The 142,525-nt window shown below is 48.1% G+C and overlaps 4 protein-coding genes, 1 long non-coding RNA gene and 1 other non-coding gene across 12 annotated transcripts in view; 3 read left to right on the forward strand and 3 right to left on the reverse strand.

Moving 5' to 3' along the window:
- Positions 1 to 15,028: 15,028 nt before the first annotated feature.
- Positions 15,029 to 68,454, forward strand: KBTBD12 (kelch repeat and BTB domain containing 12). Of its 4 annotated transcripts, XM_060163855.1 has the most exons (7): positions 15,048 to 15,114; positions 21,066 to 21,186; positions 23,251 to 24,432; positions 28,703 to 28,973; positions 31,064 to 31,214; positions 53,060 to 53,257; positions 67,487 to 68,454. In XM_060163855.1, exons 3-7 carry the CDS (start codon positions 23,363 to 23,365, stop codon positions 67,666 to 67,668), a joined length of 1,872 nt encoding a protein of 623 aa, XP_060019838.1. In that variant the 5' UTR covers positions 15,048 to 15,114; positions 21,066 to 21,186; positions 23,251 to 23,362; the 3' UTR covers positions 67,669 to 68,454. The 4 variants fall into 4 exon arrangements, with proteins under 4 accessions (XP_060019839.1, XP_060019838.1, XP_060019841.1 ...); XM_060163856.1 differs by lacking the exon at positions 21,066 to 21,186 and having other exon boundaries at positions 15,029 to 15,114; XM_060163858.1 differs by lacking the exon at positions 53,060 to 53,257.
- LOC132528336 (U6 spliceosomal RNA) lies at positions 41,202 to 41,308 on the reverse strand. Its single transcript, XR_009543208.1, has one exon. It is a non-coding gene; the product is annotated as a U6 spliceosomal RNA (small nuclear RNA).
- On the forward strand, positions 51,960 to 52,442 carry LOC132527812 (large ribosomal subunit protein eL28-like). The gene is given in 2 exon segments (XM_060163854.1): positions 51,960 to 52,095; positions 52,098 to 52,442. Coding segments are annotated over 2 exon segments (408 nt in total). The 5' UTR covers positions 51,960 to 51,989; the 3' UTR covers positions 52,400 to 52,442.
- Positions 68,455 to 82,136: 13,682 nt separating the features above from the next.
- On the reverse strand, positions 82,137 to 88,745 carry LOC132526726 (uncharacterized). Of its 2 annotated transcripts, none has more exons than XR_009542667.1 (4): positions 88,598 to 88,745; positions 87,865 to 88,038; positions 85,948 to 86,034; positions 82,137 to 83,497 (listed from the first exon to the last, which is right to left on the reverse strand). It is a non-coding gene; the product is annotated as an uncharacterized LOC132526726 (long non-coding RNA). The 2 variants fall into 2 exon arrangements; XR_009542666.1 differs by having other exon boundaries at positions 87,734 to 88,038.
- Positions 88,746 to 88,919: 174 nt separating this feature from the next.
- Positions 88,920 to 100,878, forward strand: SEC61A1 (SEC61 translocon subunit alpha 1). Its single transcript, XM_060160999.1, has 12 exons — positions 88,920 to 89,071; positions 89,242 to 89,309; positions 91,774 to 91,839; positions 91,927 to 92,005; positions 92,960 to 93,091; positions 94,777 to 94,886; positions 95,163 to 95,316; positions 96,730 to 96,890; positions 98,092 to 98,289; positions 98,500 to 98,691; positions 99,083 to 99,159; positions 100,516 to 100,878. The coding sequence occupies exons 1-12, from the start codon at positions 89,065 to 89,067 to the stop codon at positions 100,700 to 100,702; spliced, it is 1,431 nt and encodes a 476-aa protein (XP_060016982.1). The 5' UTR covers positions 88,920 to 89,064; the 3' UTR covers positions 100,703 to 100,878.
- Positions 100,879 to 109,998: 9,120 nt separating this feature from the next.
- Positions 109,999 to 142,525, reverse strand: part of RUVBL1 (RuvB like AAA ATPase 1) — a 35,441-nt gene continuing 2,914 nt past the window's right edge. For 2 of the 3 annotated variants that reach the window (XM_060161000.1, XM_060161001.1), the window contains exons 2-11: positions 141,592 to 141,678; positions 135,102 to 135,234; positions 127,024 to 127,175; positions 123,536 to 123,625; positions 122,619 to 122,768; positions 120,910 to 120,973; positions 119,650 to 119,848; positions 114,986 to 115,088; positions 111,307 to 111,398; positions 109,999 to 110,391 (exon numbers count right to left, since the gene is read on the reverse strand). In XM_060161000.1, the coding sequence (XP_060016983.1) occupies positions 110,232 to 110,391; positions 111,307 to 111,398; positions 114,986 to 115,088; positions 119,650 to 119,848; positions 120,910 to 120,973; positions 122,619 to 122,768; positions 123,536 to 123,625; positions 127,024 to 127,175; positions 135,102 to 135,234; positions 141,592 to 141,678 (1,230 nt within the window). In that variant the 3' untranslated portion in view covers positions 109,999 to 110,231. Of the gene's footprint in view, positions 110,392 to 111,306; positions 111,416 to 114,985; positions 115,089 to 119,649; positions 119,849 to 120,909; positions 120,974 to 122,618; positions 122,769 to 123,535; positions 123,626 to 127,023; positions 127,176 to 135,101; positions 135,235 to 141,591; positions 141,679 to 142,525 lie in introns of all 3 variants that reach the window. The other variant, XM_060161002.1, reaches the window with a different exon arrangement.

Consider the following 142,525-nt stretch of genomic DNA (forward strand, 5'->3'; position numbering starts at 1 on the left):
CACACACTTTGGGTTTTTGCTGCGGTATCTTTGCCCATGTTTTTATTTTGCTTTCCGACTCAATCTGAAAATCCTTTTCTTCTAATGGGAAAATTATATTTACATTTATTAGTATGACTTGTTTGATTTTAGTTCTATCATAATTTATATGATGTTTTCTGTTTTTAGATACTGCATTATGACAATTCCTGAAGCACTTTTAAAAAGTGTTAACATCTTTGGAATTGGGATGTCTTAAAATTGATGGTATGTCATGACTTAATTGGCAACACTGTTTCCTTATATAATGATGATTAAAATAATGGTGATTTTATAACCAATACAATCTTAAGAGTCAATAAAGTTTGGTATATATTTTAAAATATATTTGAAGTATTTTGTTTACTTTTTATTGTTGTTCTATATCTATTAAGGAAGATTTGCATTCTGTTCTAGTGGTTACTTTTATATGTTTATATAAAACCTGTAATCTCCTCTTTCTTTTGCTAGTATCCATTGGTTCCTGGAAAAGTAAACAATAGAATTAGCTTTTGTCTCTTCCTCCCTAACCCCTTCCCATCTTCCACAACCCAAAGCTAGTCAATAACACTGTTTCTATTAACGTTTATCTTTTCATTCTTAAATATTCTTAAATGTGGACAACACAACTCGTCAGCGTTAAAGACAAGGCAATCCACAAGCTTTTTCTATCTTATTTATACACTGCCAGGGCCTATGACATTTATACTATGCATCCGTTTTCTGTTTAACAAATCACCTCAGAATGTGGTAGTTTAAAACAATGAACATTCATTATCCGTCACAGCTGAGCAGCTCCTGGGGGCCAGCTTGGCTACACCATCCAGGTACGAGGCTGGCAACGCGGCGGCCCCGAGAGGCCTCATTCTCAGGTCTGGCAGTTAGCTGACCTGATGTCAGCTGAGGCAACAGCCAGAAGCTCCTCATCATCCAGCAGGCTAGCCTGGGCTTGTTCAGATGAAGGCAGAGGGGCTTTCGGCAGCAAGAGAGGGCAAGCCCCAACACGCAAGCACATGTCAAGTCTCTGCCTGTGTTACATCATTCTTGCTCTGCTGACCAAACAAGTCACATGGCCAAGGCCGGAATCAGTGCCGGAGAAGGGCCGTTTTGCAGTCTACCCTGTGCCCTAGCCCATTAATCTGGTTCCTTTGTTATTTTTGCCTATTGTCTCTTGCCAAATGTATTCGACATTCAATCCTTTTCTGAAGTTCCCTCTGGAGTTCATCCTCCAATAGTCCCCTGCAGAGGGATTCATGAAGGCGGCTGTAGGGTGGGGGAGGAGCCTTCTTCTAACCTGCACAAAAGCACGGTGTATGCCGGCTGCGGTGCTTTCAGCTGAATCTGAGGAGGAGGATGTGGCTACAATACACAGGCTGGGACGCCAAACTTCCACCCCTGCACTGCTGTGTTTCATTCAAAGGCAGCTGCCAGGCCCCAGGTCTCACTGGATTAGGACACAACTCTTTTGCATCCAGGAGCAGCACTGAGGTCTCTGGGGCAGGGGACGGAATTTACGTTCCTGAGGCGGAGCCAGCACCATCGACCCACGGTTCCTGGGTTCACTTGCTCCCCAGTTAGAGCAGGACACATCCGGGCCCTTTTCTAAGTAACTTCCACCCACAACGGCAAGGTATTTCCTATCCTTCCAGATGCTCGGGCCAATGAGATTTCAGCAGAGGCTTGAAAGTGCCTGCGTGCTTGGACTGCCATCTGTGCCTCTTCCGTTTCCGTGAGGAGAGCATTCTTGGCCAGTCCGTTGGTCCAAGGAAGCCGAGAGGTCTGCGAGCAGAGCAGGGGCCCCCAGCCGAGCCAACCAGCCCAGCCCAAGCCACCCTGTGGTTCTGAGTATTGTCCTAAGCAACTGAGTTGTGAGGTGGTTTGTCACACAGCAGTGTTGTCATCATTGAGAATGCAGTCTGTGAGTGTCGGTGACCCTGGCAAAACTCTCAAGGGCCCCAGTGAAAAGGCGACCTACATTCTGGCTTGGACCACAGCCCTCGCAGACCCCCGCTGAAGCCTCTCCTCTCACAGCTGACGGCAGGGTTCTGCCCCTGGAGTAGCCAGAGCCCCATACGGCTCCGGGCTTCCTTTATTCCCCCAGTTCTCTCAGTCCTCACCACTCCCAGACTCCAAAACATCCCAGCTCATCCCACTTGGCACAGTGCTGAAGACGCAGGAGTCCCTTAAGACCTATTATTTGAATAAATTAATCAGTGAATGCATTGCAAGGTCATTTTCTGAAAGTGTCATGTGAGTTAAAAGGTCCACATCATATCTAATGCACTTCAATACATCACTGATATTATGAAGAAATAAGCAAAATTATATTTTCAGTGGAATTTGATTTTGATTGCATTTCATTTAAAATCTAGCTCCAGGATTCCAACACTGACACACGTTGTGATGGCTGGTAGGACGCTGTGACAATAGAGAAGGTAAAATTCCCCTAAATGTCCTCTAGCTTCTGAAGTTAGTATCAAGAGAAACCCATTTGGCCTAAAAGAAATCTGTCCCTGCACTAGTACACTTCCTTAATCACTCAGCAGAACTAAAGCTGGATTCTTTACTGCCTACTTCTCAGAACTTTTAATATGCTAATGCACATTGTAAAGCTCTGAGAGGGGGAATCAGTACACCGCATTTCCTAAGCCAACTTGGCCCTGGAACGCTGAGAACTTCTTGTGCTTAGAGCATTGGTATGATTGATACCAGCCCATGGAACAGTTGGAAAATTTCTGCTCTTTTCCAATGGCCTACAAAGTAATGAATCATTTTGTCAGTTACACAGTTATATTTAAATTCCACCTTCCTGGCCCTAAATTGACCGCCCCAGTGGCTGGTACCCTTTTTATGGCTGCAGCACACTTGAAGGAAATAAAAGGATCAAGGTGGGGGGCGGGGGGGGGGAGCTGGGTAGGAAGCCACTAAACAGGTCCGAAATGACTGCAGTGAAAACCCTTCTTCAGCTGCACAAAGTCTCACAGGTCCATAAACAGTCCATGGTTACCTCACTATTCACCCTGTGACACTGGGTCTTGGACTAGACTTGTAGCTGCAGCTGCCCTAGTGAGGAAAGCTTTGAAGCACTCAGGGAATCCTGGGCCTTGGGACCGGCGCAGGTTACAAGACACCCGTTCACTCCTGTTGAGCACAAGCACCATCCTGCATCTCACAACCTGATCGTTGCTGTGGCTGCACACAGACGAACTTCGAGCAAAACAAATTCACACAGGCTCAAGATTTAACAGCACACCTGTCCTCAGAAGGCACAGCATTGCTGCGGGCTCTCCGAAAACCAGAGGCAAACCAAAGAGCCAATCGTGGCAAATTACACAGCCCCCAAACTACACAAACATGGCCGATTAAATGATATCCAAGCAGGTCACCGATTTTTTCAACTGTACTCTGCTTAATTTAGTTATTGCCACCCTGGTGGCACAGCGGTTAAGAATCCACCTGCCAACACAGGGGACACGGGTTCAAGCCCTGGTCCGGGAAAATCCCACATGCCGCGGAGCAACTAAGCCCGTGCGCCACTACTACCGAGCCTACGCTCTAGAGCCCTCGAGCCACAACTACTGAAGCCTGCACACCTAGAGCCCATGCTCCACAATGAAGAGTAGCCCCCGCTCACCGCAACTAGGGAAAGCCCATGTACACAGCAACGAAGACCCAAAGCAGCCAAAAAATAAATTAATTAATTTTAAAATTTTTATTAGAATTATTTCAAAACAAACACAAATACAAAATGAAAAAGGCCTCTAGCCCACTTGGTCCTCCAGAGGTCACAGGAATAGCATGCATGACCTTGGACCCACATGGGTTGGGTTCCAAAGTCTGGATGTATGGAAAAATCAGTGACAGACCAAACTGCCCTTAAAAATCTCTCTTCTCCAAGGTGCATGACATGTGGCTTGTGGCTGCAGTACTGCTCCCTCAGTGAGAGCCACCGAGGCTGAGAGTTAGAGGCATTTGCCACGGAGAGAAAAGTAACGTTATCAGTGGACACAACAGGTAACTCTGACAAATGGAAAGGCCTGCCTGGGTCTTGGACAGAACACTCAACATTGTAAAATTGCTTAGTTTCCCCAGACTAGCATACTGGGGTTTTTTAGCAATCCTAAATAAAATTACAAAGTGATTCTTCTTGGAAATTTGACAAATGACTCTAAGACTGAAGTGGAAAAGTAAACATGTAACAGTAGTCAAGAAATACTGAAAAAGAAGAAAAACTTATCCTGAGTTTGAAGCCAAGCAGTCATCAACTAGATTCCTTCAACTGTAACTTGCTTAATAAACAATATCCTGTAAGCTGCCTTCACTAATTGTTCTTGCCAACTGCATACCCTGCAAACTTCAGGTAGCTTAGACAAAGCATCACCAGACTCCCTGTAGATAGCGCCTCTGACACAGGGTCACTATAGTAACAGTGGCTTCCATTGTTTTTCAGGAACAGGGAGCTAGTCTTCCCCAGTTCAAACCGGTCAAGACCACAGACCATTCAGCTGGGCCTGTGCGAGTATCTGATGGATGACCTTTTGTCGTCAGAGGGCCAAAAACTCCACCCTCAGATCATGCTAATGCTGCCATTTTCTGAACATGCTTCCTTCCCATGGAGAGGCATGTTACTCAAATACACGTGCATGGACCACTGATTACCTTACCTTCTTCCTTCCTCTAATCACCTCCCTCTGCATCTCCAACCACCCTATATGCTTCCCTCATCAATATCCCGAACCCCTCGCCTTCAGGGAGAAGGATTTGAGACTGGTTCTCCTATCTCCTCACTTGGCTGCCTTGCAAATCAACCCTTTCTCTGCTGCAAACCTCGGCATCTCAGCGTTTGGCTTGCTGCGTGTCGGGCAAACGAACCAAGTTCCATAAAAAGTTAAAGGACATTATAAAGCTGTAAGAATTAAAGTAGAATGTTACTGAGACAGGATAGACGGATCGCCCAGTAGGAAAAAAGAGAGTGTAGAAACGGACAGAAGTAAATAAGAAAAGTTAGTACAGGAGAAAGGTAGAATTTCAAACCAGACACTGCAGAGAGAGTGTTCAATATTGGATTGGGACAACCAGCTCAACACTCAGAAAAAAACAAAATAAACCTGGATTCCCACATCACTCTTTACACGGAAACAAATCCCGAGAGGGGTAACATTTAAAGATTTTCAAACAGACAAAGCCATAAACACACTAGAAGAAAAACTGATGCATTTTTAAATAATCTTGGGTTGGAAAAACATTTCTAAACATGTTGCAAAACCAGAAAAGAACAAAAAACCCTTGTAAAAAATCCATAAAGTTGAAACACAACAGGAGTAGGAAGGGGATATTTGTAATGCATTACAAGAAAAAAACGTAGTATCATTTATATCTCAAACCTCAAATAAACCAATAATAAAACAAACAGGGAAAGAAGCTGGACAACAAAGCTACAAAGGGATACAAATGGACAATAGCCATATGAAAAGATGTTCAACTCTGTTAACAACAATAAACAGTGAAAATAAAAACAGGATATTTCCAGCCTAACAGAATATCACAGGTGAAAAAGACTGCAAAGGCCAGTGCTGGCTAAGAGGTAGGTACTTACACGTTCGGTGGGTGCAGGCTGCTGGCAAAGCCTCTGATGTGAAGTACGCACACCTTTCGCCCAAGAAATGCCATTTCTAAGAATCAGAGGAAGAAAATCATTAGAAGTTCAATAAGCTTTATGTACAAGGATTTTCATCACAGTATTGACAATTGCTAAAAAAAAAAAAAGTTAGAAAGGACTGAGATGACCATTGATTAAAAACAGTTAAGTAAACTCTGGTACAGTTTGTACCATACCATGCAAACACAAGTTATGATCTGTGTTTACTGACATGAAAAGCTGCCTATAAGTTGTCAAAGCATCAAACCAAGCCACAGAAGAAGTGTGGTTCCTTTTAGGAAACAGGGTGTGTGTTTGCCTCAAAGGGCACATGACATTATTTTCTTGAACAAGGCTTGTCAAAAGGGTGCTGTGGTTGTTATCTTTTTGGTATAATTTGATTTAGTATACTATGCTTACATAAAAATGTCCATAACCAATGTTTTCAAAAAAGAAAAAACAAGTTAAGAATAAACAGGTAAGAAAAGCTAGGCTAAACTTTGAACTGAAGGAAGTGACTAGGGGGTCCAGAAAGCGATCCAACTACAGGTGAGAGTTTCTTGTGTGATTAGGGTGGCTTTCCCAGTCCATAAGAAAAAGGTGAATTATTAACAAACGGTGGTGGAAAAACTACAGCATCAATTAGGAAAAAGATGGCTTCTCTCCTCTCATCACAATTGATTCCAGCTGGGTTAGAATTTAAATGTAAGGAAATAAAGACAAAAGAGACAACAGGCTATAAGGATGTATCGCACAACACGGGGAATACAGTCAGTGTTTTGGTATTTTGTAATTACTGTAAATGGAGTGTAACCTTTAAATTTTTTTAATTTATTTTTTATACAGAGTACTAGAAAATACAACAGAAGAAAGTTTTTATAACCTTCAGGTGTGTGATGGGAGAGGGGTCTTCAGAGAATCCCAGAGGCCTTAAAAAGCAGATTAATACATTTGGTTCTATAACAAATTTTAAATCCTATATGAAAAGGTGCCATTAACCAAATTAAAATACAAATCTCATAGAATGAAAAATATAGTATTTATTAGCAATATAACAAAGTCTTCCTGGAAAGATATAATCAAAGCCATGGTTATGGGCCATTTTGTTTTCTTCTTCTTAATGTTTTGTATTTCCTTAATTTTTGCCATTGAATAAAAACTTCTATAAGTAAACCAAAACTCTTTTTTAAAAATTAAAACCAAAAATATTTGGAAGGAAATAAAATTATTCACAAAAATGTTTGAAATAGGGAATGGAAAGCAGGATTTTCGAAGCTCAGAGGTAAGAGAAGGAAAGGAAGCCGTTTCCTATGAGGGCCCTCCACCAAGGTCTCAGGCCCCCAGACTCCATCAGATCGCCGTGCCACCTCCTGGGGAGGCGGTGAGACCCCGAGCTCGGACCAAACCATGACGGCCACACGGAGGTTCAAACGTGCCACTCGGGGAATGACAGGGCCTGACAGTTTTTGCTCAAAGCTCTTCAATATGCATCATGTCACAAAGCCCAATCACAGCTCCTGGGAAACAACAAAAGAATCTGGGTAATGAAATAAAGTCTAACCTTTTTTCTTCCTTTGTGCGTAGTCTAGTTTCACTCGCTCACAGGAGGCCACGTGCAGAGGCCTCGCACCCCGAAACCTGAGCCCAGCTCCCCGTAGCAAACAGCCGCGCAGAGAACCCAGAGACGCCACCGACAGCTCAGTTCAGGACGGCGGCGGCAGGCCGTGTGCAGAAGCACCGCCCACAACACTGGAAGATGGCGGCGGGCCGTGCGCAGAGGCGCCGCACCTGCACCACGACGCCAAGGATGAGCAGATCAGGTGCGCCCGATCCACAAGATCCACAAGAACTCCGCCCCCTTCCCCCTGATGCCGCTGAAAACCTGTAAAGCGGCCCCGCCCAGGAGCCCCCACCTCTCCCATCATCTGGTCAGAGGAGAAAGCCTTCTTTTCCTTCTCAACTGAACTTGATCTCCTTTTACTGGCTCCAATGGCGTGGGGCAGAAGGACCCGTGTGGGGAACTAACTGGAAAGGTCGGTAACAACCAGCGGGAAGGGGAAAGGGAAGGGCGTCTCACTACCTCCTGGGGATCACTCCCAGAAGTTACCCGCACCTCTTCCTCTCAGATGCCATACGTGGCTGCAGGGCAGGCGGGGAGACGCCGTCTTTATTCTGGGAAGTCTCGCACATAGGTGATAGTACCACGGGAGCAAGAGAGGATGGGTATTGCAGCCTAGCACGTAGCGCATGATCCCATTTGTATAAGATACACCCCCAGCATTCACACACATGCACCTGGACAATGGGAGGACGCCTGAAAAATATTGGGACTTTGGGTGAGTTTTGCTTACTTCCTTGAACTTTTCGTATTGATTGAATTTTTGGAAATGGATGTATTTTTCAGTATAGCTTCTTTTCCAAAATGAATGATGTACATGAAATCGAAGGCCAGAGACTTCTTGTTGAAAGACATGTGACCCACGGGACGTTCTGGATCTGGGACGGCCCTTCAGAGTCTCCCAAATTGAGGGCCTTTGTACCCCCCTCAAAGACCAGTCATTGGAGGCACACTACCTCCGGGGAGGGGTGAAAGCTTGGGCAAGGCAGCTCCTCTGGGCCCAGAGAAATTCCAGGAGGGGACCAATCTACGGGGGGCTCAGCAGCTAACACTCAGCAGGTGGAAAGTGTCTCCCTGCTGAAGGGGGTTCTATGTGGTGGGCTGCAGTGTACACGACACCAGGGACAGAAAGGCACGGCCTGGAGCTGGAGAAGGAAGCAGAGGAAAATCAGAAATGTCACTTTACACAGAACCACTGTATGCAACCACTATTTTTCTTCAAATCTTCCTCAGAAAAGAGAATACTCTTAGAACTAAACCTAGGTATGGCAAAGTATGAACCTGAGCCTAAGAAAGAGAAAACACTTGGCAGATCCAAATGGAAAGGCTCTACAAAGTAACTGGCTTGAACATTTCCAAAACGTCAAGGTCATGAAAGGCGAAGGAGACCTAGGAAATATTCCAGACTGAAGGAGACCAAAGAGACACAAGAAAATGCAGTGTGTGATCCTGGATAGTGGATTGTGTGAAGAACAAGATTAGGACTTGGGCAAAATTCAAATGTAGACTGGAGGTACGATAATAGTTTTCTTATTGATGTTAAATTTCCTGACTTTGATAATCACTCCAAGGATGTGTAAAATAATATCCTTGTTCTTAGGATTACATGAGTAAGTGTTCAGGGGTGAAGGGTCTCATTATCTGGAATTTGCTCTCAAATATTCAGAAAAAATAAAATTATATATATAATTTAAATCCTGAGAGAGAAAAAGTAAATATGACAAAACATTAATAATTGGTGAACCTAGGTGAAAGGTATACGAGAGTTCATTGTCATAGTCTTGCAACTATTTTGAATGCTTGAAATTCTTTCAAAATAAAAGGAGAAAGAGAAACGTCCCAAAATAGAAAGCCAGTAGGATAGTACCCAGCCGCACTAAAGGAACTCAGATCTGAAAAGGCTCCTAATGGACAAAGGTTGCAATTGATAAAAAGTGGATTATGATCATTACAGACTGTAAACTTCAAGTTGATTCTGGGAAAATTCTATTGTATTTTCAAATGGATGCATTGTGAGTGCTTATTAAGGACAGTGAGGCTCTCTAGTGGTCAACATGAACGTCCCCCACTAAATAAATAAATGCAAATTCGGTCAAACGAGCCTCATATTCTTTTCTAAAATAAGTTAAACAAATGGTCATCAGGATAGTGTATCTTGATTTGGCAAAGTTTTGGGGAAAGCTGTGCATGACATGCTCATGGATAAAATGATGCAGCACTTGGCATTTTTATAGCAACCTGAACAGCACCACCCAGAAAACTGACTGAATCTGGGGGGCAGTGGTAATAGTTTCCTAGGGCCACTGTAACAAAGTTCCACTGAGTGGTGGCTTAAACAACAGAAATTTCCTGTGTCACAATTCTGGAGGCTGGAGGTCAACATTATGGTGTCGGCAGGGTTGGTCCCTTCTGAGGCCGTGAGGGAAGGCTCTGCCCCAGGCCTCTCTCATTGTCTGGTAGACCGTTACCCAGTCCAAGCTCGTCCTGCTCGCCACACAGGCCAATAAATCAAGAGACGAGTTGTTGGGGCAAAGAATAGCGACTTTATTCAGAAAGCCAGCAGACGGAGAAGATGGTGGCCTAGTGTCCCAAAGACCCATCTTCTCTGAGTTAGAATTCAGACGTCTTTTTTATACTGAAAGGGGAGGGGGTAAAGTCCTAGTTCTGGTCAGACTGCGGAGGGGAAGTGTTCATTTCTTCCTTCCCGGAAGAGGCAGGGTTCCCCGGAGATGGGCCATTATGTAGAATTTAAGCCTACAGGCAACATCCCTTTAGTGATTAACTTTTAGCAAAAGCAATAGAATACAAAGGTTAAGAGAAACACATCCAATATGAAGTCAGATTTGTTCTTCCCTATCACAGACAGCTGTATTCATAGTCATACGGTGTTCTCCCTGTGTGCATGACTGTCTCCAAATCCTCCTTTTCCTAAAGACACCAGTCATACTGAATTAGGGCCCACCCTAATGACCTCATCCTAACCTGATTACCCCTGTACAGACCCTATCTCAGTGGACGATGAGACAGATGGTATAACAGACATGGAATGATGGTGGGTGGTCCAAAGCCAGGTCCCTCACATGTTGACTGTGCCACCCTGCCATTCACCACTGGCCATCCTGAGACTCATCCTGCTCCTGGGTGGTGTGAGGATTAAATGGAAAAACGAGCAAAGGCATTGTGCAAACTGCAAGCCCCCCGTAGTCCCCTGAACTCAGGACCACCACCTGCTGGGAGGCAGTCAGTGCTCCAGTACGTGAGAGGACTGGGTGGGATGAGACAGGGTCCTCAAGCAGGCGAGAGCCGTCATCACATCTTTTACAGTCATCTTTGTCAGGTTCGGGAGACAGGGGGTTACTCATCTACAAATCTAACTGTGGGCTAACTTATAAAACATACTGAGGAGATTTCCTCCCATTTCCACCCATTATTCTTCGGAAGAGTGGAGACATGCAGTCCTTTAAGGATTCTCCACAGCTTCCTTCTAGATGGTGTCTTCTCAGACCCCCAGCTTCCCCTCAGCCCCTCTATCAGCCAAAGGGTCTCGCGCTTCCTTCCAGGAACTGAGTCGATTTCTCTGCACCCAGCAAAGACAGCTGGCATTTCTGCTCCCACTTTGGTTTCCGTTCCTTTCTACTTCCCCAGCCTAGATCCTGCATCTTCTCTCCCCTCTAACATTTGGAGCCTCCCCCTTTCCAAGGGTGTCTTGGTTTTTGTCTTTATACAGACTTAAAGCTTCTATCTTAACACATCCTCAGGTTACCCTAAGGCCTCCTTCTGCCCCATCAGCATTTCCCAGGTGTGTCCCATGGGGACCCATATTCACATCATAGACCCAGAGGTCCCAAAGTCAAGAACGGTTAGGAAATGCCTTGCCTCTTCACTGCAGGATTCATTAGAGCCTTTAATACTGTATTTTGATTCTCCCCAAAGGGACAAGGAATGCAGCATTTCCCAAATGCTTCTAAACCGTTTCCCAAACCAGTTTCCCAAACTGGTTCTAAACCAGTTCTAATGGCTTTAGAACTCTGTCTTCTGGAAACTCTTGAGGGACTAGCATCCGGCTTCCACGAGTGCTGGTCTGCACCCAGTGTCTCTGCTTCCAGTTGGTCTGTGACGGACATGGCCGTCTGTCTAGCAAATCCTTTTCCCTTCCTCTTGGTCACAGAGTGAGACTCTATTTTCCAATCTCCCTTGCAGTGAGGTGTGACCACGTGGCCTCCATCCTTCCAAAGGGAGTGAGCGGCCGGACATTTGCCTCTTCCAGGCCTGACCCCCACAAATCTGCTGTGCACTTGTTCCCTGACTCTTTCCCTCTGTCTGGAGACCAACAAACACCCAGGGGACTAGGCAGAGCCTCCACCGGGGATGTGTCCTAACAACTAAGCAGAGGAGGACAGCCACCTGGATGATGCAAACACCTGCAGGGCTCCCGCAGAAGCAGACGGCGGGTGAGCCTCTCTACGTTAAGCCCTGAAGGGCTGCGGCCTGTTCCTACTTCAGCCCAGCTCTCACTTTGCCACCGTTGTCAGTGGCGTTTTGGCCAGATCCTGGGGTCTGGTCTTTGTTCTTAATTCTTCCCATCATCCGACGCTCCTCCTACCACTTCCCTCCTCTGCAGCCATACTCTGTCCGTTCCTGTTGCTTTTATCCACAGAATATTCTTTTCCTCTCCATCGCCCTCTCTTCCTCCACCTCCATCCCCAGCCTGGGTGTGTCTTTGATCCCCTTGCTTCTCTCTCTCCAACATGGCTTCATCTCTGATCTCATGGCTTCTACGATCTCACCCAAGGAAAGAGAGGGAGAAGGGAGAGCTGAGAGATTAATTGTCACCTCACCAGAGTATATTCTTCCAGGGACCAAGCCTGTTTTATTCACAGCTGTTCATTAGCATCTAGTTATGCCTGGCACAGAATAGTTGCTCAATAAATGTCTCTTAAATGACTAGACAAATGCACAGACGGCAAGGGAGGCATTACTCTTCCAATGGCAACACCCCAATAATGGGAAAGGACAAAATCCAGAGTTTGGCTGGGAGTTTAGAGAGCAATTGGGATCACACCGTGTCACTGGTGAGTCGTACACTGCACGACCCCAGGCTTTCTCATGCAATGTGGTGTGAGCGCCAGCAGGTGGAAGGAAAGGGCTGGGGACTTAATTAAAGAATGCTTCGAGAGAGGAGCTACATGAGCAGTGGTGGGCAAAAGCAGTGAAGGGGAAAGCAAAAACATTTGCTCTCTATAGAAGCCAACTGTTTTCAAGCACAAAAAAAGTCAACACAAAGTTGTTGAGGGTCTTCTACGTGCCAGCCATTGTTGAGCTCTGGGGATGCAGGGATGAGAGCAGCCACTCTCTGCCTGGAGGTGCCCACCACCCAGCAGCACGTGAGACCCAAAACCACAGTCATCAGGCCATGGGCCCAGTGCTACCTGTCAACAGCAGAGGGGGAGGGCCCTGGGAACACAGACAGTGGCGTCAGTCATTCTGCTGGAGATGTGTTCTGCGAAAGATACACGGAGGAGGTGACATCTGAGCTGGACTTGGGAGATAATTCCCTAATTATGTGCATCCATTGGGTCCACAACCATTTACTGAGCACCAGCTTGGTGCCAGGCTCTGGGCACAAGGGTGAGCAGAAACAGATACAGCCCTGCCCTCACTTCGTGGGGAGAAGGGCCATTGATCTCACAATTACACCAACAAATGCAAAACTAAACCTGAAACCAGGGCTAGAAAGGAGTGGTGCAAGGTTTTATGGGAGGTGAAATAAACGTTTGTGGATTGATGAATCTACAGACAATGTGTAGGGCAAAGACTGCCGGCTGGATCATAATGTAAATAACGGAGCTACTGGCCACCCAGGAGAGACTAGAATTCCCAGTCCCACCGCCATGGGCGAGGTTTGACCGTATAACTAACTTACAGACAACAGTATCTGAAGAGTGACTTCTGGGTGTGTCCTTAAAGGGGGGAGGCTTTCCCCCCTCTCCTGTTCCTCCCAGATGGAGGTGGTGGTGAGCTGTCTTGGAGCATGTGGATCAGGGCAGTACTCTAGGGAAGGTGGAATAAGAAGGGTGGAGGGGAGGCGCCCGGGGCAGTGACTGTGGCGCTGCCTGAGGAGCCTTGGAGCCCTTCCACCAGGCACCATAAGAAGGAAAACTTACCTTCCTTCCTGTTAGGGAACTATCACTGGAATTCCCTGTTAGAGCAGCTGAACCTATACATCTTGACTCACACGGTATGCAAGATACTAACCACTGCTTAATAAAGCAACAGAAAATAACAGTTAGTGTACCTGGACTCTGCCTCAGGCAAGATTTGATGATTCATAGACTCAGGATTTGAGGATTTCATTGCTTGGGGGAAATGAAATAATCTTGGGATGTGGAGAGAAATTTGGCATCCAGAAGGTCTGTGACCTTTCAAAAACCCTGAAATCTATTAGATTAAGTTGTGTGCAGCCTTGAGTGCCCCAAGGCTGGGCTCTGGGTGGTTTATCATCACAGGAGTGGGCAGGTGAGGCTTAGTAGACAGATGGAACCTCCCTTCCCCAGCTTCCCTCTGACAGATTCTTATTTATTTATTCATTCGTGTATTTATTTATTTATTTATGGCTGCACGTGAGCTCCGTAGTTGTGGCTGGCGGGCTGTAGAGCCCAGGCTCGGTAGTTGTGGCACACGGGCTTAGTTGCTCCACGGCATGTGGGATCTTCCTGGTCCAGGGCTCAAACCCGTGTCCCGTGCATTGGCAGGCGGATTCTTAACCACTGTGCCACCAGGGAAGTCCCTCTCTGACAGATTCTTAAAGCAGAAGAGCCTCCAAAAGAAATGTCTGTGTCTCTGCCTCAGGACAGGATACAATCAGTACTATCAGTAAGAGGTGGCCTTCTGCCCCACTTTCAAGACCTTTGGAGGAGTCTGCATTTAATAATACCTGCCTCATCAGGAGAAAATGACTTGGGTTACTTGATAGTTATCAAAGCACTTTCACACCTACTGGCTCTCCTATTTCATCCTCCTAATAACTTGGGTGTGAGCCAGGTGCAATACGGTCTTATCTACTGTCCTCCAAGAATCTGAGCTAATCACAGGAGGTCATGAGGGTTCCAGGGGCAGAGCAGAGCTAGGACACCAGGTAAGGCCCTCCTTCCTGTCACTTACCAGCTTTGCCCCTCCATCACCCAAATCAGTGACCGCTCCCTGACCATCCGTTCTCTGGAGGGCCCCAGCCAGCATGTGACTGGGCCGCCAAGGTGGACAGGATAGAGCTCTTGGCCTCTGGGAGCTTTCGGGGGTGTGGGGAAATGTGACAGGTTTGCACACCTGGCTACAGTGTGACGCTCTGTAGGGTGAGCACTGTGTGATGGGCACAGGCCACAGTGCTCCCAGCCCTTCAGGCCAGAACAGTCACTAAGGACCCAAAAAATGAGTTTGTGGCAACTGCTGGAATCCCGCCCTCCCGTGCCCACGGGTGCTGAGCATGAAGCCTCAGGCACGGATGCCCTACACCTGCGCACGCACTGTACACACACGTGTGCACACACCTGTACACACGTGTACACATGTACACACACACGCAGGCGCTGCGGCGCGTAGTCCCTGCAGCCCAGAGCGGGAGGGTGGGCGCGGAGGGCGAGCAAGCGTCCGCCCGCGGAGCTGCCAGGCCGCCTCCTGCCCGCGGGCGCCCGCGCCTCCTCCCCGCGCCGTCTATTTATATCGCTCGCCGGCTCTGCCCATATTGGGCAGCGCCAGCAGGTCAGGCGCCCCAGGCCGGGTCGCGGCGCCATTGCGGCGGCCCCTGCGGAGCAAGTGCGGCCGCGCCTCCCGTCGAGGTAGCCCCGTAAGTAACGGTGACCGGGCCGCGGGGACCACCCGAGGCCCCTCGGCACCTGCGCCCCCGCCACGCGTGCAGCCCCGCGCCCCTGACCGCCTGGTCCTGGACTGCCCTCGCCGGCCCTGGCGGCCGTGGAGGGGGCGCCTGTGTCTGCCCGTCCCGGGGTCCTCCTGGAACCGAGAAGAGTGCCCGGCACTCGACAGGATCCGCTCTCTGAACTGTAGACCTAGGAGTCTAATCGCCCTGCGTTTCCCACCCCCCCACCCCCGCGGGATTCTTAAGAGTAACTAACGAACTCGATGCATGTTAAAGGCTCTGGTAAGAATGCAGAACGTCAGCTCTTCAAAGGAAAGGAAAAAGGAAGCTTGCCTTATTTAGCTTTATCTCCATCCTGGCCGTCATTAAAAGCCAGGTGTGTGGAGCGGATTATTACTTTGCAAAAAATCCAGTATTTTCCAAAGCTCCGGGGAGACTCGGAGTGCATTCAGGGTGCGGCAGGTGTCCTGAGCCATTTTCAGCCAGGGTCTGTACAAGATGGTGATGCTGAAGCAAACTAGGGTGTGGGGAGTAATGGGGAAAGCCAGGGGTCACCAAGGTAAATGCTGTAGGAGAACTAAAGGGGCAGGGGTGAGAGAAATTATAAATGAGGACTGACTCTCAGGTCTGCATTAGGGCGGGGGGGGGGGGCTGGGAATGGGGAGGAGGTGTGCCATCTGAGAGGTGGGGCTACTCACGTCCTGCTGGTGGTCGTCGCCATGGGAATTAAAAACCCACTGTTGCCCTAGCTTGCATTTTTTTTTTTCAATAGATGCTGGAATGTTTCAGCGCTGCGTGTTGACAATTAATTTACAAAAAAAAAAGTCCGAGCAGCCAATTTGCTATCTCTGGCTTCAGTTCTCTAAGAATGGGGACCAAATTCCTGAGCGCAGTGGTGACGGGGAATTAATTTTGAGGATGGGAGAAGTGGGTGTCAGAATGTGTCAGGCTGTAGGCAAGGAAATCAAGTTAATGATTCTGGGTGATTTATTTGACTTGGACAAACCGATAGCAGCTTGAAGAATCAAAATATCTTCAAGACAGTGGTTAATAACATGTATAAAACCTAAAAGAAAAAAAGTTATGAACTTGTAATTTAGGACTAAGCAAAGCATTCGTTTAATTGCACAAACCGTCTTGAGCAACTGTTCTGTGCGAGGCACTGTCACAGACAGACGCTAAGAATACAGAAAGGGTTAAGACCTGACCCCCTACCCTCAATATGCGCATCAGTGAAAGGCGAGGAGGGCGAATTCGTAAATAAATTGCAGTAACAGCGGTGCAATAACCACCGTGTTCAAGGTACAAGCAAGGAAGGGCAGAGAAGGCTTCACTGAGGAAGTGACGTCTGGGCTGAATTTTGAAGAGCCAGTTACATTTTTTCAGGTGGAAGCAGGTGAAGAATATTCCAGACACAGGGAACAACATGTGTAGCCACATAGCATTAGAATAGTGAGTGGTTAAGTACTACTAAGAGATTGGAAAATATGAGGAGGGAAAGTCCAGAGATAGGGTAGTAAGGGCTGGGAGGTGCCAGGTTAGGAAGGGCCTCCTAATGTCTGGAGGACGGGTAGTGCTGGTGCAAATAGGCTTGAGGTATTTTTTAAACGTGGGGTAATGATTTCATACATGAGAGTCACCAACTTACAGAAGGGCTGTGTTTTAAGTGTTGGAACTGAGACATCATTGACGTCATGTTGACATTCCTTGGCGTGCCAACCAAAATCTGTTGAAGGGGGTTTTGGGCTGGAATGTAGGACCCTAACCAAGTCATTTCTCAGGTCTTCAGATTTTTTCATCGATAAAATTCAAGGCTTTGCTGTTGATCAACTCTATCACTTCATATTATGACCTACTCACATACTGAACATTTCTACGGGAAAAAAATGTATACACTGATTCTGGAATCCAGTAACTTCTTTTCCCACCGAACCACAAGTAGGAATTGTTTCTGCCTTTCTCCCAGAGCAGTTCTCATTAAGACTGGAGAAGCAGTTGTAAGAATCTGTATTTTCCAATGACTCATAAGTTGGGCTGACTACACTTTGACAGGTTAAAAGGAAAATTCTCAATGTATCTACGTATCCTGTCTGCCTGTCTGTCTGTCTCTCTCTATATATGTACACGCACTGATGTGGTTTACACTGTATGGGGCTGGCCCAAAAGTTCGTTCGGGTTTTGATGTTATGGAAAAACCCAAACAAAACTTTTGGCCAACCCAATAGGTTAGGTTTTCAGAGTTATAAGTTACTCTAATGTTAATACAATTTTTACTTTTAAACTTAGTTTATGCAATATTTAAGATGTGCAAAAAGGCCTAATGAATAATAAAGTATGTTATCGGGTTCCTGCCATACAGCTGATGAAGCCGCACATTGATTACGCAACTGAAACTCCTTGTCACCCTCCTCCAGCTGTGTGCCCTCGCTTCCAAGCCCCCTGAAAGCAACCACTGTCCCGAACCTGGTGTTTAGAATTACCTTTCTTTATATTCCACTACAGTTGTACATGCCCTTAAAGAATATACAATTCTTTCAACTTTTTAGTTTGATATAATTTCAAACTTACAGGAAAGTTCTAACAGTAGGACAAAACACTCCCATAGACCCTTTACCAGATTCACCATTTATATTTATTTTGTCATAATATATCACCTACATTTACTCTATTAGAATATATAGTATTGTTTTGCATATTTTACAGAAGATATCAGTGGCGGGCAGCACCTATTCTTTTTAGTCTTTTTCACACATTGATGTTTGTGAAATTCATCCATGTCGATACATGTAGCTCTAGTTCATTCCTTTTTTTCTCTTTTTTTTTTCCTGTACAATATTCTCTTGAGTGAATATGCTACAGTCTATCTGTTCTCCTGTTAATGAATATTTAGGTTATTTCCAAATTTTTACTATTTCAAACAGTGCTGCTATGAATTTAAACTAGTTTTAACTTCAGCAAAACATGGAGTCATGGTCATGTATCAATCAGTATTTAGAAAAAGTAGCAACTTTAAAGATAATATAAAGATTATAAAATTAAACACTGTAAAAACAAAACATTGGTAGTTTAAGTAAACTAACATTTTTATGCCACTTTAAATTTTATTTTATTTTTTAAATAAATTTATTTATTTAGTTATCTATTGGCTGTGTTGGGTCTTCGTTGCTGTGCTCGGGCTTTCTCTAGTTGTGGCGAGCAGGGGCTACTCTTTGTTGTGGTGAGCGGGCTTCTCATTGCAGTGGCTTCTCTTGTTGAGGAGCACAAGCTCTAGGCACATGGGCTCAGTAGTTGTGACTTGTGGGCTCTAGAGTGCAGCCTCAGTAGTTGTGGCACACGGGCTTAGTTGCTCCGAGGCATGTGGGATCTTCCCGGACCAGGGCTCGAACCCATGTCCCCTGCGTTGGCAGGCGGATTCTTAACCACTGCGCCACCAGGGAAGCCCCACATTAAAATTTATAGGAATCCATTTCTTAACACTAAGTATACTGGACATGGGTAAAACTGCATTTTGGATTTGCAAAGTAATTAGGCTTTATTCTTGTGATTTATATTTATTTTTGCTACTCATTTTTTCTCCATTATTATGGGTACTATTAATATGACTGCACAATTCAGTCTTCTATAAATTGGAGCAGAGAATAACTTCCTATTGGTATCACTGAGAACATTTATACGGTTTTATTTTGCTGATGAAAGGAGAATGCCCTCTGGGCCCTCATTACAAGAAAAAGTTGCTGTCAGCTCTCTTTTATTTGTGAGCTGTGTCTGTACCCACAAGCAGTTTGTATATGAACCCAAACATTTTTATTCAAAAAATGTTTGTACAGGTGTATCCAGTTTCGGCTTTACCAAGCAAATTACATGTTATATATGCATGGCCTTATTTAATTCTCCCAGCTATTCTTATATAATTCTCAAAACTAATTCCAAGCAAGGAATCAAAAAGAGGCTAAGAAACTTGCTCACGTTGTAAATGGTAGAGCGAGGTATCAGAACCCAGGTCTCAGGAACCCAAGTCAAAGCCCACGTTCCAAACCTCTGAGGTACTCTCCGCTACCCCACTGTGAGCACTTGGATACAAAAGACTGATCCAACTACTTTATTTATATACAGTAACCCCAATTTACACATGCAGAAACCAAGGTTCAGTAAGGTTACACAATTTTATGGGACTTCCCTGGTGGTGCAGTGGTTAAGAATCTGCCTGCCAGTGCAGGGGACACAGGTTCAAGCCCTGGTCAGGGAAGATCCCACATGCCGCGGAGCAACTAAGCCTGTGCACCACAACTACTGAGCCTGAGCTCTACAGCCCGCAAGCCACAACTACTGAGCCTGTCCTCCAGAGCCCACGAGCCACAACTACTGAGCCCACGTGCTGCAACTACTGAAGACCGGGCACCTAGAGCCCATGCTTTGCAACAAGAGAAGCCACCACAATGAGAAGCCCACACAACACAACAAAGAGTAGCCCCCGTTCACTGCAACTAGAGAGAGCTCGCGCACGGCAACAAAGGCCCAACGCAGCCAACAAATAAAAAAATAATAATAATAAATAAATTAAAAAAGAAACGTTACATAATTTTGGGATGACAGAAAGCAGTGGCTAAACTGAGATTCAGGCCCAGGACCGTCTCACTTCAAAGCCCCATCTGCAATGCCAGCATCTTCTGTGTACCTTACGTATACAAGGAACAATGCTGAGAATGCTTGCTGAAGCATGGTGGCTAATGTAACTGACCAGTTATCTCTCAGGATTTACACCAGTAAATTCATTTGGTCTGTAAATCCACAGCAATTAGAGTAGCTCTCAAGAGTTTTATAAAAGGCAATTAGAAGGAAGGGACACAAATATATGTGCCCAACTAAAAAATTCATAAATGTTTCTTCTGAATGTTCGAAACAGTTATTTCCTTTTTAAAAGTATTTTTTGTTGCTGAAGCCAGCGTTTGGGGCAGAGAAACTGTACCCAAGTAAAGTATTTATTCAAGAAATTGATTTATCTTTGGGAATCTTGGGGACACCAGATGATCCTTTTAAAATAGGAATTTGACTGTTCCCCTTCTCAAAACTCTTCATCTGGAGTTAAGCAGAGAATTGGAGATTAGGCACCAGACATAATCTAGAAAGTGGATTTATTTATGACAGTGGCACACGAGTTGTTGCCCCGTTGCCTGTTTTATATCACCCATGAGCAAGAATGAATTTTATAATTTTAAATGGCTTTTTAAAATCAAAAGAAGATGTGAAAATGTATGAAGTTCAAGTTTCAGTATCCGCAAAACAAACTTTTTGGCACAGAGCGATGCTCATTTGTTTACGTATCATCTATGGCTGCTTCTGCATGGCAACGGCAGAGCTGAATTGTTAAGGCAGAAACCCTACAAAGCCTGAGATATTTTCTCTCTGGCCCTAGTTTGGTGCTTGCTCTAGAGGGAGTGATTAAGAGTGCAGACTTTGGAGTCAGATGGAACTGGGCTCAAAACTCAGTTCGTGTGCTTGTAAAATGGTGTAGCCATTTAATGAGAAGAGGTAAACTCAGAAGAGCTGACTTAGGTAATTCTGCCTTCTATCAAGGAGAAATGCGCATAATTAGAAGTTTCTACAGTTCTTTCACTTGACAGTGTACTAATAGAGAATACAAGAATATACCTAAAGTGAAACTTTATACAATATCTAATTGCAGTTACCTTAAGCAACCTTGTCTCAGTATTTTTGCAAATGCCACTTACACTAGTGAGGACTCCTGAGTGCCAGGACCAGCACTCCCAACTCAAACTGGCTTAAACAATGAGGGGAATGGTCTCTCTCAAAACTGAAAAACACAGATATAAGGCATGTTTCAAGCTCCACTGCTCTGAAATCTCTGCCTTCTTTCCTATACTGGCTTTGTCCTCATGCTGGCTATCGGGACACGGCTACAGTGGATCCAGACCTCTCATCTTTGTAACACGTGGACACCCCCAACCAGTGAACCAGAGACTGAGCTTCACTCCAATCGGGCCAATCTCAGGTCTCCCACCAGCCCCTGAACCAGTCTCAGTGGTAAGAACGGGAGTCAGTCCCACCCCAGTGGCACCAAGGAAAGGCAGGCTGCATGTGGGGAGAAAGCCAAAATTGTCCACTATAGAGCTGTGTATAAGATATTACCTATAACATGTTTATCGAGAAAACCAGTCCATAATGTACTAAGTATTTCATTTTTAACCTCTCTTTGAAACTAATGCCACTTACGTTTTCATTAAACTAGCCCTATGCCAAAAAGTTCAACGAGGGTAGCTTGGTTCCTGCCTTAAAGATACAAAATCCTAGGTTGTGGTCCTAACATTTGGGTCCCCGGCGTCTGGTTTCTTTCCAGCAACATCAAGAACTAATGACTCTGAACTATCTGCATTGTGTTAGATCACGTGATCCGATCTGGAAGCTGCCCTTGGCCTTCTAGCATTGTGGGTACTGGTACCCTTTGACGGATTCTTGTATATCAGTACAAATGGAATAGACATTTTAAAATATTTATTTCCTTATAAGAAAGCTTTTACCGTGTTTTAGTTTGAAGTAACAGCTGTCATCTATAAAGTTGACTGATGTGTTTATGTGTAAAGAAGCCTACATAATATGATTTGGGCTAGTCATAATGTGTTGTAGGAGAATTTAGAAATATAATGACCTCTTAATTACCCATAATTGGATTCTCTTTGTAAAAATCTAAAACAAATAAAGCGAAAAAGCAACCGTTCACTTTTAACCTGCAAACACTTGCATAGAAAGTCTTAAGTTCTCACTGAAATAAAACTGAGCCATTAACGCCAGAAAATCCGGCGAGGAGGCTTTTATTTCTCTTTCAAGTATACGGGTTCCAAGACTGGCTACTTGTTATGATTCCACACCCTTCAGCACAGCGATTTTTAGGTCTTACAGTTGCCATTATATAATTAAACATTCCTATCATGCTTAACATTTGTTTCCTGAAATGAACTTTAATTCAACACTGAAAAAGTGCCAAGTCTCATTGAGACATATGAGATTTCTAATCCTTTACAGGATCACAGAAATTTAGAAGACTTATAAGCTTCACGGCTGACAGATTTTGCTTTCACAGTGTTGAAATTATCACCTCCCTGCCTTTCTGAGCTCCTCGTGCTGACTTTTCTACCATCGAGGTTTATTCTCGCTGCTGGGATTTACAGCCGCATTAGACCTGGACAGGGTGACAGAGATTGAGATCTGCTCCTCCCGTTAAGGCTTCTGGCTCTAGGAGTGTTCTTTAAATCCAAAGAGCTAATTAGCTTCCTTGAAACATCCTGTTTGCAGTTCCCGGGGGAAGGGGAAGCTGAGACAACCAGCTTAAAGAGATTTTTAATTAGACTAGTGCTTTTTCAGGCAAGAAGTGATTCCACCTCTGCCTCTGTGAGACAGGGAAGAGAGAGAAGCCAAGCAGGAGGGGCAGAGAAACGGGAGGACTTTTGTGTGTTTTCTAAGATTAGGATGATTTACTTGCAAGTTTCAAGTATTGTGAATTCTCACATCAGCACGTATTTGGTTGCGCTTTCCAAAGCACTGTTTTGAATTATTTGCCACATAGCAAAGTTTGAGCAGAATTTTAGTGGACTTTTTTTTCAGCCAGCCTACAAGACCCCCTCCCTTGTGATTTTTCAGACTGGTGCTGATAGCACTTGGGTGCATTTTGGGGGACGGTGCACATAACCTTTTCAGTGATGTTGCACCTCCTCAGAGAGGATGCTTCCTAATGCCTCTGTATCCTCCATCTGTGGGTCAGCTGAATTTGGTAACTGGAATTGTAAATGAGAAAGGTGCTCATCTTATCCCTTTTCTCTTCGTTCACCTTGGGAGGGAGGACTTTCCAGCCTCTGCTAGAAAAATCTCTGCCGCCAATTAGGAAAATATTGTTAGTGCTTAATAATTTCCTGTTTTTAATTTTACAACCAACGACGTTATTTTTAGATACCAAAGTAGCTGTCTTAATGTTAAACTACTCTGCTTGGAATGAATAATATTTACTTATAAATACTTCTTACAACTAAAGCTGCATATTTAAATTACAGAGAATTTTTTTTCTTAGAAGAAAACTCCCTCTTTTCTTTCCTTCAGGAATGTTACATGACATCTCTGTGGCTTGGTGAGTAATAAGACATGTAAACAGGACCTCAAGAATCGAGCTACATTTAAAGAAGACTTACTTAGAAACACTGGAGAGGACACCATGGAGTGCAAGACTGAGGGAAAAGAAAAATACCAACACAGCTTGAATTTACTGAATAAAATTAAGAACATGAAAGAACTAGCAGAGATGATTGATGTTGTACTCATCGCAGAAGGGGAGAAATTCCCTTGCCACAGGCTGGTCCTGGCTGCATTTAGTCCTTATTTCAAAGCGATGTTTACCTGTGGACTACTTGAGTGTACTCAGAGGGAAGTCGTACTTTATGACATCACAGCAGAAAGCGTGTCGGTGATATTAAATTATATGTACCATGCGGCTCTGGAGATCAGTAATGCCAATGTACAGACTGTGGCTATGGCCGCCTATTTTATGCAGATGGAGGAAGTCTTCAGTGTGTGTCAGAAGTATATGATGGACCATATGGATGCCTCGAACTGTTTGGGTATCTATCATTTTGCAAAGCAGATTGGAGCTGAGGATTTAGCTGATCAATCGAAGAAGTATTTATATCAGCACTTTGCTGAGGTGAGCTTACATGACGAGATACTAGAAACTGAAGTGCACCAACTTCTGACGCTTATTAAATCAGATGACCTGAACATATCCAGAGAGGAGAGCATTCTGGACCTAGTTCTGAGATGGGTAAATCATAACCGAGAACTGCGCACAGAGCACCTTGTGGAACTTCTGAAGCAAGTTAGGCTGCAACTGGTGAATCCTTCTTTTTTAAGACAAGCCCTGAAAAGGAACACAATGCTTCTGTGTGATGCAAATTGCATTGACATCATTCAAAACGCATTCAAAGCCATCAAGACCCCTCAACAGCACTCTCTCAATCTTCGTTATGGCATGGAGACTACCAGCCTTTTGCTGTGCATTGGCACCAATTCTTCAGGAATCAGGTCGAGACACAGGAACTACGGAGATGCCAGTTTTTGCTATGATCCTGCATTGCGCAAGACCTATTTCATCTCCTCTCCCAAGTATGGGGAGGGTTTAGGCACTGTGTGTACTGGTGTTGTCATGGAAAACAACACTATCATTGTGGCTGGAGAAGCAAGTGCCTCTAAACTCTCCAGACAAAAGAGCAAGAATGTTGAAATCTACAGGTTTGTATCTAGCCATATACTTGTAACTTTGTTTCAATTATCTTGCTTTGACATTAGCAGCCGAAGTACTTCTGAGTGATCACATCTTAAATTATGTGCAGTCAGAATTACCCTGTAATCATGTATTTTACATAGATGTAAAATTCATAATGAAATCATCCACATTTTAAAATTATTTTTCTCTCCCTTTCATTATTAAGAACATATAGTTGAATCTGCATAAGTTAGATGTATATACTTTGATTCCTTTGTATATTTTCACTCTTAGCTTTCACTATTCATATGCTATAATTGCTTTGTTTTTGAAGAGCTGAATATAACTTTTAACAAGAAGAAAAGTTTATTAACACTGACGCCTTTGAACTGACTTTTATTAGTTCACAATTCAGAGTAATAAGTAATTTTTCTTCTTGACCAAAAAGTACTATTTATCTGTCAGTTTTCATTCTGTACTTTTTTTTTTTTTTTTGGCTGTGTTGGGTCTTCATTGCTGCACGTGGGCTTTCTCTACTCGTGGCGAGCGGGGGGCTACTCTTCATTGTGGTGTGTGGGCTTCTCATTGCGGTGGCTTCTCTTTGTTGCAGAGCATGGGCTCTAGGCATGCAGGCTTCAGTAGTCGTGGCACGTGGGCTCAGTAGCTGTGGCTCACAGGCCCTAGAGCGCAGGCTCAGTAGTTGTGGCGCACGGGCTTAGTTGCTCCACAGCATGTGAGATCTTCCCGGACCAAGGCTTGAACCTGTGTCCCCTGCATTGGCAGACGGGTTCTTAACCACCGCGCCACCAGGGAAGTCCTTCATTCTGTACCCTTAATGAGTGGGTCTTTGCTAAACCTCTAATAGTGTAAAATGTTTGTAGCCTAAGAATTCTTCAACCCTAGAACTGTAAGAGGAACAGGAGTATCTGCTAAGAAGCAGTGTATGTCTAGGTGTTGTGTGTGAGGACAGAAAGATTTGTTTCCTGTTACTCAGCAAGAATTCAACCCTTAAATCTACCTGGGTGAATAAGAGTTGTACGTGTAGGTCCTTGAGCTCTCCTTGCACTCCCTCCCCTCTCTGGGCCGCGTAGCACGGTTTCTCAGACTTTTCAGTCGGTAAGTGATTCTCGACAGCAAAGTGGGGACAGAGAAGGAATGAGAGGTCTGCTATTTTCCTGTCGTCTCTCCTCATTGCAGTATGTGCTTCAGGCTCTCGGCCCGTCCTGCTGTCACCTTCACACGTTGAGCAAGTGTCCCTTCTTCCCAGAAGTGGGGGCGGGAACACAAGCCCTGGATAGTGACTGGCCCTCTGCCTGCGGTGACAGAGCTGTCACTGAGCAGCAACAGGTACAGGCCCTCAGGTGCTTGTGGGAAAGGGGGCCTGTTTCTCCTGGGACGGATCCTCTGGGTCCCTGACATTTGTTTCCTACTTGCTCTTGGCTGGGTGCCCTTCTTTTCACCTTAGAGCCTCCTGTACCAGAACCTCAGGTTCTTTAGATACCTATTTTCTTCCTCTTAAAGGTAGTGCAGGGCTTCCCCGGTGGCGCAGTGGTTAAGAATACACCTGCCAATGCAGGGCATATGGGTTTGAGCCCTGGTCCGGGAAGATCCCACATGCCACGGAGCAACTAAGCCTGTGCACCACAACTACTGAGCCTGAGCTCTAGAGCCCGCGAGTCACAACTACTGAAGCCCGCGCGCCTAGAGTTCATGCTCCGCAGCAAGAGAAGCCGCCGCAATGAGAAGCCCACGCACTGCCATGAAGAGTAGCCCCCGCTTGACGCAACTAGAGAAAGCCCGTGTGCAGCAACGAAGACCCAATGCAGCCAAAAATAAAATAAATAAAATTTAAAAAATAAAATAAGGATAGTCCACAATTCTGCCATCAGAGTTAATTGTTAACAAACGTCCAACCCTCTCAAAGTGTGTTTTCATCCTTGAAAGTCTTTCCTCTTAACTGTTTTTGAATGCCTGCTTCCCTTTTTATGCGTGTCTAACTACACACCCCGCGTTTCCCTTCTTTCCTGTCTTGAACTCATGCCGGTTCCCATCACCAACAGCTCTTCCACGTTGGTCAGAATTAGGGTAAAACTATCAGTTGCCCTCCTCACTTCTCACAATAGTGAAACTGTCAGCAAGGCAAATAAAGAGATTATCAGAAGCACTGCTTGAGGCTTACATGAGACTCCCAGTGCTGTCTGCATAGTTAAGGTCTGACAGTACCACCCGAGGTCACTGTCTTTGGTCCACTCCTGCCACATCATCTCTGCTCCTTACCCCAATTTCCTTTGCCAAGATGCTCTTCAGCGTGCCTCTACTCTGTAGTTTACACATTTCCATGCAGATATATTTCTTTTTGACTTAAAAGAGGAAGTAGATTAGCATTATAGCAGGTTGTTTCTTTTTTTAAAAAATACACCTTTCCATCTCTTTTAACTCTCGTACTTTGGTAGACAAACAGCTGAGGATGTAAGTGTTGTCTTTAAACTGTCAACCTCTGTGAACACTGAATGCTTTTGCCACTATTATTTTCTTCTTTATGTCATATCGAAATAATAAGTTTTATAGTTTCATCTGGGCATTTTCTCTCCCCATTTTTAATTCAAAATGTTAAAACAAAAATCCAATTAGCAAGTTGTCCAGCAAACATGTACTTCCCATCCTTCGTGGGATTTATTTTGTTCCTGGCCTATTTTCTTAAAACGTGCCTCAGAAAACCAAAACCCATTTTTTAGTTCTATTTATATATTCATTGTCTTTGCTTCAGTAGCCCCCACCTGTAGACACCTTATTGTCCCTTCCCCTCTAAAATCCAGAACAATTAAAAATAGTGGTGAAAATATCACCTGTGCTGCTAGGGACTTTGGTTTCCATAAGAGTTGGCCTAGAACAATGGGGAAAACTTCTGTAATACGATTAACTGTCACATGTCTGATGCAAAATTTGTTTCCAAACAACAAATTTTTTTTCTTATTTTCCATATTTATTCTGGTTTTTGTTTTTTGTTTTGTTTTAGTTTTGAATTCCAATTATACTTTCTGGATTTTCTAGGACAGAAATAATTTCACATATTTTATCCCACTGTCCCCATGGGTACTTTTGTCCTAGACTATGTGTCCTGATCATGATTCGAGAAAATAGACTTGCCATTGTCAAGAGGCAAGACAGAAGATGGGCACAGACTCATCCACTTGGTGACCATGTAATGCTACACACACACACACACACACACACACACGCACACACATGCACACACTCAGATAATTACTTAATGTGTTGGACTCTAGGAGGTGTTGAGAGACCATATCACCTAGTGTCCCTGCTCTTCTCCCAAGACTCTTCTCAGACCAACATAATTATTTGTGGTAGAAATTACTGATATTACCATACCTAGTAGATTAAAACAGTTGAGAAATGCCCAGCAGACACCTACAGGTGGGTTTTTATACAGTAGCATGCTCTTGACTCTGTTCTAAGCCAGTTAGAACCACAAGAACAATCCTTAAAATTCTATATATCCTGCATCATCCCATTAGAAATCTGAATTTAAATATTTCCAGATTTTCTGCTCTAAACACATTTCTTTAATGTAGTATTAAAATGAAACTTCTAGTCAACAGAATAAGACATTTTTTATGTTTATTTTTACATATTCTCTTTTAGCAAATGACTTGCTGAAAGACTTTCCTATTTTTAGTAATTTATTTATTTTTGCTGTGTTGGGTCTTCGTTTCTGTGTGAGAGCTTTCTCTAGTTGTGGCAAGCGGGGGCCACTCCCCATCGCGGTGCGCGGGCCTCTCACCATCGCGGCCTCTCGTTGCAGAGCACAGGCTCCGGACGCGCAGGCTCAGCGGCTGTGGCTCACGGGCTCAGTTGCTCCGCAGCATGTGGGATCCTCCCAGACCAGGGCTCGAACCCGTGTCCTCTGCATTAGCAGGCAGACTCTCAACCACTGCGCCACCAGGGAAGCCCAAGACTTTCCTATTTTTAATTTTCTTTCCCAGAATTAGGAAATGAAGGCTAGTCCCTGGATAATCTATACTTTTTCAATACATTGTTTTTTTCCAGAATTCTCTAGGTGGGTGTGGTTGACTGTTTCTGTGTACATTATATTTTGTTCAGCATTTCTTTTCCCCAAAAAACACAAACCTGTATCACTATCTTAATGGTTTTTTCTTCTCCAATTAGAAAAACCAAATCATATCGGTTTTTGTTGGAAAAGAAACAAGTGTGTTTTTTTGGCAAGTTGTTTTTATATTACATCTAATTCTGGGTTCTTTCTCTGTTAACTTACAGGTATCATGATAGAGGAAACCAGTTTTGGGAAAAGTTATGCACAACAGAATTTCGAGAGCTCTACGCTCTGGGCACCATCCATAACGACCTCTATGTTATAGGAGGACAGATGAAAATTAAAAACCAGTATCTTATTACAAACTGTGTTGATAAGTACTCTGTAGAAAGGGACACTTGGAAAAGGGTGTCCCCCCTTCCACTACAGTTGGCGTGTCATGCTGTAGTAACAGTGAATAATAAACTTTACGTGATTGGAGGCTGGACCCCTCAGGTTAAGAAATTTCCTGTGTACCTAACTGGCATGGCTGTGCTGAGTCTGGCCGCTCTGTTGAAAAATGTTGTAGTTGTTGAATACTAAAAGAGTATGACTCACATTCCGGTAAAATGCCTTTTATGTTATAGAATATTAAATGGAAGATTTTAAAGTGTTAAAGCAGCTCAGGAGAATGAATTTTAAAGTGTTATTCATAGGCATGACTTCATTCAGTATTTGTGCTGTGTTCTTCATAACCCTTCCCATCCTTGCTGACTATGAAGGATGCTTATGCTGAGGGGTTATCTGTAAGGAGCATCTAAGTAGGAGGCAAAGAAGCTGGATCCTCATCCCACTTCTCTCTGCTTTACAGCTGTATGACCTGAGGCAAGGATTCTTAGGTCTTTTTCATATTAAAGTTCTTACTCTAAGTGGGAAACCAGAATGTTCATCCTGTGATGGCACAACCATTTCCACAAAAGTATATTGCAATTTTAACCTCTTCATGTCTTTGCTGGGCATCAGCAGATAGAGAAACCAGAGACTGTCTTGAAACCCAGAGAAGGGACGCAAGACAGGATGGAGAAGTCAGTGGAGTGGGACCACAGAGGCCCTTTCTCTTCTCTTGCGTGTCCCTCCGAGCGCCTTGGGGCTCTCACAGAAGTTTCACTCCAGCTGCCTTCTGCCCTGGCCAACCAGTCTTTCTAATAAAGATTAATCTTACCAGCTCATTTTCTGTCCCCATGACATAAACTAATTTTATTTTAGCCTATGTGATTTCTTCTTTCACCAGATTTGCTTCATGATAAAACTGGTGCTTTTTAAATCATTTCATAAGCTTAAATTTTGCCTTTTATGGTATATCATACTTGTTTTAATAACAAACGTCACATTTAATACATTTTAAAATTCATGCTATGTATCAAAAAGTAGCTTAGATTTAATCGCAGTTAGTAGCTGAAACCTGACAAATTATTTGTAATAAAGCTTTTTCAGAACTATTCATTTACATAGTTAATTTTGCATGAATATGCTCCAAAGAAAAGCTTTTCTTTGCTTTTTTCCACTAAAGCAAATATTAAATACTTAAATTAGAAGGAAAATTAAAACAATAAAGTCAGTATTTCCTAATTTATAATGTCTTCAAACACGTCAGTATTTACTGCATAACGAAAGCTTTTGCTAGTCTGTACCGAATACAATACATTAAACTGCAAGAAAGCATGGGGTAGTGATTGCACTACAGTGATTATAACCCTGAGCTAAAACTAACTGCATACAACTTTCATAAGTTTGGAAATTATTTCTCTGTTGAACACCTTCATCCAAAACAAAAAGCAAAAGACACCTAAGCATCTTTAGCTTGAAGTCATAGAAGGTCCTAACACATTGTAGACAAAAAATATTACTTCACCTCAAGTTCAGGAGTAGGAAAAGCTACATACATCTGTGTGTATTCAACTTCTACTTTCCCTAGTCATTAAAAAAAAATAAATATATATATATATATATACGTACATAAAATAAATACATAAAAATAATTGCAAATAATTTCTATTAATCCATGTATCTTTAAAATTAAATTCAGACCACTCCTATATTATGGTATAAAAATACTCTCATTACTAAAACACTCAAATGTTTTTGTAATTTTGTTCCACTTGGATTAGAAAAATATTATAAAGAAAAATGCTTTATAAATTATTAAAATTAGTTTCTCACAAATATTATTTAATCCGCCACTATAAAGCTTGGTAAAATAAAATTATACTTTAAATACTATTCAAAAAAGCTTGGTTTCGTTTTTAAGGCTTTGCAGTGCTTCATTTTTTAAAAAAAATGCTGTATGTATTGCCTCACTGCTCAGATCACAGATTGTTTGCTATAACCCAACACCTTAGCCCCATTATCGTAGAATATAAATTCCTCCGATACTGACAGTGTACTTATATCCCCAAGTCATGGGATTTGGTGTGTTTGTGGGTATGACTCACTACGGTTAACCTCTATTTATCTCCTTGGCTGTCTGCTTTGATTAATTGCATTCAGGTACTCACGAAGATCTCTAAGTGGTACGTTATTATACTGGCTGTCATAATTTCACACAGATGGATCTTCCTGACGAAGAACCTGATCGATTAAGCAACAAGTTGCTGAAGTATGACCCCAGCCAAGATCTATGGACAGAGCAGGCACCCATGAAGTACTCAAAGTACCGATTCAGCACAGCTGTGGTCAACAGTGAGATTTATGTTCTGGGTAAGAAGAAGCTAAAAGAGTGTAACTCCTCTTTTCTTAGCAGTTTGCCTCAGTGAAAATGAAATATTCTCCCTTCCTCTTGCATTTCAGTTCAACTATATACACAACTAGCCCCCAATTCTCTTTTGTTTCTTAATTTCTAGAGCACACTCAGGTAAGATTAAATGAAAGTCTATTGACTTGTTGAAAGCAAAGTTATTTTTATCAAATATTTAAGTCGCTTGGAATGCAAGAACAGTAGTGATACATCCTTCTATACCCACCAAGTAAAATATGGTGAAAAGGCAGTAAGCCTTTGGCTGCCTTCAGCCGATGAAACGTGGGCTTTTGCAACCAACTGATTCTCTGTACTAACAGAAGAGAAAGGCAGCAGACGTAAGACGATGCCACAGATACCAGTCCTCTTTGTGTTGCCTCACCCACCAAACTTCTACAGAGGTTATTAAGTAATTTTTTACCCGAATGCATTTTTTTCTTTTCTCTGGCATGAATATGTGTGGTCCTGCACCCCCCACTAGGGACTGGTGAAAGACTGGTTTGTTCCCACTAATGTGGGTTAAAGTGACTCTGAACATCCTCTGTGTCTCCCCACCCTTCCCACTCCTTCTATTAAGTCCTTTGCTCGTCTAATCCCCGTCCCGCTCCCTAACGTCACCCTCTGTCACCTCGCTTCCCACCCCTCCATCACTTTCCCACGAGTATGGGAAGAAAGAGGTTGAGACAGGAGGCTGAGTGGACTGGTAAAATGATGGCGATGCCAATTCTTTATTTCGTCCCATCTGCATTGATGCATAACTGGCAAAAACAACACGGGGAAGATGCTGGGTAACAAAAAGATGGCCAAAAAAAGAAATATGGGCTGAAAGCAAACCAAGCACTTGAGCAGCATTTTTTTTTTTTTAAACTAAAGGGAAGCCGTTATCTCTTGGCTGCCTGCACAGCCTGAAGCAAATAATTAACGCACTCAAACATTAATAGTTCTATGATTTTAAGAACAAGAACATTATGCAACATAATTTATGACTGCCTCAGTTATGAGGCTCACTTGTGATTATAACTGAGTTTTTCCTCTGGGTATATATTCGTTACTTTCGTTATAACCTTATGCAGTGTCATAGGCCCAGTAGAGATAACATCTAAACTAGGATCGATTACGTGGCATGGAGGTATAACTCAGGAGTGAAGTGCTGATCCACTTATTATATTAAAGTTGGAGGCAGTCAAAAGTGGGAAAAAATGATGTGTCAATTGAAGCAAAATGAGATTCCCCCACTGTGGAGCCACAACTAGGCTAAACGTGGAATACAACTGATAGTGTCATCTTTTTGTAAATTGCCTGGAAAGGACACCCAAGACACCCTTTGGAGCTCACGCTTCACAGCATGAACAAACGTCCACTGAGTGAATGGAAGGGAGTAGATTTTTAGAGGACCTGTAAGATGTGGGTAAGAGAAATAGAGGAAAGAGCGTGCTCCAAGAAAGGAGGCGCTGGGGAAGGGTGGGGAGTACAGTAGAAAGAAAGGCAGAAGCAGAGGTTCGGAGGTGAGAAGGAGATGCTAGGAGTAGAGGATGCGAGAAGGATGAGTGAATGAGCCCACAAGAGTAGGGACGGGTGGGGCTGAGAGTTGGACACGTGCATGGGAGCAGCTTACAACGGCTGGTGGATGAAGAATTAGGAGAACAAGAGGGAGCAGTGAGAAAGTGCACAGAAACATGATGAGAGAATGTCTGAGGAAGGTTGCCAAGGTCAGGATATAAGGAACGCGTCAAAGGTGAGAAGAAAATGTCAGTGGGGACATCAGTTAGAAAGTCTTTTGCAGCAGCATCAAATATAGTTTCTGGATATTCAGGGCTGGGGACCAGATTCACAGTCTCTCAAATAATTTTACCGTCTTGGCAGATTGAATCCAAAAGGTTCCAGTTTCCCAACGTTTGCTACTTAACTCCCAAGTATACGTATAAAGCTTTTAAATGGAATGAATTTCAGTTGTTTAGGTATTTTTGTGGTACACTTAGTTCAGATTTAATTGTTCATTGCAAATATAATTGGAATGTGGGCAAATATCATACAGAGCCCTAAAACCTTCTCGATGACTCACACAGGTACCATGCACTCATGTGTTAACTGTCTTAGCAAAAGCCCTGTCTGCTTTTGGGAATTTCTATGTGTCCCACTGTGACTGGAGTCACTGCCAACTAGTACAGCAATGAGCCCTCTCCCTAATACCTGTGCTGGATTTAATTCCTTATGATCTCCTAGATAGTCTACAGGCCACCCCAAAAGAGCAACCACGGAAATCTTCTTCACCATGGAGGGAGCAGGACCAAGGGGGGAAGGCACCAGACCCTGACTCCATCATTTACTACCTGGTATGGCCCTAGTCTAGTAAATCTTTTTTTTGTCTAGTAAATCTTTTTTTTTTGGGGGGGGGTAATATCAAAATTTGAATGCCTGCCTCTTAGAGATATGATTAAATAAAATAATGTATGTAAAATCCCTACAATACAAGTATTCAGATGTTATAACTAAAGTTCTTTGAGCCCTTCGTGTTACAGACACTTTGCTTAATTCTTTACATAAAAAGTTTCATTTAATGATCATAAAAAACTGAAAGTATTAACTCTCTCTGTATGGCCGACTAGATATCTAGACTGATCCTCCCACTGAAAATACCAAAAAATGTTAGGTGAAACGTGTTTAAAATCCCCGAACTAAGAACTGTTATGGCAGTAGACACTCAGTGGGCCAGAATCTAAGTGAAAGCAGGAGACTTCTAGCAATGGAGAAGTGAGAAGGGAGACATCCCCTCCCCAAAAAGCAACTATAAAGACAGATAAGTTTGTCAAAAACAACAATTTCAGATCTCTGGAAATCAACCAAAGATAAACAACAATTTGAGAAGAGCTTAATTTCTCGAAACTGCTGAACTTGAAGTCAGTCTTCAGGCAGCCTGTGACATCCTGGCCTGAGACTGCCCCGACTTGCAGCCCAGAGCATTCAGCGTGGTAGTTCTACTGGAGTGGGACTAGCTGTGAATCCTAGCAGCTTTGTTTGCCAAAGGGGTCTGATATGTTTGGGAGCAGAGGGTGGAAAACCCACACTCAGAGTGGCAAATGGAAAAAGCCTGCAGCTCTCCTAAGCTTGAGCTTTTAGTCCTGGTTGGGACAGCAGCAGATAAGAAAACTAGCCGGAAATGTAAGAGAGATCTTCTAGGGAAATCCTAGAATAAGAGCAGATTTGAGAAGTCTGAAGAAAGAATCTGTGAACTTGAAATAGATCAATAGAAATTATATAATCTGAAGAAGAGAGGGGAAAAAAATTGAAGAAAAATTAGCAGAGCCTCAGAGACATATGGAATAACATGAAAGCTACCAATATAGGTATAATGGGGATCCTGAAAGGAGAGAGGGAAAGGGGCAGGAAATCTCTTTTCAAATGAATATTTGTCAAAAACTTCTCAAACTTGATGGAAAAACATTAATCTACAGTTCCAAGAAGCTCATCAAATCCCAAGTAAGATAACGTCACAGAGATCCTCACCATAACACATCATAGACAAAATACTGAAAGACAGAAAATCCTTTTTTTAAAATTAATTAATGAATTTATGTTTGTCTGCATTGGGTCTTTGTTGCTGCGCACAGGCCTTCTCTAGTTGTGGCAAACGGGGGCTACTCTTTTTTGCGGTACGCGTGCCTCTCACTGTTGTGGCCTCTCCTGTTGCGGAGCACAGGCTCCGGACGCGCAGGCTCAGCAGCCATGGCTCACGGGCCCAGCCGCTCCGCGGCATGTGGGATCTTCCTGGACCGGGGCACGAACCCGTCTCCCCTGCATCGGCAGGCGGACTCTCAACCATGCGCCACCAGGGAAGCCTCGGGGGCTACTCTTTGTTGCGTTGTACAGGCTTCTCATTGTGGTGGTTTCCCTTGTTGTGGAGCACGGACTCCAGGCGCACGGGCTTCAGTAGTTGTGGCTCGCAGGCTCTAGAGCGCAGGCTCAGTAGTTGTGGTGCACAGGCTCAGTTGCTCCACGGCATGTGGAACCTTCTTGGACCAGGGATCAAACCCATGTCCCCTGCATTGGCAGGCAGATTCTTAACCACTGTGTCACCAGGGAAGTCCCCAGAAAATTCTTAAAAGCAGCAAGAAAAGAATGACGTCACATAGAGGGGAACAATAATACGCTCAGCCAGTGACTTATCAGAAATAGTGGAGGCAAGAAGGCAGTAGAGGGCTTCCTTGGTGGCACAGTGGTTAAGAATCCGCCTGCCAATGCAGAGCACATGGGTTCGATCCCTGGTCCGGGAAGATCCCACATCCTGCGGAGCAACGAAGCCCATGCGCCACAACTACTGAGCCTGCGCTCCAGAGCCCGTGAGCCACAACTACTGAAGCCTGCGTGCCTAGAGCCGTGCTCCGCAACAAGAGAAGCCACCGCAATGAGTAGCCCCCTCTCGGCACAACTAGAGAAAGCCCGTGCACAGCAACGAAGACCCAACACAGCCAAAAATAATTAGTTAATTTTAAAAAAAGAAACAATTAGCAACTGAGTCTAACAACATAAAAAATGATTATGTCATCAAAAATTCTTAATAAAAAAATGAAAGAACTGAATCCAGCAACATAAAATATTATTATATATAATATCATGACCAAGTGGAATTTATCCCAGGAGTGCAGGAATGCAAGGTGGCTTTAATTTTAAAAACTCAATTAATATAGTAAACCATATTAATATAGAACAAAAACCAAATGATCATCTAATAGATGTAGAAAAAGCATTTGACTTGAAATTATTTACAAAACAGAAACATCACAGACTTAGAGAACGAACTCATGGTTACCAGGGGGAAGGGGGAGGGGGAGGGATAGTTAGGGAGTTTGGGATTGACAGGTACACCCTGCTATATTTAAAATGGATAACCAAGAAGGACCTACTATATAGCACAGGGAACTCTGCTCAACATTATGTAACAACCTAAATGGAAAAAGAATTTGAAAAAGAACAGATATCGTATATGTATAACTGAAGCACTCTGCTGTACACCTGAAACTAACACAACATTGTTAATCAACTGTACTCCAATATAAAATAAATATTTTTAAAAAAGAAAAAGCCTTTAACAAAATCCAACCCCCTATCATAATAAAAATTCTCAACAAATTAGGACTAGAAGGGAATTTCCTCAACTTATTAAAAGGTACCTATGAAAAGACTACAGCTATGGTATGTAGTGGTGAAAGTCAGCTCTTATTTCTAAGATCAGGAACAACTGACAGGTGCCTGTTCTTGCTGCTCCTATTAACATTGAAACAGAGGTTTTACCCAGTGCAATAAGGCAATAAAAAGAAATTAAGCCATACAGATTGGAAAGGAAGAGTTTAATAGTCTCTATTCACAAATCATATAATCCTACATGTAGAAAATTCTAAGAAAGCTACAAGAAAAGAAAGAGAGAGAGAGGGAGAGGGAGAGAAAGGAAGGAAGTCAAAGAAAGAAAGCAAAAAAGAAAGAATACTAGAACTAATCATTAATTTTAGCCAAAGTCACAGGATACAAACTCAGCATACAAAATTAATTGTGGGATTTCCCTGGTGGCACAGTGCTTAAGATTCCATGCTCCCAATGCAGGGGTCCCGGGTGTGATCCCTGGCCAGGGAAGTAGATCCCACATGCATGCCACAACTGAGGAGCCCACGTGCAGCAACTAAGGAGCCCACATGCCACAACTAAGGAGGAGGCAAGCTGCAACTAAGGAGCCCACGAGCCACAACTAAGACCTGGCGCAACCAAATAAATAAATAAATTTTTAAAATTTATTTGTATTTATATGTGCTAGCAATGAACATTCCAAAAATGAAACTGGAAAAACAATACTTCCCAATAACATCGAAATGAGTAAGATATGTATGAATAAATTCAACCCAAAAAGTGTGAGAATCATACACAGAAAACTATAAAACACTCCCAAGAGAGTTAAAAAAGAGCTACATAGGGGACTTCCCTGGTGGTCCAGTAGTTAAAAATCCAATGGTTAAGAATCCAATGCAAGGGATGTGGTTTCTATGCCTGTTTGGGGAACTAAGATCCCACACGCCGCGGGGCAACTAAGCCCGCACACGCCACAACTACTGAGCCTGTGCGCTCTGGTGCCCGCGCACCTCAACTAGAGAAGCCCGCATGCTGCAACAAAGATCCCCTGTGCCACAACTAAGAGGCGATGCAGCCAAATAAATAAACAAATTAATTAATTTTAAAAAGTGGTTCCTTCTGCATTTGTTTGAAAAAAATAAAAATAAATTAAAAAGAGCTAAATATATAGAGACATATTCCTTGTGTATGGATTTGAAGACTCAATATTGTTAAGATAGCAATATTCCCCAAATTGATCTATAGATTCATTGTTTTTTAAAGTTGACAAGCTGGTCCTAAAATTATGTGTAAATGCAAGGAACCTAGAATAGCCAAAACAATTGTGAAAAAGAAGAAAGTTTGAGGACTTATTTAACCCATTTTTAAAACCTAGAGTTACAGTAATCGAGCTATAGTGGTATAAAACCAATGGCAGACATATATATCAATGGAACAGAAATAAGAGTTCTGTAATAAATTTTTACATTTTTACTCAGTTGATTTTTGACAAAGGTGTCAGGGCAATTTCAGTGGGGAAAGATGAACTTTCCATCAAATGTGTTCAGCCCATTACCTCACACCACAGCAAAAAAAAAGGAACAATACTGCACTTAAAATTTTGTTAAGACGGTAAATCTCATGTTAAGGTTTTTTACCACAATGAAAAAATTTTTAAAAATTAAAATTACAAAGCATGCTGTTAAGGTAAGAAAGATGTAAAGGGGTAGGGGAAACACACATATTGAGAGAGAACATATAGTGTAGAAATTCAAAATTATACATTGAAAGAAGTAGGAAGAAGGAGGTAGCAAGAGCCCTGGGCTCGAGGGGAGAAGAAGCATCGAGAGACTCCTGAGTGAAAACAGTTATTTAGGAGCTGAGCGAAAATGAGGAGCAGTCTTCTCAGAATTGAAGGGAGAAAAAATTCAGGGGAAAGTAAGTCTTTTAAAATAACAGGTACAATTCAATTGAGTAACATGGGTGTCAGAGAGACTAATACTTTCCATCAGAGAGATACTGTGTTTTCTTATCATACTGCAGTTTGATTCAACGAATACCTGTTGGGGCATAAGATGTGTCAGACCCTGGGCTGAGTGTTGAGGACCCAGGGATGGGAGACACACACTGAGCCCAGAAGGAGTGATGGCCTAGGACAAGGTACAGACAGATAACCGTGCATACACAGGGCTAAGTGCACACCTATGTGGACACATGGTGACACCTATGCAGACGGTAACTAACTCACACCACAGGTAGGAATTAGTCAAATGAAGAAAAAGGAGAATGATACACTTGGCACCAGGAACAGGATGAGTCCAAATGTGGCAGAGAAAGATTACATGGAGTTACTTTAATGCTCTAATATCTCACTTCACCAGTGAATATGAATTTGGTCTGTTTCTCAATTAAATGCTGACTACTGGCTGCTGTTAAAGGATAAGACCACTGCTCAGTATCTGAAATCAAAAGCGCTGACGTTATTGCTCACCTACGTGCAGGAGGGTTAGCTGGTCAGAGACCTTCTCATTGGGCAAAGCAGATGGATAATCATAAGATTGTGGGCAGGAGTTTGTTTTGGATTAGTGTTGTCACAAAGGTGGGAGTGGGGTGTTGTCAACCTTAGACGTGTGGTTTGTGTTCGTTGCAGAGGCAGGAGCGTCAAGTCTGCCTCGGCAGAGGGGTCAGAGATGAGTCAGCTTCTGACTGGCTGTCTTTAGGGGCAAGGCTCCATCTAACCAGCTGCTCCAGAGTCAAGTTCACTGAAGCAGGTTGTCACCGACTGATTAATCAGGTTGAAAACCAGTTCTGATGTTGGCTTGTAACAATACCTGTAGTAAAAATCGTTTTTTCTTAGGGGTGCGGACCTTTTATATTTTCTCACTCTCCCCTTTGGCCTTCTATCAGCCAAAGCAAAAGGAGAGACCGTGAGTGTGATCCAGATGTCCTCCACTGTGCTTGTTTCTCCTTGAAGACAAGATTTTATCTGTGGGTCTGATTTTCAGTTTGCATGTCCATCAGCATAAGTCCATTCTGTTTTTGTCTCTAAGTCGTTTGTTGGAACATTTGTTAGGACAGTGGCTCTGTAGATTTAAGACTCTGGATAAACAAATCAAGCTGTGCAACATACAAGCGTAACAGATTACTACACAGAGGAGGTGGAGGACACTCTTAAGGCACCATCTGGATTTTTCCAGGTCCGACCATGAAAACACGTCCCAACAACTGCCTGAGTCTTCCTTGATAGTCTTCCTTGATAATCCACTTTTCTTTTTGCGTGGATAGAAATTGTTGTATCTCATCTGTGGCGTTGATCCAGGTACAAAATGAAGTGTCAGCAATGGCACAGACTCCCCTTGGTTAGCAACCGAAAAATCCAAGGCTTTGCTGATTTCCATAACTATCTGGGCAAAGGAATTTTAACTGTTTGGTTTACTATTTTCTACATCAGCCAAAGCGGTGGACAAATTGTTGAGGACCCCCTGAGTTGAAGAGCAGCCATGCATGGGACGGTTAGCCTCAGGATTCTACTCCACCAGTGTTCGCCCTGTCCTTTCAGGCTCTGTTAGAGGATGTAAACCCCTGAGGGTATTGGGACATGGACACTGAGACACAGTGTCTAACTAATAGGCTGATAGGACAACTGGTCCTGGTCCTGGACTGGTACCCAGCGCCTGGCTCACACATAGGAAGAGAGAAGCAGGGGGCTGCATTAGAGATGTGATCAGCCTCAGTGGAGCCATAGGTAGACTGTCTTTAGGGCTCGTGGTAAACTGTCACTATTACATCCCAAGAAAACTGTAATCCCTTTGTGTCAGTGCAAGGACATTATTTTTCATTTTCGTATTGTATCATTATTGGTAACATTCGTGTAGCCTATCTCTATATCATACTTCCAATTAGCTGCACAAGCGACAGTTTGGGAGAGCCAAGTAACAGAGTTACAATGGTCATCATCCCTCAGTAAGACAATAGAGAGAAAAATATCATCAGAGACATAAAGAATAAAAATACACAAAAAAGGGCTTCCCTGGCAGCGCAGTGGTTAAGAATCCACCTGCCAATGCAGGGGACACAGGTTTGAGTCCTGGTCCGGGAAGATCCCACATGCCGCGGAGCAACTAAGCCCATGCGCCATGGCCGCTAAGCCTGCGCACCACAACTACTAAGCCTGCATGACACAACTACTGAGCCCACGTGCCACAACTACTGAAGCCCGCGCGCCTAGAGCCCATGCTCCACAACAAACAGAAGCCACCGCAATGAGAAGCCCGCGCACCGCAACAAAGAGTTGCCCCTGCTCACCGCAACTAGAGAAAGCCCGCACAGCAATGAAGACCCAATGCAGCCAAAATACAAAAAAAAAACTTTTGAGTTAATTCCATCTATACAAAGATTTCCCAGGTGTCTTCTTTGCTTAAAATAAAGTAAAGGTCCTCCTGCAGACAAATCCTATCCCTGCAACTTATTATCACCCCATGATTTTTTTTTTTTTTTTTTTTTTTGCGGTATGCGGGCCTCTCACTGTTGTGGCCTCTCCCGTTGCGGAGCACAGGCTCCGGACGCGCAGGCTCAGCGGCCATGGCTCACGGGCCCAGCTGATCTGCGGCATGTGGGATCCTCCCAGACCGGGGCATGAACCCGTCTCCCCTGCATCGTCAGGCGGACTCTCAACCACTGCGCCACCAGGGGAGCCCACACCCCATGATTTTAAGCAAGTTGGGTCACTTCTCTGAGTCTGTTTACTTTTTTTTTTTCAAAGGTGTTTGGCTGATGGGACCATCATTTCTTTTTTGTTTTTTTAACTTTATTGGAGTATAATTGCTTTCTGCTTTGTAACAAAGTGAATCAGCTATAAAAATATGGAATGCCTCACAAATATGTGTGTCATCCTCGCGCAGGGGCAATGCTAATCTTCTCTGTATTGTTCCAATTTTAGTATCTGTGCTGCCGAGGCAAGTGCTGAGTCTGTTTTCTTCATTCATGAAATGAGGATGCTAATAACAGTTGTGACACTTGAGAGAGATGGATACTGTGCCAGGCATTTAAGTGCTCGATAAATGATAATGATAGGGATTATTATTACTGAAATAAGTGGCAAGGGGTCCTTTTTCACTCTAGTGCCCTAAGAATGCTCAAAATCTTCCTTTAGTAGCCTGCAGTATTCCAGCTCCACCCTCAACAGGTCTCTGTGCTGGCCGTGCAGCCTACTGAGGGGCCGTCCTTGTGCTGGGGTCACCCTGTCCTCATGCATTTGGAGTCTAAGGACCGTCTCTTTCTACTCTCTTCGCTTCCTCTCCTTGCAAACACACACAATGGCCCAGTGCACATTCACACAGCCTGCACTTCTGCGTGGGGAGGGACTCTTAAAATATTGCTTAGGGTGTGTTCTTCCGTGGGAACTAAAGGTGAACCCGTCAGACTGCTGGACCCTCTGGCTAATGCTGACCCTAATTTAATTTGAGTTGCAAAGATTTAAGAATGTTGGCCTCAGTTAAAATCTGCGCTAAATTTTCATTGTGGAAATGCTTGTTTTTGAAAACCATGTCATCACAGATACCATGAGTAATCTGAATTTAGATGAAAATGATTTCTGGAATTATGGCAAACTAGCAAGGGGTGTATTAGTCAGCTATTGGATGGTTTTTCCTGGAAAACTATATATTTCCTTCTTCAAAATGCAGAAAAAGATATGCCTAAATCGTTTGCTTAAAGTGGTTCTATTGCTCATGCAGTTACGTGTGCACTTTACCAGCTTCCCCACGCTGCAGTTGGCTCTTCTGGCGGGTAACTTCCTGGAAAGCTTAAAATAATTTGAAGAGTCTATATGAGCCTTATGAATAAATGAGGCCCTTACTAAAAACCCAGGTATTTAAAATGGGCTGGTTTCCATTTTGACTTTTTTCTGAGAGTTTTCTCGGATAGCCCTTTCTCAGGAGAGCAGGAAAGAGTGGGGCTGTGTCTTGATGACAGAACCCTTTGAAATCCTCTGGTAGTAGACCGAGGAGAAGGGTGCTGCTCAAGGTCATGCATTTTAAGATGCTTTGTGTTTCAAGGAAGATCTTTTGTCATTTGTACCATGAGAGCTCATTATGAGACAAACTACTTTAATCCAAAATATATCTTAATCTTCTAAAACAAGTTCTTTAAAAAGATAGTCCAAAAAATTTTAGGTTAATATATCCTATTGCTATGAGAAAACGTTAACTCCTCGTTTTGAAGGCTTTCAATCCTACTTTTATGAAGAATCAAGTAGGAAACGAATTAGATGCAGACTCTTACTAGTAAAGTTTTGAGAAACATAGAACCTTCTGGCCTCCACCTCATCAAACCCAATTGTGAGCTCTTGTTGATGCTCTGTTATGAAAATACCGATTTGAATATGGTACCGGGGTTCTCTCTTTGAAAAATGTTTCTGTGAGATAAAACTTCAGCTCTCATAGTATTAGTTACACTTTTGAATATATTATGCTTGCTTCTGAAATGACAATGTACATTCGTAAATATACTTGGCGTTTCCATCAAGTGTGGGTTTTTTTAAAAACCTTTTTTTTTAAATTTCATTTAATTTTATTTTTTAAAAAATAAATCTATGGGCTTCTCTGGTGGCGCAGTGGTCGAGAGTCCGCCTGCCGATGCAGGGGACACGGGTTCGTGGCCCGGTCCGGGAAGATCCCACGTGACGCGGAGCGGCGGGGCCCGTGAGCCATGGCCGCTGAGCCTGCGCGTCTGGAGCCTGTGCTCCGCAACGGGAGAGGCCACAACAGTGAGAGGCCCGCGTACCGCAAAAATAAATAAATAAATAATAAAAATTTATTTATTTTTGGCTGCATTGGGTCTTTGTTTCTGCGCGCAGGCTTTCTCTAGTTGCGGTGAGCGGGGGCTACTCTTCGTAGCGGTGCGTAGGCTTCTCATTGTGGTGGCTTCTCTTGTTGCAGAGCACGGGCTCTAGGCACGCGGGCTTCAGTAGTTGTGGCTCACGGGCTCTAGAGCACAGGCTCGGTAGTAGTGGTACACGGGTTTAGTCGCTCCACGGCATGTGGGATCCTCCCGGACCAGGGATCGAACCTGTATCCCCTGCATTGGCAGGCGGATTCTTAACCACTGTGCCACCAGGGAAGCCCCCCCATCAAGTCTTTTAAAAAAGTCAAATTGTATTCAGAAGTTGCTTTAGTTTGACAGGTCAGGCGAAGTCAAATATAGAAAGTGAGCACCGGAATCTATTTGTGGAAACATTTAGACCTTTCTCAGGCTGGCCCCAGCCGGCCTCTGCAGCCACATCCCTCCCAGCCCCAGCCTTGGGCTCTGAGGGTCATTCCTGAACAAGCCTCCCTTCTGCACTTTGTTTACGCTCTTCCCTCTGCTTTTAAGCCTCTGCCTCTGGACAACGCATCCTTCAGGGTCTGGCAGAAACGCCATCTCCTCGAGGTGGTTTGTGTGAATTAGTGGTACTGTTCTTGGCAAGGCTGCTCTGCCTCTGCCCGTGGCCCTCCCCATGCTCCTGGGACCATCGAGGGGCAGACACCCTGCCTCCCTCTTGTCTGTGTCTCTTCTGACAGCTGCCAGGCCTGCTCCATGTGATGGATGCTTACAAACGTCAGGTGACTGAATTGACCTTTCTATCCTGCTCTTCCATCAAGGCAAAAGGCTCAAAAATCATCAGAGTTACAGGCCTTGTGGAGAAGTTTTTAAAGCAGGGAGTTTTCACTTCCCTGTCCGAGGAGCCAGCTAATAGCAAGTCTCCCCACGCGGCTACGGGTGTTGTTTTCTCCATCGGACAGCACTTTGCCCCCGCGCACCACGAGGGGGGTTACACAGAGGGTTCCGGTTACTGCAGTAAATGCGTGTCAGAGATCAGTCTAGAGGTGAATTATGCTGTGAGATACAAGGACCAAGTTTCATTATGGTTAAGGTTTTTCCTTTTTCTTTCTTTTGATAAATTTCTGGAGACTTCCCTGGTGGCGCAGTGGTGAAGATTCTGCGCTCCCAATGCAGGGGGCCCAGGTTGGATCCCTGGTCAGGGAACTAGATCCCACATGCTGCACCTAAGAGTTCACATGCCACAGCTAAGGAGCCCGCCGGCCGCAACTATGACTCTGTGCAACCAAATAAATAAATAAATATTAAAAAATAAATACATAAAATTCCAAACAGTTTTTTAATAAATATAAGTTTGCCTCAGATCACCCAGGCTGTTCATTAAAATGGCAGATTCCTGGCCCTCACCCTTGGCCAATTCTGGGTTAGTGGGTCTGAAGTGGGACCTGGGGATCTGAGCTGTGGGAAGCATCAGGCGATTCTGGTGGGAATGCCCACAGGACTGCACGTTGAGAAACACTGATACTGTGAGGAAAGGAAGAGGTGACGTCATGTTAATGGAGATTTTATACGCTCAAAATATTGACTAAGCCTATGTATGGAACATAATCAGGCCCTGAGCTGGCTTTTAGGAGGGACCCAGAGATGAATGAGGGAAGGTGTCTTCCCTTGGACAGCACGTGTGTTCCAGGAAGCTAGGTCAGGCCATTGGTCAGAGCATCCTGCACTCACAGGTCATCAGAGCAGGCTGTTGGGTACATTCTGAACTCATTCCAAGAGCGTTCTGGGCTTAGAGACATACTTCTTAAGCTCAGGTTGAACAAGGAAAGAAATGTACTTTTTCAACGGCCAAAGAAGTTCTCCAGGGAATGCCAGTGTCTGTTTATTCTGAGCAAAGACTTGGATTTGAGCTGCACCGAATGACTCACCATGTTTTTGATGTCAGTGTCCATGAAATGTATCTGCGGTTCATCCTATGAAGGAGCTTCACCTTGATTATCTGGCACCCTCAGTGGGGAACCCAGAACTAAGTACTCTCAGAGGCCAAAGTTTGCCTATGGCTCTCAAATCACAACTTAGCTTTAGTCATTTTCATCACTGACATCCTACAAATTCACAAAGAGTGGACAGTTCCACATTTCATTGTGACAATTAGTGAGAAATTGCACTCTATTCGATCAATGTATAATTACAATGCTGTATTATAATGGTTTCATATTTGTCTTTGATTTCTCAGTAGACTGTGTCTTATGGAAGAAAAAACACCTTAAACTTGTTATTCTCTAACACGTAGTACGGATATGAAGTGGATAGCCAAAGTATGCTTACAGATTGCTTAAAACTAACTAGAAGTTTAAAGTGTTTTTGATGCTGAAATGAGAGAATGTTCGGAAGCTTCTACAGTGTGAAAACCCCTGATGGACAGAGATAATAATGTTACTGAGAATAGATGAGAAATGTCTTAGGAGGATGTTGTCCAGGCCTCTGACTTGTTGTTTATGTTTGCAGAAAAGCTTAAGAGAACACAGCCAAAGCCCTGTGCTACTACATGTTTTATGCTTTGCTTTTATGAAAAGAGGTAAATTGCTAAAAGCCACACCGATAGCAAGAATTTTGTTCAACAGGGCTTCCCTGGTGGCGCAGTGGTTGGGAGTCTGCCTGCTGATGCAGGGGACACGGGTTCGTGCCCCGGTCCGGGAGGATCCCACATGCCGCAGAGCGGCTGGGCCCGTGAGCCACAGCCACTGAGCCTGCGCATCCGGAGCCTGTGCTCCGCGGCGGGAGAGGCCACAACAGTGAGAGGCCCGTGTACCACAAAAAAAAAAAAAAGAAAAAAAGAATTTTGTTCAACAAAGCAAATCTTAGGTATGTCTTCATGTAGCCTAGTGTATAGAACCATCTATGTCCACAGTATATTGTGAAAACAGATCATATTGTTACTTCTGAATCCTTAAGAAAACGTTAAATCTGAAATCATCAATTCACTACAGCGGGGAATAACGTAATATATGTTTTAAAACAGCATGAAGACTTGAAATGGAAAAACTTTGATGTTTTGAAGAAGATATCAATTATTTTAAAATCCTGTCATTTTGAGTAAAATGTATTATCTTCAACTACTTTATCCATTTATACATGTGATCATTTTTTTTAATTACTCCCTTCCTTTACCTGTTCTTGGGTAAATATAGAAATGAGCACAAATTATCACTTTCTGTAAATCATTTTACTTACACAAAAGATAAACATACCAAAGACTTATTAAGATCTTCTTTTTTTTTTTTGGCCGTGCCATGCAGCTTGTGGGATCTTAGTTCCCCGACCCGGGATCAAACCTGGGCCCCGGTAGTGAAAGCACCAGAGTCCTAAGCACTGGACCGCCAGGGAAGTCTCAAGACCTTTTTTCTATAGCAGTTATTCAGCCTCCTTTAGAAGAAAGGCTGTCAAGCCTCCTTTAGAAGAAACTCAGGGCAGAATGATGCATACTTCGCCTTCATACTTTACATCTTGTGTGTCTACATTTCCAAGGTGTGGAATATATTTGATTAATGGTTCTTTGCAGGGTCACTTGAGAGAAGTACTAGTATAAACTTGGCCTGTGTCCTGTTAGGTTATGTCCAGCCCAAGTTAAGGGAGGTTAGTGATGGTTCAGGCAGGCAGACCTGGGGGGAAAATGAGCCCAACAACAGACAGCAACAATTTCTCTCCATATCTGGACTGAGAGTCCTATATCCTTAAGAAGGTAATATTTATTATCTGACAGGAAGTGAGTTTTCAGGTGTTTGGACTCAGCGCTTGACACATTCTGGAAAGCTAGTCATCACTTTTTGTTTTGACAAAAGAGCATAAGAAGAAAAAAAAAGTACCCGGGATGCAGGTGAGAAGCTGGTCCATTCACGCGCTCAGTTATTTTTTCTTGACTGTCTGCCCCGGCTGAAAAGCGTGGGGCATACAGATGTGAATTAGACATTCTTCTGCCCTCCAGTGACTTACAGCCTAATCAAATAGGGAAACGTGCACAGAGATAAGTCAGAGCAGCACTATTTATAGGAATCTTGATCTCTGTTCAGAGGGCAGCAGAGTCTCGAGGAGGGAATGGCCGCTTGCAGAGATACGAAGGCTTTCCTAGGGGTGGCTACTGAGCTGAGCCTTGAAAGAGGAGTTTGTCACGTTGGGGAGGAGAGGCCAGTCCAGGCAGAGACCAGCCTAAGCGAAGGCCTGGAGATGAATAACCTCACTGCTTGGGGAACTGCAGGCAGCTGGGAGAGCCTGGAGCACAGGGTGCTGGGGATGCGGGGCGGGGGGCGATGGGAGGGGAAGGAAGGTGAGCACGGCGCAGTGCGGTGTCCGGTCATCCAAGCTCTGTACACCTACGGGGGAGGGACAGGCCTGAGATGTCTGAGGGGTCCTGTCGGCAGAACTGGGTGACAAGCAGGCGTGGGGACAGTGACATTAGTCTGAACTTGTGGCATCTGCACTCGGGCTCCCAACCACGACCCCGGGCTCTCCCTCCCCCACTGTGGGCTCAGCTTTTGGACCTGCAGGACAGGCTGGGGAAGTGGGATTGGCAAGAAAGAAGGAAAAGATGAGCCCAGGATTGGAAAGAACTGATGGGCGAGGCGCGTTGAAATCTGAGGCCCAGGGCTGGGCCGGACGGAAGCCCAGGGGTCATCCGGAATCAGCCACAGATGGGACAGTGATTCTGTAATTGCAGCTTATTTGGCACCCAAGGCTCAGTGCCAGAACTTTCTGGTCAACTGTCTACATTTCCTCTTGGAAATGATAAGACATTTCAAGCACTTGAGTTTCCCTCCAAAACCAAGCAAATCCAGGCTCTAGCCAGTGCAACTTGGTCTGCCCTTTCAGCTCTTTTATTTGATTTTCCTGGTCGTCTGTTTTGAGGAGCGAACAGAATGCAGATGGACGTTTTCTTAGCAAGAAAAGGCTGGCGAAGGGCAGGGAGGGGTTAGTGGGTGAAAAGGGTGTGCGCACACGAGAGAGCACCACCACCCGTGTCCTGTGAGCTCAACACACTTAGACAGGCCTATGGCGTGACCCAGAAGTTTGTAAAAGGCAGATGAGCCTACTTTCCACCCTGTCCTGAAGGGCTTTTTTTCTGAAAATACCCAAGAGAGCCCTAAGAAGGGACAAGAAGCTAGATCATGTCTTCTAGCGCTTTAGGCCCCAAATCTGGAGCTCCAAAATGAGTGAAGAAGAAAACCAGAGAGCAGACAACCAGGGTGGGAAGGACATTGTCGCGAGCATTATATTAGCGTGACTGTCTCCTCTGCTGCCACCTGACAGCTCCTACCCCTCTCGAATGTTTGACCAGTGCATTACTCTGATCCATCGTGTCAGCAAAACTTTCTCCCCACCTGAAGGCTCAGCTTATTTCTCAGCCCTTCAGCCTCTGACTTGCTCTATCCAACCTCAAAGTAAACATTTAAGAGAGCTTCGCCCCTACAGCCATCAATCATAGATGCAGCGGACAATTAAACTGAGATCACGCAAACCTAAGACCAGAGGCTTCAGTGAGCCCTGCTTCACTTACACAATGTCCTGGAACACGAGAGAGGAAGAATGACCATCACACGGAGTGCATGGGAAGAACTAAAAGGAAATTCCCATCATAGTACTTGGGAATAGTTTACAGCGCATGTCCATCCTCCTCACCCTCCTCCACCTTTACATAGTTACCTATAAGTTAACCTTTGCAATTTGAAATTGGAATTATTATCCGAAACTTACAGATGAGAAAACTGAGACTTAGAGAAATTATACTGACCAAAGTTGTCCAGCTATAAGTGGTGACACAGGCATATGAACCATGGTCTGTTTCTGAAAGCCCACATGCTTTTTCCCTGGCCCACGGGAGCCTTCAACAGTGAATATATTATTAAAGCTTGTTGAGCCGTGCAAGCAACTTTGGGAGCTGGTGAGAACTGCTCCAGACTCACCCTCCCCTTTGGGGTGCAGCCTGCCACCTGAAGGCAGGACTGCAGGCAGAAGGACGTCAGGAACCAGCCCCGCTGTGTTCAAGGCCCCATGGACAGCAAGTCCTAGAGGATGTCAGGGAAGGACCACGCCCCCACCCTCTGCCAGTGCCTGGCCAGGCTTGGTGTGGGGAGACGGTTCCTCCCATGCCCTGCAGAGGGAAAGACTCTATGACCACCAAACACAAAGAGAGCAGGTCTTCATCTTGGTAGAAATAAAAGAGGAGAGAGAGGCATCTTCTTCTATAATCCACACCCCCTGACCCCACCAAAAAAACCTAAAGTATATATTTTGCACTGGAGGTCCACTGGGGTACGACTTGCAAAGATAACTTCTATTTGCCTGTTTTTGAATAAAGGAAAGTCAGGCGCAGAGGTACTGATGGCATGTAAATTAAAGATATGAAGTATCTCATTGAAATTCTAAAGATGTGCTGATCCTACCCCAGGATCAAAAGAGTTCTCTTGTCGTGCTGGTGCTGACTTATTAATAAAGACCATGCTTTTATTTGATTATTTATCTAATCAGCATTCACTTTCAGTTTAAGCTCATTAAGTCGCTGGTAACAGAGTGGTGCTGAGAGTGTACTTGGTGGTAGAATTACATCCAAGTGAGACAGAGAGTGTATTCAGGGGCGGGCGGTCAGAAACAAAGGCAGAGCCTGCAAGCCCGTGTCACCCGAGTGGAGCCTGTGAACTGTCTGACAACCAAACAGAAAGGGTACCTATGTAGAAGTTTAGTTTTGTAGCGTAAAGGCTGAACGTTATAATTAAATACACTTAGTAAAAGGGAAACGAAAATGACAAGCACTCTAATTATTTCAACAACCGAGAGAATAATACCCATTCTTTATATGCTTTATGTTGGGGAAGCTTTCTTAACGGGCTTTTATGTGAACTTCTGATTACGCCCAGGTTGCTGGCTGCTGGGTGTGCCCAGACTGGCTCTGAGCGACTTGCATTTCATCTGTTTGCCCCCACTGACTGGTCTTCTAAAGTGCTCGTAATATAAACCAGCCGAATAGTATCTCTTACGGAGCAGGTAGCCAAATCATCTTGTTCTTACCTGATGGGTGGCTGCCATGGTCAACTGCTAAAAATAAATCCTCTTCTTTAAGCCCATCCTGCCCCACAGATAGGAAATTCCACTTTTTGTTGGACTAAGAAGCCTCCAGCTGCCCCAGCGCCACACTGGAAGAGGGCCTGTGAACAACAGAGTGTGCAGTTAACTGAGGCCGGCGTGTCCCCTCCTTGGAAACGCTGCTGCTCAGACTTGGCACGGTAACGGGCTAAATTATTTATCCAGGCGGAAAAGAGGGAAAGCAGCTAAGAGCTTCCTGAGTTTATAGCCTTGATCCCTGGGTTCGTACTGAGACAGGAAACAGGCCAGGCTCCATAGGCAAAGAGAACAAAAAGGTTCCCTCTGAAGTCCTCTGATGTCTGCGTGAGTCCCAACCAGGGTGAAAATAAGCTGTTCCCATCAATCTTCTCGGATTCACTGAGTACCAAGTGTCAGGCACTGTGAGATATAAGACAGGTGAAAAGTGGTCTTTGCCCTCAGTGAGCCTGTAACATATCCACTAGGCCAGAGGAAGCTGAGGAAAAGTTAACTTTCTGGTTCATTCATTCCAGACCCGCACATGTCAGGCACTGTGCTAGGTCCTGGGGTGCAGTACTGAAGGAAGATAGGAAACCATGTGATGATGCACGGAAGGACCATCCGACCAGCATGACGATGGGAAAGGGAATTAAATAACACAAAAGAGGAAATGCCACGAGGTGTCATGTGATTAATCTCTAAGTGACACATTGAGTAAAGGCCATGTGATGAGAGCAGTCTCGGTTCTGGTCTTGGTGTTGCTATAAACAACAGAGCCAAGCCCTCACCCACACCCCACTGCACTGACCCTTCCAGGACCCTCCAGGGTAGCCTGAGGCCAGCACTCTCCCAACTTTGATTGGTCGTGTAGACCAGGTCACCAGATTGGGTCTGCATGGAATGAGGTCACCGAAGAGAGGACTGTCTCTCCTTCCAGGGGATTCACCTCCATCCCAGGAGCCACGCTTCAGATCAGGAAATATAGCCCTGACATTTAAGACCTTTCATTGTGGTACAAAAAAGGTCACCTACAAACTTGTGCTTCTTATTACAGCGGATTGGAAATTCTTATGCCATTACTTTCCCATGGAGCGTTGTACTTAAAGTCACAACTATGTAAATGATATTTCTGCTACTTGCTACAGTCTCTGGACTTCTGAGTGTAATGTGTATCTCTTTTAAGGTACTTGTCATGATGTCGCTATCTGTTTATTTGTGTATATGGCCCTTTGCATCACATTAATTTCTTTTCTTTTTAAAGTTTTTTTGGATGTGGACCATTTTTCAAGTCTTTATTGAATTTGTTATAATATTGATTCTGTTTTATGCCTTGATGTTTTGGCCACGAGGCATACGGGATCCTAGCTCCCCGACCAAGGATCGAACCCTCACCCCCTGCACGGGAAGGCGGAGCCCCAATCACTGGACCGCCAGGGAAGGCCCCACCCCATTAATTTCTTAATAACGGCAAGAAACATACCTCGCTCATCTTTCTCAGCTCCTCATCATGAGCATGCTGCCTTGCGAGTAACAGGTAATCAGGGAATATCTACCGAATGAACTGTGTCACTCAAAAATGGAAGACGCATCACGCATTTGTGTTTGGGGCTTCCCTCTGACCCCCAAACCTGAAATTTACCAAAGATTGGCCCTGCTCTAATGGGGAAAAATTCCTGCCACTTAAGTAAAGAAGAAGGCCGTATCCGGCCGCCGGCACGAGAGGAGCTGCCGCCATGTCCGCGCATCTGCAATGGATGGTCGTGCGGAACTGCTCCAGCTTCTTGATCAAGAGGAATAAGCAGACGTACAGCACCGAACCCAATAACCTACAATAACCCAATAACGCTACAACGGGCTCATTCACCGCAAGACTGTGGGCGTGGAGCTGGCGGCGGACGGCAAAGGGGTCGTGGTGGTCATGAAGCGGAGATCCGGCCAGCGAAAGCCAGCCACTTCTTACGTGCGGACCACCATCAACAAGAACGCCCGGGCCACCCTCAGCAGCAGCCGGCACATGATCCGAAAGAACAAGTACCGCCCGGATTTGCGTATAGCTGCCATCCGCAGAGCCAGCGCCATCCTGAGCAGCCAGAAGCCTGTGACGGTGAAGAGGCAGCGGACCCGCCCTACCAAGAGCTCCTGAGCAATCTGTCCCCTTCCCCAATGCAATAAAGCTGTCAGCTGACTTGCCGCAAAAAAAAAAAAAAAAAAAAAAAAAAAAAAGCGGGAGAAGGACTTCCCTGGTTGTCCAGTGGTTAGGACTCTGCGCTTCCACTGCAGGGGGCCCGGGTTCGACCCCTGGTCGGGGAACTAAGAACCGGCATGCCGTGCGGAGCAGCCAAAAATAAAAAATAAAATAAACAAGAAGAGAAGGAGAGACAGGCTGGCAATGATGGGAATGGAAAGGATGTTTGCCTCTCTAGCCAGGTCTGTGGAATCATAACGAACAGGAAGGCAGATGTCAGAACCGGGTCACCCTCACATTCAAACCGGAAATTCTTCCTCTAAAGGGAGGGTCATTGTGTGAGCCAGTGTTGGATGTTGTAGGTTATAAAGCCTGTGGTGGAATCAGCCTCATGGGTGAGCACAAACAGATAGAATACTATGGATAAAACGAGATTAGCCTTGGCTAAGGAGTCCACAGTAGACATTACCATTGCTTACAAATTATCTCAGAAGAAGCACCATGCAACAGAAGCACACCAAGGTCCATGAGCCTGAGATACAGACCCGGCAGAAAGGGGGCACTGCCCATGGGGACAGCTCAGCTCTGGTCACCTCCTTTCTGTGTCACCCTCTGCAGGTGGAATCGGCTGCATAGGTCGAGACAAGGGTCAGGTTCGGAAGTGCCTTGACACGGTGGAGATCTACAACCCAGAAGGGGACTTCTGGAGGGAGGGCCCACCCATGCCCAGCCCCCTGCTCTCACTTCGCACCAATTCTACCAATGCAGGAGCCGTGGACGGGAAGCTGTACGTCTGCGGGGGCTTCCACGGAGCAGGTACTGGTCGAGTTTTAAATGTTTTGTAACCTCCTTTGATGTCGATTTTCACCTCCCTTAACTGACCCAACGAACAATCCTAAGAGCAGGGGGCACTGGCAAAAGCAGTGACCTTGGGCAACTCACCAACCTCTGACCTTGGGTTTTCACGTCTACAAAGTGGGGCTACTCCCTCCACGGGCTGTCATAAGAATTAAGTGAGATCTGGTCTGTGATGTGTCTGGCACACAGCAGACACACAATAAACATGAGTTGAACACGACAAGAGGAGAAATGGGGGAGGGAAGGCTAATGCCAGATTGTAGGACTAAAGGAGAGATTTAAAAATACGAAGAGGGACTTCCCTGGTGGGGCAGTGATAAGACTCTGTGCTCCCAATGCAGGGGGCCCGGGTTCAATCCCTGGTCGGGGAACTAGATTCCACATGCTTGCTGCAACTGAGAGTTTGCATGCCGCAACTAAGGAGCCCACATACTGCAACTAAGGAGCCCGCCTGCCACATCTAAGACCTGGGGTAGCCAAAATAAATAAGTAAATAAGTATTTTTTAAAAAATAAATAAAAATATGAAGAATGCATGGAAATAGGGGAATGACCAGAAACGTGGGGGGTTAGCTCTGCATTTATTGATCTTTACTGAAATCCTGCCCTCGGAAAACTCTCTTACTCCCCACTACTGACACGAGAAATAAATTGCTTGAAAGCCTTTCTAAGATAATACCTAATCTACGTGTTTATTACCAAACTCAGCTTCCACATATCTAACTGCCACCATCATTACAATCTACAGTACGGATTTATACTTTTTTAAAGTAACAGGGAGATTTTTATTCTTTTTTTTTTAATATTTGTTTATTTATTTATTTTGGTTGGCTGTGCCGGGTCTTAGTTGTGGCACACCAGATCTTTTAGTCAAGGCATGCGGGCTGTTGGTGGTGGCATGAAGAATCTAGTTTCCCAACCAGGGATTGAACTGGGGCTCCCTGCCCTGGGAGCACGGCGTCTTACCCACTGGACCACCAGGGAAGTCCAGGGAGATTTTTAAATATGCACAAATTTAATACGTAACTGTCTCCAAAGTTTGATTAGTTGCATCAGTAAGTAAGGCAGAATGCAGCTACAGTAAAAATGATTAACAGTTTAATTCTAAGCTTCCTAATAGAAGTACTAGGCCAGGACATAGCCAGGAAAAACATGTCCCAGGAGTACTTACAATTTTGGAAGCATGCCCAATTAAAACAGAGCTGCCCCTGCAGCAAAACCAAGCCTGCTATACACCTCCCTTCATTTTTAAAGCACGTAATTATATGTAAGTTAAAGAATAAAGTTTTCATTAGGAATTAAAAGAGACTTAGGAGGTATATGAACCAAATACAATGAGTGGACCTTATCTGGCTCCTGATTCAAACAAATCTTGTGGAGAAAGATATTTTTCAGGTAATCTGGGAAATTTGAGTGTGGACTGGAGTATTAGATGATATTAAGGAACGGTTAATTTTAGGTCACAATAATAATGGCATTGTAGTTTTATATGAAAGAGGGAGAAAAAGGAAAAACGTTATGAACGATGGGAGACTGTGTAGAAGTTTTTATGGATGAAAATGACATGCTGTCTGGAACTTGTGTTAATCTACACCAGCAAATATTTTTTAAACAGTGAATGGGGATGGGGGGCAAGAATAGATTTTACAACGTTGGTAAAATGTTGATCATTGTGAAAGCTGGATAATGGCTACAGGAGCTTTATTTACTAGATTTTTTTTTTTCTTTCCGCACCACTCGGCTTGTGGGATCTTAGTTCCCTGACCAGGGATCGAACCCCAGGCCCTTGGCAGTGAAAGCGTGGAACCCTAACCACTGGACTGACAGGGAATTCCCTATTTACTGGTTTTTGTATTCTTGAAAGTCCCCATGATAAGAAGCTTCAATTTTTCTTTCTCTATTTGCTCTTCAGAGAACTTTCCAAAACGTTTTTTTTAACGGTTCTAATATGTTTTATATTACACATCACATGCTTGTGTAAAGGTAGTAACCTGTCACAGTAGCAAGAAACCTGGCAGGGCAAGGAGATCTTTTAAAGACCCCTGTTGCAACCCCGTGAGTGAGGAGGCCTTGGAGGAGACAGGAGAGTGCCCAGGTGCTGGACCACTCGCCGCCCCCACCCCATCCCCCGCCAGGGCCCTGCTCTCCATCCCCTGGCTGCACGCTTTCTCTTGACCAGAAGAGAAGGGCAGAGAATACAGAGGGCGGCCTCAGGACCTCCAGAGCAGTGGGGGGTAATTAGTGTCTAAGGATCTGGAAGATACTCTCTTTTGTCTTGTTTCCTTGTTCTATTTTCCTTTGTATAATACTGAGTTAGAGAATTGATATCCCCGGTTTTTCAAGAATGCCTGAACTCACCCTCTGAGCCGATGTCTTTTCTTGGAACTGTAATGGACTAATAATGCTTCCAGCCAGAGGGAAAGGGATTTACTATGCGAGCTCTCAAAGTCCCTTTTAATTATTTGGTTTTAAGATGGAAAATTGTCCCGGATTAGCTAAGTGAGTTGTCAGTGGGGTTTTATGGAACACAGAACAATTGTATAATAGCGTGCCCATTACAAACTAGAGATCTCAGCGTCAGACCTAAAAACAGGCACTGAATTTTCTCTCCTTGTGTGACATAAACCTACTCATCCCATTTATTTACTCAAAAAAACACAGTCAAGAAAGTACTCTTTTAATCTGTTTAGTTAATTCCATAAAAATGTATTGAAACAAACTGTTTAGAGGCACTTGGGCTACAATTTTGAGATGCTCAACAGTTGATGGGAAAGACAGACACCAAAACACGTAATAAACATAGTAATTGCATATTGGTTAAAATAGTAGATTGAACACCTCTGTCTTCTCCCACGTCCCACGAAAATGATGGTAAATGGAATGAACACAGTCAGACAAAGAAAAGAGGAGAGAGGGCAACAGCAACACAATTTTGGAAGCAGGAAAGCAGATGGATGAATAACTGCCCAGACATGAGACAGTTCAGTGCTAACCTGGCAACAGGAAAAGGAAGCACAAACCACAGAACTCCAGGGAGTCTTGGGGGTGGACAAGTCTGGAAGAGGGAATGAAGGTGACGCTGAAAACACGAGGACAGCGGAAAGACAGGAAGAGCCCAATCTCCTGCCCTTCCCTCGACACTGAGATAAAGCCCCTCCTGCACCCCAGCAAAGACCGAAGCTGAGGATGGGGGTGGGGGAGGCAATCAGTACTGAAAACAGGGAGCGGAAGAGAACAGCTACACACTGAATCTGGAGATCAGCAGCTTTCTTCGTCTTCTGGCTCCCAGACGTGGGCAGCCATAACCTCCAGGCAGGAGACAGGAAGATTCTTCTTTGGGAATCTGACCAGCCCCAAAATAAGGCAAAGCCAAATTACCCCACAGAGAACCTCACGGAAAAGGCTTCCATGGTATCCCTCTCTTAAAGATGAGCAAACAGCTGGGGCTCATCAGACCTTTGAGGAAAGCATGTACAGAAAAGACAGAAATCAAAACATAAAAGAAGAAAAGCAACTGGAGGAAACGGGCTGTGCCAGGAGGAGACGCGTCCTCGGAGGTTAAAAATATGACAGCAGGAATTGTATATACAACAGAAAACTTGGAGTGTAGAGTGGGAGAAACTTCTCAGGAAGCAGAGCAAAAAGCAATTAGATAGAAAATGAGAGAAAGAGAAAGTAAGTCCATGAGGTCCAATGGCTGAATAGGAGTTTCAGTTAAAAAAAAAAAAAGAATAGAGAAAATGGAGGGACAAAACATCCATGAAATAAATTAGGAAAATTTCCCAGAACTAAAGTTACCAGTTGAAAGGAAACACCTCATCCCCAGCAGAGTGGAAGAAAACGGACACAGAGTAAAGCACATCCCTGCAATGTCACAGAACGCCGGGGACAAATGAGGATCCTGAAAGCTGCCAGAGAGAAAGGACTCATCTCGTAGAAAGTGTCAGGAATCAGAATAGCACCACACTTAGGAAACGTGACACTGGAAGCTAGAAGAAACTTAAGCTAATGCCTTCAAAAACCCTAGAGGAAAGTTACCTTCTACCTACACTTCCGTACTTGCTGAACCTCTAAGTGTGGGAGCACGTTTTCAGACATTCAATGTTCCCAAAATTTATCTCCTGTGCTCCCTTCTGTTAGGTTTTGCTTCCCAACAACGAACACCTAAGCCAAGTACTAGAGGACAGGGGGCCAGGAGACAGGATTAAACACAGTGGAGGGAAGGATACTGAGGGGAGATCCAGGGATGACAGCTTGTACAGAGGCCTGAACAGCCAGTTCAGAAGGCAGCTGGTCAAAGGCTCTGGGGGAGGGGACTTCCAGAAGAGAAAACTGATCAAATCTTAATATTCTGCAAGATTTAGACACTTGGAGAAGAGCAATGAAAACTAACAAAAATAAAACAATTGACTTGAGAGGAAACAAGCATTTGTGCAGGAAAGGAGAGTGTGTCACCCGGTCATGTGTGAATAGCACTGATAACAATCACATCTAATCATGTCAGTGGTAAACACGGAGCCTCAACCCTTCGGGTGAGTGGGGCACACACGGTGGGGATGTGGAAGAAAGCTGAAACCACATTTTCTACAGTGGAAGTCAGGAGTGCATGGCTTCATCTGAGAAATCAAGAAGTTGCAGTAGGGACTTCCCTAATGGTCCAGTGGACGCGGGTTCGATCCCTGGTCGGGGAACTAAGATCCTACGGGCCACAGGGCAACTAAGCCCGCGTGCCACAACTACCGAGCTCAAGCGCCTCAACAACAGAGAAGCCCGCGTGCCGCAAACTAAAGATTCTGCGTGCCTCAGTGAAGATCATCCCATGTGCCACAACTAAGACCCGACACAGCCAAAAAAATAATAATAATAAAAATAAAGAAAATATTTTTTTTAAGAAAAGAAGTTGCAATAGTATAAAATATGTTATTTATAGATGACAGTGTTCAGTGCCAGAAGAATCAGCCAGGTTGAAAGGCAGAAAATGGGGAGGTGGGTAGGACACAACCATCTTTAAGGCCTGAACCTTGTTGAGCTGTTTGGCTCTTTAAATCGTGCGCGTGTATAAATGATAAAACAAAAGCAAATTTGAGATACATAAATAGAGTACATGTAAGAGAGGAACAATGAGGGGAGTATTAAGGAAAATATTAGCAGGTGAGCCTGCTGGGAGGTAATCCTCTGTGGGTCTCATGCATCTCTGAGCATCTGGGAGCAGAGACACTGCCTGCCTTTGTTCTGGAAGACCCTTTCAAGTGTGTTTGTACAGCAGACAACCTTAGAAAAGAGAGACAGTGTCTCCCTCCACCGCAAGGGCCATTATAAAAGCTTCCGGTTCCTAAGCTTAGGGCTCCCATCCTACAAGGCAGCCCACTGGTTGTACAGGTGTCGCCTGACACTCTCCATGCTGCCCTGTGGGATTTGCGGCTCAAATAACTGTACTTTTAAAATGCGGACACACTGCCTGCTGCTGTTGCTACGAGCGACCCCGTCCTTCCTCTATGACCAGGAGTTTCGTGTTGTAAAGTCTAAGACTCTTCACAGTTCTTGACAGAACTGTTGAGTTCTTTGACTCAGCAGAGGAACGTCAGAATCAAAAACTCTGTTCTCCAACCCCAGCACAGAGTGAGGAAGCCAACATTATGTTTCCAAAAGATCAGAGCTCATAACACCAACTCTCCACACACTTACAGAATATAGAAGAGGAGGGAACATTTCCCAACTCTTTCTATGAGGCCGGAATTTCCCTGATAGCAAAACTGGACAAAGACATTCCAGAAAACTACGGGCCAACGTCCCTTATGAATACGGTTGCAAAAATGCTCAGTAAAATACTAGCAAGCTGAATGTAGCAACATACAAAAAGAATTATGCATTCTAACCAAGCAGGCTTTATGCCAGGAATGAAAAGCTGGTTCACCGTACAAAAATTAATCAGTGTAATACACCGTATTAGGCAGACCTGCTCTAAAAAAGGAAAGTTACAGAAAATTCTTCAAATGAAAGGCAACTGGTATCGCTGAGAAACTCGGAACCTCAGGAATCTAGGAAGACAAAGAGAAATAGTGAATACCCAGGTAAATATAATGGACATTTTTCTCCTCTTCAGTTCTTTAGCACATGAATGGCAGTCGACAGGAAAAATTTTAACACTGTCTGATAGTGTTCTCAGTGTGGGTTAGTGTTACACAGAGAGGGCTGTCTCCCTTGTGGTGACAATTAAACGTAATGGGGTAGGTAGGTTAAGGGACTAGATGGAAGTGAGGGGGGTTCCTGCACCCACTTGAAGTGATGAAGTATCAGCAAATAGTCTGTTAAAAGTTACTGTACTGCTGGGCTTCCCTGGTGGAGCAGTCATTAAGAATCCGCCTGCCAATGCAGGGGACACGGGTTTCAGCCCTGGTCCAGGAAGATCCCACATGCCGCGGAGCAACTAAGCCCGTGTGCCACAACTACCGAGCCTGCGCTCTAGAGCCCGCAAGCCACACCAACTGAGCCTGCGTGCCACAGCTACTGAAGCCTGCGTACCTAGGGCCCATGCTCCGCAACAAAGAGAAGCCACTGCAGTGAGAAGCCCATGCACCACAACAAAGAGTAGCCCCCGCTCGCCACAACTAGAGAAAGCCCGTGCACAGCAACAGAGACCCAATGCAGCCAAATATAAATAAATAAATTTTTTAAAAAAAAAAGTTACTGTAATCCTTAGAACAACTACCAAAAAACAAACTATACAAAGAAGAATGCTTAAAAATTCAAGATAAATTAAAATGGGATATTTAAAATATTCACATAATCCAAAAAGAAGAAGGAAAGGGGAAACAGGAGCAAAACATAAAAGAAATAATAAAATAGTAGACCTGAATCCCAGTGTGTTGATGTTTACATGAAATACAGTGGTCTTTTTTTAATATATAAATTTATTTATTTATTTATTTTTGGCTGCGTTGGGTCTTCATTGCTGCACGCGGGCTTTCTCTAGTTGTGGTGAGTGAGGGCTACTCTTTGTTGCGGTGCTTAGGCTTCTCATTGCAGGGGCTTCTCTTGTTGCGCAGCGCGGGCTCTAGGTGCACGGGCTTCAGTAGTTGTGGCTCGTGGGCTCTAGATCGCAGGCTCAGTAGTTGTGGTGCACGGGCTTAGTTGCTCCATGGCATGTGGGATCTGCCCGGACCAGGGCTCAAACCTGTGTCGCCTGCATTGGCAGGCGGATTCTTAACCACTGCACCACCAGGGAAGTCCCAATACAGTGGTCTTTATCAAATCATTTCACCTCACAGACCTTCCACTTGCTTAATCTCATTTTTTAAAGTATTTTTCTTAAGAAAAAGAAAATAAAAAACTAATTTTCTCAAAAGCACCATTGCCTATTTGAACTCCTATGTATCTTGAAGGGTAAAACACATTCTATGTTTCTTATAAATAAGCCCAGGGAATTCCCTGGTGGTCTAGTAGTTAAGACCCCACGTTCCCAGTGCAGGGGGCAGGGGTTCGATCCCTGTTCAGGAAGCTAAGATCCCACGCAATGCACGGCACGGCCAAAGCAAAAAAAAAGGCCCAGAATACTCAGAAGTTTGTTTATAGTCATTACTTGGGATGCCAATTACCCCTTGATCAAAAGTGATTTTGTACATCCATTCCTTCAATCGGTGGAAAATATAAAATCTCTGATTAATTAATTGAATTTCCAGACAGCGGAAGGCTGTTTCTGTGCCATGTGATTTTACAGTACGCTGATGTACCGCAGGGGGCTGCAAAGGACTCCCCCCCATCCCAACCTCGTTCGCAGAGGCAACTGCACGTCCTCAGACGGTCGTGTGGCTTTGGTTCTGGTTTTGCCCAAACCGGGTCCCTCCTCTAAGAGGTGCTCACTGCGGTCGCGCCTTGGTTACACTCATCACCCTCTCCTTCCTGCTTGAGTCGGGGGCAGCTATATCACCCTTTTTGCTGACCGCTGGCTCCACCTCACTAGAGAGGGTAGGTAACACCCCCGCCTGAGGACAAGCCCACCAGCTGGACAGGCCAGGTCAGCCTGTGCTCAGTAACCCGGTTTATGATTTATGGTTGACTCACATACCTATTCATTCAAAATGCAATGGAACTTGACATAGCTTATAGAGAGGCACATGACACAATAAGATAGAAATTAAAATAAATCAGGGGGCTTCCCTGGTGGCGCAGTGGTTAAGAATCCACCTGCCAACGCAAGGGACACAGGTTCGAGCCCTGGGCCCGGAAGATCCCACATGCCGCGGAGCAACTGAGCCCATGCGCCACAACTACTGAGCCTGTGCTCTAGAGCCCACGAGCCACAACTACTGAGCCCATGTGCCACAACTACTGAAACCTGCGAGCCTAGAGCCCGTGCTCCACAACAAGAAAAGCCACGACAATGAGAAGCCTGCAAGTGCAACGAAGAGGAGCCCCCGCTCGCCGCAACTAGAGAAAGCCGGTGTGTAGCAACGAAGACCCAACGCAGCCAAAAAAAAAAAAAAAAAAAAAAATCAGGAAATGGGATGAAGGGAAAATAAAGACATATACACACCACTATATATAAAATAGATAAACAACAAGGACCTACTGTACAGCACAGGGAACTCTTCTCACTACTCTACAATGACCTATATGGGAAAAGAATCTCAAAAAGAGTGGATGTATGTGTGTGTATAACTGATTCAGTTTGCTGTGCACCTGAAACTAACACAACATTGTAAATCAACTATACTCCAATATAAAATAAAAATTTTTTTTAAAGAGGAAAAAAAAAAGCAAGCCAGATGGGGTAAAGTCGCCAGCGCTCTCATGCACTGGCTGTATGAGGACCACCAGTTCATCTCTGGTCCCTCTAGAGGCCAGAGCTGAAAGGACCACACGCCCAGCTACGGATTTGCAGTGTCCTCAGAGGGGAACAAACCACTGCTAGAGGGGCACAGCTTTTAAACGTGGAGAATTTCTCCCCGTAGCCTCATATAGGGCAGTGGGAAATGTCCTCAATAATATTTCTGTAATAAATAAAACGCAAGTCAGCATTTCACCGAAGAGCACGTCAGAAAAAAAAACTCTGTAAGGGACTAAAAAATATCCCACGCTTTCAGTTTTCTGACAGTCTCACTGAATTGTACGATGAGATCTAGACTAAGGTGGTGCTTCTCAAGTTTGTCCACTGGAGGATATCCAACAACAGGGAGCAGCCCTAAGGCACGTGGGGCTACAGCTGAGGCGCCTGCCACACTCACAGCATGCCTTTGGCATTCTCATCTTCAAACGCTTACGCGAATTCTTTATTTGCTTCGTATAAAATAACGTTTTCAACTGCTGACCCCTGGAGGCGGCCGGCCTCAGGGAGAGTTTCCTGACTCCTCGAGTGAGTAAGATGCTGTTGCATTAAGTGTCTGTTTTTGCAGAGTTAACTGAACTGAAACGAGCTGACACTGAATTCGGGCACCGGTTTCTGAAACAGCGTTTCACGAGCCCAGGCTCACACACACGGGTAGGTACACAGCTCGCTCTCTGAGCTCCGTTAGGGTGGGAGTTTAGGAGAGCACCGGGTCAGCCCACCGCGGTGTGTGCCCTGTCAGGCGGTCCTGGCGGGAGCCCGGATCCCCGGTGTGGCTTCTTCCTGAGTCCCCAGCCACACCCAAGTCTGGGACGACTCAGTACACTCTCCCCTTCCCAGTCAAGAAAGCTCACTCATTACCTTCTTTACTTCTTTGGCACTAATACGGTAATTTTCATTCCATGTAAATTAGAGATTTCTAGGGAAGATGGTAATACCCATACATTGTTTAAAAAATACGTCTCGGGCTTCCCTGGTGGCGCAGTAGTTGAGAGTCCGCCTGCCAATGCAGGGGACACGGGTTCGTGCCCCGGTCCGGGAAGATCCCACATGCTGCAGAGCGGCTGGGCCCATGAGCTTGCATGTCCGGAGCCTGTGCTCCGCAGCGGGAGAGGCCACAACAGTGAGAGGCCCACGTACCACAAAAAAAAAAAAAAAAAAGTCTCCCCAATAAACACTGAAATGAGCGAAAGGAAGCAAAATTAATGAAGAAAACTCCGTCTACTCTAAACTTTTACAAGTCCCAGCCTGCATTAATTTGAATAAAGACATTGCAAGCCTTCATCCAGCTAAACCAAAACAAAACGAAACAGAAAACCAGGTGTGGGAGTGGTAAAACACATGTTCCAAGACACCGGCAGTAAAGGAGACAGAGAAGGCTCCTCCACCTCAACAGGAGGACGGGCAGGAAGAGGAAACGGTCGTCCCGGACGTCTGCCCCTCGATGGGCGGCCCCTGGGTCAGACCCGTCAGCCTCTCGCCGCCAGGGCTCTGCGGGGAATGGTGGTTTCCAGCACTGACGCCTGCCAGCAGCCGCAGCGAGAAGGCCAGTGGGAGCCCCCAGCCTGACTGGGCCACCCACAACCCTCTCAGCTGCCCTCAAGCTGCCGAGCTACCTTCCGTCCAGTAAATCCCCACTTTGCTAAAGCCGGACAGAATTCGTGTCTGCTGGTGCCGCCAGGAACTCTTAACAGACTCAACAAGCATGATTCCTTTTGCACTTAACAACACAACTCAGAGACATATAAAACAGAAACTACACAAACCACAAGATAAATGGATAAATCCTCAAGAACTGCATGGACTTTGAGGCACCTGTCTCAGAAAGTCACAGACCCAAAAGATTTTTTTCTAAAAAATTAAAGGAAAAAAAGATTTTGAGCTTCATGTCTACGTAAGTTCTTAATTTAAGCTAATTACAATTAAATAAAAGTTAAAAATCAGCTCCTCAGTCTCACACTTCAAATGTGTCTAGCGGTTTCTGTATTGGACACTGCAGATTACAGAACATTCCCTTTATCACAGAGTTGTATTGTACGGAGCTGATATCAAGAAGATGTGGTGTGTATATATTTCTATTCCATGGAATATTATTCAGCATAAAAAAGAAGGAAATCCTGCCACTTGCCCCCCAAGGATGAACCTGGAGGACATCATGCTAAGTGAGACAATCCAGACACAGAACAACAAGTACCACGTGACCTCACTCGCCCGTGGGATCCAAAGCAATCCAACTCACAGAAGCAGAGCGCAGAAATGGCGACTGCCAGGGCCTCGGGGGAGGGGACATGGGGAGACACTGGTCAAAAGCTACAGACCTCCCGCTATAAAGTGAAGACGTTCTGGGGGTCTAATACATGGCTGGTGACTCTAGTTAACACTGGGAATTCCCTGGTGTTCCAGTGGTTAGGACTCGGTGCTTTCACTGCCGTGAAAAGTCGCTGGTCAGGGAACTAAGATCCTACAAGCCGCGCCACGTGGACAAAAAAAACAAAAAAAAATACTGTATTGTATACCTGAAATTTGCTAAGTGTTCTCAACACACACACACACACACACACACACACACACACACGTAACCATGCGGGGTGATGGGTGTGTGAATTAGCTTGATTGTGGTGATGGTTTCACAGCGTGTGCATATCTCAATCATCACATCGTGTACCTTAAATGTATACAATTTTTATTTGTCAATTGTGCCCCAATAGAGCTGGAAAAAGTAAATACTCACTTCCATACCTAATTTTGTAACATGTTCCTTAAAGAGGGCCTCCCAAGTCATATAAGCTTTGGGTCCCACAGAGCCTGTCTCCTCCTGCCTCATCAACAAGCTGCAGGAAACACAGTCCCACCACGTCCTTCTTCATTCGAAAGGGCTCAGTGGTCTTGAGCACAGGCTTTGAGGATCGCAGATCTGGGTGGGAATTCCGGCTCTGCCACTTCTAGCCGTGTGCCTGTAGGCAGGTCCTCTGAGTCTTAACCCTTAGTCTGAAAACAGGGGTAAACTGGTGCTTGCCCCACAGGGTGATGTGATATAACATCTCAGCGCACCCGGCTCACAGTGAGCACAGCACATGCAGCCCACTGTAAGCACACAGTGAGTGTCAGCTATGACTATTTTTTGGTGTTTTTGGAGTGAAGGTTCATTCAGGAAATGCAGGTGAAAAAGGGCATTTTTAGACAAACAAAAGCTGAAGGAGTTTGCCGTAAGAAGACATCCCCTACAGTATGTACTTCGGCATAAGGAAAACTGACCCTGATGAAAAGTCTAAGATGCAGGAAAGAATGAAGAGCAATGCAAGTGTAAATACGTGGGTCATTCCGTGAGCATTTACTGTACAGAACAATAATAATAATATCTTTCAGAGTCTACAGATAGAATGAAAATGCACATCAACAAAGGCTAATAAATTGGGAGGGAAGTAAATATAATTAAACTATTCTAAGGCCTTCCAAGAGGATGGTCAAGGTATTGCTTAATCAGATCTTGGTAAGTTGGGTGTGCAAGTTTTAATCTAGGGTAACCCCCACCAAAAGAATAGAAATGGGGGTGAATTCCCAGGAGATCCAGTGGTTAGGACACAGTGCCTTCACTGCCGGGGCCCAGGTTCGATCCCTGGTTGGGGAACTAAGATCCTGCAAGCCACACAGCTTGGCCAAAAAAAAAACGAATACAAATGGGTTTTATAATTTCTGAATCAGTGGAGGAGAAGAAATGGAATGATAAAAAACACTCAGGGGCTTCCCTGGTGGCACAGTGGTTGAGAGTCCGCCTGCCAATGCAGGGGACACGGATTCGTGCCCCGGTCCGGGAAGATCCCACATGCTGCAGAGCGGCTGGGCCCATGAGCCATGGCCGCTGAGCCTGCACGTCTGGAGCCTGTGCTCCGCAACGGGAGAGGCCACAACAGTGAGAGGCCCGCGTACTGCAAAAAAAAAAAAACCACTCAGTCTAAAAGACAGCATTAAAGGAGAAAAGAACGAGTGAGACAAGGACGGTTCATAAATGGGATGTTAGATTTAAACCAAAATATATCAGTTATTGCATTAAATGTAAATAGACTAAATGTTCCAGTTAAAAGACAAAGATTATCAGAATGTTCTTTAGAATTGTACCTTTTTCTAGTTATGATATTAGTCAAAAGAATTCTAATGGAACTTATTCTAGAGAAAGAGGGTCAATTAAATGATAAATTTATAAATGATAAAATTTGTATTCACTTAATAACAGACTCAAAATGTGTACACTAAAAACTGATAGAACTAAAAGGAGAAATAGACAAATCGATAATCTTAGGGAGCTTCACACAGCTCTCTGAGTAACAGACAGAACAAGCCCACAAAAAGCAGTAAATATGTAGAAGATTTGAATGACATGACCTAATGGACATATATGAACAACTATAAAACCCACATTCTTTACAAGCACACATAGACCATTTTCAAGTATTGACTGTTATATGCCAGGACAGGGCACTTTTCCGTACATTATCCCCTCTTATCATCATAAAGTTGTGAAACAGTCGTCTGGGCTGGAAATCTCCCATCTGCCCTCCCAACCCACTCACCCCTTCTCTATCTTACTCTGTGTCCTGCAAGGCCGACCTGTGTGGGCTGCATTCACAGGCTCCTTTCTCCTCTGGCCTCTGGTTGGGTTTAGCCAGAATTGTTGGGAGAAAGAAGGGTAGAATAAGGGCATTTGTTCTCCGCACCCCTCTGCGGGGCTGCCAGGAGGGTCCCTGGGGATGGCTAAGCTCCAGGCAGCTGCCCTCTCCAAGTTCCTGTTCCCACCCCTCCCCCGCAGCCTTCCAGGTGGCAATGGCCCAGCTGCTCTTAGTCCTGGGGGCTGTGCCATCCCTCGTGGGTCTTCCTAAACGCTACCCACACCTTTCCAAACTCTCTTAAATTGCCCAGTTAGACAGTGCCATCTGTCTCCTGCGAGGACCCTGGCTGTGTCCCAGCATCCTATCTGCAGTTAAGGAAACGTAAGCTCAGGGAGGCCAGTGACTCACACGAGGTCGTGAGACCTCCTCCTACAGGTGCAGAATTAAGGACAATCTCCCCCCTTGCTGGCATCTTTAATAAATCGTTAACACGATCCTGGCATACCCCTTCCACTTGAGTCAACAGTATGCCCTGTCAGAGTGTCTGAATAACTCCTGAATGTGAGTGGTCACGTGGCCTTTCTTGGTTTCTTAAACATCAGGAACACTGTGTCTTCCACAGTACAGTATTTGGCTGTTTGTTAATTAATTTCTGCTGCATAATACCTTTTAGAGGAAGTTGTTTAATAGCAATGATGACCTCTGAATTTAATACTGCGTGATATTTGATATTTTGTCCTCCTCCTTTGCTGTTTTTCAGATCGCCACGAAATTATCTCCAAAGAGATATTGGAGCTGGACCCCTGGGAGAACCAGTGGAATGTCGTAGCCGTCAACGCCCTCATGCACGACAGCTATGATGTCTGCCTGGTGGCGAGGAAGAACCCCCGCGACCTCATTCCCCCGCCTTCAGAGTCAGTGGAGGAGGGTGGGGCGCACTGAGGTCTGTGTCTCTGTGGGACCCCCAAGGTGTCTGTCAAGGAGGCACTAGGGATGGAGAGCCCACACGTGTGGGACGTGTGCACTGCATGCGTCGTGACCCAGTGCAGAGCGGCATGCGCTGGGCGCTGCAGGGGGTGTGTGCAGAGTCCGCCCTCCGGTACCCAGGCTTTGCAGTGTCTTCCCCAAGCTTGGAGGGTAAGGATGGAACCGCCTGCTTCACCCACAGTTGAGCATAATCAGAAAACAGCCCCTCCCAAAATATAATTTAGGGATAACATTTAAATAACACATAGAAATCCATCTATTTTACTTACTGTCTATGCTTCTGGAAGCCCAGAGGATTCAAAGAATGCATTTTGGTAGCTATTCTTCACCAATTTCCCAGGAGTTTCACATGCACAAGGCTCTTGTTTAAGCAGGAACAGTCGGTAAATTCCCTAGAGCTTTCCCAGGGGAAGACCATCCTAGACTGAGACACTTTCTTCAGTGCAGAACTGTGTGACTGTCATGACCGCTCCCCGTGTCCCCAGGTTCCAGCTGCTAACCCAGGCAGGAGGGACAGATCCATGGAAGCTGGAGCCAGTTGGAAACCTGCTTCTGCCACCACAAAACAGGACCAGTCAGACCCAGGGCGGGCTGTCGCGAGTAGGCTAGACTCTCAGAAGGCGGGGCCACACCTGTGTCTTTGCAGGTGTACCTCAAGTGCCCATGGCAGTGCCTGGCACATGCGTGGGTCTTTGGGTGGCCAGCATGGGGATGCCCCTGCTCCAGCCACGTGACCACAGTGGAAGCTGCTAGTTTCCCTGGATGGGGTTGGGGGGGGCGGGCTCGTGGGAGGGCCGTGACTTTTCTAGATGCACTGAGTTCGGGATCTAGGCTCTCGTCCCAGCTCTGCTTCTTAGCACGCTGCATGATCCTGGGCAGCCCAGCCTTTCTAAAGCCTTATTCTCCTCCCGTGCAGAATGGGAAGGAAAGTGCTCCCTAGGGTTGTTGGAGAATTGAGTGCGGAAGCGCTGAGCACAGTGCCTGTGAGACGCGAAACAGGAAGCGTTCCTTAGGTGCTGATACTTTCATTATCGTTATCGTCGTAATCAGTATCCGCCGAAGCACAGCGCCTAGAACACCCGGGCTTGGCGTGGCATCTTGGGGTTCCAGGGAGAGATGTGCATGGGGGCTGAGATCGCTCTGAAGCCCCGGCCCCTCCAGGTCCAGGTGGGGTACGGATAACCCAGGGTTTCTTTTCGGCCCTGGATGCTGCTCCTCTGACCCATATTTGTAACTCTGCCCTCCTGTTGTTGGATAACGTGAGAGATTCTGCCTCAAACATTTCCCTGTCTTCCCTGTTCTCACCTTAATTGAAGGCTGTCCCAATGTGGCATGGGAGGACTCATAAAACTGGGACTGTTTGCTAGTTCTGTTCCTTGTGAGACAGGATGGTTAGGCGCTGAGCAGGGGGCATGGGGGAAGCGGTCCGGATGCGGACAGAAGCTGCAGCTGCCAGTCACGCCGGCTCAGTCTGTGCTCGTCAAGGAGGCGTCACTGTTCTCACTGATTGACTTTATAATGAGCAAATGCTCTAAAAATGAATATTAAATAAAATGTCACTGATGGAAGATCGCTTTCATTTTGGTTTTCGTCCTGCAATTCAATGTAATTTTCATCTGAGGAGGGGACGCTCAGCATCTCCTGGGCAGGAACCAGAGTCGGGGATGACCAGCCTCAAGGACATCGGGAGCGAGGCCCAGAGGCCAGGACGTGTGAGGTGGGCAAGGCGGGAGGGGGTGCGGTTCCCAGGGCGGCTGAAGCACCGGAGGAAGCCGAGGAAGCCAAGACAAGAAGATGGGGCCACACAGAAGACCCCCAAGGCCACCCCAGGAGCCCGGCCATGGTGCGTCAGCCACACGTCTCCTGGCAAGGAAGTCCTTTAAGACCGTCCCCCACAGTCCAGTGTATTCGAGCAGGGTGACAGCAGACACAGCAGACGGGCAGGAGGCCTCGTGGTAGCCCGCGTCTCAGCTGAACCAGCCCCATAGCAGTGGGAGCTGTGCAGGGCCAGTGCAGCCAGATGGAGGGCATCAGCAGTCTGCCGCGAGTCAGGGTCAGAGATACCGGAAGTTTGAGCACAAGAGCACAGTGGGTCAGCCAAACCGAAAGACCAGAAAATCTTTCAAAGGGTGGTGCCCCCTCCACCAGGGGTCCTTAGAGAGAGCCCCAACTGGATGGCCTACGCTGTCCACCCCAGGCCCTGCTGGAGCACCAAGAGAGAATAGCTGGGGGGTGCACAGTCAAGGCGCCCCACTCCTCCGCCAACACCAGCACATCCCGCCGGGGGGCCCCGGCTCTTCTTGTTCCCACCTCACTGGCCATCGCAATCCCGTTCCCGTCTCCGGCGGTCAGCTTAGCACAACACGTGGACCATTCAGGGAAGCAGACATAAGGGAGCTCTACGGAGGGGCTTCGGGGAGAGGCCTTCTTGCTCTTTGACAGACGTGGAGAAGAAGACGTGGGCTCTTCTGCTGAGACTTTTCTAGGCTGTGGGGCCCCTGGAACTGCAGAGACTGCGCTGCCCTGAGGAGCAGGCTGCAGCTGGTCCAGAGAGCCGGGTGGGATGGGGGATGGGAAGGCCCTGGTCCTGGGCAACACAGCAGAGCCACAGAACAAACCAGCCACAGGACTTCCTGCTAGACGCTCACTGTTAGGATAAATGTTCCTTATTGTTCAGGCTGCCTGGAGTTACTTGCAGCCCGAGATTTCCGAACGATACTCCAGCCTTCCTCTGCCAAAGTCTCTTTTTCCTGGGATGACACATGTCACCTCTGCCAAAGGGGAGGGCTCAGCCCTGGTCCCTGGGACGTCTGGTGATGAGGTGCTTTCGTTCTTGCAGTGAGGAGAGGTGTGCACGCCTGGTGAGTGCCTGTGGTTCATGATCCCGAGCCATTTCTTAGCTATCTCTAAGATATTTCTTTTGTCTCTGACCTTTGATGTTGTTGATTACTGCATATCCCACCCACCACCTGTTTTTGTAAATAAATTTTATTGGAACACAGTTATGCTTACTGTGTACGTATTGTCTGTGACTGGTTTCACACGGCAACAGCAGGGCCCTGGAAGTGCAGTAGAGACCTCTGGCCCTTTCAGAAAAAGTCTGCCAACTTCTGGTGTATTCCATCAAACTTTCTTGAGGAAAAATACTGAGCTAAGGGACTATGTAAATTATAAAGGAATATACATGCATCTTCCACTATTTTTACATATATAACATTTTACGTATATATGAACATATATAACATGGTTCTATTCCATTCTTTTTTCATTCAATAGTGTGCTTACAAAGACTATTCCATACGCTCTCCCTTTTTAACAGCCACATAGGATTCCATCATTGATGCAGCATAGTTTCTTTAACAAACCACCATGCGGTGGAAGTTTCCGCTGTTTCCTCCAGCTGTTCTTTTTTTTTTTAATTTTCTTGGCTGCACCCTGTGGCATGTGGGATCTTAGTTCCCCGACCAGAGATTGAACCCACGCCCCTTGCATTGGAAGCTCGGAGTCTTAACCACTGGAGCACCAGGGAAGTCCCCTTCTTCCAGCTGTTCTTTGAAGGGGACTCCATTCTTTGCTTTAGGCTCTGACACCAAAGTCCAGGCTGGGGGCTGTTTAGGGGGTGGGGTCTGCATTGCACTTAGGTTCTCTACAGAAGCTCAGGAGCGTTAGGGGTGGATGCAGGAGCCTACCTAGCCGTGCTGTACGTGGCCTCAGGCCACTTAGAGACAGGACAGGTAGCAGCCACGTCGTCGGGGAACAGACCAGTCTCCTGCAGGTGGGTCTGCGCTGGGCAGGGGGCCATCGGGAGCGAGCGGGCAGGGGGCACCGAGAGGACACCCCTGGCCGGCTGTGCCCATCCTGCAGCGTCAGAGGCTCAGCGGTGGATGGTCTCCACCGGCCGTGGAGCCCAGGACAAATACACGGGTTGGAAAGAGCTAACAAGCCAGTTCCAGGCCAAACATGAGGCTTTTCACACCAAGGCCACCAGTTTCAGATCGGAGGCAACCCCGCTGAAGGCTGTTTCTCAGCCTTCCCAGTGCTGTGGGTCTGTAGAGCGACATTCCAAAAGGGAAGTGCGCCAGTGCAGGACCTGCAGCCTCTGAGAGCCTGGACCAGGGAGGGGCGGGGGCGGCCCCCAGCTCTGAAGAAACCACTCTCTCCCCTTCTCCACCTCCGCTGAGCACACACCAGACACTGTCAGGTTGTCGAGAATAAAGCAAGAGGCCACCACGCCACGGAGGGATTGCTCAGAGGGAAGGTGGTCAGCACGTTCTGAGCGCTTTTCCAGAGCCTGGCCCTGCTCCCCATGCGGTCACATCCTGGAGGAGAGAAGAGATCTCAGGGACAGTGACGTGACCTCCTGTGAGGGGCTGGAGTCCAAACCCAGCTCTCCAGGCAAGCACGCAGCACAGTCCATCGCCGCCAGGTGTCGCACTGTCTCACACCTGCGCGGTTCAGAAGTCCATGGAGGGTCTCAGGGAGCCAAGGTCAGGGCGTTGGCAGGATGCGCTCTCCTTGGAGGCTTTGGGAAGAACCCACGTCCCTGGCTTTTTCAGTCTCTAGAGGCCACTGGTGTTTCTTGGCTTGTGGCTGTTCCTCCACCTTCAAAGCTGACAATCCATCTTCACATCTCCTCCTCTGACACCCCCCCTTCTGATCCCCTCCCACCGGTGAGGACCTGAGATTGCGCTGGGCCCACACAGATATCCAGGACCACCTTCCCATCTTAAGGGCATCTGATTGGCAATTAATTCCCCTTTGCCATCAAAGGTTCCGTGGGTCAGCATGCACACGTTTGGGGAAAACCATTGCTCTGCCTATACACCATCTAACACGTAGAATTGCCCATAAAGCACATCTGTTCACAGCCTGTGTGGGATTTCACGTGGATACCAAGGGCCGGGGCCACTGGGACACAACAGCAGGTGTAAATGCAGGCGCTGTCAGAGGCCCCATGACATCCCTGTGGGGGACAGTGAGAGGGAAAGGCTCCCCTCACCTGCGGGATGACCTCCATTCTGCTCTAACAAGGGCCACAGATTCAAAGAAGTAAGGTGACCACCACACATGAGCCATCACATAAGTGACTCACTTCTCTGAGCAAAGTGACACTAACTGCTGGGGCAGCCTGGCGCGGGGGGGTTGGGGGGGAGTGGTCCTGGGGCCAGTCCGCAGGGCAGGTGACTGGCGGGCTTGGGCGTGCTGGATAGATGAACACGACGGGCATTCCAGACCCAGGAGCAGCCTGTGCTGAGGCCCCGCATGGGGAAGGGTGTGGTAGGCAGTGTGAGGGCAGGCAGCCGCACTGGCCAGGCTGAGCGGGCCCGGTCACCATCCTGGGGTCCGGTCATCCCCTCCTGGGGTGCCTACCCACTCCCACCCCCACGCCTTCCCCGGCTGGCATCTCCCAGAGCCTCAAGGAGCTGAGACACACGGTCAGTGAAGCAGCTCCTCCCCCTGGTGGCTGGACCGGACAGTGTTCCTGCAACAAGGCTGCAGCTGGGAGCCCTGACAACCAGGACACGTTCCCTCCCTGGGGGCCAGGGAGCCACCTGCAGGTGCAGAGCTGCTCGGACACCACCTGGATGGCTGGGCTCAGGAGAAGCTAGAACCTGGGACAAACTCCCTTAGGGTTGTCTACAAGTACAGGGAACAGAAAGAAGGCCTATGCCTACGAACGGGTAAGCCAAAAAGCTGGGAAAATGGGCAAAGAGATGGACACATCTCACAGAAAGGGCGCCTGTACTGGCCAATAAACTATGAAAAGGTGCTCGACCTCTAGGATCAGGGAAGAGCAAGTCCACCTGGAAGAGGGACCACCTCACGCCCTCGTGGGCAGGAGCAGAGGCAGTCCTGGGGGTGCTGTGCTGGCCCCGCGGTGGATGCGCTGGAGAGGCCCGAGAAGCCCCTACGGAGAACAGTGTGGCGTCATGGGCTCAGGCCCCACCCACCCTCCTGGAGGCCGAGCCGGCGCCCCCCCTCCCCCCGCCACCAGCTCTCACCGCACTGTTCCTGCGATGGGGGTAAGGAAACAAACCAGTGCCCTGGACAGGAGAAAGGACGAGAGTCCAGGTACAGCTGTGCTCGGAACCCCCCGCAGAAGTGAAGCAGACCAAACCAGAACACACGTCTGTGTGGACGAACCTCAGAGACACAGCACCGAGCAAAGACAAGCAGTGAATCATCGATTCTGCACTACGCCACGCCGTCAGGCTTAAAACACACGAAAGATCGCCCTGTTTGACTTAGAGAGCCAGCTGTGTGTCGAAGAAGAGTAACAAGCTGGGTGGAAGGACTCCGCCGACCGCGACTGGCGGCCGGGAGGGAGAGAAATGGGGTGCAGGAGGCCTTGCGGGCCGCTCACCCGAGCCCCACCAGGGGAGGCCCTCCCAAGGCCAGCCAGCAATGTCAAGTGCACCCCGACACAGACGCTCCCGACGTTTCCTTTTCGGTTCCCTTACCATCCTCCCTTCTGTGTCAAGGACAGATCCCCGTGGGGTGAGGACATCTTTACATCTCTCCAGCATGAGCTAATCCCCCCTTACATCTGGAAGACAGGCCTTTCTCAGACAATCGGGCAGATGGGGCTAGAACCTGAGGAAGCACTCGTGGGCTGGGGGTTTCTCAAACCTCAGAGTTTAGAGCAGAAGTCGGCAAACTTTTCTCTGTAAAGGGCCAGATAGTAAATATTTCAGGCTTCGTGGGCCAGATGGTCTCTACCGCATAGTCTTTGCTGGGTTTTGTTTTGGGGCTTTCCCCACATCCTTAAAAAATGCAATTCTCACACTTAAGCCTGTAGCTTTACAGAGACCACCGGGAGGGTGTATAACTCAGAGGCCTAGGCCCCATCCCAGACGCTCTGTGTCAGGAAGTCCAGGGGGAGGCCTGGGACTAGGCATTTTCCTGTGTACGCTGCCTCCTTCTCCACCCCACCCCTACCCTCCCTCTCACTCCACCCCCCCCACCCGCACCCCCCCCCCCCCGCAGACTCTCCTGCAGGGAGAGGCTGTCCCCGTGGCCACTCCCGTCGGTCCCCTGGGACCCCAGGAAGGCCCACGATGCTGGAGTCACCCTGGTATGAGCCTCCCATGCCCTCCAGACCTGGAGCTCCTTGGGGGCAGGGACCAGGTCCAGTCACCTCGTGCCCCAGGCCTATCTGGCCTGGCCCATAACCGGCCTGCAGAGGCAAATCCCGCCGCCCCCAGGCCTGGCAGTCGGCCTCCCCTCACTCAGCTCACCACCTCCCTCCTGTGGTTCGTTTTTCTCCTTCCAGCCCCACCCTGCCCGTTTTACTCCGTCTCATCAATCTGTTCTGCCTCGGCCGCAGCGTCGCACGAATTGTTCCTGGGGATGCCAGCCGGGGGCACCTCTGAGCAGCAACGGGAGGAGGGGTTTGGGGCCCAGATATGGAAGTCATGGCTGGGCTGCTGCAGCCCAAACACTGCATCCTCAGCTTGCAGAAACACCTTCGGACAAGGCCAGGTCGATGGGTATCAAAAGAATTCCCTGGCGGAATTTCCAGCGAAGGAAAACATGTCTTGGCTAACCAGCTAAGCAGATCATCGAATGAAGACAGAAACAGGCAAGCACAGTTTGTAACAGTTTTATTGAGATAAAACTCACTTATCATAAAGGTCACCCACTTAAAATGTACAACTGGGTGAGTCAGTGAATTCAGAGCTGTGCAACCATCGCCACAACCAATTTTAGAACATTTTTATCTCCCCAAAAAGAAATCCCGAGGACAGAAGGAAACAATGGGATTGGGGAGTTAGGATGAAGAGACTTCACCGATCACACATCTCCGCTCCTCCTCGTTACTCTCTGATACAAACAGGTACTGTCTGAAACCAGCCTATTTGTGCTCATTAGAAAAAAAGAAACCTCACGCCCTTTAGCAGTCACCCCCTCATTTCCTGCACCACCCCCAGCCCTGGCAGCCACTAATCTGACTTGTGTCTCGACTGACTGCCTCTTCTGGACTCTGCACAACCCGTGGTCTCCTGGGACTGTCTTCTTTCATTTACTGCGATGTTTTCGGGGCTCACCTATGTTGCAGCAGGTCTCGGTGCTTCACTTCTTTTTGCTATCCATTGAATGGATGGACCACCTTTATTTATCTATTTTTATTTTTACTTATCTCTTCCTTATTTGATGGGTTGTTGCCACTTTTTGACTCTCGTGAACAGCGCAGCTGTGAACATTTATGTACAAGTGTCTGTTTGAACATCGCTTTTCCATTCCTTTAGGCATTTTTTTTTCTTTTTTGGGGTACACGGGCCCCTCACTGCTGTGGCCTCTCCCGTTGCGGAGCACAGGCTCTGGATGCGCAGGCTCAGCGGCCATGGCTCACGGGCCCAGCCGCTCCGCGGCATGTGGGATCCTCCCAGACCGGGGCACGAACCCGTGTCCCCTGCATCGGCAGGTGGACTGTCAACCACTGCGCCACCAGGGAAGCCCTAGGCACATATTTAAGAGTGGAACTGCTGGGTTGTAGAGCACCTCACAGGAAGAATATTTAATAGTTAAGCAATAAGTCATTCATCTAAACTTGACATTAAGCATTTAATCATTAGTCATTCAATCATTTGAGGAACAGCCAGACTGTTTTTCAAAGCGGCACCACCATTTTAAATTCCCACCAGCAGCGTGTGAGGGTTTTGATTTCTCCACGTCCTTGACAACATTAATCGTCTGCCTTGTTAAATACAGTTACCCTATCTGTGGGAAGTGGCATCTCATTGTGGTTTTAACTTGCTCATTTCCCTGAGGATGAGCATCATTTAATTTTTTCTTCTGGTGTTTACCTCCATGTAACGCACTTATAATTCCAGATTTTTAACTTTAGACGTTTTCTACTGACTTCCTTACACATAATCAAAAATTAACTCAAGATGGATCATAGACCTAAATGTAACTGCTGACACTACACAAGCTCTAGAACCAAACATAGGAGAAAATCTTTGGGACCTTGCATTAGACAGAGATTTCTCAGATGTGACATCAAAAGCACAGTCCATAAAAGAAAAGCTTGGCAAACTGGACTTCGTCAAACTGAAGAACTTATGCTCTTCGAAAGACACTGTTTAGAGAGTAAAAAGGTGAGCCAAAGCCGAGGAGAAAATAGTTATATTATTATATATCTGATAAAAGATCTTTAGCCAGAACTTGTAAAGAACTCTCAAAACTCAACAGTAAGAAAATCCAAACACCTTATTTTTTTTTTAATGGGCAGAATATTTGAAAAGATACTTCACCAAAAAAAAAAAAATCTCTGGATCACAAATATGCACATGAAAAGAGGCTCAGTATCACTAGTCATTAGGAAAAGATAAATTTAAAAGCACAATAAGATACCACATCAGAATGACTAAAATTTGGGGGAGGGGGGCGCGGGGGTGGTTTGGCCATGCTGCATGGCCTGGGGATCCTAGTTCCTCCAACAGGGATCAAACCCAGGACTACAGCAGTGAAAGCGCCGAGTCTTAACCACTGGACCACCAGGGAATTCCTGAGAATGACTAAAATTTTTGTAAAAGCCTGACACAACCAACTGTTGATGAGTATGCAGAACAACTGGAATTCTCACACATCGTTGGTGGGACCACAGAAGGGTACCACCACCCTGGAAGACAGTTTCGCGGTGAAGCCTACGACTCGGCAATCCTGCTCCCAGATATTTACTCAAGAGAAATGAAAACTTAGCTTCCCGCACAAACCTGCACACAAGTGTTTAGAGTGGTTTTTCTCATAATAACCCGAAGCACCCTAAATGTCCTTCACCTGGAGAATGGATCACTACTCTGCCATAAAGAGGAACAAACCACGGGGACTCCAACAACATGGGTGACTCTCAAAGGTATCCTGAGCAGAAGGAGCCCATGACGAAGCCGACACACTACGTGGGTCAGTTTCTATGACATCAAGGGGAAGGTGAAACTGCAGGGAACAGAAAACACGTCCGTGGTGGACAGGAGCTGAGAGTGGGGGACAGGCCAACCACAGAGGTGCGTGGGAAGCTGGGATGACAAAACCCTTCTGTGTCTTGACTGTGGTGGCAGTCCCAGGGCTGTATGCATTTGTCAACATTTGCATAACTGTACAGGAAAAAAGGTAAATTTTAGTGTATGTAAATTATGCTCTCATATTTAAAAAGGGGGGCAAAAAGCTAGTGCAGAGAGTAGAAGTGTGAACTGGCCAAGGAAACTCAGGCAGACACCCTGGGGGCTGTCTGAGGTTGGGTGGATTTGTGGTGGGTCCTGTCTGGCCAGTACCACTGCTCCACAGGCCAGCGAGGAGAAGGGAGATGGCCAGATTCATCCATAGCTTGTGCCAGACGCATAATTCAAAAGACAGACACAAGGGCATTAGTGCCATTTATACATGTAGAGAAACGATCACCACAGTAAGGCTAGCTAACATCTGTCACCATATCATTGCAAACTTCGAGTGTGTGTGCGATGAGAACTTTTCAGATCTCTTCTTTTAGATCTTAGGCCATCAGTTCTTACTTATTGAGATGCCGGGTCAGGGAGGGAAGGGGGAAGAAAGGAGAGCACTGATGGGAAAGTAAAGGCCGGGATGTCTCCCCGGGATGCAGATCAGCCATCTCAGAAGTAGTTCCAAGTTCCCGTAGGCTTTCAGGGCCTCCAAGGACCCTGCCAACTCTAAATCCCGGGGTGCTGCGAGATAATTATAACAAGGCAAATGTGCTCCAGGACTGCCAAGGTACAACACACAGCGGAAGCAGATGGCATGAAGAAACTGGGCCCAACCGGGGGGTGCAGGGCAGGCTGCGTTAGGTGGAAACACCTGTGCTGTGACGCGTGGGTTTTGTCTGAGCAGAGGGGGGCTGCAGGTTGGGGAAGAGGAGGAGGAGGACGCATCCCAGCAGACAGAGTAGGTGTGAGGAAAAGCAGTGGGCAGGGCAGGGCAGGGCAGGGCGAGGGCTCAGGCTGGGGAGACAGGCGCGGAGCTTCTGCAGAGAGCTACTGTCTGAGCGCCAGGAGGGCTCAGTTCCACGTGTGGGCAGTGGTACCCCTCAGAGCTGCTGGTGATGCTCAGTACCTGTTGTTCTCTTCTTCCATAATGACGGAGCACTGTGTTTATGGATGTCATCTGAATGCACAGCCGTGTGAAACAACGATCAGACATCTAGACTCAGCAATTCTGCTCCCAGACACAGACCCAAGGGAAATGAAAAGACCTGTACACAAATATTCAAAGCAGCGCTATTAAAAATAGCCCCAAACTGGAAACAATCCAAATGTTCATCAACAAGAACGGGGGTAAATAGATTGTTGTGGAAAACCACAGAGCATTTTAAAAAAAAAAAAAAGCAAATTACTGCACACACAACAAGGATGACTCTCACAGACATAAGGTCGAGTGCCAGACACAAAAGATCCCATGCTGAACGCTTCAATGTACTCAAAGTTCCAAAATAGGCAAAGGTCATGGACAGCAACAGAGGTCAGGATAGTGCTCACCTGGGGGAGGTCTCGAAACTGGGAGCTGCACAGGGAGCCTACAGAGGCACTCAGGGTCTCTGTCTTGGTCCTCGGTATGGTGACCCAGGTAGAGACACATGCGCACACTTCTCATGCTGTGTATTTTAGTCAGGGTGAGCTATACATGCCCCAGCCTCCCTTGCAGCTACGTGTGACAATGGACTAAATTCTGGCCTACGAGATATACATGGAAGTTGTGTATGCAACTTCTAAAGAAGGTCTTTAAAGGAAGGAAGTGTGACTTTCCCTTCCTCCCTCCTGCTGGATGGAATGCAGATGTATGGCTGGCACTTGAGCAGCTATGCTGGACTATGAGGTGTCACACATGGCAGGGCAATAACATCGAAGGAGCCTGGGCCTCTGAGACCACAGAGACTGGCAGCAGCCCTGGGACGGCTACTTCCAGACTCCTTGAAAGTTAGAGAAATGAAGTGTCTGAGCTGTTGTTATTTGGGATTTTCCGTAACAAGCAGCCAAACGTAATCGTAAGTGATACAGACACCATGGAGGACAAGTGAGCAACGGACAGGAGCGCTTTAGAAGCCTGTGGAGGGTGGACTGGACAGGGCCACCCAGGAGGGAGGAAGGACAGTTACTGGGTGATGCATTTGTCCTGGCAGTGGACGCTGTGCCCAAACAAGGGCGGTGATGGCGGGGGATGGGCCAGAAGACATGGAGGAGATCAGTGTTGGATGTGGATGTGATGACCACAACAGAGCAGTGAGATGGGCTCAAATTTCTGAGTCTGGGAATTAGGAAAGTGATGATTCTGTTAAACACAGTAGGAAACGAGGCAAGGAGAATGTTTGTAAAGCAAGGGGACAAACTTGATTTTCCCTTCTTGCTCATATACTAATTTTCTGAGTCCTTTTAGACCCACACTAATTTCCAGTGGGCTTACTAATAAAGAATTGCTTTTTTTTTTTTTTTTTTTCTTTCTTGCGGTACGCGGGCCTCTCACTGTTGTGGCCTCTCCCGTTGCAGAGCGCAGGCTCCGGACGCGCAGGCTCAGCGGCCATGGCTCACGGGCCCAGCTGCTCTGCGGCATGCGGGATCCTCCCGGACCGGGGCACAAACTCGCGTCCCCTGCATCAGCAGGCGGACTCCCAACCACTGCGCCACCAGGGAAGCCCTAAAGAATTGCTTTTAACAAAACTCAGGGGAGTGATTTGTGAACACAAAGGCGATCGTCAACTACCTTCTGACGGACCCCCCTCCCCCCCCGCCCCTTTAGGAAGCACCAGCATGCTAAGTGCTTTACACACTTTTGCTCACTGAGTTCTCAGCCCTGCGACACAGTTCAGATCACGACTCGGGTTAAGCTACCTGCCCGCAGTGCCAGGGCTCATCAGACACCTGGGTCTGAAGCCGGGCCTTCCGACTCCGAAGCCTGAACTCGGAATCTCGACAAGAGTGCTCTTCAACGCAGCCTGGGCTGAGGACGAAGATGCAGGCCTGCCTCGCACATGGAAGGCGTCCCCCTGACGGACCGGCCCAGATCTGCCACACTGGAGCTAAGCGCACCCAGCAGACCCTTTCTCGCTCCAGAGCACCTGTCTTTCAAGCCCCTGGTGTCACAGCAAAGTCCCTCTTGCACATCAGAACACAGACACACCGCCTCTTGTCTTTGGCCACTTCCCGCGGCAGCCCTGACCTCCTCGGGGGAGGAAGCCGGGCTTGGAAAGGAGACAGGAAAGACACAGCAGCTACCACGGCCCCAGGCCTGACCTCCGGGCCCGTTCTGTCCTGCCCCGACCCTGGTCACTCAGGATGGCGGAGGGACACCGGAGCCAGGGCGCCGGGCGTCCCTCTAACCCTGCGACTCCCAGCAGTGCTGCCGTCATTCACTCAGCAAACGCTGCCGAGCAGCCCCCGGCGCCCTTTGCTAGAAGCATGAAGGCAGGCGGCTCACCTGCTCTCTCAGAGGTAACGGCGCAGAGCAGGGCCAGCGCACTACAGGAGGCTCAGCCCGGCGCCTCAGGGCTCCGCTCCCCTGGGGCCGGAGGCCTGCAGAGCCCAGCCCTCCCCTGAAGGGAGCCGGCCAAGCGTCCCTGCAGGCGGTGCTGGGAGCAGAGAGGAAACGTGGGACCCGCTGGTCTGCGGAGGCTGTGAGGCCTGGAAGATGCTCAGAGCAGCCGCTGTGCACCTGGCAGTCAGCAGAGTGCCCGGCGGCTCTGGGCTGCCCCAGGCCGCAGTCCGCAACTGTCGCCCAGTTCCCGGGAAATGAGAGAATTTGGGTAATAAAATAAAGTCTAACCTGTTTTTTTTCCTTTGTGCTTAGTCTAGTTTCACTCGCTCACAGGACGCCACGTGCAGACGCCTCACACCGGGCACCTCAGGTCAGAGCTCCTCCTGGGAAATGGCCGCCGGCAGAGACGCCGCGGGAGCACAGATCCCGCGATCTGCGCCAGCGCCGCGAGAACTACAGGAACCTATAAAGCAGCGCCGCACCAGCCTTTCAGGGAGAGCGTGTACCGGGGCGTGAGCTGACCCCTTCCATTCTTAGGTCGAAGGATAAAGCTTTCCTTTGCTTCTGAACTGAACTCGCTCTCATTTTGCCGGCTCCCGTGACTCGGGGCAGGAGGACCCTTCCCGGGGACCAACTCGAAAAGGTCGGTAACACTGACAGCGCACGGGCTTCTCGTCTGGCATCAGTTGGCAGCGACACCATCCTGCAGAAAACCACAGGCCCCAAGCACAAGGAGGCGGCTGCGGGGAAGGGTGGGAACATTCTAGAAGGTCCAGGAGCTGTTCCTGCAGGCCAAGTCAGCCTGGATCCAAAGATGCCTGCACACAGCCCTCTTTCAACCCACCTGAGAACGTGGGCCTTTCAGGTTTAAAATATCATTTGCCAAACACTGTGAGTCAAAATAGATACAGTCCATCTTCAGAAACACGGCAATACACACCAAGAACTTTAAAAATGTTTATTGCTTTGGACCCACCCGGAAATTCGCACTTTTGGAATTCTATCCCGAGTAAATAACAGGATATGTAGGCAACATTTTGGTCATGAAGATATTCATCCCAGTGTGATTTATAATAGGAAAAAAACAGTAAACAATCTAAACCCCTAACTTCAGGGAAATCGTTACAGAACACCGTGGTGCCTCCCTGGATGTACCTCCCATGAATATATTAGAATGAGGTTTAGGGAAAAAAATGTTAGACAGTAGGAAAACAATACCTAATAATACCTAGAATACTTATTTAAATATTAAAATATTTCAAAATCAAAAATGATTTGATATAAAAGCAATATACAAAATGATACATGGTCACGGTTATATTAAAAGTAGGTAAGGAACGAAAGACAAAGGAAACCGACCAACACTCTCTCCAGATAGGAGATTACGGAGCTTTTACAGCACTTGTCTGTACGTTTACGTATCTTCTAATGTTCTGTAATGCCCTGAGTTATTTTCTAATCAGAAGAAGGGAATCGCCCCCATCTTCCTACCAGCGAGAAAACATCGCTGCGCCCTCTTCTGCCTCCTTGCTGGTGAGACCTAAAGCCTGGCTACACCTGACGCCTTCCGGCCTTGCTCTGCGCCCAGCGGCCACTGTGGCTGAGAAGACACTTCAAGACCAGGAGCTGGCGCAGGCTTTCGGGTGCACTCCCGCTCTCCTAGGCGGGGCTGTCTTGAGGAGATGCAGGCTGGAAACCTGAACACAGATGCCAGGCCTCTTTGGAAAAATCCAAAGGCTGAATTTGGGATTCAGTTTGCCATGGGCCCCCCCGACCCCGCACTGCATACCCAGCTTCCTTCACTCAATTATGGTACTCCCCTGACCCCAGAAAGCATTTGCACTTGTGAGCCCCACAGGAAGACTTGAAACTCCTAAGTTATGGACACCCATTTTTCCTGCTTTATGAAGGAAGACAATGCAATAGGAAAGAATGAACTTTATGAGCAGAAACATGCAATGGTGAGGAACAGTGGCTCTTGGCCTCTGGTTCTAGGTGTCCCAAGGCCCAGCAGCATCTCCATCCGTCCTGCAGTTCAACTGCTCCACCAAATCTTGCATTTCATGAGCTTAATTGCGAACTGGGCCTGAATCTGCCACCTTACCTGCTACCCTCAATCCCTACCGGTGATACTGTTTTTAACTGCTGTCTTAGTCGATGTTCATTGACTGTTGTGTTGGTCATGTCCGCCATCTAGCTTCTTTGTCCATCCAAGCTGAACCCCGAGAAGACGCATACAAGTTGGCCCCGGGTTCATCAAAAGAGATTTGGAAGTATAGTTCACTCCTGAAGAAACACTTCATCTCTCCCTCAACATGGAAGAATATTTTCTAGTAAGTATATTTCTAGACCAACAGGATTTAACTGTCATGTTGTAAAAAACAAAATTATATACGTGACTAGATTACAGTAAAGTGCAGTGAGTAATCTGTTAGTAATGATTTGCTTTTATATAAATCAGATTGAACCCATTTGGACTTTAAATGTGGTTTCTTAGGAAGGAATGAAGGTCTTACAGAGAGGACAAAGAAGGTAACTGCACACAACTCGAAGGACTGTTTGCAATATAACTGCTACCAATAATAGACATCCCAGCAGAATGTTCTGGAGTCCAGAGTTTAGCCCATGACCAATAACACACTTTGTTGTTATTATTGGGATAATGGGAATCTAAGTGTATATAAAATACACCTCATGATCCCCTTCAAGAAAGACTATCTACTGCACCAAACTGAGCCCCTTTTGTAGGTCTCATGCTCACCAATACTAGCAATTGTCATATACTTCCTGTTTGCTTTGCGTTGTTTGCTCTCTTTTCTTTTCCTCTAGGTAAGCTCAATTGATCCTGAAGGTCTGATTCTTTCCCCTGCCTAGTGAAATCTGCTGTTGAGCCCTCTAGTGAATTTTCCACTCATTATATTTTTTTACTCCCAAATTCCTGTTTATTAATTTATCTTTATTGATATTCTCTATTTGGTGAGACAGTGTTCTCACACTTTAATTCTCTAGACATGCTTTACTTTAACTCTGTGCTTAATTAAAACAGCTGACTTAAAGTCTCTGTCTAGTAAGTCCAACGTCTGCACATCCTTAGGAACAGTTTCTATGGATTGCTTTTGTTTCCTGTGTATGGACCATATTCTCTTTTCTTTTTCTTTTTTTGCATGTTTCAAAATATTTTGTTGAAAACTGGGTATTCTAAGCAATATAATGTAACAACTCTGGAAATCAGATTCTCTCCCCTCCCCAAGGTTTCCTTTTATTTTTGTTGCTGTTCGTTTCATGATTTATCTGAACTGATTCTGTAAAGGCACATGTGACCACTGAAGTCTCTGCAGAGATAGCTTAGTGGTCAGCTAGTGATAAGACAGGCATTTCCTAAGCCTCTAGGCCCAGCAAGTCTCCCAGTGTGTGCTGAGGGGCCCAGCACTGGACAACTCTGCCTAAGCCTTCACTTCCTGCCGTGGGGAGCCTGGAGGTTGGCCCAATGAGAGCTCAGGGCCTTCCCAGGGCTTTCCCGAGCATGTCACAGCCTTGGGCACGTGACTCCTCTACCTGTGCGTGTGGCGTTCTAGAAGAGCAGGATGTTTTGGGGCTTCTCAAAGCTGCCCTGGATGCCCATTCCCCAGTTTTTCCCTTTCAGCTTTTTGGCTAGCCTGTTGTTTGTCCTAAGCATTATTCACTGCCTCAGGCAGCTGTGAAGTTAAACAACTGCCTCTACATGTTTTTGAGAAATGCCCTGGGGAGAAGACTTTTTGCACTGGATGAACTCTGAGCTCCAAGTCAGGTCAAATGAAGACAGCTTTGCAAGTGGGGTCTTCCAGAGAACCTCCAGGCAAGTCAAACAGTCTGAGACTTTTATATATTCAATATTTCTATTATAACTAAGTCACAAAAATCACTTCATGAATTTGCTACTGTATTCAACCTCAATCCATGGAGCTTCACAAACCAGTTAGCCAAATCTCAGGATTCAATTGAAAAGTTCATTCATTTTTCCATCAAAACCCTTTTTGTATTATTGATTAGACAATCCAATAGTTTTTCTCTTGGAATTGATACTTCATTTTGTTTCAGTGTACCTATTTTCTTTTCATATCTGTATCTTCCGTTTCAAAGTTTCCTTTACTTGTTTATGTTATGCAAACATAAACAAATGTTGTGTCTCTCCAAAATTCACGTTATAAAGCCTTACCCCCCTACCCCCACAATGTGATGATTTTAGGAGGTAGGGCCTTTCGGAGGTAATTAGGGTTAGATGAGGTTATAAGAGTGGAAGTCATGAGGATTTAGAGCCCTTGTAAGAGTCCCAAGAGAGCTTGCTTCCTCTGCTCTGCAGCAGTCTGCCACAAGGGGTCGGCAGTCTGCAACGTGCAAGAGGGCTCTCACCACAACCCAGGCGTGCTGGCGCCCTGACCTCCCAGCCTCCAGAACTATGAGAAATAAATTTCTGTTGTTTGGAAGTCACCCAGTCTGTGGTGTTCTGTTATAGAAGCCTAACCAGACTACAGTAATTTACAAGTATTGTTCAATCATTACATTACGATTGAACATTACGTTACAGATCATGTTCAGTCATTCCAGAGTCCACTGAAATAATGTCAGCTCTAATAATTATGACATTTTCCTCATAAAGCTAAAATATTGATATTTCCATTAAAACATCTTTTATTAAAGCCAACAAACACTCTTAAAGTTATATTCTTCGATGGCTAACTCTGCACTTCAGCTTCTATCACAGTGAACACACAGAACTTCCTGATTTCCAAACTGCTTCTGCTGCTCTCGCACTTAAAGCTGTCCATCAAGGTGCAATTTCCAGTACTTAATTTGCAGTTCTTCCTGATATTTATTTGATGCATGGTAAGAAATACAATTTATTGAGAAAAACATGAGAATTACTTAACTTAAATCTTGTATTGCTTTATCCAAAATTAAATTTGATCACTTAGTGACAAATTAAAATATCCAAATTTTTTTCTAAACTTTTGGCTGAAACTCCAGACTCTTCCTACCATTATTACACTGGCACTTTTTGTACAAAATCCGATGACCTTTTCAAAGTTGTAAAATATTGCAATGATATTTTTACAAAAGTATCTTTCCATTGTATATATATATATTTCCCACCAACAAAGCTCAATACACTGTATTAAATGCAGCTCCCAGTGTCATAAGATCAACAAAAACCATTATCTTCAAAATACTGAAATTTGTATTTTAAGCAAACTATTAAAACACTTTTATGTGAAGCAAATGAAACTTCCTTGAAGATGATTTAAAATGCACTGCTTTGTTTTCCAAAAAGTTTTCTCATTAGATACATCTGTTTTGTAACAAGTTAGTCCATAGTACCCACCCCCATATCAATACAATTCCTTTAGAAGTTCTATTAAATATTTTCATGGAAATGCTCAATTATACAGTGCTAAAAATTTCGACAGTTCCTCTGTATCTTTTTGACTGCTTTATCCTCACTATGATGACATTTTGGGAGTTTTAAGTTTCCAAATGTTTAATATATGAAACTGATTATATTTTATATTTCTTCCTCATTAATGACCACAAATTTTTTTTTCACTTGAACCATACGTTTTAACAGCATCCTGATGAAATATACATGTTTAGCACTTCGCTCTTTTTTTTTTTTGCGGTACGCGGGCCTCTCACCGCTGTGGCCTCTCCCGTTGTGGAGCACAGGCTCCGGACGCGCAGGCCCAGCGGCCATGGCTCACGGGCCCAGCCACTCTGCGGCATGTGGGATCCTCCCGGACTGGGGCACGAACCCGTGTCCCCTGCATCGGCAGGCGGACTCTCAACCACTGCGCCACCAGGGAAGCCCAGCACTTTGATCTTTTAACACATAACTTTTGAGCACTATTTGCAGCCAAAAATTTGTCATTAGCACTAACACAAATTCCTGGTTGAAAAACATCGTCATTTTTCACTCCAGAAATACAGATTTTATGTAATAAAATGTATTTAATACAAGTTTTATTTTGTGCAGATTCTTGCACAGTATCAGAACAAGTTCCAGGCTGGGACTCACTACTACTGTAATTCCTTCTTTGTTTTGCAGATTAACAAGACTCACATTTATTATATATGAAACTATTAAAAATTTATCCAGATTTTGTTGCCTCTTCACTTTAGTATTTGTTCTTAAAATTTATAATAAAATCTTAAGTGTATAAGTATAAATACACTGCACGCCTGCTACTGTAATTCAAAAGAATTACACTATGCTAACAAAGTTATTTTTAGTGATTCTCCTAAAGCAATTTGTTTTGTTAACACATGCAACTTAGCCACCGTTGCTTCAGTGACACAAGATGTTCCTCAGATGTGGCTACAACAGAAGGCCCTTTTTCTATGGTACTAACGTCCTGAGGCTGTCAGTACAAACCCGAGTTTATACGAGAATTTACATTAGCTAATTGTGACTGTACAGTTACTATGATACTATTTACCATGAAGCATTTCAATATTTTCACCATCAGTATCGTGCAGGGTGCATATGGGCTAAACAGCTCTGATCTACCTGCTGAATTGAGTCCAAGGGCTGCCAGTTTCAGCTTCTGGTCAAAACTCCAGAAGAGATTAAGAACGGGTCCTGGATGGCAAGATGGGGCTGCATCTCAGAAGCAGCCCTGTGACAGTAGTCGTGCTTACTTTCTTTTTATGTGAGGAATGCATATCCAGCGATGCCACACCTGGGTCACTTCACTGAAGTTCCTGCCCGCCTCCTGCAGTCATTTGAATTTTCCACCCATAGGTTAGGTTTGAACAAAAGGACTTCCCGTCTTAGAAAAAATCCTGAGGCAAAGATTTACAAATCCTGGCTACCTGCTAGAAATGGAAGGGAAAGGAAAAACAGAAACAGCAATCCCTAAATTAATACTGCACAAAGCATCTGGCCACATGGGCATCTCCAACTCCGACTGGTACAGCTCCAGACTGCGATCCACGAACCTCCCCTAACCCCAGGCAGCGGCGCCCACCTCCTCTAGATGCTGACAGCACGAGGTCTCTTCCCTTAGATTACCTATCACGTGCCACCCGTGATCACACGTGCCTCGGAAATAAACTTCAAAAGCCCCGTCTGGCACCCCTCGCCCCACCCACCGGCCCCAAGAACGTTAAGTCTTATCCCTCCCCTTCACACAGCCCCGGATCCAGCCAAGCAGGAATCCTCTCGCCAGAGATCTCGGGCAGGCACAGCGCCTGCCGTGCTCGCAACAGTTCCTCCCCCGGGACGTCTCCTCCGGGAGGCCTCCCTGGACTCCCCGGGCCTCCTGACCACGACCTCATCCCCTCCCCCTGTCGGCGGTGCCAGCGCCCCGACCGGCCCCAGGTTCGCTCAAGGACCCCAAAAAGGGGTGTCCGTCGGCCCCGCGCCGCGCACCTGCTGGGCTCCGGGCACCGAGGTGGCGCCGGGACAGGCCGGCCCCAAGGCGCTCAGTGTCTACACCTGCGCAACAAGTTACCGGTGCCGTGAAAGGAACTGGGCGAAGCCTGCGTCCCACTCAGCTTCCCCGCCCTGCGCTCGCGGCTCAGTCTGCGCAGGCGCATAACCCCGTCCCGGCGTGCCCCGCGCCCCTCCCGCCCCGCCCCGCCCCGCTTCTCCGGCCCTCCCTCCGACAGGCCGCGCGGCCCCGCTGCAGGCCGGGAGTTGTGGTCTAGGCGTGGGCGGCGCGCGCGGCTGAAGCGCGTGGCAGGAAGCGGAAGCGGAAGCGGCCGCCGGGGCGCTAGCACTGACGTGTCTCTCGGCGAGGCGCGGCGCTCCAGAGCGGGACGGGCGGCCTCGGAGCCGCGGTCGGAGCGTAGCGGAGCCGGAGCTGGAGCCCGACCCGGAGGCGAGCAGCCGCCGCCATGGCGAGTGAGTCCCTCGGGGCAGCCCGGACGCGGCCGGCGCGGGCGGGACCTCGCTCCTCCGGCCGTGAAGCCCACCCGGCCCGCGCCCCTGCCCCACCTGGCCCCGCGGACGGCTTCCCGGGGCGGCGCGGCGTCCTCCAGCCCTAACTTTACTCTTGTCTCTTCCCCCCAAAGTCAAGTTTCTGGAAGTCATCAAGCCCTTCTGTGTCATCCTGCCCGAAATTCAGAAGCCGGAGCGGAAGGTGAGTCCGGGGAAGGATTGGGGAAACTGCCTGCACCCCGTTAAAGTGGCCCCAACACGCCGAGTGGACGCTTCCTTCCCCCGAGAGTGGTCCGGGTGGCCTGCTTGGTGGGAGCCTCCACCGAGCCGCCGAGCTTCGATGGGAGCATCCTCCGTGGAAGTTACTCGGGCGGGCAGAGCCTCGGGTTTGCTCTGTCCCGAGGTGGATCCCGGCCTGAGTGAGTAACGCCTCGAGAGCCTCAGGTACTCAGGTTGGGCGCCCCCTTCCCGCTGCAGCTCCCGCAGAAGCTGATCGTGGGCGGGTCCTTCTTCTAGGAGATGCTTTTTGGATCCAGCTGCTACCAGGAGCTAAGAGCAGTCACTTTACTCTGTACGGTCGAGTTTGTGCCTTTTCCGTGGGCCGTCACCTTGCTGAGAAAAAGGGCATTTTGTGACCCCTGCTTTTACAGCAGGTGCATTAAAACATGGAAAGGTAGAGATGTAGAGCTGTGTTGAATCTTTTATCAGAATTTCTGCTGCTGCACAGTTTCAGGCCGAGACAGTGTTGCCGGTGTAAGTCAGTCTATGAAACCGTGAAGAAAAGTTTCATTGGGTTCTTACAGAGAATTAATAGGAATACGTTTCTGTCCTCACGTTCTTTGCATCTGCCCCACATACGTGCTGCCTTTGACGGGCTAATATGCAAAGTTGTGTGTGTGTGTGCCCTCAGTGTGGTAGAAATGGCGGGGCTCTGGAGGCAGGCGCGCCTGGGACCCACCCACCCTTCACACAGCCTCTTGATAGCTGTGTGACCTTGGCCTTGTAACTGAGCGTGGTGCATGAAGCAGTGGCAGGATGTGCAGGGTACAGCAGTGGCTCCAGAAGGGATTAACCCTGGAAGACATGATGTCTGGTGGCGGCCTTGAAGGAGGAATAGAAGTGTCCTTGAAGGGAGGGAAAGGAATTCTAGGGTAAGAAATACAGTGTGCGCTAAGGCAGAGAAAACCAGTTGAGGTGGGGCGGGGGGTGTTAGATGTGCTTCACTGTTGATAGACTGGAAAGGATGGGTGGGGAGCAGTGGGAGCCCTAGGAGCCGGACAGATTAGAAAACTGCTGTGGGGTAGGGTAGAGGGTGAGAGCGGTGGAGGGGCTTCTGCTGTCGAGAGTGAACTATGGGACTGGCCTAGGAGATGGAGGTGGATGGCAGGCTGGTAAGAGGTAGAGTGACAAGACTTGGATAAACAGTTTTGGATGTTTTGCTGTTGAATTTGGCTGCATCCAGGAGAGGAGACTTGGTTATTTAAAAATGAGGAGTCTTGTAAAAATTGTCCACTCTTTTCCCATAAAGAGTCATTTCCATACAAGTTTGTTGTGTTACTGGTCAGCCTGACGTGGTGTTGCCCTCCTTGGCCTCCTGATTTCTTGGTGGGATCAGATGACCAGAGGACGGGTTCTGTGAATTCACCCCAACTTCGCGTAGAGTATCTGTGCCTTTGTGTGCTTGTCTTGTTGAGGCCTGTCTACAGTGGTCAACATGGAGGCACTGCGGCCCCATGCTGACCACAGAGCCAGGACTTCGACTCCATGCTCATTCAGATTGCAGCTTAAAAGAGTGTTTTTTAAGAACACGATTTTGTCCATTTAGTACCGTTGCTCACAAGGTATTTCCATGTTAAGATCCTTAGTCCACACAATAATTGCTGTGTGTTTTTTTAAGCCCTTTAAAGCCATTCTTGCTGTGCAGGCAGCAGGTGCTAGTGAAGACACTTAGGTTTTAGAGCAGAGGAGCCTTGGGCAGGTGGTCTCAACTTCCCTAAAGATGCTCATTGGTCATCATAAGATGACTCTGAATAGTCACCTATCCTAAAGTTAAACAGATGCTACTAGTAGTTAGTGAGTAGGTTGAACACGCAGCTCTCTTTCACTCTTCTAGTGTTTATTACATTCTTTTACCCTAAATCCATGGAGAATACACAAAGAAACAATCACAGATTGCACATTAGTTGACTCCAGAATAGCAAGATTTTGTCAGGTACAAAACCTTTTCAAATGAGAAGTCATTGCTCGTGTGTTGTAAAGGGGGGTGTGATTTGGGAATCCCTTTCTATTGCAACATTCTTTGATCTTGGGTCTGATCCTAAACTGTTCATGCTGATGGTTAAGAGCACAGGCTTTGGAGTCAAACCCATTACAGCTGTGGGATTTGGGACAAATTACTTAGCTTTTCTAAGATTCAGTTTTCTTGTTGGAAAATAATAAGATAATGTTCCGTGGTGTGAGGATTAAGTGAGATGATGCACATGAAGGTCTCTGCATCTGTGCCTTGTGCGTAGAAAGCACGCAATACATGTACTTACGCTTGGTGCGTGGTTTGGAGTGTTGAGGGCTCCTCTGGTGAGCAGAGAAAGGGGTCTGATCAGAGGCTGTTTCTGTTAATTTACTTATGAAGATAACTTGTTGCCTTAATTGGCTCTGTTTTTCTGTAGATTCAGTTTAAGGAGAAAGTGTTATGGACCGCCATCACCCTCTTCATCTTCTTGGTGTGCTGCCAGGTGAGCGCGCGTTTGGTGTTCCAGTGTCGGGGTGGGGGTGTGAGGGGCCGGAGACAAGTGTGCAGGCTGCTCTCTGCTTGTTTCCAGATCCCTCTGTTTGGAATCATGTCTTCAGACTCAGCCGACCCTTTCTATTGGATGAGAGTGATCCTCGCCTCTAACAGAGGTAGGACTGGCCCTCTGCATCCCCTGTACGGTGTGGGCTTCACTGGCCTCCTTCAGTTAAAGTACAGGCCTTGGCTTTACAAAGGGTTCAGAGCGTGCTGTGCTGAAACACAGCCTTAGTAAAAGCCAGCTTCAGCACCCAGGCACGTCGTCCTATTCAGAATTGCTCTGAATGCAGTACAAAACCTGTAACAGCAAGATAAGTCTACATCATAGAGAATTTCTTAAAACATGGAAAAACCAGAATGCTTTTTAAACAGCTGAAATGATGACATTTCTACCTGTCTCCTGTTTTGATAACGTTCTTTAGAATATGTAATTTGTTTCTCAGCTGCGTCTTTTCCATATCTACAGGTTACATATACATGTGCAAAAAAAATAAATATATAACAGTGTATTGTATACTCCAACCAGTTACCTCCTTGGGGTGAGGCGGGATTTTGAATGCTTATGCTGATAACTGCTTTTGATTAACTCATTTTTAAAATACGTTTCAAATTAAGTTCCAAATCAGTTGGAAGTATAGCCCATTTTAGCATAATGGAAATAGAGGTTTATTCACAACTAGATAGAATTGTACTGGCCTCCTTTCCAGAGTCTGGAAATTATTTGAGTGTTATCCTTTTTTATTAACTGATGAAGAGACGAACCTTTCTTATCTCTGTACAACAGCATGAATCTGTTTACGGCGAATTTAAATGCAGCGATCAGTTTAAATGCCATGTGATTCCCTAAACAGAATAAGATGTTACCGGGCAGGCTGAACAGAATGAATTGAATTACCCTCTGATTGCTGATATTGGGGGGTTATTCTCTGGATTAAATACTGCTGGCAAACTGAAACACTGGGTTTGTATCAGGGGCACACGGTCCAGTTTCGCTCATTCATTTTCTTAATAATGTCTTGCTTCTCCATGCTAACTTCGGTTGTACTTTGCCTCCCCCTTTCCTTAAGGCACATTGATGGAGCTGGGTATCTCTCCCATTGTCACCTCCGGCCTCATCATGCAGCTCTTGGCTGGCGCCAAAATAATTGAAGTTGGTGATACCCCAAAAGACCGAGCCCTCTTCAACGGAGCCCAAAAGTGTAAGTGAGATTTTGAATGATGTTCAGATGTCTGTAGTTGAGAATTTGAATTTGCTGCAAAGTTTGGGGCATCAGAAGTCCTTTTGGTTTTCGGGGGAGGGGGTTGTAACCTCCGTGGCCCGCCAGCCCTGCCTGGCCTGGCTCTGTGGCCTGTGTTAGCCAGAGAGCATTTGGGGCCGCTGGACAAGGCAGGGGACAGGTGTCGTGCCCCGAGGCTGCGTGGTCCAGGGAGGTCGCCTTCCACCGCCACAGTTTCCTTAGCACTTAGAAGGAGATAATGTCTCCTTCAGAGCTGTTGGAAGAATTCATTTGAATAATGTGTGTAAAACATCATTCAGTGCCTGGCATGTAGTAGTTACCTGGCAAGGGTTGTATTTCTTTTTTCTGGGAGTTTAAAAGGATTCACCTTAGGGGAAGGATGGTCCTCTCAACTTAGCTCTGCCAATTACCAGCTCTGTGACTTTGGGGCAATGTTAGATGACAGTTCTTATGTCCCAGTTTCTTCATCTATAAAAATGGGGATAATAATGATACTTGCACAGTAGTAAATAATAAGCGGCACTGGTAACAATGACCAGTCATCAGAATTCACCAAGTTCAGCCTGACTGTGAACTGACATATATTAATTAGGAAGTGATATTTGCAGTTTCCTACCCAGTCATATTTTCTTCCATACCAGCATGTTTTACACATCTTAAGTTAGTAGGTTAAAGAGTTGAGTAAGGAAGAGTAATCTAATTTAAACTTGTCAGTTTCAGACACAAATCAGGATTTTTAAATATATATATGTGTTATTTGTCAGAAGTAAAAATCAGCTGTTTCCTCTTTGGTCTTGGACAATTTTTTTAGCTTTTCTCTGCTGTTTTTTCTGCCTTAAGAATTCAGTCTTATTGAGCACTTCTTAAGAAGTCAAATAGGGACTATATTTGACAGGCACTTTGGAGTAAAATTTTATTTTTTTGGCAAACTAAGCAGAAAAGCCGAAATGGAAGCCCAGTCCCATACTAAGAGATCCATCTAGCATCGTGGACTCGGTAAACATGAGTCGATTCCATTGTGCATGACAATGAAGTGCATGAATGATACAGGATACAAGACCATCTACTAAAAAGAGAACGTCCCGTAGGAGAGCTTTGTGGCAGGAGAAGTGGGCTAAGTGATTTGGTGGCACTGTGAGTTCTTTCCTTAATTAACACGTTAAACAAACTGGGAAGGGATTACTTTATCCCAGCTAGTGTTCTGTGCCCTGGACTCAGACCTGAAGCACAAGCCTGTCAGGTGGCCTGGGCAAGTGGTTCTCCCAGAACCCGAGCTACCTGATGACCTGAGCATGGGGGCTACAGGTTGGGGTGCCTCTGAGTGTTGTCTTCAGCAGCTGTCATAAGAAGCAGGTCTGTCATGCTTCAACTCTTTCCCTCCTCCCATCACCGAAGGGAAGTGAATTTAGGAGGAGGTGGAATTAAAGAGCTCACGCGCTTTTGTTGCACACATTTCAGTTATTGTGTATTATTGTCACTCTGACCGTGCGGTGGTTGAGTGTTTCCTGGACGAGCCCCTTGGAGGCAGGGTCAGTCGTCTTCACCTTTGTTCTCCCAGTGCCCGGCACGGAGCTGGTGCCTGGGAAGTGTTTCCGCTACGACCGTGTGGTGGCCCAGCCTGAGAACAGTTTTCTTCTCATTTCTAGTGTTTGGCATGATCATTACCATCGGCCAGTCCATCGTGTATGTGATGACAGGGATGTACGGAGACCCTTCTGAAATGGGTGCTGGGATCTGCCTGTTGATCACCATACAGGTAAGGTTAGGCCAGCACCCCCTTCCGAGGCGCCCTCACACCCACACTTGCCAAACAACAGATCTGAATCGAGCGTAACAGGAACTCTTTCTGAGAAGAAGCCCGAGCCCTGTGTTTGCCCTTCTGAATTCACAGAGGAGCCTCCACCAGCCAGTGTCCCCTCAGCCTTCAGGGCCCTCAGCAGAGAAGCCAGTTCCTGGGGAGGGACAGCACCACGCCGAGGGGAGCAGCAGTGCGTCTCTGCGTTTCCTTACCTCTGTTTTTTAACATTCACAGCTCTTTGTTGCTGGCCTAATTGTCCTGCTTTTGGATGAACTTCTGCAAAAGGGGTACGGCCTGGGCTCTGGGATCTCCCTCTTCATTGCCACAAACATCTGCGAGACCATCGTGTGGAAGGCGTTCAGCCCCACCACTGTCAACACCGGCCGAGGTGAGACCCTGGGGACAGGGTCCCATCGGTACATCTCTTCTGATTTTTCTCCGTGCATCTGTAAAGTGTTTTAAAACACAGGTTTATGCTCATGATGGTATGTAACTTGCATTTTTCACCTTAAGAGTATGTCGTAGACGTTCGCCCTGCCAGAGTACGTTATCCTGCCTCACTTTTCTGAGCTCAGCGTGGATTTCACTGCAAAGATGAAGCAGGTTCTTTCAACACGCCTTCCTCTGGTGGACGTCTAGGTTGTTTCCAGCCTTTGCTGTTATTACAGCAGTGAGATGGTGAACATCCTCATATGTTCATCTTTACATGTTTTGACAGTTGCTCTCGAATAAGTTTCTAAAAATGAAATCACTGAACCAAAACACTTGGTCATGTAAAGGGCAACTTTGTAAAAGAAGCAGGAACTTTGGTGCTCATGAGCCGGGTTCAGATGCTGACTGTGCCCTTGGTTGCCAGGATTCAATGAGAAATAACATGAAATTGTGTGATGCCTGGCTCACAGTAGATGCTTGGCGAATGTGCGTATTCTATCTTAATGCCCACAAAGAGTACCAAGGAAATCTTGTTACAGAGGATGTTTTTAATGAAAAGTTCTAAACATTCAGGGACGTATGACTTACTAAATATAACATAACTAAATATGTTATTCACTCAAAAGAGTCCCATGAGAAATATTCACGCACATTTGATTTTTCTTTGAAGTGAATGCTGGAAACAGAGGCCCTGACCTGCAGAGACCACATAATCTCGTTAGTGAGACTAAAAATAGGTCCCCAGACCAAAGAAGGCCATTCTTGCTCTTTTCCTTGGGCCTCTGTCGAGCTCGCTCTGCTTCCTGGCCGTGTTTTCCTGGCTCTGTTGCTGGCCTGCATCCCTGGGCACCCTCTTGTAGTAGGGCGTGAACTCCACTAGAGATCGGCTGTGTGGTAGGCGCACGTGTTGTCCTTCCTGCTTGGCCGTCGATGTGAGGAGCAGAGAGCCCAAGCCCACCTTGTCCGGGCAGCCAACACCCCAGAGCTGGGGGGCTGTGCTGCCCGGGAGTCCCCAGGGACGTGGGTTAGGCAGCTCTGAGCCCCTCCTCAGGCAGGACCCCTTCGGCTGGAGGTGAGCAGACCCTGCTCTTAGGACTTTGCAGTTGATTGTTCCACACGTCTGGTGGCCATTGACTCACAAGCCAAAAAAATAAGATCGGTTAATTCAAAGAGGCAGAATAGCCTATTTCTGCAGGTTGAAATCTCTACAGAAGAAACAAACGAGGGCTGAGAGCCCTCACTGTGTCCCTGTGGTTATAGGAGCAGGCACTGTGAGTCACAGAACTAATTCCATCGCCTCTCGGTTTTGGCCACTAGGAAGCTTAGAGCCAAATTGAGTTGCTTGTTCCTTTACCTTCTCCTGTAACAGGAATGGAGTTTGAGGGCGCCATCATTGCACTGTTCCACCTGCTGGCCACACGCACAGACAAGGTCCGAGCCCTTCGCGAGGCGTTCTACCGCCAGAATCTCCCCAACCTCATGAATCTGATCGCCACCATCTTTGTCTTTGCTGTGGTCATCTACTTCCAGGTGCGTTCAGATCCAACCCTGGGGAGTTTTGACGTCTGCATTTAAGGTTCAGAAGGCCTTGATGTGCGTGTCCCAGGTCCACACCCCAGCGGTGGTGTGACCCATCGTATCGCACTGAAATGATGAAATGGCATTTGAAGGAGCAGGTTCCATGGCATCACGGGCACTTGGCTGAACTAACACAGTTGAGGCAGATAAAACGTTTCTGAAACCATGTTCCTTTGGGTTGGGACTGTCAGCAAATAGAGAAGATTTTTTTTCAAGGTCTTATAGCTCAAGAGAAGTGAAAAGTAATCAAAGCCTAAGACCTCACTGCTGTCTTGCCCAAAGTTTGTAGGTGCTTTTAGGCAGTATCCTCATCCTCCTGAGACCTCTTACCTTTCACGTTGTGAGTCTGTGTAACTTGCTTCTGAATAAGAGACCTGAACTGCCCGTTGCTTTTCTGTAGTTGGATTGGTCTTTGTATTCTCTGATCAGCCGCTTTGTATCCTGACATTTATTGAAAAGAAAAGAAGGGAAAGCAGTTGAGAAAGCAGTTTAATGCTTGTGAAGAGGTATTTCTACCACCACGTGCTGAGGCCCGAACACATCTGTTCCTTCAGCCAAGACTGTTAGTCCGATGCCTGGTGAATGACAGGCTAACTCTTCCCGGGCTTGGGCTCGGATCGTTAAGATTTTATTTTAAATCTTCTATATTCTGAACTCTGTTCTAGGCACTGGGGGATTGTAAAAAGTACATAAAGGAAACCGTTTCTCTTCTCCAGGGGTTTCAGAGGGAGCGGTTATGTTCATGGGAAAGTAGAAGAGCCTAGGTTTTCTGTAATGACAAAGAACACCCTGAAGGTGGCCGTGCTGGCTGTGAGGCGAGGGCGTGGAGGCCCTGTCTGGCCTCGGTCGGGGCACGGGGTCAGGGCACGGGGAGGGCGCTGGAGCGCCCGTCGGAACTTCCGGCGTATTCCCCGTAGATGTGGCTGTCACGTGGTGGGCTTTGTTTGTTTTTGACAGAAACACTGTGCTGTGCTCAGGGGCATTTTAAGCCAGCCTGTCGGGACCCTTCTGTCGGTGTGCCCCCAAGTACAGTGCTGGCTGGGGAGGGGGTGTGAGGCCCTGGGCGCCGCCGCTCGGGGCAGCTCCCTGGGGGCACGCCTGGCACGTGGCTGGACTGAGGCAGTGAGGGTGTTTGGCTCTGTTGGCTTCTCAGGGCTTCCGTGTGGACCTGCCCATCAAGTCGGCCCGCTACCGAGGCCAGTACAACACCTACCCCATCAAGCTCTTCTACACCTCCAACATCCCCATCATCCTGCAGTCCGCCCTCGTATCCAACCTCTACGTCATCTCCCAGATGCTGTCCGCCCGCTTCAGTGGCAACCTGCTGGTCAGCCTGCTGGGCACCTGGTCGGTAAGTACAGCGGCTTCAGAAGCCAGATGTTTCGCCCAGAGATGCTTTCGAATTGTGCCTATTACAAGCTCACGGGAAGGTTTCTTTCCGGTAAGAAGCCTGCACTGTGGGCACTTGGGCAAAGCTGTTCTTTCCCACCTGCTGAGAAGTGTCTTTGCCCTGCTGCTGAGGTGGGGAACGGCACTCACAGGCTCTCGCGAATCCTCCCAGGACACCTCTTCTGGCGGCCCAGCACGCGCCTATCCCGTTGGCGGCCTTTGCTATTACCTGTCTCCTCCCGAGTCTTTCGGCTCCGTCTTGGAAGACCCCGTCCATGCCGTCGTGTACATAGTGTTCATGCTGGGCTCCTGCGCCTTCTTCTCCAAGACGTGGATTGAAGTCTCGGGCTCCTCTGCCAAAGACGTGAGTGTGAGCGACCGCTTCTGGGGGGGGCCAGCTGGGGACCGGCATTTCCCTCCTGCAAGTGGCATCAGGGCTTTCGTCCTGTCCCCCCTCCTGGGATGGTGGCCTGTGAACGCACGCAGCGCTTTGTCCTCATTAGGGCCGGTTCCAGAGCGTTCGTGGCCGTGGACGGAACCCAGGGTAAATGAATCCATGCTCTCCTGCGAAGCAGCAGCCAAACTAAAACTAGACTTTCTCATCTGAAGTCTTTGTGGCAGTTTTAAAGCTACCTTCACCACTGTTGTTAGGGTGCTGGGGCGGGGAGTCTGTGGCTGGTACCACCGTGAACTGTCTACCTGGCCCTCAACTCCACGTCTGAACTTGAACGTTGTCCTTGATGGGCATCACGCAGGTTGCAAAGCAGCTGAAGGAGCAGCAGATGGTGATGAGGGGCCACCGAGAGACGTCCATGGTCCACGAACTCAACCGGTGAGTGCTGGCTGGCTGACACATTTCCCCGGGCCTTCCAGCATCAACGAGCTTGCTAATAAGGCTCATCGATGCTGGACAGAGCAAATGAGCGCACGCGGCACCTCTCCTCAGAGGCAGCCACACCGGGGGAGACAGAGCGTGTGTCCAGGTGGCCGCCCGGGGGCAGCTGCTGAGGCGGCTGACCGCGTGGGACCTCGCCGTCCTCCTGCGGGGGCCCTCCAGGAGGAGGCGGGCAGCGTCAGGCTTCTGCAGGGGTGTCCGAGTTCAGGTGAGCCTAGGGAGGCTGGCAGAGAGCGCAGGGAGGGCTCAGTATTCGGAAGGTCAGTGCTGGAGGCTGAGACCCACCGGTCGGGGTGGGGGGGCGGGGCGGACATCGCGAGTCTGGGCAGAGGTGCTGGGGGCCAGGTGGGGCAGTAACCTGGGGACACAGGAGAGGCCGCCGGCACTTGGTGACCCGCTGGGGGAAGGTGGGGGTGAGGAGAGCACTGCAGCCTGCAGGCCTCTCCCCTCACAGTGGGGCTGCCTCTTGGGCAGCTGGGTTGGCCGTAGTGAGTGTCTTATTTAGACTTTTAAGCCAACTTATTTCAACTCATTTTTCCACCATTGCTGGATGAACGTGAATGGTTTCCTGTAGAAGTCTGTTTACAGGATCAGGTTTTGTAATCAGGACCAGGTCTGTCCTGGGGACCATAGCTCGCTCGCCTCCACCGCAAGTCAGTATGGCAAATGCCAGATCATTTTCAGATCCCTATCAGAGATGCTGGGCAATTTTGTTCTTTCCCTTAAGAATTCTCTGAAGCTGAGAGAATTTATAGTGCTGTTCAGTAGAAATATAATGCAAGATGCATGTGAAATTTTAAGCATTCTGGTAGCCACGTTAAAAAAGTAAAAAGATACGCCTAAAATGAACAAAATGTTATATGTCCATTATCTCTTAATAAAAAAGAAAGCAAAAAGAAGCAGGTGAAATTAATTTTAAGAATACATTGTATTTAACCCAATATATCCAGACTCTCATTTCAAATTGACATAAGAAAAGTCATAATGAGATATTTTATGTTCCTGTCTTCAAAATCTCGTGTGATGTTTTCAACACCTGCTTTGGACTGGTCCCATTTCACTAGCCACATGTGACTCGTGTGGCCACTTACTGGACAGCAAGCCTTAGTCTAGACCATTAAGGTGTGAGTAGACGAGACTTTATGGGGGCCACAGAGTGACCCCTAAAGGAGTCCGGTTCCTAACTCAGAGGTAAGACAGGTCAACTGCCCGGCCCTTCCTGTAGCCTGGGGGAGGGAGGCCAGGCTGGAGGGATCTGCTGGCGGCACGTGGCTGACTCGTCTCCCTCCCCAGGTACATCCCCACGGCCGCGGCCTTCGGTGGGCTTTGCATCGGGGCCCTCTCCGTGCTGGCTGACTTCCTGGGTGCCATTGGGTCTGGAACCGGGATCCTGCTTGCGGTTACCATCATCTACCAGTACTTTGAAATCTTCGTCAAGGAGCAGAGTGAGGTCGGCAGCATGGGAGCCCTTCTGTTCTGAGCCGTGGCCCCTGGACCAGGCAGAGGCGGCGTGCTCCACGATGGCCAAGAAGGGAACAAGGAAGCCACGCTGTGGGCGCTGTCTCGGGGGTGCTGCTGTGGCCTGAGGACTTTGGTTTAATAACCTGTTTGAATTTCCCATTCTTTCATTCCACTTTCTAAAGTGCTAGAAATTTTTCAATTTGCAATTTTGCTTTTCATTCTGGCATTGGCAACAGAACTGTAGAAGTGAGGTCTTACCCAGCTGACCGCCAGAAGTGACTGTCCCCGGTGTCCACGTCACTTTTGTGTTAACCTTTGCACCTCTCAGTGCTGTCGGCGACTGCAGTGGTCTCAGCTGCTCCCCCCCGAAGGGAATGTCTTGTTGGTTAGAAGCACAAACATTGTTGAAATGTCTCCGTCTCAGGTGGCAGGAGGGCGAGCGCCCGGGAGCAGGTCATGTGTTTTCCGGTGCGTGTGGGCTGCTCCCTGGCATGTCCCCTTCACAGTCAGGCGGGAACATCTGGCTTAAAACGGTTTCTCTGGAAGACACAATTGTTTTCCCTTTTAAAAGTTGTTTTTTAGGACAGAGCTTCTTCCAAAAGAAAGGGACGAATTTTCCAGGAGACCCCTGGCCCCTCTGTGCATCTTTCTGCCTGTGCCTGTTGGCTGACCTGGCTGTGCCGTCTCTCTCTCCAGTGGTGGAGCCGGGCCGCGATGCCGCAGCTTTGCATAGTCGAGCCTGGCCGAGCTAGTGGACATCATGCGGAGGACCCTGAGGTGCTGGCTGTCCAGTTCCTCCCGCTGTCACTGAACTTGCTCTCCATGGTGTGTCTCTTCCGCTGTGGCTGGCCTCAGACGCTACCTTCTAGGCTGAAGACTTTCCACTGGTATTTTTTTAGAACATTTTTACTGTGCTTAGGACCAAACGCAAGCGAAGTAAATGACAAGATGGCTCTGATCCCTGCTTTCACCAAAACTGCCCAGCAGAGACGAGGGCCCAGGCCCTAGATCTATGGTGAAATCAGGGTCAGAGAGCTTTTTTTTTTTGCCAAGTTTCACCCATGTTCGATATGAAAAGACTCACAATTATGTCTAAGATAAACTGTTTGCAATAACAGGTGACCTAGACCTTAGGAATTAGAACCTTCCCTAAGGCCTTTAGGGAGGCCCCTCTCGGGGACCAGCAGCGCTTGGCTGCAGAGACAGCAGAGGTGAGCTCCGCAGCCTGAGGGCTTCTCCCTGCCCCGCGGAGAAAGCAGACCCCACCAGCAGCGGTGCACAGCGGCCTTCAAAGCACAGAGCCAGTCGAGGTGGCCAGCTTGGCACCCGCCTGAGTCCACAGGGGCTCTGAGACCTCATTGGCTGTGCTGCCCGGGAGACAGGCCAACCAAGGGACAAGAAGAGACTTGCCGAGCACCACCCGGCAAGTTGGCGGCAGAGCCCAGATGGGCCCACAGCCCATCGACCCCAGGCCAGGGCTCCCACCGTACCACGCGTGGCCTTGTCCGACCCAGTCCCGAGAGGAGACCTGACGCCCCTGCAGCCCTGCTGCAGCCTCTGACCACTGCGTGGCTCGGGCTCCTGCCCTGCAGTCACTGGTCACGGGGGGCGGGGTGGGGCTGACCCCAGCTTTCAGGGGACTGTCACTGTGGACGCCAAAATGGCATAACTGAGATAAGGTGACTAAGAGACAATAAAGCCAACTTTTTACAAGCCACCTGGTGGTGTTCTCTTGGTTTTCAGTTCTCCTGTGCTACCGAGGCCAGTGAGGAGGGTGGGGCCTTGGGTGCCTTCAGGGGTGTGCGGGGTTCCCAGGTGCCCCCCTTGATGGAAGTCCCTCCTCAGAAAGGCACGTGCCTGGAAAGCTTCCTTGTCCTGGTGGTGGTGCCGGCTGCACACTCGGGTGGTAGGTGCTGAGCGCGTGGGCCGTTCCAGCCCCCGCCGGAATGGACGGTGGGGCGGTGTCTGTCCTGTGAGCGCAGCGCCCTCCAGCCCTCCAAGTCCAGGCTAGGAGGCACTGCTGCGCTTGGCTGAGACAAGGGACCTCACGCACCAAACCTGTAGGCCTGGGAGGGTCTCCGCCCCGCCCTGGGCCCCCAGCACCTGTGGACGGCAGAGGCGTGCGCAGTGGCTGCTCCCTTGGATGTGCTGTGCAGAAAGGCTCCCGATTGTTTCCACCGAGCGGAATGGCAGGCGTTTCCAGGGTGAAGTGAGAGAAAACCTCCCGCTCGCCCACGTTGTGAAGCCAACGCGCCCATCCGGACGAGGCCTCACCCCGAGCCGTCCACCACCACCCTCTCCTCCGTGGCGCCCGAGGACACGTGGCCGGCCTTCCTCCTGAGCCGGCTCAGCCTCAGCGTTTCCACGTAGAGCCTTAGACCTCATCTTGGAAATCTGATCTCTGAGGTGCTGTGCAGCCAGGGCAGGAGGTCCTCTGGGAGCCCTGGAGGGATAGGGCCTGGGGCCTGGCCTGTGCAAGCCACGCGGCCACAGGAGCCAGGCGAGCAGGCACTGAAACTCGAGGCAGGCAGGCAGGCAGGCGGCCCTGTTTGGACCTCCAGAAACTCAAGTCAGAAAAGCTCCTGCCCGCAGGAAGCATGCACCCCCTCACTGCCCAGCAGGCCGGCTGTGCCCGTGGCCGGGAGCAGAGCCCGTGCGAGCAGCCGCGCGCGTGGCTCAGGTGACATGGGCGGCCCCTCGGCCCTCACTGCCCGCCTGTGGCCTCTGTGCTGGGAGCCGTGGGGCAGCTCTCCTCTCCTGTGGGGCGGGCCGTGCACCAGCCACCGCCCACAGGAGAGCTCATCCTCCCACGGCTTCCGAGAAGAACCAGGCCCCGGGAACTAGACCGCGGCCAACGGTCACACAGCCCCTCCTGCAGGCACCTCTGCCAGGGGCCTCGTCGGCATGAGGACTGAGGGGCCCGGGGAAACACGCCCCACTCCAGTCAGACGGCCCCACTCCAGTCCCACCGCCGGCCCCACCTGCTGACCCCACCCCTGCCTGCTGAAGGCCCTTCCTGGGCCAAGTCCCCACCAGGCTGAGTCTTCAGCAAGCTCACGTGCAGGGGAAACGGGTGAGCTGCCCATCTCTACCCGAGGGGTCAGCCCATGGCCCAGGTTAGAGGCTGGCTTCCTGACACGAGAGCCAGGAGGTGGGCGTGTGACAACGTCCAAGGGTCAGCAGAAGCCTCGGCGCACACTGCAACACGCACCAGTGCCTGGTTCCGGAGAGCCCCAGACGGACTGTCCCTTGGGCAGTACCCCCCCTCACTCCCCTGCCCCAAACCCTCTGGGGCGTGCCATCACCCCGCCCCGAGCCTGTGGCCAGCACACGTCTATGTCACCCGTTCCTTTCACCCGGCACACAGCAGGTCCCAGGGTACACAGGGCGAGAGCTGCGTCCGCCCTCAGAAAGCCACGTCCTAACAGTTGGAGTTCTGTGGTGCTCACCAAGCCTCTGGGACTTGCCGCAGTTTCCCTCTTTCTGTCTGCCTGCCAAACTCTTGTTCATCCTGCAAAGCCCAGCTCAGTAAGGACAGAAACATCTAAAAGCCCGTAAGAAGGGGAGAGAATAAATTACAGCATCTCCTTTCTGTGGAAAAGAACTAGAAGAATATCCTTTACATCCTGAGTTAGAAGAAACTCGAGGATGTGCTGTTGAGGGGAAAAAAAAAGACAATAAGCAAAACAATGTACACTATTTGTGTTTAAAGGCAGAGTCAGGGGAGGGATAAAAAATGGACTGTACGTCATGAAAAGGCCTAGCAAGTTCTCATGAAACTCAACATCTACGTATCCTATGCTCAGCTATTCCACTCCTGAGTATTTACCCCAGAGAAATAAGATGGGATGCCACCCAGAGACTCGTACAAAAAGACGAACAAACAGCACTACCCCACACAGCATCACGCTCCAACATCACAACAACTGCTGACACGAGGGCTGGGATCTCACAATTCAAAGGCGGTTGAAAGAAACCAATCAAAAAAGAGATGTCCACACGCTATGATCCCATTTTTATGATGTTGCAGAGCAGGCAAAGCTGATCTGTGGTGGGAAAAACCAGAACAGTGATGCCTCTGGTTAGCGTGTTGGAGATTGACTGGGCAGAGGCCTAAGGGAGCTTTCTGGGGTGACAGGAACATGCTTGACACGACCTGGGTTTCATTTGTCAAAACTCATGGAACTGTCCACTTAGGGTTAGTGCAGTTCACTGTGTACACATTTAACCTTTTAAAAAACAAACAAATATCCAACTCTAGGTAACTGTACATAATGCCGAAGTATTAAAAGTACATATATGCATGATGTGGCCTGATGTCTGCAACTGACTGTGAAATGCTTAAGACAGGATAAAAATGGACTGAAGGATGGAGGGAAGACGGAGAGCACCCAGGTGACAGGGATACGGGTATTCACAGGTTCCTGCAACTGCTTTTTCCTTTTGAAAATTGAGATATAATTGACATACATTATATTAGTTTCAGGTGTACAACATGATTCAACATCTGTATATACTGCAAAATGATCACCACAGTAAGTCTAGTTAACTAACATCCAACACCACGCACAGTTAGTTACACATTTGTTTCCCCTTGCGGTGAAAACTTTTTAAGACCTCTCTCAGCAACTTTCAAATATGCAATACAGTGTTATTCACTATCATAACCATGCTCTACATTACATCCCCAGGACTTATTTATTTTATAACTGCAAGTTTGTACCTTCACCCATTTGACCCCTTCACCCATTTCACCCAGCCCCTCCCTCCCGCCTCTGGCAACTACCGACCTGTCCCTGTATCTGCGAGCTTGGTTTTTTTGTTTTGCTTTTTAGATTCCACATATAAGTGGGATCACAGGTAGCTGGCTTTCTGTGTCTGATTTGTTTCACTCAGCGTATTGCTAAGTCGTGGATACGTAGTAAAGCCCGGGCCTCTGCCCATTCTCTCCTCTCTGCTCCAGAGCCCTGCAACTTTCCTTATCTTTGAAATTTCTCCTAATAAATGCTGGGAAGCATAGGGTGGCTGACGGCAGGGGGCGAAGGAGATTGTTCACCTACACCGCTTTGCACTTTTTACATTTTGATCCATGTTCATATATATATATATATATATGTATATATATTTATTTATTTTTTTTTAATTAAAAGCCCAGCTCAGTAAGCTTTCCCTGACTGCTCTCTTCCCACGTGTGCGTTCGGTCACACACTCCCTCCCTGCCCGGCCCTGGCCTGGCCAGGCTTGCCCACGCCCCCTTGAGGAGGGGCGGGGCGGGCGGCGCGCGGCGGTGAGGCTGCGGAGACCCCGGAAAGGGGGAGGAGGGCCTGGCGCGACCCCAGCTGCTGCTCGCCCCTGTCACCTCCTCGGGGAAGCCCTCCAGTCCGCCCCCGAAGCACCGGCTCACACTGCTTCCCTGCAGCCTGCCGGCAGCTGTCCGGAGCCTGTACGCCCTCTCGCACGGGGCCGGGGGGGAGCGTGCGGACGACCGGGCCAGACCCGGGGTTTTCAGAGACGCCGGGCCGTGGGCGAGGCTGGCGGCCCGCGGGTGGAGGTCTCACAGCTGTCCCCCTGCCCAACCCTCGTGCGGGGCCGCGCATGCGTGTCCTGGGACCGGCGGTCCCGCGCGCGCGTGCGCGCGCCCCCCGCACCGCAGCATCCCCATTAATCACTAGGCGACGGCTGTGTCGAGCGGGCAGCCGGCGGGCGCCCATCGGCGCATCTTATCGCGTCGGCCCAGCCGCAGTGCGCGCCGCCCATTGATCGCGCCGGCCGGGCCGGGGTCAGCGCGGGCCGGGAGCCTGACAGCGAATCCATCGCCGCAGACGCGCGCTGACGGCGGCCCGGGCAGCGCGGCCCGGCCATTAATCACTGCGCCTGCCGCGAGTGACGGCCAGGGCGACAGGACCAGCCGGCGACAGCCAGCCCGGCGGCCGCCCTCCCCGCGCCCCGGCACCCTGCACCCTGTCCCTGGGGCCTGCTATCCCCAATAAATGGAGGAGGCAAGATGATGACTGGATGGGTGGACCCTGTTCTACCTCTCAGTGGGCCTGTTCCCAGACACCAAAAGGAGGGCTGGGCTGGGACAACGCGGGCAGCCACTCCTCCCCCCTGGTTGCCCAGCCCTGCCTGGGCCTCACTGGGGATGGGGGGCCAGGGGCCCAGGGAGGCCCAGCACATCATTCGTGGACGTGGTGGACGCGGAGGCAAAAGGCCACGCCTCTGCCCGTTCTCTCCCCTCTGCTCCAGAGCCTCTGGGCCCTGAGCTGGGGCTTATCCTGCTGGGCTTAACAGAAGCGTCCAGCCACAGGGGACCTCCAGGCCTTGCCAGGGCCTGCTCTCTGGGATTGGGAAGGGCAGAGCCTAACGGCTTCCGGCTCCTGTTGGATAAAGTGTGACCTTCGCTTCTTTCAAGAGGGACAGGGATCGGGAACTCTTCTCTGAATCATAGTATCTCGAGTGCCTGATGCAGCCACATGTCACCCCACCAAGTCCGCACACAGATCTACGCGATATGACTGCCCCCATCTTACAGAGGAGGAAACCAAAGCTCTAGGACCAGAGGGATCAAGGGCCAAACAATCCAAACCGCGCCCCTGCCTGCCATGCCCCCTGGACCCCTTTGCTCCCCTCTCCCACCTGCCGCCTCTGCCTGGAATCCCTCCAGGGCAGGGGCTGCTCAGGCTGGTCCAGATGCGGGGTTGGGTGCCCAGCATCTGCGGCTTTCCTGGCAGAGGCCCGCTGGGGTCTGAGACATGGAGGCCAACAGGGAGTGCCCCCCACCACTGTGCGGCTCCATTTTATTAGAAAAATAACCAGTAAGTCACCATCATCTGTTTAATCCTAAAAACCAAAATATTCTAAGAACCAATCTAGGGGGTGTAACCTAAGAGGTGTGGTGGTGAAAAGACACCGGGGCTGAGAAAATGAAAGGGAAGCCAAGGTGGCTCCCCAGCGAGGGCCAGGGACCCATCTTTCAAGAGCCCCTCCGGCCCGCTCGCATTCCTGGCCATTAGCACAGGAACAGGGAGCTGGGGTTCATGCAAACACTCCTCCTCAGCCACCCAACTGGCTTGCTGGGAGGCACCCAAGAGAGCCCAGGCCCAGAGCCTGGAAAAACAGCCACTTCCTACAACCAGCTCCCACCCCGCCTCACGTTAATATTACAATTCTTCACGACAGAGCTGAAATAGTGCAAAAAATGGGGCTGCTGTAATTGTTGGTAGCTTGTGTGTCAGCCTGATAAGATATAACAAATATTTTCCTCCCCACCAGGGTCTGTTTCCGCCTTGGTAATGGATGGAGAAACTTCTCATAGTCGGCGAGGGATCGGTCGTAAAAACTTCGCCTGGAAGATTAATGTAATAATCACAGGCTTTGCTGGAAAAAATAGGAGGGATTAAAATAACCCAACCTTCCTACCTGTCCAGAACCATCTCCCTCACTGTGGAGCACAGACGAACGAGGAGGCCATCCCTCTGGGCACCACCAAGGCCAGGAGACCTGAGGAGCAGGACAGGGGGCCATGACCACACATGGCCGTCCTCCCCAGGACTGCTCTGGAGGGCACGGCCCCTGTGCAGCTGGGAAGATCTCCGCCCAAGCTGGGCTGGAGGAGGAGGTCCAGCCAGGGCAGAGCCTGGTTCTGTCCTCTAGGGTATGACTTTCCTCACACCAGCCCTGCCTGCCTCACCTGCCTGGCACAGAGGTCAGGGCTCGAAGGCCCCTCCAACAACTTGGCACACTGAGGAAGGCAGGTTAGCCACAGGGGTTAGGAGCACAGACACCAACCGGCTGATTCATCCTTACTAGCTGGGCAAGTGACTTAACCAGTACCCATCCCGTGGGGCTCCTGAGAGAATGCGGAAGGAAATGCACAGTATCACACAGGCCCTAGTACACAACGGGCTCTCGCTGCATCTTAGGCATCACTCTTCCTTTGTTCCAATGTGGCTTAAGTTGGGAGACCAGAGACACAGGTGCAGCCTTGGAGGAGACGGGTAGCCACGTCAGGCCTGAGCGCACAGCCCTGGCCTCAGGAAGCGTCCCACCACCCCTCCCTGTGCCTGGTTGCCTCACACACACCCCCAAGACCCCCACACTGGGATCTCCCTCAGGGGCGGGGCCACAGAAGATCCATTTTGGCAGCATGAATTTGCTTGGGGCCTTCTCAGGGCCTGGCGGCCCTCCAAGGGCTGGATGGATCCCCAGGCCTCAGCCCTCCTGCCCGGCCTCCTGCACACGCTCAGGTGATTGTCACTACATGGGGAACAGCGGTGCTGGCCGACTTGCATTAAGGTGGTGATTAGATCAAGATGACCATCTTTGTTTGGTCCCCTCTCCCACACACAGTAACAGCACGAAGACCCTGCCCGTGTGGCACTGCTGCTGGGCTGAGCCCTGCCTCAAATGAGCAGCACTGCGCTGGAGACAAGGACCGGGCCTGGCACACAGCACACTGTGGCGTCTGCCAGGCGCTCCACTGCCCCTCCCTCCCAGTCGCAGTGAGGGGGGCCCAGCAGAGGGACACAGGAGCCAACTGACAGGGGTCCCAACGGTCAAAGCTGGAACAATTTAAGCAACAAAATAAAGGCATATTGGGTTATAACCCAAATATATAATAAATTTCCGTGAGTCCATCCTGATAGAAATGACTGAATAAATGAGCAAATGGGGAGAACAGGTGACCTCAGCCCTCCCGGAGGTGGAGCAAGCTCCCCTCCCCTCTGTGAGGGCTGTGCTTAGAGACGCCTTCCCAGAAGGACAGTGAGGAAAGGGAGATGGAGAAACCCAACAGCACATCCTCAGCCGGGTGATCAAGGTCAACACAGCAGCCGTGAGCCTACCGGCGGCCGCACCTTTGACAGGACGTGATGGAAATGTCCCTTTCCCTGTGCTCTTCCTCCCAGTGACCCTCAATCCCAGTTTAATTATGAGAAAAACATCAAACAAGCCCCACTGAGGGATACTGGACAGAGTACCTGACCAGCACTCCTCAAAACCGTCAAGGTCATCAAAGACAAGGAACGTCTGAGCAACTGTCACAGCCAGGAAACCACAAGAGACATGACGACTGAATGTGACGCGGGCCCTGGACGGACCCTGGGACAGAGAGGACAGCGGATCACTGAGAAAGCATGCACAAAGCACAAGGACACGTGCTGCGGGCTCATCGCACACGACAAACGTGCCACGTGGCTGTAAGATGTTGACAGCAAGGGACCCCTGCACCATCTTCACAGCAATTCTGTACATCTCCAGCTGCTCTAAAACACAAAGTTTACTGCTTAAAAAATTAAAAGAAAAGTCAGACAGGTATCATCAAAATAACCTATCAGGGTTTATTAGAAAACACACCAGATAAGGCAGGGTTTCTTCAAAGCAACCACGGGATGAGTCACGATAACTTAAAAAGAAACTCTTCCACACTAACTGACAGCGCTGCCACCCGCCCGAGTGGGGAAAGCCCAGCCCGGGGGCAAGCCGCCTACCCACAGGCCAGAGCGGGAGCGGGCCTACCCGGAGTCTCCGCGCAGAAGACCTCGGCCGTCTCACTTCATGTACTTGTCCTGCTGGTCAGCCAGGATTTTGGCTGAGGACTTGGCGTCATAGAAGAGCTCACTGATCTCCTCGACGTGCTCCTTCTCAATGCCGTCCTTCCCGTTGATCTTGGCCAGCAGGTTGGCCGGGGTCAGCAGCTGCACCGCGTACCTAGAGCGGCCGGGGCCAAGGCAGGTGTGAAGCAGGGCCACGGATGGGAGCCCCTCCCCAAGTCAGCAGGTGCACTGAGGGAGCTGCAGAAGCTTGTGCCAGCTGCTGCAGACAGCAGACAAGGGGAGAGTTGCCCTTTTCAGAGACCTGGAGTCACGGCCTCACCAGGGAGGGGCCAGAAGCCACCGGCATGACGTATAAGCCCTGCTCCCGGAACCTGTCACTGCCTAGAGGTCCTCCCCTCCAGCAGGAGGCCCTCCACCGCTGCTGGGAAGGGACCACAAACCTGGATGTCTACAGCGGCAAGCAGGCAACGCCAGGGTCCAGATCGGAACAGGGACCATGGCGGAGAAATGAACACACAGCCCCATGAAAGCAAAGGCCCCAACCAAAGGCAAAAAGTCCAGGAGTTTCTGAAAGCACCACTCCACCCAAACAAAACAGCCTGCATTCTGCTTCAACCTTAGGAGCGAGGAACTGACTCAAAGGGAAACGGCCAGGCCAAACACTGTGAAGTCATGACTCATAAGCAGTCAGGACACTGAGAAGGGTCACCCTCCAAGCAACTGGCTTCCGGCCGCTGGTGGGCAGTCAGGAGAGCCACCTCTGCCTGTGCTCCTCCCTGCCCAGCAGACGCTGCAGCACAGGGCCAGAGTGGAGGGGCTGCCTGCCCTGAACCCAGTCTCCGGTTCCGTCCATGTCCTCCACGCAGGGGGCCGCCAGGCAGAGCACGCTCTCCACCAGCAGGACCGTCTGCTACAGGACGGGGGGGACTTAACCTGTCGCTCAGCTTTCTCAACACCACTGTCTAGCTGTGCTGCACCTGCCGCAGGATGAGACCCACCACCCCGGAAGAGCAGGCATGGTCCCGCGCCCTGGGAAGGCACTGGCGGGGTCCGGGCACGGCCAGCTCACCTCAGAGTGGTCTTGGTACCGATCTCCCCCAGGTGGTTCAGCGCCTCCTCACTGATGTTGATTCCCTCTGTCTGGGCTCGGATTTTAATGATCTTTTGGAGGAGAAACACTGTGATCAACAGTGACCGACCTCAAGTGTTCCCATCCCACCTCCTAATAGCACAGACGCCCCAAGCGGGGCCGGTGGGGCAGAGCCGACCCCGCGGGTGCTGCTGTCCTCGCACAAGTCGGGGGCACAGCCCCATGCCGACTGGAAGGCAGCTGGTACCCCGAGGTGTGCACCAGGGCGGTGCTGCCCCTGCGCCCACCCTGCCTGCCCTGGCTCCCTCAGCGGCAGCTAACCTCCCCAGCAGGGGCACCGCCACCTCTAAGCACTCAGGCAAGAAGAGACACTTCTTATTTGCTTGACAAATGCGATGCTTAAATAAATTTTAAAAGTTACTTTTAAGCATTTACCAGCTCTCATAACATCACTGGGAGATATCTCATCTGTCAAGAAAGAAGAGGCTGACGCTTGTGCAGTTTGAGATCCTGGTGAAGTTGGAGGGGAAGCAGGCTGGCGTGGGGACACGGTAACACAAGTGGCACCAGGATCCTGCAGGCGCACCAGCACTGAGTGATAAGGGGCAGCGGGATAATGATGCTGTGTGTTGTGGAGCTGAGATAACTCGAGGACTTCGAGCCTCATATAATACAGGAATTTTTCACTTTGGCAGCTTCGTAAACAAGTTATCAAGAAGCCCCTGTTTAAATTAAAGCCATAAACACACCCGGGATACAGACGTGGAAGTGGGAAAGACTGGGCCCCCAGCCAAGCCTCACAAGGGGAGAGGGACCAGAGGTTTAGGAGGTGGACACTTCAAATGGGCGTTCGGCTCTCAGGCAGAGACCCCGAGGGCAGGAGCTGCAGGGGTACGGAGGTTAGCGTCTGGTGACCCTGGTTAAGGGGACCCAGCGTGGCAGCCGCTGTCAATGAGAAAGGCCCGGCTCGGTAGGAACCAGGTCCCGCAGATGTCAGCAGTGAGCGGACGGGGGGCCGAGGTGGACGGGCCGGCACGTACCAGGCAAGGTAGCCCCGCTGCTGCAACCAGCGCCGCCAGGGCTGAGGCCCAGGTGCTGGCAGGAAAGGCTCTCATTTCATCAAGAGAGACTCGGAACTCAGATTTTTGTATGAAATGTCCTGACTGCTGAATGTTGTCAACTTATTTAAACATTTCATAAACACTGCACTGGCCACATCTGTTCAGCCAGGGGGCTGCCAGGTGTGACCTCTGTCAAAAGAATCTTAGTACGTGCGTGAGGCGTCCACTGTCTGGGGTCCAAAGTGAAATGCAGCTGAGCAAAGATGTTACTGGACGGGCACAAGGACGGCAGGGAAAGGAGAGAGCAGAAGGCTCCAGCCACAGGACTCCCCTCCAGCCATGACCGTCACAGCGGGGCAGCTCTGTGCTCCCAAATAGAAAGAGCTTCTCACCCACAGCTGGGATGACCAAGGAGTCCCCTGGGGGCCTTTGGAAACTCTAGGAGACGCAAACATTGGGTTCTGGAACCTGGTCTGGGGAAGAGCACCAGCCCGGAGCATCTGGCCTTCGGCGAGCCACGGTGACACTGGAGGGCTGTCAGGGGTGCTCTGCTCTCATTCTCTCTAGAGCAGGTCAGAGCAATCCCAGGAGCTCCTGTTTCAGACCGCTCGGAAACGGACAGTTCATAAATTAGATCTTTAATCATTTAATAACCTACAGGGATAGTTTATGAGGGTGTCGGCACTGACGGCAGAGTACACAAGTTACATTTACTTTGCTTTTTAAAAAACTCACCCCGGGCTCCAGTAAAAATGCTGATGTTGTCCCCTGAACAGCACGAACAAAGCCGTGCTCATCTGGCAGCTGGTCTATCCTCTGCTAACTCCAGGGAAAGCCCGAGAAGAGACCCCCTGGCCGAGCCTCCAGACTCTGGGGCACAGCGCACGTGCCAGGGAGCTAGGACCGCGTGCTCTGGGTTTGTGAACAGCAGCCGTGATGGCCGCACCCCCCCGAGTGGCCGTCACTGTCTCCCTCGGTCTGCACGACAGCCTTGAGCCGAGGGAGCTCGTCTCCTGGTGAACAGAGGCCGCGAAGCACTGCGGGGTACAGGCTGGGGCTCCGGTCCAACAGTCCGGGTAGGGAAGGGGGCAGTTTCTCCCCTGCTTTGGCTTCTGCTCCTCAGCAGTGAAAGCCCTGGCTTCAACCTAGCGTTCATCCAAGAGCAAGAGACCATCACCTGGTGACAAGGCCCCAGCCACGAACGCCATCTCCTAACTGACACACCCAGCTGCTTCCGTGAACTAGAACCGCATGGGTGTCCTGTCTGTGCTGCTTATGCAGGGAGATCTCTGGCTCCACACACCACCAGCGCTCTTCGTGCTGGTCAACAAGACATGCCAGCAGGGGCCAGGCCAGACGGGCCGCAGGCAGGCAGGGAGCTGCTGGCGCATGTCCAGGAGCGGCCCTCTGAGCTCCCAAAGGAGAGGCTAGCTGACCAGCTACCACAGGGGCTCCACTCCCAGATGAGACACCTCTAGCGGGGAGGAGGCTGACGGCAAAGCGATCAAAAACACAGGCTTCAGGATCAGACAGCCTGGATTCCAGTTATACGTCCTGCCACCGCCTAGCCACTGACGAGCTGTATGAGCTTGGGCAGGTTAACCAGCCTAAGTCTCAGTGTCCTCCTCTTTAAGAATGCCAGTGAAAACAGTTCTCCCTACCTCGAGGTGACGGGGGATCAAATGGCCCAGCACAATGTCTAACAAAGACTGCCTGTGCTCTGGCGAGGAGAGGGTCCGGCAGAGCTCACCGAGATGTCAGTGCAGCCCTGGGCCACTCCACGGCCCCAGCTGCGGCCACATGCTGACCCCACAGTGAGAGACCTATGCCTCAGCAAGACCGTCTGGGGCAAGGGTGGGCAGAGCAGATGGCTGGGCTCTGCAGGGCACAGCCTGGCTTTGCGTCCTGGACTCGCCACTCAGTGACTCAGCCGTCAAAGGGGGGAAACGACTGCCTGGAAGCATCAGAAAGGGGACTGGGGCTTCCAAGGGTGCCGAGGCACTGTGGGGCACACATGGGGTCGACGAGGCCAATCCCATGCATCCCGCCAGCCCCCGCTCCCAAGCCTCAGCCAGACTCAGTTCATGCAGGGCTGAGCATACGCTACGTGGGGCGCTGAGCTAAATGCTCCCCTGTGCACCGTCATGCCTCTTCCTGTGAGCTTAGGTTGGTGTCCTCCATTCCACACGCCCTCTACACTTGTGATGCTGTTTCACTACCATCTCCACAGCCTCGGCAGCAGCCCGGGCAGAGCCTCCGCTAGGACTTGGGTTCTGCGCCTGCCAGAGGTGCCTGTGTGGGTCCTGGCGGGCCAGCGCCCAGGCTAGAGCCTCTCACTACATGATGTTCTGCAGCCTCTTTCCTAGAGCTGGTGGCCTCCCTAATGGCTGTCACCAAGGCGATTTTCTCACTGTCCCTTTCCTAAGTTTAGAGGAAGGGATGGAGTAGAAGAGAGAACAGCCAAGGCCACAGGCAGCTGAGGTTTTGTGCCACTTCAGGCCACGTGCAGTTGGCTCACACACCGTTCAGGTGGGGGGCCTTCCCGCTGGGCATCGGGGACACGGGGAGCGAACGAGGGAAGAGGGGGCGGCGCTCACCTGCTTCATCTCCTGCGGGGTGTACAGCGTGGCCCGGATGATCATCACTCGGTCCAGAAGGTCAAGAGGGATGCCGTGGGGAGAGGCGATGTCCTCCGTGCCCCTGAAAGGCCAGAAGTGCCACATCGCTCAGGCCCCTCTGAGACCAGAAACTGGACACTGGAAACAAGGCTGAGGCCCTCACGATGACAAAGCAGCTAGTTCTCGCCCTGAGAGTCAGAGGCAGGACCGCAGAGGACACAGACTACTAACTCAGGTGGTGTCAGAAACAACGTCATTATTTTAGCAAGTATCAACACCACAGGAAATTTGGGGAGGAGAAAAAAAGCCACCTAAAATCACATTAAAAATATTCATATAGGTATTTGCCAAATTTTCGTAAGTTACACTATGTATGTAGATTTTTTCTTTTTTGCTTTTGTCCATGTTGCTTCAGTCTTAACAGACCATCAAGTATTTTACTTAATTCAAACCGTTGGGCATTTAGGTAGTTTCCAGTTGTTGCTATTATTATTCATGGTGTTTTGATAAATAATTGTATGCATACAGCCATGAACATTTCCTCAGCAACTCTCACAGAGCATGACACTACTGTGAGTATCTCCTTAATCAAACGAGTGAATGAACGAACGAATATCCTAATTTACGCAGCTACATGAGAGATCTGATCCCATTGCACTGTAGCCAGTACTGAGTATTCTAATTCTTAAATAGTTTGCTGTGACTTCCTGGTGGTGCAGTGGTTAAGAATCCGCCTGCCAATGCAGGGGACACAGGTTCAATCCCTGGTCTGGGAAGATCCCACATGCCGCGGAGCAACTGGGCCTGTGCGCCACAACTACTGAGCCTGCGCTCTAGAGCCCTCAAGCCACAACTACCGAGCCCGCATGCTGCAACTACTGAAGCCGCGCACCTTGAGCCCATGCTCTGCAACAAGAGAAGCCACTGCAATGAGAAGCCTAAGCACCGCAAGGAAGAGTAGCCCCCGCTCACCGCAACTAGAGAAAGCCTGCGCGCAGCAACAAAGACCTAACGCAGCAAAAAAAAAAAAAAAAAAAAAAGTTTGTGGGCTTCCCTGGTGGCACAGTGGTTAAGAATCTGCCTGACAATGCAGGGGACACAGGCTCAGGGAAGATCCCACATGCCATACAGCAACTAAGCCCGTGCGCCACAACTACTGAGCTTGCACTCTAGAGCCTGAGAGACACAATTACCGAGCCTGCGTGCCACAACTACTGAAGCCCACGTGCCTAGAGCCCATGCTCCGCAATAAGAGAAGCCACTGCAATGAGAAGCCCACGCACTGCAATGAAGAGTAAACCCCGCTCTCCACAAAAAGAGAAAAGCCCGCACGCAGCAACGAACACCCAATGCAGCCAAAATAAAAACAAATAAATAAAAAAAAATTATTAAAAAAAAAAGTTTGCTGCTTAAAGGTGTAGAAAAACGAAGAGTATAACACATCGTCTGAATTTGCATTTCCTTGATTACTAATGAATCATTTGAATGCTTTCCCTGTTACTTCATTTCGTTCTGGGAACTGTCCCGTCACGTCCTTTGCCTGTCGTTCTCTTGAATCCTTAGCCAGACCAGAGGAGAGCGGCCCGGGAGAAGAACCCCGCCAACCCACCGGGCCGCAGGGTGGCAGCTCCTGATGCGATGAGGGCTGGGCCAGCCTGGCGGCACCGGGCCTACAAGCTCCGTGAGCTGAGCCGGGCCTGCCTCCGCCTTCAGGAGCCCATCAGCACCGAGGCTGGCCTCCCCAGCAAGACCAGCCTGCAGTCTACGGTCAAAGAACGAGGGCAGGTCATTTGCAGCTAACCTTCAGTAAGTTTCAAAAATAAGTAAACATTCTAGAAATAATAACTCCAGTAAAAGAAAATCTATGTGTTGAAACTCTATCCGGTCAGTTGAACTGTAAGCGTATATTTATTGCTGCAAGAATAAAATGTCCTGACACATGCTACAACAGGATGAACCTTGAAAATGTTACGCTAAGTGAAAGAAGTCAGTCACAGAGGGGCAAATACTGTATGATTCCACCCATAGGAAATACACAGAAAAGGCAAATTCACAGAAGCAGAGTACATCTGAGATTACCAGGGGCTGGGGGAAGGGATATGGAACTCACTGGTTAATGGGGACAGAGTTTCTGTTTGAGGTGAAGGAAAAGTTCTGGAGATGGATGGTGGTGATGGCTGTACAACATTGTGAAGGTAATTAGTGTCACTGAACCATACACATAAAAATAATTAAAATGGCAAACTCTATGTTATATACATTTCACCACAATGAAAAAATTCAAAAAAAGAATAAAATGCTTCATCAATAATTGTTAAATCTAATATTTAAAAATAAGTAAGACCTTTCCAAACAAAAAGAAAAATAGTAGCAAATATAAAATATTAAGATACCATTAGAGAAAACAAATCTTTTCCATCAACAAATATTTCTAAAACTAATAACGAAGAATTATTAAGATGGGGGCTTCCCTGGTGGTGCAGTGGTTGAGACTCCGCCTGCCGATGCAGGGGACACGGGTTTGTGCCCCATTCCGGGTGGATCCCACATGCCGCGGAGCGGCTGGGCCCGTGAGCCATGGCCGCTGAGCCTGTGCGTCCGGAGCCTGTGCTCCTCAACGGGAGAGGCCACAACAGTGAGAGGCCCACGTACCGCAAAAAAAAAAAGAATTATTAAAGATGAAATTCTATCATGATTCAAATTTTAGTATATTTGGTATATCTGTAATCTTCATATTAAACAAAATAACCTTGAAAAACTACATTTAATTTTTAGTTATTTACTTCTATTTAAGCCGTATGTCTCTCCTTGTTTTAGGTCCTATTTAGGAATTCTCTTGGGAAATGTTTAAAAGACCTCAACTTGCTGTCTTAAAATATCCCCAACTCTCTAACACTCACGATAAATTAACTTCAATTCAGACATAATAAATATAAGAAGTCTAAAGAAGAAAAGATTAGAGGAAAAAACACGAACAGAATTTATAAGAAAATGTTAAATTTTTTTCTTATAGTTTTGAGTCCATAAAAGTAAAAATTTAAACAAAAAAACTCTGCTTAAAGACTGCTAAGCATTTTTCAGGAATTAAAGACCAAAGACTGGAAATTTGTCCAAGCTATGAACCTTAGGTACACAGTTCCTTTCAGACAACATATTAGTGAAAAATAGTTTCTGGAACTCACATCCCTCTGGACGGGGATGGGGTCAAGTTTCCCAGGCCCCACTGGGCAAGCTGAGATCAGAGCCACCTTTCTATGCACTTTTTTTTCCCCTAGATGGGACGAGACTAAGAGAAGGACTCTGATCCTAAGAGATCTTGGTCCTGCCCTAAGCTGCCTGGCTCTGCGGGGCCTGAGAGGGAAGGGCGTCTATCAGCAGAGCTCCCTCGGTAGGGGGCGCCATACGCCCAGGCTGAGCCCTTCCGCCAGCTGTCAGACTGAAGCCAGGCAGGCCTGACCAAAGCAAAGCCCAGGAAGCTGACAGGGCCTGTGCGGCAGGGACACCACGCTCACCAGGCCACGTGTCCAGTTTCCAGATGTTGCCCAGGTAGCCAGGCTCCAGCTGGCTGAACCTGGTACAAGCTGTCGGCCCTTTAAGATTGCAGAAGACACCTGTGATGATGACAGGCGGTGGTCTTGTCAAGACATCATCACAGGGATTCAAAGAGGGGATGCAAGATGCTGCCGCCACAGGCACTTGCATCGTGCACACAAATCCTCTTTCTGAGCGAGAGTGATCACCTGAGCAGGGGGCCTGCCCCACAGCCCGCAGCATGGCTTCTGTATAAGCTCAGCAGAGACAAAGCTCCTCCGAGGCAGGTCTAGGTGAACCAGCAGTCCAGGCTCCCCACTAGCTTTGGCTCCAGCTCTGTGCTGAGACCCTCAAGGGCCTTGGGGTCTCTTTCCAGATTCCTGCACCCCCCTGCTACCAGAAGCATGTGGTCTCCGGGGCTCTGCTGCCCTCACTACTGTGCTGCAGGCTTAAAGAGGGCTCTGTACCACCCCCTCATGCCCTAGCACTGCTGAGACCAGGCCCCAAGACTCAAGGGAGTGCAGAAAACCAGTGAGCCAACTACTGGGCACACTGGTGCTTAGGCTCGAGAGCTGAAAAAAGGGCGAGTCCTCTGGGATCCCTTCTTGAAGGTGGACCTAAGGGGGTTGGGTGGGGGGAGGTGCCAGTGTGGCTCCAAGAATGTCTGGGCCAGAAAGAAACGACTGGTTTCACTGTCAGAGGCCTGGGTTCTCATCCTATCTTTATGACCAGGGGCACACCACGTTGTCATTCTGTTTCCTCTCTGAAAAGTGAAGGCAAGACACACACCTCCTGGAGCTTGGAGGAGGTCGGAAGTTAACACAGGCCATGTCGCCAAGGGCTGGCCCATCTGACCTTACCTTTGCCCACTCCAACCGGATGACCAAGACACACCCCAGTGGAACCCGAGTAACCACGACGAGGCCCTCATATGCAGAAACAGGATGGCTGCTGCGCTGGTGACTGTGACAGAGTGAAGTCAAGCCACTCTGCTTCCCTCGAAATGAACACGACCACCCCTCACCCTCATCCTGACTCACGACACTACGGGATGAAAGTGATCCTGGAGGAACAAATGAGCCCGGGCAGAAGGTGGAAAAGCCTCATGGTACCTGATGACACAGTTGCCTCGGTTGGACGCAAAGATGACGATGGGGGCAATGGAAGACTCCAGCGCCCGGTGCAGGTAGGTGAAGCACTCGATGTCCAGCATGTGGACCTCATCAACGAACAGCACCCCCGGAACCAGCTCTGCCACGCCCTGGTCGATGTACTTGTTCACCACCTTGTTAATCTCCCCTCGGAGTTTATCTAGGAGTCGGCAAGGATGGACAAGCAGGGTCAATGCCAGGTGCGGAGGCTGTCGCCTTTCTCTTCTCTTCCACCCGAACTCAATCCAAGCCTAAGTTCAGGGCCGGGTTTGACTGCTAGCTCTGTGACCCCACAAGCAGGCTACAGCCCCACTCCAGGCTTCAGTTTCATCTGAAAATAGGGTTAACTTTACCTAAAAGTCACAAATCGCTGCCTCCCCTGAAGTTGTGTTTTGTTAAGTTTGTAAATGGCTTTTACCACATTCTGCATGTCTGTCACACTCCCCACCAGGCCTTATTACTCACACCCCCAACCCAGGAAGAAGAGAGCTTTCAGATGCAAATTTCCCTGTGCTGCACTCGGTGAATGACCCTTTCTCTTGGCCCTGTGTGACAAAGCTTCGTTAATTAACTTTCAATCAAGTACTTGGAGGAAGGAATAGGGTGCGTGCAGAATCCTCTCCGGAGGGAAACCTGTGAGGAATGACAGGTTCTGAGGAAAGGCACCATCTCAGAGCTCTAAGAGGGACAGAGCCTCTCAAAAGCTGAATAACCGTCCAAGGTCACAGTTCTCATTGTCCAAACCAGCGCCTGTACTAACAGCAGGAGGGAGCAGCCCACAAACCAGCACCTTCTACCACAGCCATGAAGCGGGATGGTCAAAGCTGTGTTAAGATAAGGACGCTGCTCTAGGCAACTCTAATAGAAAGGGCTCAGATCATGCCACTGGCTGAAACTTTAAAGAAAACAGAGCTTTAATGTTTAACATTTTCAGGTGACAAAGCTATAGGTGGTAATTAGAAAAAAGAGGGGCGAACCAGTTAGCAAGGGGATCAGGTAAACTACAGGCCCACGAGGGGCAGCCACACTCCCGCCTCGCCTGGGGACTCCATGCGCTGCAGAAGCAACGTGACCCGTGACAGCCTCCATCGGTGGGATGAGCGCGAGGACACCGAGGACAGCCACACACTGTCGGGGGAGAAGTGCGCCTCCCGACGCACTCGCCAGGCTGGGGACCGGGTCCGTCAGACCCCAGGCCCCCAACTCTGCTTCTTCTCTCACCTGTGATCTCCGTCTTCTTTGGCTTCATGAGCTGGCCCATCATGGACAGGATGTCTTGTCCCCCCTGCAGAGGAGAAGACTCAGGAATCAGTCCTGCTTCCTAAGGCAGCTGCAAATGCCTCATCGCCACCCCCCAACCCCAGTGCCCCTCGTCAATTGCCCCACGTCAGCTCATCAACTCGACAGGGGTCCTGAGATGTGGAGACCCTGGGCACCTGCACTGGAAGCTTGAGGAACTTCTCAACAAAGAGGAGTTTTTAAGAGGTTCCCCCGAGCGGCCAAAATTAAACAAAATGCCTTTGTGGGAAGAACAAGCTCCGTGGGGCCGCCCCCCCCACCCTGGCCGTGTCTCTTCCCAGTCCCGGACGGCTTCACCCCACAGGACTGCCAACTCTTCCCTGGGCATCCAGCTCTTCTGGACTCAATTCGAGCCCACCTGTCAGGAACCACAGTCTGTTTCCTGGGAAGCCCCTCTATGGGGCGTCTGACCCCAACACTGTCCTGCTGCTCCAGCCCCCTGGGGACAGACGCATGGACTCGTGTCCCCCCCCCCCCCCACTAGGCCCGGCTACCAGACTTGCTCGGAGCCCAGGGCCTGTCCCTGCAGCTGGCTGACCCCGCGCAGGCTCACCAGCTGCTGCACCCACCTGCCAGCCCCTCAGTGCAGGTAGCAAGCAGTCAACATTTCGTGATTGCCTGCTGTTTCCAGGCCCTGGGACACAGGCGCTCCCTGAATGTTCAACAGTGAAAGGGAGCTAATGTTTCCCAAATACTTGCCGGGCCAGGTAGGAAGTATCATGCCCTTTCCACAGAGGAATAAACTCAAAATCAGAGAGCCCTAAATCACAAAAACCTGAAGACCCGAAGTGACTATCGGCCGAGCCCACAGTGTTGGAGCCACAATCCCGGACTCCACTTTGGTGAGACTCGTCAGGCGAGTGGCTCCCAGCAGGCTGGTTTCACAAACTGGGGGGAGATTCTTCAGCAAGCTCTCTGCCAAGGCTCCAAGGGACAACACCCAAGGATCAAATTTCAGGTTAGAAAGCCTATTCCCTTGTTAGTGAAGAGGTGGCCTCTTTTAGGACGAAGAGGAAACCAAACCTAAAGACCACCAGCAGGGAAGAGTCGGCTTCTCTGAATTGCACATTTCCCAGAGATGGCATAAAATCATCCTGTGCTTTCCCCACATTTTATTAGTCAGGACACAAGCATCCATCTTCTGCTCGCATAAGGAGCAGGGACAGTTCCAGCTCAAAGCTATAAAACTGGGGATTCTGCTAAGCAGGGGGAAGACACAGCTTTCTCAGGCTCCCTGAAATCCTGCAAAGGGCTCAAAGAACACTCCTGCCCTCTGCCATTCACACCCAGAGCAGCCCAGGCCCGAGCCACGTGCTGGAGAGGAGCCAGGGAGAAGCTGGCCAGCTCGGGGGCCAGAGGCTGGGCTGGGAGAAGGAACAATACGCAGGAAACCATCTGTGACTAGAGCGTTTGAAATGCAACAAAGGAGCCCCTCGTAGCTCTTGTCCATGTTAATTGCTGAACATTACAGACAGAAAAGGACTGCCTGCCCTAAGAAGCAGCAGCAAGACTGACAGTTCATCCCGGAGCCTCCAGCACACAAAAGGCTCCCGCGCCAGCAGGGCCGCCAGCAGGGCCGCCAGCAGGGCCGCCAGCAGGGCCAGCTTCCCGGCGGTAGCTGGGGGCAGTACCTGGGGCCGTGCGTTGGCCACGTCCAAGTCATGCAGAGTCACATCCTGGATGATTTCCTTCTTCTTGTGCACGTCCCCCTTGGGCAAGGGGACGTACTCTTCAGCTTCAAGGTCGAATTCGGTGGCGTAGGTATCACACCTGCCCTGCCTCTGCAGAGAGAGCGAAACCTGAGTGCCTGGCGAGCTCCACTGCCAAGTCCCCAAGCGGCACAGGGTGAGATAAAAGTCTCAGGTCCCACTGCAGCCTGACAGCCGCCTTGACAAACTGCAAACATGGCCTCTGCTTCCCTGCTGCCAAGAGAAGGAGCTATCTGCCCATCGCTGGGTTCCAAAACCCGGCTGAAAACACCCGATACTCTCTCCCAGAATCTTCCCCCTCTCTCTTAACTGTATGCAATTCCCGATAAAGGGCAAATCCAGTAGATTAACTGGAGACGGAGGGGCTGTTCAGACTCTTTTGTAGGTGGCTGATTTATTGTATGATATGAAGTATTATGCTCATCCATTAAACAGTGAGGAACTCTGTACAGGACACTGGAAATCAGATATAAAAAGAATGCCAACTAATGCAGCATTCCTTTCCACATGCATATATCTTGGGAAGAAAATACCAAAGAGATAAAAGGAAGATTAAATACCCTGCACATTTCAATTTCAAAATGACTACAGTTGTTTCGCTTCCTCACCATTCTCCCCCTCTAAACAGGTTTTGGTATTTTTCTAACAGACTGTCTGTTTTAATCATGAGAAGGTTAAAGAATGCAGATAAAGGGAAAGCAAACTTGACTAAATATAAAGGGGCAACTGCTGCCCTTCCAGCAGCATCGCAGCAGACACAGTGCCCCTTCCCACGCACCCCGGACCCCCTGAAGAAAGCAAGCCACTTCCCGGCCACCTGGGTCTCCTCGTGGCATTACCTTCACGGCCCCACTGTTGGCTTCAATGTAAATCACATCTCCAGCTTCTACTCGCTCTTTCTGCAAACTTTCAAAAATGCTGGGGTCCAGCTTAAAAAAACAAACAAACAGTGAACCAGAGAACTATAATCCACGTTGTATTTATTTCTGATATACTGTAAAGTAGTTTCCTCTATGAGAGCTGAGGTAGCTAATGACCGAATGGAGGGAGAGAGAGGGGGGGGGGAGGGAGAGAGGGGGAGGGGGGGAGAGAGAGAGAGAGGGAGGGAGGGAGGGAGGGAGGGAGGGAGGGAGGGTGTGGTGTGTGTGTGTGTGTGTGTGTGTGTGTGTGTGTGTGTGTGTGTGAGAGAGAGAGAGAGAGAGAGAGAGAGAGAGAGAGAGAGAGAGAGAGAGAGAGAGAGAGAGAGAGAGAGAGAGAGAGAGAGACAGGCTTTGGGGTTTGAGTGTCCCAAAGAGAAGGCAGGAGAGGGGCACAAAGGGAGACCTAAGCTCCTCCTTCCTTTTACTCCAGAGGCCGCAAACTGGCAAATATGGCTCTGACCACTTCCAGGTGGGGCCCATACTGTCCATGGGACCAGAGACCCTAACACCCCCTTTTGAGATTGCTTTCCCTGCTTCAATCCTTTGCCCTCCCCACACCAGGCAGGGGTGGCAGTTTCTGCACCGGAAGCACGGACAGAACCTGCTTACTCTCCATGGCTGCCCTTCTGTGGGCCTATGGTTTTAGACAAGGCTCTCTGAGCTTCAGTTTCCTCATCTATACAACAGCACCCAGCTGTGATCACATCATAGATGTGTAAAATTCAAAGAAAACATAAAAGCAGGATCTTTCCCAAGCCAGTCGATTCAAATTCCAGTGTTTGCTCCCTTGGGCCCACCTGTTTACATCTCCAGAAAAGGCAAGTAGCACATTCTGGGAACTGTTGCCTTCTCCAGATCATCCAGACTCAGGCCCCCTCAGGTGATCAATGTTCTGGGACAGCATCTTTTGTACAGAGTCAGTATTTAGAAATGTTTCTCTCAGTTAGATTTCAAGGGGAGCTATTACTCTCAACTCTCAAACAAAATTAAAGAGTAAAACCTTACCAGGACTCAGTAGAAAAAGCAAGACATAAAAGAACACATACTGTATGATTGTATTTATATGAAATGTTCAGAAAAGGCAAATATATAGACAGAAAGTAGATTAGGCATGAGGTTTCTTTTTGCGGTAATGAAAATGTTCTAAAATTGGATTGTGATGATAGCTGTACAACTCTGTAAACCGATTAAAATTCCTTGAGCTGTACACTTAAAATGGGTGAATTTTACTAAAAATGAGACCTCATTGAAGTTGTTACAAAGAGTAACCAGAGGGAACGCAGGGCTCTCTCTCCCTGGTGGGATGGGCCCGACGGCTCCTGGACCACTGCCATGAGCATGAAGACCGGGGGGGGGGGGGGCGGGCGGGGGTGGCAGGCCCCTACCGCAGGGCTGGGATGAGGGAGGCTCTCCATAAATGGCGGTACTTCCTCCTTCACACGTAAATATTCACCGAGTATTTGAACTCCGTCTATCCAAACAGCTTGTACATATGCTCAAAGTGCCTGGAAGTACTCATTTTGGAAGCAAAACATTCACCCTTTTGTTATTTTCTTAAAGAAACTGTGCAAAACAGCTTTATGGGTAGCTAAAATTTAAACTGCATATCTTATTTTATATATCCTATATTGGATAGTACACTTCTTTTTTTTTGCCTCCAACATTTTTGTATCAGTTAATTTCCCAAATGAAGTGACTGAAGATGTAATTACTGAAAGGTGGTAGACACTACTAAGAAATCTAATTACTACAGAATGGGAGAGATGAAGGGGGAGGGGTTTAAGAGAGGTATTTGCAGAGGCCAGCTCCTGAGATGGGAAACGCTGTTAGGATAAAGAAAAATGGTCCTTTGAAGAAGTGACATGTTTATGATCTCCATAAAGCAGTGACCAAGAAACCACCTTACAGAATCAAAGAACAATAAAATCGCAGAGGAGAGCAAAGATGGGGAAATTATATGGTCAATCTACCAGTTTAGATAGGGAGGCCCAGAGAGCTCAACTGACTTCTAAAGGTCACACAGCAAGTTGGAGGGCAGGCAGCATAGTGGTTAGGACTCAGAGAGTCCGCCCTGCCACTAACTAGCTGTGTGATCCGAGGATGACTGCTTAACCTCCTCACGAGCCTCACACACACACACACACACACACACACACACACACACACACACACACACACACACACAGAGATTTGTTGATGCACTTGGCCCAGGGCCTGGCACATACAATAAGTGAGAGCTGTGAAGAAAAGGTTATTCATTGTTATTAATAAGGCAAAGCCACAATAAGGCTGCCCCATCTCACAACAACATCAACAGCTACCACTTCTTAGGTAACTGGGTACCACCCCCAAAGCTACAACTTTTATCCTCACAATAACTCTGTGAGGTAGGCAATTATTATTCCCATGTAACAGATAAAGAAACCATCGCTCAGAGATGAAGTCACTGCAGAAGGCCACACTGCAGTGAGCGGCAGACTCCAAACCCACGCTCCCCGCCAGGCGTCCCTGCTGCCCGCCTCCTCCAGGCTTACAGGACAGGAGTGGGAGGCCCACCCAGGGCCTCCCCAACTGCCACCGCCACACTGTCTCCGGGACCCTGGCCTGAGCACAACCGACCACTGAAGCCACCTCAGGTTAATAGGGCCCGACACACAAAAGGGACTGCAGCCGGGACTCTGTGTTGGGCCACTAGGGAGTCCACTGTCATCACTCTTCAACTCTTAACAGATCCCTCAGCGCTGCTTTCCCTGTGAGCACGAGCACTGGAACTGAACAGCCAATGCCCAGGCCTGTGACACATGGTCACTGTGTGGGACGCAGGATGGCACCACACAGCCCAGGCCTAACATACACAGCTCCCTCGGCAACAAGAAAAGAAGAGGGCTTCCCTGGTGGCGCGGTGGTTGAGAGTCCGCCTGCCGATGCAGGGGACACGGGTTTGAGCCCCGGTCCGGGAGGATCCCACATGCCATGGAACAGCTACGCCCGTGCGCCACAACTATTGAGCCTGTGCCTGTGCTCTAGAGCCCGCAAGCCACAACTACTGAGCCCGCGAGCCACAACTACTGAGCCCGCGAGCCGCAACTACTGAAGCCCACACGCCTAGAGCCCGTGCTCCGCAGCAAGAGAAGCCACCACCGTGAGAAGCCCGTGCACCTCAACAAAGAGTAGTCCCTGCTCTGCGCAACTACAGAAAGCCCGCGTGCAGCAACAAAGACCCAACGGAATCAAAAATAAATAAATGAATAAATAAATAAAAAGAAGAGAAGAAGAGCCACGTCTTTACTGAGTCCTCCGTGGGCCCGCCCTGCCCGACACGTGACTCTGTCGGCCCTGTGCACAGACAGGTCACGCCGCATGGGGCGATCCTGGGGCAGAGCGACGGCCCACGAGCAGGCACTCACTTTCAGCTGCTTGGTCCCCTTGGCTGTCTTGAGCCCTATGATCACGTGGCTGATGGTCTTGCCGTAGCCCCCCATGGGGTTCTCCGTCTCACATGGGGTGAGCTCCGTGACCTCGCCTTCGTATACCTCCTTGGTCTCCTTTATCCGCAGCCCTGGAAGAGAAACACGGCAGATGAACGAGCCCTGGTGAGAAGCACGACTCCCTCTCATTCTTTTAACAGCCATTTTAGCCATAAAGCCTTCACGTCATAAGAACCAACAAGTCAGCCTCACCCGTACTTAACCCTGGGTGGGGAAGCACTGCCCACACACACGTAGTGGAGGAGCTGCTCGGAACGCAGAGAACTGTTCTATTTCACCTTCTCAAAGGGACCTTCTAGGTTCAGATCTAGAACTAGACACACAGGCCATCGGTCCTCAAAATTGTTTCAGACAACTGCTACTCCTCCAAGGGGGTGAAATTTCGCTTAAGCCTCTAATCCTGTCTCTGAACCCAAACCATCCTACTCCGCTGGAGCAGCAACTACATGGGCCTTTGTTTCCTGCACTTTTGACTCTTGAAGGAAATTTTTAAAACCAGTGGAGTAACTCACCACACCCCTTCTGACACCATCAGGCCTGAGCAAGGCATAGGATAATAATGAGAGGTCCGTGCTGAGAGCAAGGGACAGCCACCCCGCCAGGCATCTGGGCCCCGGGCTGCTCCTCACTGCACACCCCAAGCAGAAACACCCAGCTGTCATTCACGATTTGTAGCGGGTGGTCCTACAACTCTTTGCAATTCATCTCCAAAGCAAACCGCCCCCAATAATAGAGCATTTACAGTTCTTAGATTAGAATACTGTAAAGGAAGGCAAACTTCTCTCTCCTGTTCTAAACATCACCCACATTAGCTGTTCAATAAATGTTTGTTGTCAAGTTAATTTTTAGAAGATGGCCTCAGTGCCCTCAAGTACAATGTTTTTGCTGCCGGAAGCATCCTTCCCTCCCTTTGGCCTCACAGACTTCCAGGTAGAGACTTGCCGGCTCTACAGAGCTGCCCTGACACAACCCTTCCTTCTTCCTCACCCTCCAGTCACCACCTGGCACCCTGCGTCTCCCCGTGCAGGGACCTGCAGCGCCGAGCGGCCCCCGCGAGACTGTCAACACCTGGGCTGAAGGCTCAGCCCCACAGGCACACGTGAATGGACGGGCCAAAGAAGTCACTTAGGGGTGAGGGGGTGTTATCAGGCAGACCATCCAACACCCAAGAAATCTGCCTGCAGATGTGCCTGCAAGTTCTGTATAAGGCCCATGATCTCTTAGGAGGGCGCCACGGGATGCTACAGCCCCTGCACCGCGGCACCCCCAAACTCAGCACGAAAACCCAGGCCTTGTCTGGATCAGACGTTTTTTCCCCTCATGCGATACACGCATGTCTCTGCCTGCTGGCCCGGGGGACAAGAAGAGTAGCTAGAGAGGGTATAAGCAGCTTCTGGAGTTCTAGTAAGGTCTGTTTCTTGATCCGGGTGCTGGTTACATGAGTGTGTTGGCTTCATGAAAACTCATCGAGCTACACAGTTACGATTTATGCTCCTTTCTGTATGTATGCACGTTATGCTTCAATAACATTTACAGTAACTTGAGAAAAAAAGGAAACTGGGTTTTTCTAACAAAGCAATGGTAATCATTAGTAACTGAAGTTTTTCTTAAAATAGGAAGACAAATGCACATCACCACCCCAGCTTCTCTGAAAACACACATAGCACATACACACTCCTGCACAGACTCTAATTCCCAAAGTCCAGGTCAAGAGACACAAATGGCTTCCTCCGAAACCACAGCCATGCCACAGGTAAGTTAACAGCTGTTAAATCTATTTTCAGAGGATTCTAAAAACTTCAACAAGAAAGCCATTCTAACTCACTGTGCCTGCCATCAGTTCAAAGGTGAGGAGGGAAGCATCCTTGGGTCAGATCAGGTGAAGATGGGCTACAGAAGGCACCCCTGAACTTAGGGGAAAGCTGGCAGACCACACCAACAATAAACTAAGAATCAAGGCTGCAGCAGCTCTTCGCCCTTAGAAGCAGCCCCCCACCCGGTCCAGAGGGTTGGGGCCGGGAGACAGCAGGAGGGCCGTCAGCCCCGAAGCAGCCATGGAAGGACTCTGTCTCCGCTTCGCAGATGCAACCGTCAGCGCCAGCGGTGAGGCAGAGAGTCTATCCCTCTTCAGGGTGGACCCAGGACTGGGGTCCAAGTCTCCAGGACCCGTTTCCTCCGATCCTACTGCAGGGCCTTTCTCATGAAACTCGCCCTGTCCTTTCGCTTCCAGTTAGCATGTACCCACAGTGCTCACCACCCACTTTCTGCCAGCCCTTGAGTACGACCCCAGTCTCTATCTAGTTTGTATTTTGCCCAAAGGTAAAAATAGAAACATAAGGGAAACACAGATTTAAAAGATAGAAGACATTTCCCAACCAATCTATTATGTAGACCTTTATTTGTATACTGATTTGCATAATAATACTATAAAAGAAACATATTATGACACGGGACAACCTGAAATGTGAAGATTAACTAGATATGTGATGATATTAAAGAATTTACCGTTAATTTTTCCTAGGTATGAAAATGGTATTTTTTTAAGTCCTTCTTTTTCAGAGATACATAACTGAAATATTTATAGATATGAAAGCAGCTCTGCAATCAGATGGGACCATGCGGGAGGTCATCGTACCACTTGACCACTTCTTGGGTACTTGATATTTTCCAAAATAAAAATTTTAACAATGGAAAAAGAAAAAACAACAAAATACTACTCTACAACCTCCAGAATCACTAAAACTAAAAAGACTGGCAATATCAAGAGTTGGTAAGGATGCCGAATAAAAGGAAAGCTTACACTGCTGGTGGGAGTGTAAGTAAATAACATGGTATTTATTGTCTCCTAAAGTTGACTACATGAATACCTGTGACCCTGCAATTCAACTCCAAGGTATATACCCAAGAGGCCTGAGTGCACATGTGCACCAAGGGACACAGTCACACAGCATCATTCTTAGTTGCCAAACACTGGGAAAAGTCCCATGTCTACCTGCAGTGGGAGAGGTAACTGCACTGTGGTGTATTCACACAATAGAATATCATGGAGCAATGAGAAACGATTATGGCTACCCGCAGCCATAGGGCTGAATCTCAAAAATGGAAGGATAGATGTAACCATACAGATGCTCTGGGCTATTGGCAATAATCTCTTTCTTGACTGGGTGCTAGTTTCATGGGTTTTCAATGTATAATAATCCACCGAGGTATACATTGATGTTCCGTGCGCTCTTCTGTATTTGTGCACCAAACTACCAAGTCACTTTAAAAAGAAATACCTAAGTAAATAATACCAGTGGGCCCGGGCAAAAGAGGACCATTGCTGGCTTAAGTTGAGGGAGCACGGCTCCGAACCTCTGCTGGACCCACTCACAGTTCACACCCTGCACACTCACCTGACAGCTCCTACAATTCCTCCCTCCTCGACTGCACTCAGACCATTTGCCTCCGAATCTCAAGGGGTGGGACCCTGTCATCTTTATGGGTTTAAAGCTCCCCAGATGTTCCAATGTACAGCCCCAGCTGAGAGACACTCATCTAAAGAATGAGTGAAGAACTCTGTTCTGCTCATGACGTAGAGCTGTACACTACTCTGCGGGTGGGAAGCCCCGTAATGGTTTGGGTGTCCTCACCACCAAGCCGCCTGTGTCGTAATAGGGAAATATCCCAGTGGCACACAGAAACACTGCCCACGGTTCAGACACTCTCGGTCACTTCCCACCTTCAAACCTGGTCATTATCCTATCACTGGGTTGTTTGCCTTCTTTCCCCAGAAACCCAGTCAGGGCAAAGACTCTCAGATATTAAAAGTTTTACTCCACCTTCCTTTAATCTGATCACCTACAAATGGAAGTCTTGGAATAGTCCCAAAAGAGAGGCTGCATTTCATTTCTACCTTACCTAATGCTTAGTTCCTGAACATCAAGACAAAAATTTTCCAAACAACATGAATTGTGACAACAGAAGATTGTGACAAAATTGGAAATTTCTGTACTTTTAAAATTAACTTGATTTATTTTTAAATCAAAACTTTTATATCCCACATAGATAAGTTCCTTCAAATGGAATTGCTTCCCTCTATTTACTGGTAGACGGCTGTAACATGAAATTCCTTGAGTAGGGGAAGAAAGGCATTCCCGTCTCTCACTAGCCCCCATATTTGTTTAGAAGTTGCTCTGTGCTGACAAGCAGGCAGGGGATGTGGGTGATGGACAATGAAACCGGCTGTTAGCCAGGAACAGGGTCGGGCTGGCGCTATCTCCGGCAATGACATCGTGAACGGCACAGGTTTCATCTGCTGGCTCAGGTTTCTACATCCCTGACAGGGACCTTCATCACGCCAAGGAAACAGCACAGACTCCTTGCTTTTCATTTCTGGGCAGCTCACCACTTCCTCCCCAACCCCTCCGCCACTTCACAGGAATTCAAAGGCAGAGGAAGACGGGCAGGGTTCCTTTTTGAAGATAGTCAATGGCCTGTCTTTTTACTCTGTGTCAGGATCAAGAAATTTCTCTTCACCTTGCTGCCATCAAAAGAACCGCATTGTCTCGTCCCCTCAAAAATGGCAAATCACAAAACAGAATCCCAGGAAATTTATCTCTATTTTTTCAAATTTTAAAGCATGTAAGTTAACTTTAAGCAATCCAAACATATGCATTCATGTAAAGGTGCGTTTTGTCATCTTTTATCAATGTCAGAAAAAAAAATACATATGTGTGTGTGTGTGTGTGTGTGTGTGTGTGTGTGTGTTTAATTTTTGGCTGCGTTGGGTCTTCGCTGCTGCGTGCGGGCTTTCTCTAGTTGCAGTGAGCGGGGGGCCCCCCTTCATCGCGGTGCGTGGGCCTCCCACTGCAGTGGCCTCTCTTGTTGCGGAGCATGGGTTCCAGTCACGCGGGCTTCAGCAGTTGTGGCACGTGGGCTCAGTAGTTGTGGTCCGCAGGCTCCAGAGCACAGGCTCACTAGCTGTGGCGCACGGGCTTAGTTGCTCCACGGCAATGTGGGATCTTCCCGGACCAGGGGCTTGAACCCATGTTCCCTGCATCGGCAGGCGGATTCTTAACCACTGTGCCACCAGGGAAGTCCAGAAAAATATTTTTTTTAATAAATAAAAATACATTTAAAATGTACTCAGATATTTGAACTAATTGTAACACCTTACCTTTTATCTCATTACTTAATGAGTTAAATAAAATCTGTCACATGTTAAGTTTTCGAGAAGTACTCAGAAAGATTTTAAACTAGGAAGGGGGCCCTGTGAACCACTTCCACTGTTATTCCAGATACAACACCACGAGCTGAACCTCACAAAGAAAAGGCTGGTAAAGAAGCAAGACACAGCACCTAAAGTAGGTTCCGCTCAGATAAAGTTTATAAAAGGGGCAAAACTAAGCCACACTGCCTAGGACACACACCCGGGTGTACAGGGTTATGACTGCCACAGAAGCCACTGCCACATCACTCTTGCGCTCTGTGGGGGACGTGTAGGAAAGGTGAGGGACTATGACCTGTGAGGGCACGAGCCATGTCTGTGGTGCCGCCCGTGCTCTGTTCCTTGAGCTGAATGGTGACTGCATGAGCGTCTACTTCATTATTGTTAAACTACAGGTATTTTTACACTTTTCTATGTGTATGTTATATGTCACTTTAAAATAGGCACAAAAAAAAGAAATCCAGTGTTTCAAGGTAAAAAATATTTCCAGTAGGAAATACTTTGCAGTTTAAAAAATCCAGAACTTAGCCTATGGACAGAGTGCACAGTTTCTGGTTTCTAAACCAACCTCTAACAAGAGTCCCAAAGTCCAGTGCTCACAGGGCCCTGGCAGGGACTGTAAGGCAGCAGAGCGAGTGCCACAAGGAGACTGGGGTGAGCTGGTGCAGGCCGCTCTGCTAGGGAGGGTGCCTGCTTCGCCTGGACCACCGCGGCTGCCAGGGAATGAAAGCTTCTTTCATTCTATGGGACATCTCCCAATTTCCAAATACTGGCAACTCACTCAAAAGTTATTAAAAAACACTGTGTAAACCAAACAACATCTGTCTATCAACCAGACACAGACTGAGGGCTAGAGGCCTCTGTTTTCTTCTACCTGCTTCAAAGTGTACCCCTTCTCTCATTCAGAAAAACGTCACGGAGCACCCACCGTGGGCCAGGAACTGGGGCTACACTGATGAACGCGGCCCACTACACCCACAGCGACATTCAACAGATGCCCAGTCTGCTCCTCCCCATACTCCCACCTCCAAACCCGGCAGCGCCTGGCACTCATCCTCACCTCCTCTCTCTTCTCTCTCTTCCAGCCCCACAACTAATCTCTCAGGAAATCCCATCAGCTCCACCATCCCACCAGACCCAGAATCCAACCGCTTCTCCCACCCCCAGCTCCACCGCGCCGGCCGACGCACCACCACCTCTTGCTCAGACTCCTCGTGGGCTCCCTGCTTCTGCCCTCACTCTCCACACCCAGCCACAGGGACTCCACTCTCCCATTGCTTCTCCCTTCATTTCGCACCACGTAGCACGCAAAGCCCTACCATGTTCTAAGGCCCTACATGACCATACCCTTCAATTAGACTCTACCATTCCTGAGGAAAGAATTCTGGGCTTAGACAAATCTACTCTTTCTTAAACTTTCATAATTTCCTTGACGTTTTCTAGTAAGTTTCCTTCTTGAGAATACTTACCTTGCTTTTTGTTTGTTTGTTTTTTAATAAATTTATTTATTTTATTTATTTTTGGCTGCGTTGGGTCTTCGTTGCTGTGCGCGGGCTTTCTCTAGTTGCGGTGAGCGGGGGGCTACTCTCCATTGCGGTGCGTGGGCTTCTCAATGTGGTGGCTTCTCTTGTTGGGAGCACGGGCTCTAGGTGTGCAGGCTTCAGTAGTTGTGGCACACGGGCTCAGTAGTTGTGGCTTGCGGGCTCTAGAGTGCAGGCTCAGTAGTTGTGGCGCACGGGCTTAGATGCTCCGCGGCATGTGGGATCTTCCCAGACCAGGGCTTGAAGCCGTGTCCCCTGCATTGGCAGGCGGATTCTCAACCACTGCATCACCAGGGAAGCCCCTTACCTTGTTTTGACAACCAAAGGGACTGTAAAATGACACAGGCACTCTGACAAGTGTTCATACTTGTAACTCAGCAAGTATATCCTAGATATAGACACTCACGTGTGCATTACATATTTTTTCATAGCTTAACAGGAATAAGCTATGTCTACAAGTAGGTCTGAGGGAAACTAAGATTTCCCCAGAACTAGATCAGCAGGAATGAGGCCAGGAGAACGCCCCAGAAGTCCTGGCTGGTAAGAGGTACAAATTCAGGAGAGCGGCCATTTTCTGCTCGCAGCGCATGGTCAGAGCACGGGCTCCAGAGTCAGACAGGTGTAGGGTCAGACTGCAGGGCTGCTGCTACTTACTAGCTGGGTCACAGTAGGCAAGTTATTTAACTTTATGAGACTCTGTTTCATCAGATGGAAAATGCAGACTGAGAATTTCCTCTTGGGGAGTGAAAGGCTACAGTCAGTGGCAGGCCTGGCACATCACAGGCAGGCAGTACAGCAGCTCCAGGCCCTGCACGGTTGGCACCACAGCCTTGAAGCTCCACCGTCCCACATGGTTTCCTCGCCTGCTGACCGGCTCAGCATGCAGGCCGGGCGTTCTGACAGCACGACACACAGTGCTGTTGGCTTACATCCAGAACTTTTTCAGGGGACTGTCATCTCTAAAAGCACAGTAAGGCCCCCAGGAAGATCTACTTTGTCAGATGAAGAGCCCCAGCCCCACAGCTGGGCTCACATTCGCTGGCTGCTAAAGCACTTCCATTGGAAGAACTGGGTTTTCGTTTCGTTTGCAAAGATAACTCTAATGGCACCAAAAGAAAAACAGCAGTGCCACGAATACAAGTCCTAGAGGCATTTTCACAAGGAAGAGGCAGGTGAGGATAAGCCTCGGACAGGCATGGACAGGGTATTAGGCGCAGATGGGTACTGGGCGCAGGCAGGGTACTCACCAATGGCCCTGCGGAAGTTCTCCATCAGCACTTCTGTCTTCTTGATCTCCGTGGAGTAAACTTCACTCCCTACCATCGGGCAGAAAGGGACCTTACTACCCAGCTCCTGAGCAATAGCCAGAGCTAGAGCTGTCTACAGAAGAAAACAAAGGAAATGCACTTGTTTCACATTCTTGAAATACAATTCAGGAACATATGCTATAAAAAAATTATTAACTAGGAACTGAAACTCTAGCCCTTTAGTTTTAATACGGTTTGCATGTTTCACAATAAACGTTTAATGACTTTTGTGGACAGTCGATTTCTAGCAAAATGGGCCCTGTCATCACAACACTTGCCACGACTGAGACTTGGCCAGTCCAGTTCCCCTGGACATGCCCCTTCCACTCACCCTACGAAGTGGACACCACTACTCTCCCCATTTCACAAATGAGAAAGCTGAGACACATTAGATAACATGTCCTCGGTACCATAATCTAGAAAATGGCACAGTGGAACCTTAAAGTCTGACAGCAGGGTTCCAGAGATCAGATTCCCATCAGAATAGTCAGTATAGTCTCCCAAAACTGTTCCCTCAGTGTCAAAACAGGGTTCTGACCTTGTCGCAGTAGAACAGCACCACTGGGTCTTTGAGATACTGCTTTCTGTCTTTACAGACACAGGAAGGCACCAACTTACAACCCATTAGAAATCAATAATCAAGGAACAAATGACAGGATGTTCACTTTATGCTGAGTGGCCCCGCAAACCATGAAGAATGACACACAAGCTAGGATTCTGAAGCTATGAACTGGTGAAGTTACACTTGAACATGCCCTAATAAACTACAAATTTACTTTTGCTAAGATAACTACCATAGGCAGATGCTGAACAGACGAAGACTAACAGATGTACGGTCAAAGAGCAAGTATGAAAAGCCAGTGCCTTAAAGCTGGTGCAGGACGGGGAAACACCACGGCCTTTTACTACTGTTTTCACCTTTCCTCAACTTTGACACGAGAGCCCAGGTAAGGTCCCCAAGGCGTACAGGCTAAGGAAGAAAACAAGGTTGCTACTGAAGGATGACACAGATATCCGAGACAGTTTTAAAACTGGCTCAGTAAAGGTTCCTCTTCTGTTCACTGCCCGTTTGGTGCTAGTTTAATCTTCAGCGTGACCCTGGGTACATGGCAAATCTCTGGTGCCTGACTTCCTCATCTGTCAAATCAAAGTCCTGGGTTAGATCACCGGTAGCAAACTGGTTGCCCATAGACTACTCCTGTTTTGGCCTGCAGAGTCTCATGTGTGTTTTCTTTCTTTTTTGGCTGTGCTGGGTCTTCATTGCTGTGCACGGGCTTTCTCTAGTTGCGGCGAGTGGGGGCTACATTTCATTGTGGTGCGCGGGCTTCTCACTGCGGTGGCTTCTCTTGCTGTGGAGCACGGGCTCTAGAGCACAGGCTCAGTAGTTGTGGTGCACGGGCTTAGTTACTCCGTGACATGTGGGATCTTCCCAGACCAGGGATTGAACCCATGTCCCCGGCATTGGCAGGCAGATTCTTAACCACTGCACCACCAGGGAAGTCCTCATGTGTGTTTTTAAACTCAATTGTTGCCCATTTTCTAATGTTGGGAAATTTCACATAAAAATACAATTATTTAGCTTCTTCTGAGAAGCAAGAAGGTCTGGCCACAAGGGGCCCCTATGACCACATGGCAGCACTGGGAGTGGACACGCGGGCAGCTGCCTCCCCAGCAAGGGCTCGTGCGGGCTCCTGGGCGCTTCACTCAGCCCCACTGCCCGTCTGAGTAGGCATCTGGGTCTGTGCCCTCAAGGCTGATACCTCTAAAGCTGTATTCTCTTGTATCCTAAGAGCGAAGGGAAAATCTCTGGAGCATAACGGGGCAGGTAGCAGCACAATGACACCAGGACTCCCAGCAGGAGCCTCAGGCCTGCCACGCTCACCTTCTATCCAAACCCCGCCACCTTTCCAGTCACTCCTCTTTCTCTTCCCCTGTCGCTACAGGCCCCAACTCCCCTCCCTCAGTTGTGAACTCCAAAGACAGTGCTGCATCTGATTCAATGCAGACCCCCACCACTACCAAATACAGAAGAGATGATCGACATATTCCATTAAAATATGATAAATGCTTGGTTAAGAAATGCTTCAGGTGTGTCTAGTTTCCTCCATTTAAAGGCTCCCAGAAGGCTGGCATATGATGTGGCTACCGTGCAGACTATACCTACACCTACTATATAGGGCTGGGTGACTTGCACGAGGGATCCCACTGAACCCTCCCAAGCAGCCTATGAACTTGATAATCTAGTTCACCTTTTGTGAATTTAGAAACCGAAACTCAGAAATTTCCAGCTCACCCAAAGTCAAACAGTTAGCAAGCACAAGGGTCAGGATGCAAACCCCGATCTCCAAGACCTATTTCTGTGTGCCCACCCCCCATGCAAGTGGCACAAAAAAGAGGCTGTTGCCAAAAGATTAAAAAACGTACTTTGTTTTCAACTTCATCCGAACACCTTTTTCTAAAACCCAAACATAAAGCCCTATTATTAAGCGTGTGTAGGGCTTCCCTGGTGGCGCAGTGGTTGAGAGTCCGCGCCCCAGTCCGGGAGGATCCCACATGCTGCGGAGTGGCTGGGCCCGTGAGCCACAGTCGCTGAGCCTGCACGTCCGGAGCCTGTGCTCCGCAATGGGAGAGGCCACAACAGTGAGAGGCCCGGGTACCGCAAAAAAAAAAAAAGAGTGTGCAGGCCTCAGGAGGGGAATGGCCATACTCTGAACAAGCACCACACTCCTGCCGGCCACTCAGTTAAGTCGTCTGAACGTTGAGGTCCATGGGTACAATGTTACAAAAGCACCAGAAACCCATGCTTCCAGCAAAGCGGCCACTAGAGCCACAGCCACTCCCTCCTGTTACAAAACATCTAGAATAAGTAAGTAGTCATGATAGACCCAAAGTAGTAAACTATCATTGCAAGGTAGTTTACTACTCTGAAAAGCTGGGCAGGTGTTTGACAGATGCCAGAAACCCCTGGATAAAAAGGAGCCTTGAAGGGCACACGTGAGTAGACAAGGTGGCCACAGAGAAAATCTCCAAGGGACAAAGACAGGCTTGTCCGTCTCACCACAGCTCTGGCTGAGGAAGTCTCACCAGCAGGCTCTCAAACAGATTAAGGATTGGTCTCTACACTGCCTGATGGCCAGAAAACCCAAGCCACAAAATTTCCTTCATGTGCCCTGTCCTGGCAGCACAGCAGGGGCCCTCCCAAGTCCTCTCAGGAAGCACTTGGCCCTAATCAAGAGATCAGGGAAGCCTCAGATTTGATCAAACATGAGTCCACAAGCAGATACAGGATACAAAATAAACAAGAAAGTATTTCACGAACAAGGAACAAGAGGCTATCAAAAATAGCCAGATTTTGGGACTTCCTGGGAGGCCCAGTGGTTAGGACTCCACGCTTCCACTGCAGGGGGCATGGGTTCGATCCCTGGTCGGGGAACTAAGATCCTGCAAGCTGCATGGCACGGCCAAAACAAACAAACAAGCAAAAAACAGATTTTGAAGAAATTAAAAATAATGAGTGGGGAAGGGAGGGGCTTCTTCATTACAAAAAAAAAAAAGCAAGCTAATACATGTAGAGGATATGACAGATTTAGAAATTCACCATTTTGCAACCACCAATGTGATAACTGATAAAGCAATGACCATCAATGAATGCTACAGCCATAGGGTAAAAGGATATTCAGGACATCTCAAAGTGTCACTTCCCAAATGATTATAAATTTCAGAGGGAACCAGTCCCCTCATAGTAGAACGTGGCATCAGCCCCCTGTTGTGATGCAGGTTCCAGACACATCACCTGCATCGCGTTCTGCCAAAGAGCTGAATGTTTCAGACACAATCAGACAACCACTGGAGGACAGCTGTAGGGTACTCTACAAAACAACTGTCCTGGGCTCTTCAAAAATGTCAGTGTCATAAAAGAAAAGAAACCAAAAATGCAGGGGACAGGAACCGTTCTCGATAAAGAGACAATAATGAATGCAATGTGTGATATGTGATTATAATTCAATTTAAAAATATAAAAAAATGAAAGAGCCACAAACTGAAATGACTTGGAGATATTTTAATATAAACTAGATATTAGCTAATTTTATTAGCAACATTATATTTCTTGGGTGGATGACAGCATCATGGGAATGACAGAGAAGGTCCCTTGCACTTACTTTCAAATGGTTCAGAAGTAACATAGAGAAAACACAAATCTCACAAAATATTTACACTTAGTTACCTATGAGTAGGGTACAGAGGGATTCATCAAACTGTTCTTTCCACTCTTTTGTAGGTTTCAAATTTTTCAAAATGGAAAATATTCAATGGACTGGATTAAAGAGTAGCTTCCTCACAGCTTACAAGACAGACTGGAAGACATGTCTAATGAAGCTACCCAGAACGCAGAAGAGTCAAAACAACAGAAAACATAAAAGAGGTTCAAAGACTAAGAAGACAAAATGAGAAGCTCCAGCCCAGGATTTCCCAGTCTTGGCACCGTGGGCATTTTGGGCTGGAGAACTCCTCTTGCAGGGGCTGCTCTGTGCTCTGCAGGGTGCCCTGCAAACCCCCCGGCCTCCACCCACAAGATGCCAGCAGTACTCCCGGCCCAACCAAGTGTGACAACCGAAACGTCTCAGGACAGTGCCAAATGTTCCCCGGGGGGCAAACTCGGCCCAAGCGGAGGACCTCTGCAGTGGAACCTCACCTAGCTGGAGCTCCAGAAGAGAAGACAGAGAACAGGGGAAGGCAGCATCTGAAGAGACAAAGGCTGACCAGTTCCCAGAACTTATTAGACACAATATGTACTCAGATCCATATGAAGCAGGATAAATGAAAATAAATCCACACTTTGACATGTCACAGTGAAACACCAAAACCAAAATATCCCAAAAACATCCAGAGAGAAAAGACAAAATCCTCAAAACCAGTCTTCTCAAAAGCAACACCAGAAGCCAAAAGGTAGCAAATATCACTGAGAGAAACAGTACTGACAGAACACATCTGTCAACTGAATTATATATCCAACACAACTATCTTTCCAAACAGGGGCAACACAATAAATACAAACCTGACTTTGCCACCAACAAACTTCTAGAAGGACCTTCTTAATGATGTACTTTAGGAAGGAAATGGAGGGAGAGCAAAGGTCTAAGATATGAGAAGGAACAGTAAGCAAATAAATGGTAAATACAGTGACAAGCAGAAAGGGAATTAAAGCTCACGTTTATACCTGTTCACAAATATAGCACTTCTTCCTCTATGGTTAGACACCAGTAAAAGACATACTATCAATTCAATCATATGACTTCAAAATGATGAGAGTCGTCATCCTACAACCGCCACTTTGATAGCTCCCTCCAACAGGCAGGGCTGTGCTACCGCTTCAGAAAGGCTAAGGGACCTGCCTGGGGTCTCAGCACCAGCGCTGGAACCCCTTTCTTTACACAGTGACTCCCCCAGGCTCCTCCTCTCCTGCACCAAGCGCCCTCCAGAAGAACAAGCAGGGCCCAGACTGGGGACTCTAGTGCGTTTCAAGCGCCCAGCCAAGCCCGTCACAGATCCCACAAGTTGTCCTGCACCCTCGGCCTGGAAGGCCCTTTTCTTCCCTGCCAAGTCAAATGTCAAGCTTCAACCCCTCCAGCCACACCAGCCCAAGTGCCACCTCCCGCTGCAATTCCAGCTGCATTTAAGATCAGGCGATGCCTCGCAGCTTAGCGCTCAACTGGAGTTTTTCATGCTGCCCTGGAGAGACTGTAAGGCCCTTGGAGATAAAAATCACGTCTCTTATTCTTTTTTCCTTTTTCTGTTTTTTTTGCGGTACACGGGCCTCTCACTGTTGTGGCCTCTCCCGTTGCGGAGCACAGGCTCTGGACGCGCAGGCTCAGCGGCCATGGCTCACGGGCCCAGCCGCTCCGCGGCATGTGGGATCTTCCCGGACCGGGGCACGAACCCGTGTCCCCTGCATCGGCAAGCGGACTCTCAACCACTGCGCCACCAGGGAAGCCCCCTTTTTTGCTTTTTCTTTCCATCTCTCACGCGGCCAGAATAGTGCTGGGTCAAGTGAGCATTTGGAAAATTGCTTGCTGACTGGTTTTCTTTCCCCCTCAAGTAAGATGTCACTCCCAAGATTTTATGAAGCCCTAGGCCAATAGAAATATATTTCCAAAGCAAAGGAGACTTGAAAGAGATAAAAGACAAATTACAGAGACAATGAGACACCTCTGAGGACTTCACTCTCTTTTCTCTGGAGGTCAGCCAGGGTAATTTGAATTTTAGAAGCATGGACTTTAGATACTCAACTGTATTATTGCACATTGGTTTTAAAAACATACATATAACCAATTTAGCTAAACAAAGACTAGTTAAGACACAAATTGAATTTGGCTTAGACATTAAGATCATCCTCTTGGGTAGATTTTAAAAAATGAGAGAAAATGAGTACCTTGCCAGTTCCAGGAGGCCCTGCCAACAAGACAGCTCTTCCAGCCATTTTCTTGCTTTTGATTAATTCCACTATCACACCACATGCCTAGACACCACAATAGAAAGAAATAATAAATCAATATTAAAATGTTTCACAGGACGAAAAAGTCCAGTGTCTGGTTCACACAACTCAGACTCATCGAGTGCCAGGACACCACAGGCGCTGTTCTAGGCGCCAGAGGCAGTAGAGGGCCATGGAGCTCATGTCCTAGTGGAGGAGACATACAAACACAGAATCTCTACTATGAAGAAAAAAGGGCAAGAAAAGAGCAGGCGGCTGGGGGCAGAGGTTACTCTATAATAAAGAGTGATCTGGGAAGGCCTCTTTGACGTTATATTTGATATACGAAGCTGCAGGCAGGGCAGGAGTCAGTGTTCCAAGCAAAGGAAACAATAAATTCAAAATACAGGAATGAGCTTGGCATGTCCAAGGGACAGAAAAGCTGTGCTGACCAGAGTTCAGAAAACAAGCAGACCGGGAAGATGAGGTTGTAGAGGCAGGAGGGGCAGCACTCAGAACAGAATCTTCCAGTCCATAGTAAAGTTTGGATTTTATTCTACGTGTAATGGGAAGCCAGTGAAAAAGCCTTAGGCCGCATGTCATGTTCTGAAATTTTGTTTTTAAAGTATCTTGATGGCTGCTATGTGGATAACAGACAGGAGGGGTACAAATGGGAGCAATGGCATATACTCCAGGGGCCCACACACCTCAAAACTGGAAACAAGACTCTGTGTATATGTTCAAATGTGCATTCTTCCAGGGAGGGGTCACAGCTTTCACCACATTCCCAAATTAACCCACTAAGGGCTAAGAATCAATGACATATGCTACTAGTTGGCCATCAGTTAACTATCCCAGAATGCTGTAAGCAAATGCTGCACGTGAGGTTTAA

Source organism: Lagenorhynchus albirostris, chromosome 10, assembly GCF_949774975.1.
Source record: "Lagenorhynchus albirostris chromosome 10, mLagAlb1.1, whole genome shotgun sequence".
Classification (NCBI taxonomy): Eukaryota; Metazoa; Chordata; class Mammalia; order Artiodactyla; family Delphinidae; genus Lagenorhynchus; species Lagenorhynchus albirostris.

What these genes read in the sequence shown, in the direction of transcription:
- KBTBD12 (XM_060163856.1), top strand. Translation starts at nt 23,363, where the DNA reads ATGGAGTGCAAGACTGAGGGAAAAGAAAAATACCAACACAGCTTGAAT. An exon ending in TTGGAGGCTGGACCCCTCAG is followed by an intron (nt 28,974 to 31,063) that starts GTTAAGAAATTT and finishes AATTTCACACAG; the next exon opens with ATGGATCTTCCTGACGAAGA. An exon ending in CGGGGGCTTCCACGGAGCAG is followed by an intron (nt 53,258 to 67,486) that starts GTACTGGTCGAG and finishes GCTGTTTTTCAG; the next exon opens with ATCGCCACGAAATTATCTCC.
- SEC61A1 (XM_060160999.1), top strand. An exon ending in TTCAGAAGCCGGAGCGGAAG is followed by an intron (nt 89,310 to 91,773) that starts GTGAGTCCGGGG and finishes GTTTTTCTGTAG; the next exon opens with ATTCAGTTTAAGGAGAAAGT. An exon ending in CACTGTCAACACCGGCCGAG is followed by an intron (nt 95,317 to 96,729) that starts GTGAGACCCTGG and finishes CTCCTGTAACAG; the next exon opens with GAATGGAGTTTGAGGGCGCC.